Source organism: Ambystoma mexicanum, chromosome 1q (genome assembly GCF_040938575.1).
Source record: "Ambystoma mexicanum isolate Mex_15411 chromosome 1q, UKY_AmexF1_1, whole genome shotgun sequence".
Taxonomy (NCBI): Eukaryota; Metazoa; Chordata; class Amphibia; order Caudata; family Ambystomatidae; genus Ambystoma; species Ambystoma mexicanum.
This window is the reverse complement of record NC_090922.1, coordinates 1,399,125,845-1,399,270,023: the sequence shown is the minus strand read 5'-3', so window position 1 is coordinate 1,399,270,023 and position 144,179 is coordinate 1,399,125,845. Positions and strand designations below refer to the sequence as shown.

At 44.4% G+C, this 144,179-nt stretch overlaps 1 long non-coding RNA gene across 1 annotated transcript; it reads left to right on the top strand.

Annotated features, from left to right (window-relative positions):
- Window positions 1-80,500: 80,500 nt before the first annotated feature.
- Window positions 80,501-131,774, top strand: LOC138548255 (uncharacterized). The gene is made up of 2 exons (XR_011292070.1): window positions 80,501-81,443; window positions 131,031-131,774. It is a non-coding gene; the product is annotated as an uncharacterized lncRNA (long non-coding RNA).
- Window positions 131,775-144,179: the final 12,405 nt, after the last annotated feature.

Here is a 144,179-nt window from a genome sequence, read left to right as displayed (position 1 = left end):
ATCAACACACACACCATTCGTGGACCAATCACGGACCACGGTGGTCCCAGGCATTCACACCACCCTAGACTCTCTGGCACCCAGGATGTGTATTGGGACCAGACATCCCAGCCCACACCCTGGAGGCACACAAAAGACATGTAGAAGCCTGCGAAAGCATCCGTGTTTCGCGGGAAAGTACATGCCCAAATAAGGAAGGCCCCGGGTCGCTCGACCTGGGGAAGGTGAAGGGAGCAAGACGGTCAGTGGACAGGACAAAGGAGCCTCGTGGTCTGGCCATTTTGGAAGCCAGGCCACCATTTTGGGTTCAGCGCGAAAAATGCGCTCAGAACGCCAAAAGGAGCTCAAAATACACAAAACGATCGCTGCCACCATTCCAGTCCCTGAATGACTTGCACCGATCAAATACAATCCTAAACGAGTATCTAGGGCCTGTAGAAGGCTAGAGACCCAAGAGAGCTGTAACTTAGCTTACAGTGCCCTCTTGTGTCATGTTGCACTAAAGCCGCAACATGATAAAAGAAACTACGGGAAACAGCGTTCCCCGGTACTGACTGTCTTAAGGGCATGTCAGTTTCCCCATAAGAAAAGGAGCGAAAGCCCAGAGGAGTGCGGCAGAAGGCTGCACTTCTCTGGCAAAGTCAAGAACAAGGTGAAAAACAACAGCAAAAAGTTTAGGGGTTGCCACATGGAAGGAAAATTACCTACAATTACGAAATCTTTCCTAACACTCGCCCCTCCCAGACTATGGACAGGGGGAACTAATCCACCCCTGGATGAGTCTCTTGTTCAGGTCGGTTAAACATTCTGGACAACCCATCAGCATTGCTATGTTGGACACCTGGCCTATGATCAATAGTGAAGTCGAAGCCTTGTAGATTATGGACCACCTAAGCAACTTTGGATTCTCCCCCTTCATGTTCATTAGCCACTTTAACAGTTTATGGTCAGTTTGCACAGTGAAGTGGGTCCCATAGAGGTAGGGCCTCAGCTTCCTTAGGGCCCACACAACAGAGAAACATTCTTTCTCTACCGTGGACCATCTGAGCTCTCTGTCCTTAAGCTGGCGACTAATAAAACCGATAGGGTGTTCCTTACCCTTCTCATCTACTTGTGATAGTACAGCTCCTATCCCAGTGTCAGAGGCGTCCGTCTGCACGATAAAAGGTCTTTGATAATCAGGGGCCCTGAGGACAGGGGCCTGGCACAAGGAGTCTTTTAAGCCATTGAAGGCCTTCTCACACTCGTCGGTCCAAGTTACCTTCTTGGGTTTCTTCGGAGTTGTGAGGGCAGTCAGAGGGGCAGCTATGGTGCCATAGTCTGCCACAAAATTGCGGTAATACCCCGTGAGTCCTAAGAAGGCTCTCACTTGGGTTTGCGTAGTGGGGGTAGGCCAGTCTTGTACTGCTTGTACTTTACTGGGTAGAGGCTGTATCCTCCCTCCACCTACTTCATGTCCAAGGTAAACCACTGAGCCTTGTCCAATCTGGCATTTACTAGCCTTTATGGTCAAGTGTGCTTTCTGAAGAGCCTGGAGCACAATCCCGAGGTGTTTCACATGGTCTTCCCAGGTGGCACTGAAAACTGCTATATCGTCCAGATATGCAAGACAGAATTCGTCCAACCCATTCAACACATGATTCACAAGCCTCTGGAAAGTGGCAGGTGCATTCTTCAACCCGAACGGCATTACCCGGAATTGGTAAAGGCCGTCTGGAGTAGAAAATGCTGTCTTCTCCTTGGCATGCTCTGCTAAAGCTATTTGCCAATAGCCAGCAGTGAGGTCAAACGTGCTGAGGTACTTGGAGGCACCCAAAGTATCCACCAGCTCATCTGTTCGAGGCAAGGGGTGTGCGTCTGTCTTGGTGACAGCATTCAGAGCCCTGTAATCCACACAGAACCTCAATTCAGAAGTGCCTGCCTTTGGAACCAAAACCACAGGGCTGGACCAAGGACTACTAGAGGGTTCAATCACCCCAAGGTCTAACATTTTGTTGACCTCGGTCTTAATATAAGACCGTACTTTGTCTGACATCCTGTATCCCCTACTTTTGGTAGGTACACTGTCTCCTGTGTCAATGTTATGTTTGCACCAAGGTTTCAAACCAGGCGACTGTGAAAACAGGGGGGAAAACAAGCCTAAGCAAACTTTTCACCTCAGCCTGCTGATCAGAAGTCAGGTGAGGGGCCACTCGGACACCCTCAAAGGAGCTATCTGAAGGACCGCTTTGGAACATGTCGGGGAGAGGTTCCGACTCCTCTTCCTCAACATCTGAAGCCAGTAGCAGTGCTGCGATTTCGACTCTTGGGACGAAAGCCTTCAGCCTATTCACGTGAAACACTTTTGGAGCCTGTCCAGGCCTTCCAAGGTCCACTAAATAGTTAACCTCACCCAGGGGCTCCACCACTGTGTAAGGGCCTGACCATTTGTCCTGTAAAGCTCGAGGCCTTATGGGATTCATGATCAGGACTTGCTGACCAGGTGTAAAGTTGATGAGGGAAGCTTTCTGGTCGTACCAATGTTTCACCAGCGCTTGTCCTGCCTTCAATTTATCACTAGCCAAGCCCATCAGAAGTACCATCCGTTTTCTGAGCCCTAGCACATAATCAACTACGTTGGTAGTAACAGGGGGAGTGGGCATCTCCCATCCCTCTTTGACGATGGCTAAGGGTCCCCGTACGGGATGACCGAACAGAAGTTCGAAGGGGCTGAAGCCAACACCCTCCTGTGGTACCTCTCGGTAGGCAAACAGTAAGCATGGTAAAAGAAGATCCTATTTTCTTCTCTGAGGCTCCTCCAGAGCCCCAATCATGCTCTTTAACGTTCTGTTGAAACGTTCCACCAGACCATTGGTCTGGGGGTGGTATGCAGAAGAGAACTTGTAGGTGACCCCACATTCTTTCCACATAGCCTGCATATACTTCGACATAAAGTTGCTGCCACGATCTGACACAACTTCTTTAGGGAAGCCAACCCTAGTAAATATGCCGAGTAAAGCTTTTGCAACTGACTTGGCAGTTACAGTTTTCAATGGGATGGCCTCAGGATACCTGGTTGCATGGTCGACCAGCACCAGGATAAACCTATTGCCTGAGGATGTTTGCGGGTCAAGGGGACCAACGATGTCGATCCCTACCCTTTCAAATGGTACCCCCACAACTGGGAGCGGTACCAACGGAGCTTGGATTGTCGCGCCAACCTTACCAGACAACTGGCAGGAGGTACAACTCCTGCAGTGACTTTCTACTTGCACCCCCATCTTGGGCCAGTAGAAGTGCATGGATAACCTTTGCTTGGTCATCTTCATACCAAGGTGACCAGCAAGGGGAACTTCATGCGCCAACTGCAGGAGGAAGGGCCTAACAGCAAGGGGAACCACCAACCTCCTATGGTCTCCTTCTGTAGACTCTGTGGGCTCGCTATACAGGAGTCCACCTTCCCAATAAATCCTATGCGTCCCAGGAGGTTCACCCTCAAGCTGGGAGCAGGCCTGTCTCCTTAGGCCTTCCAGAGATGGGCACTCACGTTGGCCTTTACTGAATTCGTCCCTATCAGGACCTCCTTCAACTAACAAGTCTTTTAGTTCAGGATGATTGTTGGGGTCGAATACTTCAGGCATCGCCACCTCCTCGTCAGGCCCGGGCGATTGACCAACTTCCTCCACCGCAGTGGTAGGCGAGCTCGGGGGAATATTCTCTTTCCCTCGTCGTGACTTGTTGACTCCTTTCGCCTTGGGTTTCCCCTTCGGCTGGGGCAGCGTATTGGGCTTGGCCAATGCTGCCTGTGCTTGAGACCGTGTGTAGGGTCTTTCGTCAGTGTCTCCTACGAGCCCTAAAGCTCTGAGATCATTACCTAACAAGACCTTTCCCGGGACGTTTCTCTGAATGCTCACTGGAATCCTGACTGCTGTACCATTTAAAGTAAGATTTACAGGTATTACGGGAAACATACGGAGGGGGCCATCAGCCAACTTAGTGGGCATCAGAGTAGCTCTGGCAACTTCCTCTGAGTCTACCAAGGTAGAATCCACTACAGTGCGACTGCACCCACTATCCCTAACGCTGGAGTATCCACTCCATTGATCAGCACCCTGTCTTTAAAGTAGTGCTTGGTATTATCCGGAATCCTAGCATAAGCCTCTGCGACTTTAGGCTCCCAGGAACCCAGGGACACTAAAACTACCTCAGCCTCTATCCCGCTGGGAAATGAGTCTGAGGAGAAGGATGCTCCTGTAATCTCTTCTTCCTCGTAGGAGGAGAAGGCCAGATTAGTGGAGTGGGCCCCCAAAGGTCTAACCTTACACCGGGGATCCCCCTTCATGTGGTCAGTTGCTCCACAAGCAAAACAAGATCCATTGGGTCTGTTTACATAGGGAGGCTTATTGTAACCAGAGTTTTGTTTCGGAGGCGGACCTCCACTACCCTGTGAGTTCTCTTGTGTCTTACCCTTATTTTTCTTTTTGTGGCCCTTATGGGAAGAAGATTTAGCAGATTCTCCACCCTCCATATCTTTGGACTTTTTCCCTTCCTCCTGCTTACCAGGATGAGTTTTGTCCTTATGGGACACTCGATGTGACACCCATAAGTCTGCTGCAATGGCCAGCTTCTTAGGATCTATCTCCTTCGAATCGGCCAAATGCTGCTTAAGCTCCGGGGAAGAAGAAGCAAAAATGTGTTCCAGCATGACAAGATTTATCATGCCTTCGAAGGTAGAAACCTTATAACCTTCGACCCAGCCAGTTAAGTTTTTCAAGGATTCAGTGACATAAGATACCCAAGTACCACCTTCCTTTTTCTTATACTCTCTGAAACGTTTCAAATATTGGGCCGGAGTCTTCCCAAACTTTAAAATGAGAGTTTGCTTTAACATTGCGAAATCAGCTCGCTCAGCCTTCGACATTTCCATAATGGCACTACAGCCAGAATGGGGCAGTCTGCTGAGTAACCAGGCAATCTTATCAGCATTGTCAACTTGTTGAACTTCGCATGCATACTCAAACGCATTCAGCCAGTCCATAATGTCATTCCTTTCTTCATACACACTGAGCAGATCTTTCGGAAACCGTGGATGAGAGGAGGCCCCAGACCCATGTCCAGGACCCTTGGACCCATTTGCAAACTGAAGCTTGGCCAGTTCCAACTGGTGATCCCTGTCTTTTTGTTTTTCTGCCTGTTCGATTTTTAGTTTGTCTATGCTGAATTCAAGCTCCTGCTGCCTAAACCGCAGCTCTTGCTTCTTGAATTCAAGCATAGCCTCCCCATCAGCACTGGCAGAGGAAACATTAGACATCACATCCTCCCTGTCCTCGTGGTCGCGATGGATCAGTGCGGCGGCAGAACCGTCGGTTCTACCAGTGAGAGCAGCCCCACCACCTTCCGCACTGTCCTCAGAAGTTATAGCGTCAAGCTGCGCTTCTTGCCACGCCACGATTCTTTGTATCATTTCCAATTTCGTGCCTTGAGAGGAAACACCTCTCTCCGCACACATCTTCTTCAATGTTTCTGATTTGGAAGCATTTAAAGTTAACAAGGTATTTGTTTCCATACTGTTAGATAGGACTATGGCCTTTTTAAAGTTATACTACAACAATTCACTACGTGTCCTGGTTGGAATAACCTGAAATGCCTTAGTTCGTGCGCAACACTGGATACCTTCAGTCGTATCCCACCGCTGTACACCAATTTGTTAAGACGGATTTCTGAACTCTGTCCTGGTGGCGCAGAAGTTCAGAAGGCCAACCTAATTACTTGGAACAGGGTAACCTCTGGACGAGCCAGACCAATCAAGGTAGCGATCGCGGCGGTCAAGACTAGGTCTCAAGAGGGGTGAGGGTGACTGAAAGCCCGCAATGAGCACACAAAGCAAGAGCGCTTACAAACTACTCCAAACAGTTGTTATATCAAAAATATATACACATTTATTTTAAGGCCTTTAAAACAATGACCGTAGCGAGAAAATCACAGTATCACAATATTAAGCCAACACATACCATACCAATACAATATATATACAAATACGACAGTCGCAAGCGTTATATGCACGAAATGTGTAGTCCACCTGAAAGGGAAAGAAAACAGGCAGTGCGATAATGCTTTAGACTCAGTTCGCCTTCAGAGGCACCTAACTAGATGGAAGTCCGAGCCCTGCGAAGAGTGGAGCCTTGTGCTCAAAGTACCTGCACACGCTGGTGCCAACGGGCAAAAGGAGAAGCTCTTCGGAGGAAGTCAGGCAGTTCGGGTTAGTGCACAACAGAAGAAGAACAGGTTCCGCGACTCAAGCGCAGCCTCCACAGTGAGCAGAAGCAGAGTGCGAGTACGGACAAAAGGGTGCTGTTTTTACACAGCGGGGAAAAGCAATGGGCTACTGCAGGAGGGCGACCAGATCCTAGCTATACTACTCACCGGTCCCCGATGCAAGCAGACCCAGGCTTCTCCACGTTAGTTTCAGCAGCTGGCAGGTTCAGAAGAGCCGGGAATGCCTCGTCGTCGTGTAGAGACAAAAGACGTCCCAAACGAAGAAACCTGCACAGTTTTGTCACCACAGCAGGGCAACGGAGCGGCCGTGTGTATCTGAGCCAAATGTACACTACTCACTTCAGACTTGGGAACGCCAAGTGTACGAAGCGTGTGAGAGTGACAAGGACTCGAGATACTACACAACCTGGCGGCGGTTACAGAGCAGGACTCCCGTGTAAGCTGGTCAGTCAACTGGATGGCCCAGAGACGCTTCCGAAGGCTTACTGGCAGGAGATGATGAAGTCGCCGAGAATAGCTGTTCCTGCTATTCCAAAGGTCGAAGCACCAGTACAGGCCTTCTGGTTTGATCAAAGGAGGAAAGGGTTTCACAGGACGACAGCAGTGCAAAGGAGGAGTCCTTCAGCGGGTCACCAGCGATTCCTCGGTCCAGCCTCTTGGTTGCAGGATACTTGGCTCCTGTATTCCTTCGTTCGTGAGAACTCAGGAGATCGACATGGTAGTGGTGTTTCCAGCCCCCTCTTATCCACGGTTCCCTTCGCGCCAAAACAGAGGGGAGCCAATGGGAGATCCGCTCATCAACACACACACCATTCGTGGACCAATCACGGACCACGGTGGTCACAGGCATTCACACCACCCTAGACTCTCTGGCACCCAGGATGTGTATTGGGACCAGACATCCCAGCCCACACCCTGGAGGCACACAAAAGACATGTAGAAGCCCGCGAAAGCATCCGTGTTTCGCGGGAAAGTACATGCCCAAATAAGGAAGGCCCCGGGTCGCTCGACCTGGGGAAGGTGAAGGGAGCAAGACGGTCAGTGGACAGGACAAAGGAGCCTCGTGGTTTGGCCATTTTGGAAGCCAGGCCACCATTTTGGGTTCAGCGCGAAAAATGCGCTCAGAACGCCAAAAGGAGCTCAAAATACACAAAACGATCGCTGCCACCATTCCAGTCCCTGAATGACTTGCACCGATCAAATACAATCCTAAACGAGTATCTAGGGCCTGTAGAAGGCTAGAGACCCAAGAGAGCTGTAACTTAGCTTACAGTGCCCTCTTGTGTCATGTTGCACTAAAGCCGCAACATGATAAAAGAAACTACAGGAAACAGCGTTCCCCGGTACTGACTGTCTTAAGGGCATGTCAGTTTCCCCATAAGAAAAGGAGCGAAAGCCCAGAGGAGTGCGGCAGAAGGCTGCACTTCTCTGGCAAAGTCAAGAACAAGGTGAAAAACAACAGCAAAAAGTTTAGGGGTTGCCACATGGAAGGAAAATTACCTACAATTACGAAATCTTTCCTAACAGTTAGTAAGAACATAATGAATTTTCAGAATTTTCCAGTGACAAATTGCAGTGAGACAGTTTGTAATCCATTCAGTGATTATTGGGTTGAAGGAGGGAAATTAGAAACATTTTTGAGTATTATCATCAAAAAGTCAAATTATGAGATACGTCCTTTTAGCGCAGAATTATGAAGGGTGAAGAGCAGAGTAATGGTGGGATCAGAGGTTTGCTAGATCAAAGACATTTTATCGGATTGACCTTCCACGTAGGAGGTGATCTAGACAAGAGCAGAAAACCTAGGTCATGCATGAGAGTAGTCTCTGTTGAGTGTTTACTAGGAATCCAGACTGAAGTGAATTTCCAAGGGTATTATGCTCAAGGTATTAGAAGAGGATAGAGTAGCCACAGAATTTTTGTAGGATTGGACTAGGTTAGGTGTCCATAATTGGCACCTGCATCATAGGTCACGACACATGTATGTATTGAGGGCCTGAATTTCAGAGGTGATCCTTGGCTGAGTATGGGAACGGGAAGGTGTGAATTGTCAAAGGGAGTCATACGTGCATAGTGAAAGTCAGGTAAAGCACGATCAATGGAAGAGGTATGAATAGGGTAAAGAGGCAGGAGAGAAGTCCTCACAGTTGGTGGTCCCACAATATGCCTAAGTAGCACTATCAAATGCCAATGTACTATGTGCAAATGGCAAAAATATCTGTGTTATGTCATGAGCTTTTAACATGTGCAGAAATTACTTTTTCCAGCAGTGAGAATTGTGTTGCTGCCACTTTAACACACTCGTTATCAAGCCTGCAAAGGCGAGGAGTCTGGCAGTGAGTCCAATCACTCTAAAAAGGGCTGAAAGACAGTTTCTCGTATTTTCAAGCAGTGAGAATTTTGTTGCTGCCACTATAACAACTTCTTATCAAACATGCACAGGGACAGAGCGGTGGCGCGGAGTCCAGCAGTGAGTCCAGTCGCTCTGACAAGGGCTGAGAGCAGAACGCTCCTCGTATTTTCCAGCAGTGAGAATCTTGTTGCTGCCACTTTAACAAACTCCTCATCAAGCCTGCACAGGCGCAGAGTGCCAGCGCACAGTCTGGCAGTGAGTCCAGCCGCTCTCCAGTCGGACGACAGGGAAGTCGGAGGGCCTCCTCTGGACAAGACCTGTGCCGTGCGCCAACTACTCGGCTGGTAAAGCATTGTTGGATTATCGATAGCTGAGAAGGGGCATGAACTACATAGGAATCGTAGGGGAACAAGAAGTCTAGGGGCCTCATTACGACCCTGGCGGAAAGGGGTTTGCGGCAGCGTTAGCTGCGCCAACCCCTTTCCGCCAATTACAAGTTCCCTTTCCGCCATGGCGGTTTTTACACCTGCTTTTAGTGGGTGTAAAAAACCATGGCGGTAAGGGAACTTGGTGTTAATTACGCCACCGTAATTTACGGTGGCGTAATTAACGCCTTCCCCACTCCCATTATGCCCTATGGGGCAAAAATGGGAATGGGGAAGGGTAAATGGGGATTGGGGATTTACCGCCCCGCCAAGGTCGGAATGGGGCGGTAAATCCCCTTACCGCCATGGCGTTAACGTAGTTAGCGCCATGGCGGTAAAGTCACGGCCCTGGCGGTAACTTACCGCCAGGGTCGTAATGAGGCCCTAGGAATGCAAAGCGTGCCAACAAAAGTGCAACCAAAAGCACAGAGAAACAAGTGTCAAGCACAATAAGCTTGAGGAGTGCCTGCTTGCTGTTTGTGGGGCGAGACGAGCAGAACGCAACCAAGCTAACCCGATGGATCATGGGTAAGTCCCTGTCTTCATCCCTTCCCTCCTGCCCTCTTTGCTAGCCCAGACCCCTTAGCTATAGTCTCCCCTCTCTTTTCTCCCTCATACTATGCTCAACCCACAACATTACCAACTCCTCAATACCGGGTATCAGCTGCACTGCCTTCCCTCCTCCCCATTGATATACTCAATAGATCGACTGTGACAAATCAGAAAGGCAGCATTCGAAATCAATGAGCCTAATGAAGCAGGCAGTCGAGCAGGGGACCAAATCGTCAAGATGACACTCAAACCAACTGGAAGACACACTTTGGAGAGAGGAAGAGAAATGCGAGGGGTTTTGAAAAGCCCACGAGCAGGACATGAAATAAAATAAACAAGACCAGAAAAATAATAAAAGTGAATGGTGAAAACCTATAGAATGAAACAGGAGGAGAGGACTCATGTTAAGCGCTGAACCATAACAACCCACTTCTTGGAGTTCAGACTGAGCCTTGTAGGGGTCCTACAGCCCAAATAGCCCAACAAGTCCAGTTCAAGCAGTGCAACCAACTAAACTTTGATAGAGCTGCGGGTAATAAAAACAAAAACCAAGCATCACTAACAACAACAACACAGCCGCCATCTACCTCTCCGCTATCAACATATTGCAGACGGATTGAAGTGGGTTCCTTCTCTGAGCGAAATAACAAAGAAGCAAATCGAAACCCAAAGCCTAGCCTGCTTCTTAGCTGGTTTATGGCGACACTATGAAACCCTCGGAGAGACAACCGGCAACAGAGAAAAGGAGGTGCAAGGGTTTCCTCCACCCCCGGAAGCCAATGACAGCAGTTCAAAAAATATACATAACAGAGACTGTACCCCCGCAGCAGAGCTCACAGAGCTCACAGATCATGAGATCTTGGAAGGATCATAGGACATAGAGGCATCTGATTAACTTGGACTATCTATATTCAGGCACCACTCACCAAATGGTACTCCCAATGGCCGCTAACCGATGCAAAAAAGAACAAGAACAACTTTGGTGAATTTACCTGTACCAGCAACTACTAACACTAGGGAGACACCAGAAATTGCATTAAAAGAAAAAAAGTCAATTACGAAAGAAAAAAGGCGAGTACCTGATGAACACGCAGAAGAAAGGCTCTTCCCAACAAGCAGAAATAAAACAGTGACAACGCTACAATGGGAGGTTGAAAGACTTAGAACAATGATCATTCAGGGTCCTTCCAACATAGCAACCCCTACATTAATAAAAGAAACGTAACAAAAACCTGGAACCCGCAGAAAGAGACTGAGAAACCTCGAACAAGTCTTCAAACTATAAGCGGACATGCAAAACAGAACAAGCAAAAAAAGGGAAACCATGAGACAAAGGAAAAGAATGGCTGAAATCCAATAAGTCAATTGGTAGTAGTGACTATCACAATGGTGCCATTCACAAAACTATATGAGTCCTTAAATGACACCCTGAAAGACCAAACAATGCTCCATTCAAATATTATTTTAATTGATGGATACATCATGGCTAGGCCCCTTCGAGAAGAGAGAAGTATTCCCTCTGATGGACACAATGGGGAGGACAATAAGAAACATAGCAACGGACAAGGAAATGATAGAAACCCTCAGGACCTCACAACCTGGTTAGATGACGCAGAGCAGAAGGAGACTTTAGCGATAAGCTCGGTGGGTCACCAAGAAAATTCAGACGTGATGATATTAGAACTAGCAACCCAGTTAGAGGAAACTAATCAGGAGGGATCCTGTGTGAATAGAAGTGTCCCCCCTACCTAGTGTGTTATCACACAAGAAAACAACAAAGTCAGCAAGGGAGTGAGGCAAAAACCTATCCCTTATTTGGGGGAAAACTAAAGAAATAAATAACACTGATGGCCGCACAGAAGCAATGGAAGGAAAAAACAGTAAGTAAATCAAACACCTCAAAGAGTTTTGTAAGGAACCTGACCCTTATAATATTATAGGAAAAACAAAGAGAAACCGCAAGCAAAAGAAAAAAATGGAAAAGACACCCTACCATCTGAGACTACCCCAACCGTGCCTAGTAAAAACTCAGACTTTATCGTTGAGGATTTAGAAGGAGGGAATTCCTTATCAAATCTGTCAACATATACATTCCAAGAGGAGGAGACTACACAAGAGGAAGACTTAGTAAACCCCTCAGAGGTATGACAACTATCAGTATCAGATCCCATACAGTAAGCAATCAACAAACAGGAGTCCCCCAAAGCATTTTTGACATTGACAGAAAAAGTTTAGCTGGCAATCTGAAAAGCTAAAAGAATGGAAAAAGACAGAGGGGCACTTGCAACAGAGACAGGGGAAAGGAACTCTGTAGAACAATTGACTTTAGTGTCTAGAGTAGTGCAGGACACAGAGTGCCACAGGCAAAAGGAGAAACAACTGTTAAGAGAAGAAATGACACACAGATCAGCTAAAAAATGGAAGTAGTTGAGATCAAGTTTGAGGAAAGTTCAAGAGATCGGCTTGTTGTCTCATTTGGGAAAACTAAAACTAGAAAGACAGATTGCCCACAACTACCTCAATACATGAGAGATTAGAACCATTGCCTCAGACTAGAAAGACTACTGGACAGAACAGAAGATTGTATACTGAATAGGCATAATGCCCTATCATTATTCCAATGTGTACCATTCCTATGGCAAATTGACACTGAAGACATCACAATAATAGAATTTGTCGGAGAAGAAAGAACAGACTTGATATACATATATCTAAGGTCAATCATAGTAAAACAACATATACTTGACTCAGCCACATGCCTACAAGTCCTGGGATTTTAATTTAACATCTCTCCATACCCCACCGATAGAGATCCCTCTGGCAAAGATTTAATGAGGGAAAAGAAGTGCAGTGTGCCTGGTCAAGGACTTGGAGCAACCAGTGGGGCCCCGTACTTGGATAAATACATGGAACGAAGAAAATAGTAACAACGATGAACCAAGAGACAGCTAGTGGAACAGCGCCAGGAGACAGATAGCTGACACGTGCCCAATAAATTTGACCCTTACAATAAGCAACAAAAAGGGTGAACTGCAAGGAAGAAGGAAGATTGAACTGGAAAAAAAACAGCCATCGGGATGGATGCAGGAAGATTTGTGGGCACGGCTACCGGTGGCCCTGATGGGGGTTAATGAAAACTAGCTCATCAATGAAACAATGGGAAATGACATACTCACCTTGGCCTCCTGGAACACAAGAGGTTTCTCCCATTTATTTTGAAAGGAAGAGATAGAGTGAAGTGACTTTGACTTCCTCTGTTTCCAGGTGATTTCGCTGTCCATGAAACCAGTGATGGATGGCTTTACTGCATACCTGAATCCGCAATAAAAACTATTATGGCACATCACAGTATGGAACTATTGACTCTTATCAAGAGTGGTGGTACGTACAAAGTCATTGAAGCAAAAAATGTTGGTCCAAGTATTCAGCAAATAACGCTGTCAAGTAAGTTCCAACAGGTGGCCACAAAAAAAGAGATCTGTAGACATCTGACTATAATAAACCTGTTTTGGAACACAGCGATTCCATGTCATGATCTCTGCTTCCAAAAGGTCAGGGTTTTCCCAACTCCCTTGGAAGCAGATCCATAACCCAGGTTCCGAGTGCCAACCAGTCCCAATTGGGACCTTTTGGACCCAGTCCTGGCGCCAGTGGCACCAGGCTCATAAATATGCCCAGTCCCAGCGCTGGAAGCGCCGGGCTCATAATGCTTGGGTGGACTTACCTGCAGCAGACCATGCTGCTTACTTGCCTGCCAGTTGAGCCTCTGATCCTCTTCTGTTTGGAACTACTTTTCCTGTTGGGTGGGGCAGGAGCCGCTCCCTAGGATCAGAACACTGGAACTCTTCTGGAAAGCAGGAACTCTTTTCTTACCTAGGCGTGGCTGTGGAAGGAGATACCTAAGCACTACAGGAGGCTATTTAAACCACACCCGATGGATGAATCTTGCTTTGCGTTATTCTGCATCCTCTGCAGCAGAACGCTCATCGTGTCTTCTGCATCTGATCCTGGGCCTAAGGAAAAAGGCTTACCATCCTGAATCCAGTCTTCAGCAACACCTATAAAGACAAGAAAGAACAGGTTAGCATTACGGTCTTCAGTGACAGCGCTTCACTTACCTGGTCCATCGGCTGTCACCAACGCCTCGCGCTGCTTTCCGGCATCTGAAAGACAAAGGCTTACCTACTCTTCGTGCGCTCCGGAGGTCTTCGCACTGCATTCCGGCATCTGAAAGACAAAAGCTTACCAACTCTTCGCACGCTCCGGAGGCCTTCGGCGCTGCATCCCGCATCTGAAAGACAAAACAAGGTGCGTTTAAAGACATTGGGGAACTTTAATACTCACGTGCTATTACTCCTTTCCACATCTAACCCAGTGGGTATTCCGGCACCCTGCAGCCGCTCCGAACTTGTACCTGCAAAATAAAAAGACAGTTAGAGCGCATCGTGAAGCAGGCAACAAGCGCTTACTTACGTGCTTCCAGGCGCTTCTATTCATCACACGAGCTCCATCTTCAACTCACTTCAGCCCGTCATCCGCCATCGCCGGAACCCTGCAAAATAAGAGACATCATTACTAAAGACTTTTAAAGACATTAGAATTACTCGAAACTTACCGTTCGTGCAGTAAACGACGGACAGCAGTCCTCTGAAGTCAAGAGGCCTGCCCCCCTTATCCAGTGAAGAAACTGGTTACAGCACCCTGCCCCGAGGCAGATGGAGAGCACGGCGTTCACTTACCTAAGGTGAGAGCGTTAACCTTTGGGGTTCTACAGGAGAAGAGAAAGGGAAGAAGAGAGAGACATTCAATAACCAAGTTCATTAATCCCATATTTTCTATCTGCAGACATCTTACCCTTCGAGTCAGACATACAGTGCACAGAGGTCCAGCCCAAAGAGCCAGCCGTGTGTTACACATCACCTTTGAAGATACGGTATACGCCCAGTCAAGACCGGCGCCTCTACGGGAATCAGGTGAGCGTTATATTCCAACAACAAACCAAATGATAGAACAGATGGCAGAATTAATCGATGAAGCTTATAGGTGGGACGATTCATCAATAATTGTGTGTGGAAACCTCAATTTATCCTGTAAATACACAAAGGAAATAAATAAGAGAGGAAACCAAAGGAGCCACAGCACAGAACAGAGGGACCTTTTGTGGATGTAACTTATGGAAAGCAGGGACCTTCACATTATGAACAGCCAATTTGAAAAAAAGATAAAAAGTGCAAACTGAAATGGAAGAGAGGGGAACAGACATTAGTGATTGATTACATAATCACTACAAGAGACCTGACTAAGTTCATAGGTTCCCTACAAATTATAACGACAGCAGCGAGTGATCATAACCTTCTCAAGTTGAGTTGTAAGGACAAATTGAGAAGTTCTATACACTCCCTTAATTATGTCACAGAATCAGCAAAAAAACAACGGATGTCGCTCTTGAAAATGAGAAAAAGTGATTTTTTTAAAAGCGTCAAACACCCGACTTAGTTCAAGATAGAGGGTACTAAACAGATCTTTGACTATTCATCAATTCTAAATGTGTTTAGGAGTAAGAAAAAATCAAAAATACTAGCGCTATCTTGCACCATCATGCTTTCGACCCACAGATAAAAGAAAATAGTGAGTACTTTGAGCGGCCATCAGATGCCTGAAATTATCAATCAAGGACAAAGAGGTGAGAGGTCTAATGCACACCTACAAAAACTGGCTAAAATGGCACATGTGCTCTATGGCACACAAATATGCAGAAAGCATGATGATATCAATATCTAAAAGAAGTGTAGCAGATACGTGTGGCCTCATGAAAGGTGCGATGCAACAACAAAGGGAACGACAAATAAATGTGGTATCCGGGGCAGAATGGAAAACCCATATTAAGAATGTATGCGCGGCCCCGGACGGAAAGAACTGTAACGTATTTAAGAATCACTAGCCCTGCATTCTGCCAAATGATAAAAAAGACTTAACTTAGCTGATGAAAAGCACCAATGCCTCATGAGCGCCGGGGCCGGATGGTGTCTGGAAAATGAATTTTAAAAAAAAACCCTGACCAATGGCCACCGTGTTGAGTATGATACTTGAAAATGTAAGGATTAGCAAGAGTATCCCGGGATCATGGAAAACTGTCAATGTGATACCAGTATATAAGAGTGACGGTAGGGAGATTGAAACACTTATCGCCCTATCGTCCTCTTAGATGTCATGGGTAAAACCTATTCCAAACTCCTACGGAGGAGGTTGAACAACTGGGTGCAAGAAGAGGGCCAACAGTATATCTTTCAAACTGTTTCGTAAAAGGACTGGGGACAACGCTATCAATTTTTGTATTATCACTGCTGAAAGAAAAAGTTCAATCAATGAACTGTAGAATATATAACGAACTGTACAATTTATATGGCTTTTGTAGATTTGGAAAAAGCTTTTGACAGTATAAACAGACAAATATTGTGGCATAAGCTAAGACTATGGCAATGTATAGAAGACCTTGTTGAACAGCTGATTGTGTTGCACATAAATACAACTCTAAGAGTGCACCTGGACACTGGAGGATGGCTATCAGACTAAATCCCAACTTGACGGGGTGTCAAACAGGGATGCCTCTTGGCCCCAGCCCTCTTCAATGTATATCTCTCAGATGTGGGCACCTCTATGGAATAAACCAGGTGCTTCTCTCCCAAAATAGGATGTTAAAAGGTGAACTGCCGCCAATACGCAGACGATCTGGTGATCTTAGTTAGTTCATTGGACTTCAAAGGCAGCTAAAAACATTTTCAGAATAGGCTTGTGAAAATTATCTGCAAATCAACATAGAGAAAACGAGGGAAAACTTTAAATGGTTTGTGGATGATATTCTGATAGAAAGTGTCGGAAGTTTCAAATATCTTCGGATGAAGATCTCTAAGAGCACCTTATAAACCCACCATTACCTGGGGCTAAGAGCTAAAGTGAAAATAGCAAGACAAGCTCTTATCATAAAAAGGAAATGTTGTCGCTACTCAATTCTCCCACCATTAGACTTCTATGGAGACTTCTATGGAACTAAAGTGGTGGGAATGCTAACATACGGTGCAGACACTCTCCTGGACTTCACTGAGAAAAACTGGGCAATCTTAAAGGGATTGTTTTGGAAGACAGTACTAAGCCTCTGAAGATCGGTTCCAATAAAAGTTCAGAGGAAAGAACTGGGCCTCGTATCTATGAAGGCAAGAACTGGGTGGAAATCACTGGCCTTTTTTCACAAACGTCTAAAAAATAAACTGGGACCCTGCTGGGTTTGCTGGGAAATGAGATAGAGAGAGGATTGAGTGTGTTGGTGAAGGGCTGGAATAACACCTGCAGACACCTACTGGACGAACTGAACATTTCAACGGGGGAACTCTGGTTAAATCCTGACAAGGCAAAACGGAAACTGCAACAAAAACATTGAACCATGACATGTGATGAGGCAGCCAAGAATAACATGTTTAAGCATTTAGCGCATGAAATGAACGCTTTGGGAACTCTACTATCTTACCTGAGGAAATGCCCGGACCCAGGATATACGGTTCAGTTTATGAGAATTAGATTGAACCTGTTAAAAATGAAGGAGATAATTTTGGTAAAAACTAAGTGCCCCGAAAGGAATGTGGTATGCGTGTTTTGTAAGAAAACCTGCAACACATATTTACTACCTGTCGAGCATGAACAGTGACAAGTTAGTGATTTTTCAGCAAATTCATATGCAAGACCCAATCTCTGTCAGCAGAAGAATGGGGGACTATTTTGCTTAGAGGAGAAAAGACTTCTCTGATGATGACATGATTACATTTTTAAAATTGATATTTGGGAACCCGCCGCCAAAATAACCAATGGGTTAAAAGAAAGGGTAGGGATTTCAATTAACTTCACAAATTCTTTGTAAATAAAATACTAAACGTTTGAATAAACTAAAAGGCAAAAATACATGTACTTTTATCTACATCACACCTTTTACTTGCCTTCCTGTGTGCTGCAGGATCCTAGCTGGCTCCTCTGTAACATACCATCACCTTTGTATCCACCTCATGCCTACGCTTTAAGACATAACAGAATGCAGAGCCAAATGTAGCGATGTAGATAAAAGTACATTTCTACAGGAAGAAGGAGGAGCAAAGGAAAGTGTTGAGAAGCGTATGGAACTTGAGGAGATCCGGCTCAAGTCTGACAGGGGTAGGGAGGCCATTTCAGAGGGAGGCTCCTGCCGAAGAGAGAGATCTACCATCCACCCTCTGCTTGGAGATGTGCCTGACCTACAAAGCGTAAGAGCTAGAGGAATGAAGAACTCTAGTAGGGAGGTATTTAGAGAGATAAAGTTTTATGTAGCACAGTCCCTGGCCCCAGGAAGCCTTGTGGATGATGCAGAGGGTCCTTGCAGCCACTGGGACACAGTGGAGAGGTTTAAGGGCTAGAGAGAGGCGGTCCCTGGGCTTGAGGCCATGGATAACCCTTTCAGTCCTATTCTGGATAAGTTGAAGAGGGCGGAGGGAGGAAAGAGGCAGATTGAGGAAGAGTCTGTTGCAGTAGTGCAGCCTGGAGAGAACCAGAGCTCTAGAGACAATGGGGGTCATTACAACCATGCTGGTCCGGTAACAACGGTGCTGGTAAGCCTACCAGCATCGTTGTTACCGGACCAGCATAGTACGACTCTGCGAGCGGGTGGCGGACGGAACGGCACCCACCAGCAGAGTTTCATGGAAGCACCATTATTAACGGTGCCAGTGCTTCCGTGCTCCCCATTTCCAATGAGTCCTATGGGAATGAAATGGGAATGGAGAGTTACATTTACCAGCGCCTGACTTTCAGTAACACCAGGGTTGTGATCCCCCAGTGTTTCAGACAATGGAAGTCCAGCGGCAGCCTGCTGGTTTTACTGCACGGCTACCGCCAGACTTGTAATGAGGCCCATTGAGTTTCTGGGGGAAGGTGAGGAAAAGGGTAATGCCTCTGAGGAGGTTACGGTGAAAGTAGGGCTTCTTGGAAAAGGTCAGCGATATGGGGAGAGAAGGAGAGGGAGGAGTCGAGGATGACCCCTAGGTTTTTTGCCTCACAAGAGGGTGAGGGGAGGGGACCCAAGGAGGTCAGCCAGAGAGTAGGGGGGAAGGAAGGGCAGGAGTTCCAATGAGACAGATCTTGGTCTTACTGGTGTTAAGACAGAGATCGCAGTGAGACAATCGGATATGAGAGAGGAAGGAAAGGAAACAGATGAGGGAAGCTTAAAGGAGAGTTGAGTATCATCCGCATAACACTGCAAGTGAGAAGAGAAGGTGGAGATCAAGTGGGTAAGAGGGGCAAGGCAAATGTTAAAAGCCACAGCGAGAAAATAGAGCACTAAGAGCCGCTGCAAGCAGAAATTGAGGTAGAGAAGAGAAAAGGGTCTATTTGAACCTAGGAAGGCTGATTCGATAGGAAAGAGGTCAGTGCCCATTCGGTGATGTCCAGAGTATCACGTAGTCAATTCAAGAGGGTGGCATGATTGACAATGTCGAAGGCAGAGGACAGTCAAGGAGGATGAGAACAGAGGGAGTGTTGGAGACAAGGCTTGAGAGAAAGTCTTCACGGGTGTTCAGCAGTTCTATTTCCATGCCTCTGGCTCCTGTGAAGCCCGACTGGTGGTCGTGGAGAAAGCCAACAGATTCAATGTGATGGATTAGTTGGGACATGACCAACTTCTCCAAGAGTTTGCCTAAGAATGGGGTAGTGGAAATAGGGCAGTAGTTAGCAGGGCAGAAAGGGTCAGCAGACAGCTTTTTTAGAAGGGGGTGCACAAAGGAATGCTTGATATGTAATTGAAATGAGCCAGTGGAAAACAAGTTATTGCAGCTCCCAGCCCGAGAAAGGGAAAGGGAAGCAACATTGTTCTTGATAGTTCTAGAGGAGGAGGGATGCACCTATTTGGAAGAGCCTTTCATAGAGCAAACAGTTTTGGTGACCTCTTCAGGCGCTTTGATGAGAAGGAGGAGAGTAGGAGGGGTGAAGAGAGAGGGGCCAAGGGAGGATTAAGTGCAGGAAGGGGAGGGAGAGGAATAGAGGAGAGTGAGGGAAGGATGTCCTGAGTTTTGGTTGTGAAGTGGGAGGCCAAAGCCATGCAGAGGGCCTGGGAATGAAGAGAAGTAGAGACAGCAGTAGGATTGGCAAGTTCTTTGTGGATTATGAAAAGTTCAGCCCGGTTGTTGGTGGCCCCTGATATGCCTGCTTGAATATGGGCCTGCTTCTTGGACTGAATGTACAGTCTGTAATGCCTTTGGAGCAGGCGACAGGCCAGTTTGTCAGAGGATGTGCGAGAGGCCAACCATTTCCGTTACGCTACTCTGCACTTGCTTTTCAGCAAAGCTGGGTTAGAATTATACCAACTGTTACATTTGTAGGCAGGCGAATACTCACGGCAGGGTCAAGCATAGTATTGGAGATGGAGAGGTGAAGGTTAGCAATGACTGAGTCAGAGTGAGAGTCAATAGCATGGGTGGAGGGGGGAATAAAAGAGGTGGCAAAGGCCGCAATTGACACTCTCTTCATCCGTCAGATGACAGAGAAGGAGACTGGCAGTGCAGGCAGAGGCTTAGCCGGGGAGCACAGAAGGTCCAGATGAGAGGAGAGGAGAGGAGAGAATTATGAGACCAAGAGAGAGGTGTACTGAGAGGGTTAGAGAGAAAGAGGTCAACTGAGATGAGGACATCCAGAGTTGGCCAGGCTGAGTCAGATTAGAGAGTAGGATGGTGAGGGAGAAGGATTCACAGAGGTTTGTGAAAGGATAAGGCTGCATCAGGAGAATAATGATGAATATTGAAGTCTCAGAGGAGGGGAAGCTTATAGGTAGAAGTCAGGAGAGAATAGGTGCGGTTGGTCCATTCTGATCGGAAGAGGGACACCAGCCCAGGGGTCCTGTGAATCGTAGCGAGAGTGATCGACAGGGTAGGGGAGATGCAAAGCTTGCAGACAAGGCATTCAAAGGTGGAGTAGGATTGAATGGGAATGATAATCCAACTCTCAAGTCACGCAGACAACCAATCACATAGCCCCAAATGACCCATGCAAACTCTGAGATAGAAGCACATCCTAAATCACACACCCATCACCAACTGTTCCACAACACACCCTTCTCCACACGGCACAGCGCAACCACAGATCTTTTGGATTCTCGCATTAACTTGTCGGAGCTCTGTTGTCACAGTGAAAACAGTTTTCTTTCTTGGTAGATTCAGCCTGCAGCTGAGGGGTGGGGACATGTCTCTGAAGAGGTATAATATTAAGCAATTTACACACCTTCCATCAGAGCAGCCAAGAACATTAAATCACCAGCTCCTGCTGGGAAATACAAAGCATAATTTGCAATCGGTAATGCTGTTTCTTTCTCTACAAAAGCAAACGTAAACGATGGGAAAATGTTTCAGGCTAAGACACATTTCATTTTTTGTTTTCTTTTCCAAGAAAACAGACATGCTTTTATATGGCACATTTGGTAAACATTTCTTCAAGCTCTTTATAACGTTTACACAAACATATTTCATTTAAACATTGTCATAAACAAGAGAGGAAATTACAAATGAAACACAAAGTGCTTGGCACTCTGATCAAAAGGCTTTTTTCTTGCCTCACTGATTCAGAAACTTCCCATATCAGCCATTGGGGAGTGAAATCCTGCCTTGAGAAAAGCAAACATGTGTCTAAATTGCCTTTTGATCCTTGTGTTGCTATGGCACTGTCCTTGTGAGCTACATTTGGATATTTATTTGGTCACCAGACAGCACCATTTCATCTAAACATGTTGCATCTGTTACGGCCCGAAAACATCACTGATACTTGTCTGAAATAGCTGTGCAGAATGTTGTCTATTGTCTCACCACCAGGTGTCTCCTTTTTCTTTAATACATGTTGATGCACCTGCACATGCATGATGCATGAGTTGTCCAAAATGCACTTGCGGGCATTGTTATACGCACAAACGCATTGTACCTTGTGTTACAGACAGAACATTGGAAGCCATGGGTAAGTGCCCTTGACTGAGAGGTGAACACTCCTAGGAGTTGTGGGGTGTATCCCCTGCACCATTGTTCGCCTATCACTAATTGTCTTTTGCCTGTAATGAAGTATAATAGTTATTTAGGAGATGATTGGCTAACACAAAAAGAATACCCCTTATAGGATGCAGTCACAAATGAAACATTTATGAATTGCACAATAGAAATGTGGCTTTGGGATATAAATTAAGCTTTCTTTTGCATGGAATACTGTTTTCTATTGACACTAAATGCTGTAAGACATACGTCACATCAGGTGTCTGTAATCTGGCTGACTCCTAACTTTTAGATTTGCACTGTACCTAGTTCAATCCCTCTGAAATTAACAATGCCTGTAACGGGGGGAGGGGGGGCTTACTGTCAACTCACACACTGTAAATTCTCCCGATCTCAAAATGGTGCCTGCTCGGCAACCATGGTTGAAGTTTGGTCCTGCCCTAGATGATCATTATTCCTTTTGTTCAATGTGTTGCTATTTCTATGCCCATTATCACTACACATGTAATTCTTTGCATATGCAGCATGTTGTTTTGACTATTTCCTGTATAGTAAACCCACCAATCCCTTGATTATATTTCTAACGCAGCACACAGGGCTGTTAGATCCTCTACACTACCAATGCTGTGGTTATCGACCCCTTACAAGTAAATGTTAGCTTAAGTACAGAAGGATACATCACTATGCACTAGTATCCATTAACAGTAACTCCACCAACCTCTTCATTTGGTCTGTGATGATTGATGTGTGGCAAAGGGGCAGTGTAGCAGTATCTAGACACACTGCTGCCCAGGGCCACTGAAGGCTTACGCAATGCGCTTTAACCCAACACTTACTTTTGGATAAGCTATCAGTCTGCCCCACAATGTGATGGCTGCATTTACATTTCAAGTGGGGGCATATCACTAAGCAAGCCCTTTAGGCTTTTTACATGATTAACTCTATTTTGGTAAAGATGTAGGATGTTATTGTGCACAAATCAGCCAATGAGTGCCAGCAATTGTACACGATTATTTAATTCCACATGTTGATAAAAATACATACTTACCTTGATGCTATAGCTTTGATATCTACGAAACTGTTGCACTAACAAATGTAGTGTCAGCAATACTGCACTTTATAAACTGAATATTAAGCTGTATTATATTCAAGAACATAATTTAATCATTTGAATTAATCAACCTATTTTAAACAGATCTAAAGGGTATATGTAGAAAAATTCATTCAAATGTAAATCAGGTGCATCCCATATTTGGAAATAAACACATTTCCTTGTCAAAATTGTCGTATACAGATTTCACAAATAAAGAACAGGGTGATGATCAATTCAAATGTGTTAGATCACTACATACATATATCATCAATTACATCAATTTCAGGAATGATTCATCAGATAGAACACATTATTTAATTTATCTGTGTTAGATGTCTTGTATCGGGTATGATACATACGCTTTTCAGGTTTACAAACTCTTCTTCAGGAGTTGGGGAATCTAACTTCCTCACATAATCTAATAAAGTGCATTCAACACCTGCAATTAGTCAATAATATGTCATATATCTAGTAGAGGCATTACAGAATTAAGTCATTAATATTCATACTTACCTCCACCTTTGGAGACCGATCTTCAACATGTAGACCTCTCAAAAATACTACCAGGACCAATTAGATAATACTTTGCATAGTAGTGTTGTCCTAAATAACAGAGTTAAAAATGTCTAATTAAAGTTTCCAAAACCAAACTATGCCCACCAAATTAAAAAGAAAACTTCATGTTAATCCTCTTACCAAAGATCTAACCATCGGTGTGCAAGTATCTTGTCTATGGACAGATAAATCATCTCCTTACGTAGTTATTTAAAAAATAAAAACACAAAACATGCATTCACACAAACTACTCGAAACAAGCAACATGGCATTTAAGGTTTTATACTCGTGGCAACCAAAAAGCTTAAACTCTTACGACACTACCACATTTATAACTATCACCTACCTATAACTTTTACTGTGCAAATGCACTGCTTGTCTGTAAAACACATCTCGAGGTGTAATGTTTCCGTTCAAACTGTGGCAAAACCTGTGTTGCCCATATATGACCCTAAACTATTTCCCACAATTCCATGCACTAACATCTAGACTACCTCCTACCATTCAACAATCAGGGCTCTGGACAGACGCCAACTTGGAAGTACTCAATGTGTTTGATTGAAGAATATGTATATCTAATAACACAACCTTTTTCAAAGGAATGAAAAAAAATAGAAACAATATTTAAAAATTGAGTGCAATATAACCAGCAAAGTTTGGAAAAATAAATCCAAATGATTCAACTAATTAAGACAGGACATATAACACTCAACATCAGCATTACAATAAAACATCTTGCAAGAACAAGTACATACAATATTATCATAGTAATGATTTACCAAAAAAAACAACCTAAGTCCCATTTGATATGCAGCACCTTAGGAGTTAAAGCTGAGAGTTTTTTTTAATCCAATACATCAATCATTGAGCTAACAACTGTGTGAGATTGCCACCTCGTTTTGGAATTTTAACAATCTCTAAAATAAGAAATTGCATTTCAGAGGTTTTAGTAGCCTGGACCGGCAGAGGGGTGGGGCAGTCATTGCATCAATCATACTGTGCTTAAGATAACCCGTGATGTTTATTTTTGTTTTAGTGTTTTCCTTTTTGTTATTTTCAAATGTCTCTTTGCTGCTTCTTGCATTCCTTTGTTTTATATTGGGAAGGAGAAGGCTTAAGAGCAGTGTACGGACTAAACAAAGCAGCCCGCGGAGGACTGTTGCCATAGCAACAGATTGATGTTCAATGAAGGCTTTGCATAATTGCAGCAACTTGGCAGGTGATCACATTGCTTCTCCCATGTGATGCCTACCTGTATAAGATATATTCTTTTATATATTTTGTTTTATTTTGAAGACTGGAAATGTAGGACACATTACACTCAACAGTATGTTTGAATTGTAGGTCATTTTATAATGACATTACTTGTAAAATAAAAAAAGGTAAAGCACGGTGTACATATTTGAAACTAACTCACTCAGCTGCCCCCTTTTATCAAAGTGGACTGTAAGATTTTCTCGGAAACCAATTCTCTCTTTAGGACGAATGTTCATGCAGTTATAAGTCCAAGCACAATGTGTGCCCTCTGACATTTCGGGGATGGCACAGAGTGTTAGTCAGCAGATGGTGCAACCTGTTGGGTATGACTTACACCTTGTTCATGGCAGTGCCATTTTTGTGAGAGCAGGACACCGTTCAGAGTGGACAGGTGCAGTTAGTTTGCCTATGGGTATATCAGTGATGGGGAAAATTAAATGTGTGTCAGCTGGCTTGGCGAGACTCAGGACATTGTATAGCGGGAGAGGGTACATACCTAGTGGCCAGTATTTCAAATGTATAGCCTCATAAATAGACTTTCTTTTTAACAATTGATGAATCTTACAATCCCAAGGGGGCCCAGTCAGCTTCACAAAGTCAGGCCACATGTACAATCACATGGTTTAAAAGCATCCTTAGACACTGCAGAGATGTCAAGAGGCACATTCTGTTCTCTGTCCAAAGCCACGCACTCAAATAAAGGATGCACTATTCACCTAAACCTTGCAGTCCAATTATGGTCTTTGGGAACAGAAGATATTCACTACCTTACTGATGCACTTTGGCGTGACATGCCTTTTAGCGATACGCTTCCGTGGGCCAGATTACAGAGACTTTGCACGGTTCAAGTACAAATTTGCACTGAATTAGCTCTAGAGCAATGATTGGGCATAGTGCAAAATAGGGGGAAATAGTGGGATAGAAAGTTCTCCAAACCCATAATCAGAGGGATTTGGACAGTTATTATCCGCAAATGAAGGGTAACTTGGAGGAAAAAAATGGACCACGCCGAACGTGCCCAACTTGCTGCACTATTTGATACATTCTAGTAAACCGACTGTGTCATTGACGGAAGGCACTCAGATCACTCCTTCTGGATCTTCACCGTCTCATTCCTTGAATCAGTCTGTACCTGCTACTAGTTCCTATTATCGGCAATCTCTAGGCCTAGCGCATGATGGCATCCTAAAGGAGCTGGCCCTTAAAGATAGCATTTGAGCCATCTGAATGTATTCCATCAGCTCTGTTGTCTTAAGTCCTGGACCTATTGTTGAAGGGCGCATCTCATGCACCTCTGGTGGGAATGATTGGAAATGAGGTGGTGCAACCCAATCTTAAAAAGGGAAACTCCTGAAAGTGGTTTTACAGGAAGAATTGAAAATCATCACAACGTTTTTAACTAGCTTTAAATAAGCAGTTTTTAATTCTATAGTGATCATGGACGACATTGTGATAGACATTTAAATAGAGATAGCATAATTGACGTCACCCCCTCCATCATTAACGGGTAGTTCTAAGTCATGCTACTGGTATAAGCAGTCAATTTACCTTGCGGATGAAGTCGTCTTCAAGCCCTTTGCAACCACTACCTATGAAACCTGATTTGGCTGTGGCTGCGGGCAGGGGGCGGAAACCTGTAAAAGGTACGGTGCTTGTCCATCATAGTAGTCCGGCCAATGTCAGCATGCCATTCCTCCCTATACTGCATCCTACGGGCATTGGGACATATGTCTCTTCATCGTACAACATTTTGGGTTCACCTCCTTCAGCTCTACCTTTGACAGGGAAGATTATTATTGGTGCCAGACCCCTTCCTGCAGACCAATATAAAATAAATAAACTCTCACATTGGCTTACTGCCAATTTAAAGGTCTCTCATATTAATCCACAGGATAATAAAACGATTGAGAGAGTGGACTGGGTAGGTGTTTTCCCTTCAGAAATATAGTGGATCATTGTATTGCAATGACTTTTTCCAATCTGAAAACTCTAACATATGTACTGGTATCTTATTTGGGGTGTAGGTCTTGTAACATTTCAGATGTGTTTCTCTGTCTTACTTTTATTGTTCCACTTTCACAGGGGAAGCTCCCAACAATGATGGATCTACACGCTATGAGCCTACTCTGAGCTTTCCTGATTCTATTTTGATCGAACACTCTGCTAAGCATAATACTGTACAATCAGTGCAGTGACTCCTGAGACTGAACTAAGTACCTCAAAATCAGAGAAGATGGCAGTACAACCTGGTTGTAATATTGATTCTAACAGATCCAAATTTCTGAGCTCTTTAGAAGAGGTGTACTGACTACCTCAGCCCTCGCATAATATCATCTCAGTTTAGTTTATCTAGCAGTAGCATTGTTAGCTGTGTTTGCTTGCCACCAGACTGCCGTCCAATAATTTCTTATTTGGACATACCACTTCGGAGCCCACTCTTCCTCCTTCACTATTACTACTTACCTGGAATTTAGCTGGTAGGGCAAATATATGGAAAGGTCAGTGTACACTGACTTTTTATCAGTTTATGATGTTATTTTTCTTCAGGAAACTGGGTCAATTGATAAGATTACTGTTGATGGATTCGGGTGTTATCAAATTCCAGCTTCAAAGAAAGCCTGGGTTATGCATTTTGGTGAGTTGGCTATACTGACTTATACCCACTAAAAATGTACAGAAGACATATGCAAATCAATGCCAAACATTACCAAGCACTCGGCATCCATACCCTGAATGCAGGTCCGATTTGAGTGATTAATATGTATCACTCCCCTAATTCTAATCACACATCTTCTAGTCTTTCTCTTTTTAAAATATTTATGGATGATATTTTCAACAAAATCAAAATCCCATGGACTGGATAATTCCTGGGAGGGGACGTCAACCCGAAAATTGGCAATAACCCTCCACTAGATTTATGTAATCCTCATGAGAACACATATTTTTGTATTCTAGAACCTAATATGAGTGACCCATGCTCGTGCTCTAATGGTCTACTTTTTAATTAATGTCTGTGCAAATCGGGTTCCAGGACCATTAATGGCAGATCCAGTACACATAGTCTGGGGAAGCTTACTTATAAAAGTGCTTGTGGGGCCTCTACAATAAACCACCTATGTATTCCGGGTTGAAAATTGCCTTTATTAAAGACATTTCATGTAGTTGGAAATTGTATTAGTGATCACTGTCCCAAAGCCCTTAAAATGAAGTGGCAGGGGCATTTCAGATAATTTATTGGCTTGCTCCATATCTCAATTGTGGTGCTTCGATTCAGACTCAAAATACTGAAATGGGAAAGGTCTGATGATACCTCCAGGACAAGACACATCATCCAACCCAATCTTATCTATCTTAATCTCATCCTTATCTCACTCCTTAACCCAGAGAGGATTGTCTCCTCTTATGCTCATCTGATTTGGGGGATGTCATGAGCTTGTTTTCAGAAGGTTAAGCTCTGTTCACCAACACAACAAAGAGTTGGTATAACACAGATTGTAAACTAGCTAAAAGCAAACTACTGTACATTTAAAAGAAATATCGCTAACAAGACAAATTGGATTTTTGCAGCCCAGGATACTGACAAATCAGTTCTTTCTATACGCAAAATGGAATTCAACACTCTTGCTTGGTAAGATCTCATTGAGGACTCAATAAAATTGTGGGTTATTGTAAATCAAGGTAAAAGGTATCCACGGGGCTTAATGGGCACTAAAATTATTACTGAGGATCAGTTGGGGGTTACTCATTTCTCCTCTCCATACGAGGGCTATAGGAGTGGTGTTAGACAGTTGTCAGTTTCATCTGTCTACCTTAATTCTAGACCAAATTTTTACCTTAGGTTCTAATGACATAGACGATTTCACATAGCAAGAGGTGTTATCAGCGATCCACAAACAATCCTTGGACGATGTCCGGACCACAATGGTTTCTTGAATGACCGTTTTAAAGGAGTGAAAGATATTTGGGCACCTGTTCTTACTATCTGTTTCAACGTATATGCATTTAAATTTAGTTTTCCATCTACTTGGAAACAAGCCATTATTTTCTCAATATTTAATAATGGTCTAAGAGACCACCCAGCCAGTTAGAGACCTCCTTGATGTCCAATTTAAGATCTTTAGGCACATCGTCTTGGCTAAACATGAACAATTGGCTCTGGATCAAAATGTTCTTAGCGACATTCATCTCGGGTTTTGTAAAGGCCTAGAGCGCCAAGAGCAAGTTACATCCTATACCATATTGTGGCCCATTCTCATGATCTAAATTAGGACCCTATTTACCTTGCATTTATGGATTTCAACACTGCATTTGATAAGGTCAATCATAGTTACTGATCCAAGAGATACTGATCCAAGTGCTGGCTGAGCTTTATGTAGAAAACAGTGTGTGTGTGTGAAAACTGGAGATAATGGAAAGTGTACACCATTTTTCCCAGTGGGCTTTGAGATCTGTAAGGGTTGCATTCTTTGCTCCTCTTTTGTTCTCTTTGTATATCAGCAGCTTTCATGATGTCATATTTAGTGTAGGTACTGAAGCGCCAAAAATCGGCAATTTATTTTGTCCACCTCTAATATCTGCTAACAATACTGTTCTCAGGGCCTGTACTACTCATGGCCTGCAACTTCTGATAATGTGGTACACTCTGTTTATTAATTAATTCATTAGATCTCCAGTTAAACTGCTAATAATTCTGCCATTATGGTTTGTCAAAAAGGATAAACAGGGTTTAAAATGGCCAAATATTTCACCAATGATAAAATTCAGTGGGTGAATGTTAGGCAAGAATTGATGTAGTAACCCTGTGGGAGACTATACAACACTCGTCCTCTTGGTATTAGGTAAGCCACCCTATGGTATAGGTCTGTACTACACAACTTGTTAGGGTGACTGAGCAGCCAGGCCTATCTCAAAATGGGTACATGTCAGCTGTAGAGCTGTAGCAATGACATTCGCCAATAAATGTAACCAAGTAACACTTACACTCAAGGATTTAGTTATAAATTTGTATTTATTTGTGTAACAGCAATTTTTAAATACGCATTCCTTCAAAAGGGCAATATATGCAACAATCAAGTACAAGTTACTTTTCCAGAATCAACACAAAGCTAGTAGATACATGTTAGAGAGTATTGACTCTCCCTCCTACGTCCAACTGATCTTTATTGAAATTGTGAGCCCCCACGAGTACACTTTAAGGTGCCATGAAATGGACTCAGATCAAGTCTGGGACTCTTTAAGAACTAGGTTTTGTCGTTGAAAACAATTTCTCCTGATGAATGTTCGTGACTTGCGTTTATGAACAAAAACATGTCGAGACATCCCTCTGGAGTAAAAACAGAGTTGTGAAATAATGGCATAATAATCAAAATGGATTTTGATACATGAATAAGTGTTTTGAAGTGTATTAAGTTTGTTTCATTTCCTGTAATTGTCCTAGCTAGCATTTGTCTGCCTACTACGTATTCCTATGTTTCTTTTGTTAAGTATTGTGATTTGTGTGGACCGGTGAATTTAATCATGTTTTAACCTACTACCTGATTATTATTAAAATGTGCTTAATAATTTTTTATATCTGCGTTAGGTCCCATTCTTAGGTCTGATTTAGGGTGACCAGTACCTGTTTTCTTAGTTATGTCTCCTATTTATATACTGTAACTGATCCACCCAGATCTAGACGGAACAGACTCTGCCAACTGGTTGTTGGACAATCGTCTACCGGGTTTCCTCCTAAATACTATGGGTCAATAACGGTACCGCAAATTGCGGTACCGTTATTGACCCCGGTATCCCTTTGCGGGTCCCATCCTTAATGCCTGCTAAAACCAGGCGGTAAGGAAGGACCCACAAAGGGACCTCGGAATAGGGTGCAAAGGGATTACCGGCACTGGTGTCATTACCGGTGCCCGGTATCATTTTGCGCCCACCTTGTAATGAGGGCCAATGTGTTGGCAATTGCCAACAAAAGTCTTAGATCTTGAAATGTGTTTCTCTGTAGGTTTTTTGTATGGGTAACAGAGGAATGTGAACTGGTAAAGCCCTCCAACCACAGTCACTATGCTCATCTCTCTTGTGAAGCACACGCTTATGTATCATGGTCAAATCTGACTAAGGAAAGATTTTTAATCACAAGGGCAAGAATCAAGAAACTGCCTTGAAGGGCAGCGAGTGCTCTCTGGACTAATTCGGATGGTCCGACTAACTGCGATTTATGTGGGGTGGAGGGCTGCTGTGGAAAATGGACTGCACGTTCTCTTATTCTGTCTGGCTTTTTCCATAGTTAGATGTAGAACCTGGATTCCTATGTGGAATGATCCGTTATTGGTAATTGTGGCAGTGCCTTACTCCATCTTTTAAGAGCTGACACCCCACGTGGCGTCATTCCCAGGACAGGCCCTATTCATGGGGAAGAGAGTCCTCTGGTGAGCTGATTCATGAATAGAGTGGCCTCGTTGTTTTGGCAAAACATATTCAACCCTGTGTCTATGTACTCATTACTGACTGGTGTATTGACATGTATGAGATTGTATGTACTAGCAACTGGACTATTTGGCAGTGTCTTTACGATGCATTGCGGGTGGTTGATTAAATGTTGAACGTATACATGTTGTTTTTTATACTGCTTTTATTTAACATATATTTTGTTGAAATACAGTTTATCATCAACAAAAAGATCACCTGGGGATTATGGATCTGATTGTATATTACAAAGATTGTTAGCACTAGAGAGAATTGATTAATGGCAACAGAATCAATATTAGTGAATCGATGTGATGTTAATAAGACCGTGAAATTGAACATTTCTGTTTATGTCCATAGTATGTTCTGTGATAGTGTAAAATGCGACACCCAAATAATATGCTATCTTTAGTGCAGGCAGATCCCATTTCGAATAAGTATTAGTTAATGTCTTCATGTTACAGGACATTATTCATCTTGATGTCACTTCTTGTTGGGCGGATAGCTCAGGGGCAGCACGCTCTACTTGGAAGCAAGACGACACTGAATCGATCCCGGGTCTGCGCTTAGAAACTTCTGGGTATTAAGCGCGTTATAAATATCCAATGACAATTTACGATAAATTACAATTACAACACTGCTTTCAACACTGCTCTTGAAAAAGGCAAATCCTACTGTGTGAACCACACAGGAATTGATGAAAATAAAACTGCGATTCAAGTCTGAAGCAGGATTCACTGGTTGTGTTGAACAGGCAACAAAGGAATGAGGGACAGACGTGTATCTTCCTCTTGGTTCTGGGGAGTGAGGAATTTGAACTTGAAATACGAGTTCGATTTCCTCTGCTACAGGGATCTTGTCTGAAGGAGCCAGATGGCGCTATAGCAGTGCAGCAGCCTCAGAGGAGGACTCATTTTGCTGCGGCTGGTTTGGCCGCGTTGGAGTAAAGCGGATGGGTGGAATTGTAGCACATTGGGCACCGTCAAGTCCCATGTTGGGTGATGCACCTGCTGCCATGTGGCAGTCATATCCTCAGTACGCAGGACTGATTACATAGCTGAAGAGAAGCTGCAGACAGCATTTGTTGTGCTGTTTCTTGTCATTTGCAGGCTGCATGAGTTCAAATATTAATTTTGGTTAAAAAAAAATCTTTGTTCATGATCAATGTATTTGAAAACCATTGCAGCTTGGGATTCACTACCTACTTTGGCTGCTTAGCAACTCCCTATAAACATGATTTGTTATTGACCCTCTAAGACTATATAGACACTATAAACCCTTCAATCAGTCGCTTCAGTGAATCGCAAGATCATAAAGTTTTTATTTCTTCGCCGCTCCAGCTTAGATGTGGACATTAGAGGACACATTTTGTCCACACATAAAATATATTCTACAGACTTCCTAGCAGTGGCACAATCAGTCCTTCTTTTATTTCGACCTTCTGGATTGCTTTGAATTCTTCTTTTGCCCTAGATGCCTGGGTTCTTTCAGTATTCAATTTTGCATGTTGCTCAGTTCATTGTTTAGCCCTGGTCACCTATTTCTCTGGGATGTTGCTGAGCCTGGCTTCCAAAAGACAAATCCTGATTGATCTGCATTTCCTGACAAACCTTTCCCTTTGTCCTTCTCAGCTGATCAACATCTTCCTTTAGCACATGGCTTCATATTGGAACTGTATGATCCAGTTGTTCCTTTCCACAGTTCTTTTTTCTCCCATTCCCCTTAACTCTAGTTTCTGCTATGATCCCCTTGATATCTTCACATGTACACACCGGCCCTAGAGGGTTGGGCCATTTGAAATTGACATCTTGATTTTTTCCTATTATTAGAGTGGGTCAGGAAGTGATACACTGCATTGAGGGTGAACATTGCCCACACTATTCGTATTAGGTTTAATAGATTGTGCACAGATGATGAAGGAATAAAATACACACATACAAAAAAAAGAAAAAGAATCATAGCTTTCAGGCACTCTGCTATACCCCAACAGGGCAATGGCACATTTGCATATTTTGCTGTGGCTGAAATTTGGTGAACTACTGTGTAATTTGGCCTTCCTAATTTGTGTAATGATACACACTTCAGTTTGCTCTTTCCTACCTATAGAGCATTCTTACAATCAGGGTTGTGCCTGACCCTTACATGACAACAGCCGGTAGACCCAATTGCTTGAATAATCCCATCAATGTGTTGATAATACTTCCTCTGCCCCCCCCCCCCTTCCCAGTCAATTCCTGAAAATTACCCATTTTTACTAATTAACCATGTTTGTCACTTTGTATACATACGGGCTACAGAAGTCACAGTTGTGCAGGGAAAATCGGGCATTAGTGGGTTGGATCTGTGTTGGCCTACATTTCATACATAATCCATTTACAGCACAAATATTTCGAATTACAAGCAGTCACGGTATAGGGCTAGGAGAGGTTCAGTAGAAAGGGATTCTGCAGGCAGATCTGCATTAAAGACAGCAGGTTGCACTGCAATATCAAATCCTCCGAGGAATGCTGCCGGCTGGTTCAGTGAGCCTCGCTGCATTAAATCATGTATAACACCTTGGCAGAGACATTTTAGCGGTGAGTGTGGACGTTATGTCTTTCAAGGTCAGTGCATTTAGGTGGCTGGCAGTGGTGTGTGTGCAGGGGGATTTATGTTTAAATATACTGATCGACCTGAAATGGGCTCTGTTTCACACAAGGTAGGAATAAGGACATGTAAACACTTCTATCTCTGCATGCCTATTTCCAGAGAATAATGGGCAGGTGCAGAGTTCTCAAATTGTTCCAAGTCAGATCGATTGGCTCACTGTGTCCTGATTTTTGTGTTGCATTCTGAGAAATACAATTCTTTTTTTTATAATTGCAAGAGAAAATCCCTCATTACACGTTAGGCGGTAAGGGTTTACCGGTACCGGTAAGGGCACCGGTCACGGTAAACCCTTACGCCTTACTACGAGTTCCCTTTGCGTGACCCGACCTTAACGGCTGGTTTTACCAGCCGTTAAAGTAGGGTGCCGCAAAGGGACCTTGGTGCTAATTACGGTACTGCAATTTGCGGTACCGTAATTATCTCCTTCCCCATTCCCATTATGCCCTATGGGGGCAAAAATGGGAATGGGGAAGTGCCTTGGTGAATGGGGAATTACCGCCCCCGCTCACCTAGGAGTAGGGCGGTAATTCCGCCATCCACCAAGGCGGACACGGCAAAATACCGGCGGCAACCATGGCTCTAATAGCGCCATGGTTACCGCCTAACGTGTAATGAAGCCCATTGACACCTAATGTGTGCAACATTTAGAGCTCTGCACATTTATTTTCATGTGATGGCTTTAGAAATCAAATGAGGCTACCATTTTGGAACACCGCCGGCAGCATTCCAGACATACCACTTGTAGTACTTTTTTAATGCCTATTTTCCCCCTCATATTGAGTGTGGAAATTGCCCCTGGTTAATAGTTGTATGTACCAGTACATCACCTTTTTATAATGATGAAAACGATCATTATTTACCCAAACACTTGAAAGATAATGACAGGGTGAGAATGATAGATGCCCACAACTGCCACCTTTCCGATGTCCCCATGACAACATGTGTTTACTGTATTGCAATAAAGCATGTGCGCTACCCTTCTGTATAGCAAAGAAATATTGAAACAAATTCTCAGGACATTTTGCAATGCTGACATATGTTGTGGGTTAAGCTTACAGTTGGAATGTTATATATTGTGGTGAACTATCATGAGTGTTTTACAGTGGGAATGTTGCCATATGTGGTGAGCTCAATAGCATATGTGTGCTACATTGGCAATGTTGGCATATATTTTGGGGATAGGCAACAGGAACATGTTGTAACTTGGTCCTGTGTACAGTTGTAGAGCTGGGGCCTATTGGACAAATGCTTGTGTTATCCTAGTGAACTGAGTGTGACATATATGGCTGTTTTTGAGGATGTGCCACCTGGCAAGGGTGTAGAAACCCTGGCATTTTTCATTTGTATTGATTAATACAATTATTCGGGTACCTCCACCTGCGAAAGGGAAATCTGCTGATCAGAAAGTGTGGTCTGCCAAAAAGACGCTTGTTAAACTCCATGCCAAAAGTATACTGTACTCATCTACCCTTCTGCATCAGTATCCTGATCCACAGTTCCTGCTATTCAGTGGCACAGAGCAGGTTCGGAGGACAGGTTGCCTTTCTGACTGCTGTTGTGACAGCCAAATTACTGTAGTGCAGAGGCTGCATTTAACATCTAAACCACTTTTCCAAAACAACATTATTATTATGGACTACCTTCCTGCTGGCAGTTTAATGTTTATACATAATCCATACTTGGGTTGTGCGTCTGGTTGCTGGCAATACCCATAGTTATTAAAGCCACATCTGAGCTGTATCATACATTTGTCAACACTGTGAGCCATAGACAGGCTGCATGTATTGACTAGACTGCTTCTACCAGAAGAAAATATCCACTTAGAATTGCCTCTTTTTGATCCTTTGTGATGTCTAGTAACACTGCTCTCCAGCAGGACAGCCCTCAGCTGTCCTGAACAACTGGATACAAATGACTTACCCTAAACAAAAGGGACTAGCTTCACATGAGGATGTTGCATATGAAAGGACCTTTGATGCTATCGGTCTTAGAAGGGAGCAGGATAAATGTAGCCAGAGAGAGCTCATCAAAGTTAGGGAATGATTCCACTACCTTGCTTTTCTCTGTGCCTCTCCTCCTTTCCTGTTTCTCACACTTACTTTAGCACAACACACTTTGGGATGATACAACTAGTCAAAGTCCACTTGTCACACAGACAGGGATTGGACCTCTTAAAGCAGGCTTACTTTCCTCCAAACCCATATTTCCTTTTGTCCATAAAAGAGGGGATATCCCACCTACTCTTTGATTTACTTTTGGATCATTCAAGACTTAAATAGTTTGCTTGGACCACATGTGGGATAAATGATCTTCCCAAACATCAGCCATTAAGGTAAGGAAGATGTGCTCCAGGGCAGAGGCAATCCCTGCATTCTACCCACTTCCAGAAAATATTGGGGTGACTTTCTAAGGACCAAGGCTTACCGCTTGAAAACCGTCACTAGACTGGGAGAGCAGGACCTAAAATGAATCCCCTTGTCCTAGAGCCTCCTGTAGTGAGTCTCACACCATCATGAGTGCAAGAACATCAAGGATTCATGCTTTCATTGTATTGAACTGATCAAACCGCATTTGCAACTTATTCAATACTTTTGTACCAGAAGCATCTGTCACTTCTGCTTTCCACACTCATTCAAACTCTGAACCGCTGCACCTTTGCTCTGGATCATGCCATATAGAACATGTCACTTTTTTTGGCTCTAGCAACCAGTGCAAAACTGCAGGGAACATCAAACCACGGCTGCTTGAATATTGCATCAGACTATTAGGGCCACAGCTTCAAACTGCCAGACATGCACTTGAATCTCTGGAGCATCATGTTACATGTTGACCTGGTCTAGTGGTTACCAGCATCTCAAACCAAACAACCAACCTTCAAATCGATCTTGGTGAGCCATCCAAACTGCTTGATCACCTTCGAACTGCACCAAGCACCTGCTTCGGACTGACTGAATGCCAGCTCGCTGCCTAGACGCATATGACTCGCTGCACCCGTACCTGGTTCAACCCGCTGTTGCAGCACCTCAGAGTCTGATTTAACAACGTTGAACCACCTAAACATTCCATCTTTTGAATCCCTAGAGACTGGCTAAGTCCTTGTTCCACCTTCTTGCACCAGTAACTTATCTTTTTGAACTCCTGCTTGCATTTCATGCAAGTTTGTTTATCCCTTCTAGGTGTCCAGAGTGCTTGCATCATTACATTTTGCATGTTCTGTCTTTGTTTACAGGGGTGGGTTTTTATAATGTTTTTGATAGTTATGTGTACGGTTTATTTGTGTAATTAAAGTGTATATTTTTGTAGAACCTTCATTGGGCATTCTTTTATTTTATAACTGTTGCTCAGTTGTTATTTGGATTGCTACTTGTTCACATTGACACCCCATCTGAGAGTATAGCCTTCTCTAAAACCATGTTACTTCAAATACAATGCTGGCATATGTGGTGGCTTGACGTCATTCCCATCACCTCTACCTTACAGACCCTTATCTCCACCCCAGTGGGAGTGTGCTAGAACCTCTCCCCCTCTATGGGTATTGGTAGGAATAGAGGTAGAAAAGACCAAATACCTGTCACTATGAATCAAAAGAGGGCGTGGGCAATAAACTCCTGAAGCGGGATACCCACTCTCACCCCTCCACATAGGACTGATGTTCTAATGAAACTGCGCATAACACACTCTATATGCAAACTGATATACATGAATATAGAGCTATCATTCTCTTTGCGTCTATGTCTGCTCAAGATACGTCAACCATTTAAAAAACATAATAGCTCCTGTAAAACAATTTTATGCTCATCAATTCTCACTAAACGGCCTCATGATATAAATTACCTTCTTACTACCTCTCCTCTTCCTAATGTGACATTAAAACCTAGTAAAACAGACTCTTATACACATTACAATCCTTTGATAGTAGAAAAAGAGAGCTGAAGGCTGGATGTCTGATGCCTTGAGAATAGGGGTAGGCCTATTGTCTGCACAATCTAGAAAAATCCCCAAAATATCCCAAAATATCAAATGCAGATGAAAAAACACCGATTGAAACATGATGGTCTCTTATCAAAAAGCATCAAAAAGATAAAAATGTCTTAAAAGGTTTACAGGCCGATTCATGAATTAATGTGCGCCGAAAAAATGGCGCACGCGTGCAAAAACGTGCGATTCGCAGTGAAATAGCGAAAATCGCAGTGCAAGTGCGATTATCGCACAGAAAACATCGCACATCAATTCATGGAAGTCCGTGCACGCGCAAAATGTGGGAAGTGCGCTGAAAAAGTGCGCGGCGCACGCTGGCGCACGCTGGCGCACAGGTCATCGAACGCCGTGCGATGAGGCCACAGCGAATTCGCACATAGCGCGGCGCACATAACAAAAGTAGGCGTAACACGGGGCGTCACACGCAGAATGGGGAACAACTCGTGAAAATGTGGGTGTCACGGGGGAAGTACAGGAGGCAAGTGCGCAGAACGCCCACACGCTCGCCTGCAACACGTATTCATGGAATCGAATAGGGAAAAACAGCACACGGCCAAAGACGCGCACAGGCACATACATGTCCGCCACACGAAAGCAGGCGGTAGCGTCCCTGCGCAGGAAAAAAATGTGCGCCAGAGAAGTATCACATGCGATTGGCCTGGGCGCGTATATTTCAGGGGTGCGCGAGAAGTTTCACTCGCGATTGGCCTGGGCGCGTGTATTCCAGGGGTGCGCGAGAAGTTACACACGCGATTGGCCTGGGCGCGTGTATTCCAGGGGTGCGCAAGAAGTTTCACACGCGATTGGCCTGGGCGCGTGTATTCCAGGGGTGCGCGAGAAGTTTCACACGCGATTGGCCTGGGCGCGTGTATTTCAGGGGCTCGCGGGTGTTTACACACGCGATCGTGCCTGGGGGACTGTGTGCGTGTATCTCAGAGGTGCGCGAGAAGTTCCACACGCGATTGGCCTGTGTACGCGATTCCATTGGACCAAAGGCCCTGACAGCGCAGGCGCGTCTGTGACGTGACACGCGCGGGCCTGTCCCTGTACCCGGGGGAATGTAACAAGACCACAAACTGCACGTCCGAGTGTCAGCCCGCGTAATTGGAGGATGGTGCCTCAGTGCGTATACGCGGAAGTGACGTTGGACGTGTGGTGCGGTTTAAAAGGTGCGTGTAGTACGTCATTTCCTTGTACGTGCTTACCGTGGAGAGCGAGTGGGTGAAATCTGTACTTCTTGTCGGTTCACACGCGATTTACTTCACAGCGTTTCTAGTTCGTACTCCCTGTTACCTCTGTCAGTATTTTTCTGATTTTCTCTTCGACCTGTTTCCTCAAACAGCGTTGACTTCTCCTTTTGTCGTGTCTCCTCAGACAGTGTACAATTCTTCTTTTGTCGGGGGTGTTGCCAACGCGCACACGCGCGTATTTTTCACGCTCTTTTCCCAGGCAGACAGTGAGTCGCGCACGTATTTACCAACTGTGCTAGCCCCGTGTGTAGCGTACCCCTTCAGAGGTCATTGTAGGCTGCGTGTGACACGCATACGTTCATTTTTGTGTTTCTGGGTGCCACAGCATAGTGCAGGTTCCTTTTCCCACGCACGTGGTCTACGAGGGGTCGCGTGCACGTCATTTTCTGTTTTAGGGGTGCCTGTGCGTTGTGTGACCCGTCATCTTTCCCCAGGGGTTCCATACTGCCTTGCTAGAGCACTTGGGTACGAATTCCATCTAGTACCCTACCCCTTTGACCCCCAATTGTCCAGGACAATTGTCCACTGCAACTCCCATACGCACAACTCCATTAGTGCCATGGCTGGGAGGCGAGCAAGTGGTAAGGGTGGCAAAGGTGGCCGAGCCTCAAGAGGTGGGCGTGGTGGGCGCGGTAGGGGACGTGGCCAGGATTTGCAGACTCCCCCTAGCCCCCCACGTGTGGAGGACCAGTCAGGGACACACATCCCCCCCCATGGTTGAGGGAAACATGGCTGACACCATCCCTGCTCAGCCCTTGTTGGACCGGCCCGTTGTGGCACCTGACCTAGCACAGGGTGACTCCAAGGCTGACTTCCAGGTCGCCAAGTCTAGGCCACGGGTGGCGGCGCAAGCCAGTGTCACCAGGCCACGTGGTACAGGGGCAGCCATGTCATCTGCTGCCCCGAGTAGGCGGGGTGGGGAGGCTGCAGGGTCAGCTGCAGCTCCGTCCACCCCAGCTCTCACTCCCCCAGCAAGGACAGTGTTGGTCCCGGTATATCAGACTGAGATTCCCCCTGCCATCATCACACTGCAGCTAATGCCTGCAGAAAGTCATGTGGTTAGTGTGCCATCGCACACTACTACTACACAGTCCACCGGTGCTCCTGCCTCTAGTGTCCAGAGCGGCGTAGGGCACTCCGGATCCCCACCACCCACAAAAAGAAAGAGGAAGAGTGCTCGTCCAGTACAGGCTGATGACCCCCGACACGGTTACACGGTCCGGCACGCCAAGGAAGCCTAGCTTCAATGATGCCGAACTGGATGCACTTGTGCAGTATGTGTCTGAACATGACGCCGAAATGTTGGTCACTTCAGGGTGTAGGATTATACCTTCTCGACGTCAGGCACACTGGCAGTCCATCGCGGACAGCATAAGTGCCCTTGGGTTTATGAGGCGCACAGCTGTTGAGTGCTACAAGCGCTGGAACGACCTTAAGCGTAGGGCTAAGAAAAAGCTGGCCTCAAGTCATGCCGCAACTCTGGTGACTGGAGGTGGGTCTCCACAAAAGGACATAGAACTCACTCTACATGAGCATGTTGCTGGGACCTACGTCACAGAGGAGCAGATCCAAGGTGTGGGAGAACTGCCAGATTACGAGGCATTGTCCGGTGAGTGCACATGCATGTGTGTGTGATCCATGTGTATGTTGTTTGTGGGAGGGGTTCTGGTTGAGTGCCAGGTCAGGGTGTGTGTGCCTGAGTGTTTTGGCCCACCCATGTGCTTCATCCAATGCATTCGGCGCCCCGGGATTTGGGTATTACAGTATCCCTTTTGGCCACAGTAGGCGTTTTGCACTACATCGCGCCAGTTGCCCTTGAAGTGGCATCTTGCTACCACATTGTTCCGTATTTAGCTGTGTTCATTCAGGCTGATTGTAGGAATTCACCTGGTTCTACTGCGCATCACTCTGCCCTATTGTCACATATATGACATGCCTATGGTACATGCCATCTGTGTGATGGCATGTGTCATGTATGTGTATTGGACATGCCACTCACAGGCCAATGTGTGATGGCACTGCTAGCCAGCATGCAGCTGATGTGTTGCTCTCCCATCTTGGTGTCATCAGTGTCTGACATTTTCCTCCCCTTCCAACTCATGGACAGTGCATGCATGGGAGGGTTATAGTCATGTGGGACATGTGTAAATCAAGTACTGGTACTGTAGCTTGTCTGGCCTAATAGCGTGCCATGGTGCTAATGCCTGTTTCCATTTTTTGTCTTTATTGTTTTTGATGAGGATGATGCACCTAATGCTGTTGAGGGAGAGGAGATGGTGCAGGCCCAGGAGGGATCTGAAGCACGACATGGGGGAGAACCCTCTCTTGCTGCAGGCCATACTGTCCAGGGGTGTCCCTGGCTGCACCTCCCAAGAACTTTTTTTAGGTGTTGATTCGGATGAGGCCTATGTGGATTCGCAGGTATGTGTTAATGGAAGGGATACTGTTCTGTCCGACCCACCTGCACCAGGGGTAGAGCCCACTATGCGGATGTCAGTGTTGGTAAGTGCGCCTGTGGTGGTTACGGATGCAGGGCCACACTCCGCAACTTCTGATCCTGTTCCTGGGTCAGCAGTTCAGAGGGAAAATGCAGTCCTGCAGCCTCAGGCAGTGCCGACACAGCAAGGCGCAGTTCGCCTTGCCCCAGGCAGGTGTGGTGCCCGCCAACGCGGTGGCCGTCCGCCACCAGGAAATACCGCATGGGAGCAATCCATTTACGGTATGGCCAACCAACAGGCAGCATCATCAGAAATGATTGCTCAAGCCATGGAGAGGGTGGCCACTTCCATTGTCCCCCCAGAAAGGCAGATGGAGCTACTACAGCAGGCAACAGACTCCATTTGCCAATCAGTCAGGGAGGACATGTTGGCGTCCAACAGGGACAGACAGGCGGCCCTGTACAATCTGAGGGAATCAATTTCTATAGATGTCCAGGGACAGAGGGAAGCCCTGAGGGGAGAGGTCCGGCACCTCAGGCAGACTCTTGTGGACCTTGAGGCTTCCACTGTCACCAGGACGGAACAGCTGCTGGAGCGCGTAACCCGTACGCTCTCAGCGGAGATGCAGGCAACTCGGGCGGAGGTCCGGGCAACAAGTCGGGTGTTGCATGGGGATCTCCGCACCATATCCCTCCAGAACAAGGCCTTCCAGACCCGCATGCTTGCTGCCATGGAGGACCAAACTAGGGCATTGCGTGGGCTGCCTCCCATAGCACCACCACTTCCTGTGGCAGCAGCAGCAGAGGTTGAGGAGAGCGAATCCAGCAGTGAATCTCCCACTATTTAGTAGCCGTGCAGGCCATGAGCCCATGGAGGTGTTTTTTTTTTCGCAACATTCACGCAGGTGGCTGTTGGTGGGCACCCTGTCCTTGGACCTCCTGGGTGGCCTCCCCCACCCCCCTGGCCACACATGGCCATTTTTGATTTTTGATTTTTGATTTTTTGTTGCAGTGTGTTGCCTTGTGTGGCTCCCATGGTCATCCACTGTATTCCGGCTGGGCACATGCAGGCTTGTCCTGAGTTTTGGTTAGATGCTTGGGTTCGTGAGACACACACCCCTCCTGCTTCCCGTTTCCATGGGCTTGCAAAGGGTGTGCCCGAGTGACAGTGAATTACACAGTGACGTTGGACTCCCATGAGCTGTGTGGGCAGTCTGTAGTCAATACTGTGTATACATTCCTAGTGCATATTGTTGTTGTATTGTGCACTGCATGGTGTACTGATGTGTGCTTGTGCATCCATGTCTCCCTCCTAATTTGCAGGTTCATTCCTCATTTCTTCACAAGGCCGTCCACTTTGGAGATGGAGCTCATGTTGTGAGCAGTGGACTTCCAGATGTGCGTGGCAACAACACTGTACAGTTGGAGGTGGTGGATGTGCTGGCATTCTCATGTTGTAAGACTACTTATCCTTTGCCTTAGTACTGTCATGTTTATGCTATGTCGATTGTATTGTGGTAAGTATTTGGTCATGTGTGTTGTTGTTTCTACATTTATGTGGGCATATTGTGTGTGGCCAGTTTCCATTAGGGACACTGTACTTTGTGACACGTGTCATGTTTGGGGGATGACTTTGTTTGCTCTCACATGGCATGTCATGCCATGGTGTGTTGGGTAGCGGTGCTGGGGAGGGGTTGGGTGACATGGCACTGTTGTCATGTTGTGTCTTGCAAGGTGGTAATGATTTTAGCAGCATAGAAGTGTGTCTTTTGAACACAGCATTAGTGGTGTTTGTGTAGGTAGGGAAGCACACAATGGAACACTTCCAGATGTACAATCTCAGGCTGGTATGGTTGTGACAGTTGACTGTCCATTGACACATCATAATTGTCAGTTACAATCATCATTGATTGTCAGCTGGTATGTGCCAGGGCTGTGTGCACTCCACAGGGGTGTGATTTTATGTGAAGTAATTAGCCACGAGCTGCGTACGGGCTGCCTCACCCCGTGCCCTTTCCCCTCCCATGCGCAGTGGGCATGCATGTGGTTGGGGATGTGGTGGCACCACCATGTCCACGGCCAGGCCCCGGCGTGTTGCAACGTTGTGCAGGACACATGCTGCCACTATGATCCTGCACACTACTGGGGGAGCGTATAACAGCTGCCCGCCAGAACGGTCAAGGGAGCGGAAGAGTGACTTGAGCACTCCAAATGTGCGCTCCACGATGCCCCGGGTTGCAATGTGGGCTGTGTTGTATCTTACCTGGGGTGGCGTGGTGGGGTTCCGAATTGGCGTCATCATGTGGGTGCTGAGAGGGTAGGCACTGTCCCCTGGGGAGGTGGTGATGGGTATCATCAGTGTGGTTGTGACATTACTCAGTATCTGACATGCATGCATGCGCAGTGGCATTTATACTCACCGAGCAGCCATGTATCGCCATGCCGCCCAGCTTCTATGTCCCGGTTTAGGGTAGACATTCTGTAGATGAAACTGTCGTGGGTGGAGCCTGGATAGTTGGCGTATACTGAGGTGATGATTCCCTTGGCATCACATACTACCTGGGCGTTGATGGAATGCCAGTGCTTGCGGTTTCTATAGATGTGCTCAGTTGCCCTGGGGGGACGTAGAGCCACATGGGTGCAATCAATGGCACCTAGCACTTTGGGGAATTGTGCCACCCTGTACAAGTCCTGGGCAACAGCCTGCCTTTCTGCAGGTGTTCTGGGCAGGTATATGTGCCTGCGGACTGATGGGCGTGCAGTGATGATGGCCAAGACCTGGTGTAGGCAGCGTGACTGCATGGCCTGTGACACCACCCCCACTATGGCACTTGTCCACTGAAATGATCCAGTGGCCAGGAAGTGCAGTACATTGAGGACCTTCTCCAGGGGGCTGAGTGCTTGGGAGCACAGGGTGGTTGATGTGAGGTCATCCTCCCACTCACTGACCAGGTCGAGTATTATGTGAGGTGGAAACCTGTACCTCCCATACACATGGTCATCAGGCATCCCAAAAAGGTTGGTTCTGGGTGTAAAAATTCTGGCCCGGACTATCCTCCTCCTCCTCCTGCGGTATCCCACGGCCACTGCTGCTAGGACGGTATGTTCATCCTGGCGTCTGAGCTTGTTTGTTGTTTGTGTGCACTTTTTTGCTGTGCGTACGTGTTTCCGGATTGGCCACGTTTCCATGAATACGTGTTGTAGGCGAGCGTGTAAGACTTCCCGCGCAGCCCTGGAATACCCGCACCCAGCCCAATCGCGTGTGGAACTTCTCACGCGCCCCTGAAATACACGTACCCCGCTCCCCCAGACCCGATTGCGTGTAAAACCACCCGCGAGCCCCTGAAATACACGTACCCCGCTCCCCCAGGCCCGATCGCGTGTGGAACTTCTCGCGCACCTCTGAACTACACGTGCCCAGGCCAATCGCGTGTGGAACTTCTCGCGCACCCCTGAAATACACGCACACGCTCCCCCAGGCCCGATCGCGTGTGGAACTTCTCGAGCACCCCTGAAATACACGTACCCCGCTCCCCCAAGCCCGATCGCGTGTAAAACCACCCGCAAGCCCCTGAAATACACGTACCCCGCTCCCCCAGGCCCGATCGCGTGTGGAACTTCTCGCGCACCTCTGAAATACACACACACGCTCCCCCTGGCCCGATCGTGTGTGGAACTTCTCGCACACCTCTGGACTACACGCACCCAGGCCAATCGCGTGTGGAACTTCTCACGCACCTCTGGAATACATGCACCCAGGCCAATCGCGTGTGGAACTTCTCGCGCACCCCTGAAATACACGCACACGCTCCCCCAGGCCCGATCGCGTGTGGAACTTCTCGCGCACCCCTGAAATACACGTACCCCGCTCCCCCAGGCCCGACCGCGTGTAAAACCACCCACGATCCCCTGAAATACACGTACCCCACTCCCCCAGGCCCGATCGCGTGTGGAACTTCTCGCGCACCTCTGAAATACACGCACACGCTCCCCCAGGCCCGATCGCGTGTGGAACTTCTCACGCACCTCTGGACTACACGCACCCAGGCCAATCGCGTGTGGAACTTCTCGGGCACCTCTGGAATACACACGCCCAGGCCAATCGCGTGTGGAACTTCTCGCGCACCCCTGAAATATACGCACACGCTCCCCCAGGCCCGATCGCGCGTGGAACTTCTCGCGCTCGTCTGAAATACACGCGCCCAGGCCAATCGCGTGTAATACTTCTCGCGCACCCCTTAAATACACGCAGACGCTCCCCCAGGCCAGATCGCGTGTGAAACTTATCGCGCACGTGTGTTCCTGACACCCGTAATACGCGTTCCCCGCTTTGCGTTTGCTGTTTGCCAGTCCGGTAAACTGGTGCAGGGTTGGTGCAGCCTTTTGCGATGGTTTTGCGATCTTGATGGCTTTTCCTTGCGTGAGGGTGTTTTTGGGGGCGTAACTGGCGCTGCTGCAGGGTCGCTGCGCCACTCTGCGCCACGTCTGCTTTTGGAGGTGAGAATCCATGAATACGCTGTGCGCGGAAATTGATTTTATCGCACGCGGCTGGCGCAGACATGCGCACGGGCACGCTGTGCGCCAACCGCGTGCGACACTTTTTAGAGGAATTACATGAATCGGCCTGCAAGTGTCAATTGGAATTCACCATTATGCAAACATACACCAAATCTGAATAAAATATTTCAATGGGAAGCAAGCTGATTACGATAGGTAGGATTACTCCTCTGTGCAGCTCAATCAAAAATAGTAGTACACAAGGGTCTCTAGGTGCGACAAGACAAGGGAGGGAAGACAGAGGGCGGACATAACAAATGATCTTACTAGGTCATGTGTCATTCAGATCGCACAACTGAGAGAACGAGAATTGAAAGGGGAAAGTGAGGGGGGAGTGCAAGAGAGAGGAAAACAGAGCAGCGATGCTCTGAGTAAGTGAAACCAGAACTGCGCAGCTCTGGGAAGTGCAAGGAGAACAAAAGTCTGTGGCATTACATTTACTTTTATTATCAACACGGTAAAATGCCACAGGTAGGGATCAAACAAGACTTCTTGCTCTGTGAATCTATATTTCTATATACAAAAAGACAGTCTCAAGTTTTATTTGGTGTCATTTTGGGTTCTTCCCATAAACATGAAAATTCATTATCACAACATTTTATTAAACATTAGCCATCAAGTTCATAAAATAATCATAAAAATGATCATCATACATAAAACACATACATCATATTAAAAACCACACAAATAGAATCTCCATACGTGAGTACTTTGTCCTAAATTTCACAGGATCTCAAATATGTGCAACAAATCACACTCGGATTCCTATGCCTTACTGATTTCAGCCTATCTAATATTGCTATGTTTCAAAACACCCGACTTGTACAAGTTTCTGTCCTTAATATACAACCATGTAGGACTTTCTTCAGGGGAATGTGTCTTGTGTTGTTATTAAAAATCTTCTTTAAGGTGAAGGGAGAACCCTGTAAATCAAGGGACAGACACCCTATTAGTAATTTAGTTATCAAGTATGACTCTCAAAATACATCTCAAACCCCCTGATCCCCAAGACAGGGTGCTACGGTATGTTATTCATTACATACCTCTCTTTTCCTAGTAGCTTTAGGACCTTTTCTGGCTCCTAGTGCAGATCCCCAATTTCTTACGGGAATTCTTGCAAGTCCTCTTCAACTCTCTAAATTAATGCACAAATGTGACATATTAATGCTTTAAGCCTGCCATAACCTCACATAGACGACTCTAAAACATACTGAGAACAGGCTTACCAGTATGTGAGCCTTCTAATCACTCTATTTTTTCACAGTTCTTTTGAACAAAAACCTCAGTTGCGGATGAAACACCCTGTAAGACAGAGTGAGTTTACTCTGTTAGATAAATCTGTTCCTATCCGACATCAGTATGTAAAAATTCAATATTTCCAAACAATGAAAAAATACCCACTCACTTGAGGGTCTATATGTTGTTGATTATAGCTTCCTCCCTTATGTAGAAGCCCAAAGCAAGTTCGTCCTCACTGCTATAGTTGGTCCCCAAATCTGTGGAAATATAAATGCCCATACATTCCATGAGACACCACTTCACAATTGGGTATCCCAAGCGGCCTTCAAACTAATCCCTGAGTTCCACTTACTTTCAATATATGAGTTAGGTCTAGATTTCCCTCACCGAGCCTGCATCCTCGCCTGGATAGTTCAGGACAAACAAACGTCTTACAATCGCAGGTACGTTGATCAAGCACGTAACGCGGTGATGTCACCAAATCACGTGAAAACGTGCGTGGTGACATTACCGCGCCATGCGGGCGTGCGTCAGCTCCGGATCCATCCGTCGACTGAGCAACCTGGGACTTGTAGTAGTCCCATAACGTCCAAGCTCCTATTGCTTTGTTTTACTATTTACCGGGCTAATATGTGTTCGCCCGGTGTCATAGAGAGCGCTCTCAAGAGCATCCCCCAGTTCAAAATGTTTACCTAGTAGTTGCCACCCTGGATTTTAAAACGAACATCTCTCTAGTTGCGAGACAGTGTGTATCTCTCTATTCCGAAACACTAGGTGTGTAGAGCAATAGGCATTATTATACTGTTGCCCCACTAAGTCCCATTTGGATATCAAGACATGTGTGGAATATCAGTACCGAATCTTCCCCATCTGACATTTGCCCATATACCCTAATGTATAATAACAGTGCTGCGTTGCAGTAATTCATAAGGCAAAATAGCATTAACTTATGCAGGGCATTGTCCCATACGTCACAAAGCCATGCAATTACTCCAATGTGCATCTGTTTCCTAACATTTCAAATTTTTGAGTCATAGATAGAGTGGACCCTTACATTAGCTCTTAGGTCCATGATTGTCCATAAGTAGGACTCGTTCTGCTTCAGTATGGCAGAAATGCCCATATTGTATCACACAATATCCAAATCGCATACCTCTGAATGGTAGTTACATGAGCTAACCCTCTTATTTCAAAATACCTTAATCTGGTGGAAGAGTAATGGATGTCATCATTTAGGCATTATGCCATTCCACTCCTTCATTGAGACCACTAATGTGACTTTTAGACATAAAAATCAGTTTTTGTTCAAGGTGCAGTAATTTCCTGTTGATCACAATTTGCGATGTGCCTTTAACTTGTTTCAAAATACACCACTCAAACTTGTTACATGTGTGTTTCATTTCCATGAAATGTTTGACCATAGGAGCTTGTTCAACTTCATTTCTAATGCAGCTTCTATGTTCAACCTAGTTCTACATTTCCTGTTCGTTTTTCCAATGTACATGCGTTCACACGGGCATTTAATCAAATAAACAACATTACTTGTGTTGCAATTTGTATGTTCATTGATTTTCCACTTTTTCTCCAGGCCCAAATCTACAGTCAAAGTTTTTTTAGTTTGGGCACACATTGTGCAAGTACTACAGGGATAATGGCCCATCACAGGGGAAGAACCCCAAAGGGTAGTTTGTATGGAGGGCTTCTTTTTAACACTCACATCATTCCTCATCACCAAATTACGAACAGTAGTACTTTTCTTAAAAGCTGCAATTGGTTTACCCACTTCCTTGGTCATGATCTTATTCCAGTTTCTCATAATAATGCCCTTGATCTTATATGACAAATTACTGAACGTATTGACAAATACTAAAGGGGTGTCTTTGGTGTTTTTTGTTGTATTTGTTGATCGAGAAGAGATTCCCGGTTATTGTTAAAAGCTCTTTTTGCAGCTTTTTTCACCAAGGGGGTGGGATACCCTCGATTGACCAATTTCGTAATTAAGTTATTGGCTCCATTCTCATAAGATTCGTTGGTGCTGCTATTCTTTTTCAGGCGTAAGAATTGCCCAAAGGGAAGATTATTCTTTACATGCTGTGTGTGATGACTCCTAAAATGCATCAAGGCATTTTTGTCAGTAGTTTTTGTGTATGGTTTCACTAAAAGTACCCCATTCAGATGGTAGACACAGATATCTAAATAATTAACTTCCTGATTACTGACATTGCTGGTAAATTTTAAGTATCTGTTTTGTAGGTTTAACCACTGGAGGAAATTGCTTACTTCTTCATTGCTCCCCTTCCAAATGACAAAAACGTCATCTATATACCGCAACCAGCATACGATATTACTCTGGAATGGGTTGTGATCATTATAGACTATGGTTTCTTCATATAAATTGGCCACATTGGGCGCCATGGCTGAACCCATTGCTGTCCCTTCGACTTGTTTATAAAACTGCCTGATGAATTGAAAAGAGTTTTTTGTGAGGGCCATCTCCGTACACCACTTAATAAAAGAGTTAGATACTGGGTATTCATCTTCTCTTTTCAACAGTGTTTCCTCCACTACCTCTAGTGTAGCCTGTTGTGGTATATTAGTGTAAAGTGCCTGAATATCTAGACACAACAGTAAATTAATTTCCGGGTCAAAAAAGTTACCCTCTATTCTGTTGATTGCATCTGTGGTATCCTTAACGTAACTTCTCATAGTTGGTATGAAAGGTCTTAAATAGAAGTCCACAAATTTGGATAGAGGCTCTAGGAGGGAGTTCACTTCTGAAACAATAGGTCTGCCCGGTGGGTTCTCTAGACTCTTATGAATTTTAGGGAGGGTATAAAAGATGGGAACCTACCCATTTTCTCTAATCAGATAATCACCTTCTTGTTGACTGATCATATGTTCTTCCACCGCCTTGTGCACCTTACTCCGAATGATATTAAGAAGGTCCCTGCTGGGATCTCTATCTATTTTCAAATAATGATTCTCATCAGATAGTAACCTTTCACATTCCTCAATATATTTGTTCCTATTCATTATTACGATAGCACCCCCTTTGTCAGCCTGGCGGATAATGATCTTCTCATTGGTTCCTAAATTTTTTTAACATTTTATGCTCAGGAGCACTCAAATTGGAATGGTGTGGGATTCCTCTGGTCTCTAAATTGTTAATCTCCTCCAACACCTTCCTTTCAAAAACTCTGGATTCTGCAGAGTAGGTACTAACAGGGGCACAAAGAGTCGATGGATTCCTCAATCCACTGTAATTATCCCCTCTGTCAAATGCCTTGTCAAGAAAAAAACTCCTTGAGATGTACTTTCCGCATAAACTGATTGAATTCAATCCTGAATTCAAATGGATTATGGAATTTCGTAAGGAATAATTCAACCCCTTGTTAGGTACCTCCTCTTCTTTCTCTGTAATCTGTATACTAGATAGATTCACTACCAGCCCCTGTAGCTGCGTGTTTGCATCCGTTCTGGTTCCCACTGTCTCTGGTCTCCTCCTCTTCCTAAAAAAGCTGATTGTCTTTGATTGCCACCTCCCTGACCATTATTTCTAGAGCCTCTTCCTCTAAAAGGGCGGCCTCCTCCCCTAGTTACTGCCTCTAAGTGCATGGTAGGCCTGAAGGCAGTGCAAAAGTGACTGATCAAGAAAGAGCCTGGTACCAAATGAGACTCTGAGGGTAGCCAAGCAACCAGTCGGAACAGCAGACAGTTAGGTCAGGTAGGTCAGCAGGGGAGGGAGAGAAAGAAAGCTTACGAGAAGAGGAACATTTTGAGCTACTTCCAGACCTTCAGGTTGTCCAGCTCAAGTTGGATAGGGGCAGGGAGGCCATTCCAGGTGGAGGTATTTTGGAAGGGAGCGTTGAATGTAGTGCAGGCCCCAGCCCCAGAAAGCCTTGTGGAAAATGCAAAGGGTCTTGAACTTGATCCTTGCAGCCACCGGGAGACAGTGGAGAGATGTCTGGGCAGGAGGGATATGGTCCCTGTGCTTGAGGCCAAGGGTAAGTTCCGCAGTCCTGTTCTGGATAAGTTGCAGAGGGTGGAGAGTAGAGAAAGGCAGTTTGAAAAAGAGGCTGTTGCAGTAGTCCAGCATAGAGAGATCCAGGACTCTGGAGACAGTGAGCTTCTGGGGGAAAGTGAGAAAGGGAAGAGTCCCTTTGAGGAGATTCAGCTGGTAGTGGAACTTCTTGGTGAAGTCTGAGATGTGAGGAGAGAAAGAGAGAGTGGAGTCAAAGATAACACCAAGGTTTTTTGCCTCCCAGAAAGGTGAAGGAAGAGGGCCCAAGGTGGACAACCAGAGTGAGAGAAGGAAAGCGGGGACAGGGGTCCCAATGAGAAGGATCTCCTTCTTACTGCCATTAAGGCAGAAATAGTTTGAGGCACACCAATCCTGAATCGTGGATAGACAGTCAGGAATGAGCAAGAGAGGAGAGGAGTCTGAGGGGAGCTTGAAGGAAAGCTGAGTGTTATCCACACAACACTGCAAGTTAGAGGAGAAGGTAGAGAGATCAGTTGGGCCAAAGGGGCCGAGTAGAGGTTTAAAAACCATGGTTAGAGGATAGAGACACAGGTAGAACGAGAGGTAGAAGAGAGAAAGTGACCAAGATGGACCTGGGAGGGGTGGTCCAAGAGGAAGGAGGTCAGCCACACCAGGGCCTGATCTGTGATGCCCAGGTTCTCACTGAGTCCATTGATCAGGATGGCGTGATTGACCGTGTCGAAAGAAGAGGAAAGATCAAGGAGGATGAGGACAGAAAGAATGCTGAAATCAAGGTTAGAGAGAAGATCTTCATGGGTGTTCAAGAGAGCAGTGTCTGTGCATCTGGCAGCTTTGAAGCCAGACCGATGGTCATGGAGACAACCAACAGATTCAGTGTGGAGAGTAAGCTCGGAGATGGCCAGATTTCCAAGAGTTTGCCCAGGAAAGGGGAGACAGAGATTGGGCGATAGTTTGCCAGGCAGGTAGGATCGGCAGACAATGTTTAGAGGAGGGGCAGAGTGTTTAAGGGCAGAAGTGACATTTCCAGTGGTGAAAGAATGATTACAGAAATCAGCCAAAGCTGGAGCGAGGATGTCAATATGGTCCTTAATGGTTCTGGAGGAGCATGGGAGCCCCTGTTTGGACGACACTTTCATAGATTGGACTAGTCTAGAAACCTTGTCAGGTGTTGTCAGAGAGAAAGAGGAAAAATGAGGAGGAGAGAGAGCGATGGCCAAAGAGGTTCTGAGAGAGGAAGAGGGAGAGGAAGAGGAGATTGAGGACATGATGTCCTGAGTTTTAGCAGAGAAGTTAGAAGCCAGAGATGTACAAAGGGCCTGGGAGGTAACAGGAGAGGTCGAGGCTGCAACAGGATTGGCCAGTTCCTTACAGATTTTAAAGAGTTTGGCCATGTTGTTAGAGGCTGCTGAGACGCGGGCTTGAATGTGTGCTCTCTTCTTGGACAGGATAGAGAGTCTGTATTGCCTTTTGAGCAGGCGGCAGGCCAGTTTGTCAGAAGATGCGCCCAAAGCCTTACACATGCTCTCAGACACCCTGCACTTGCGTTTCAGGATGGCGAGGTCAGAATCATACCAAGAGTTGCACTTGGAGGTATGCTTCAGCTGGATTCTCATGACAGGGGCAAGGATTTCCAGGGTGTTGGAAATAGAATGATGCAGCTTAGAAAGGGCTGTGTCAGGGTGTGAGTCGGCTGCAGGAGTAGGAGGATAAGAGAAAGTGGAGGCAAAGGATTTCACTGGCTGGGAAGGTAGGTGGCAGTGTTGAGGGGGAGGTCTTTGCCTGAGGGATAGAGAGTTTCAGATGAGAAGAGAGTCATTCCAAGAGAGAGGAGTGGTGCCAGGTCTGGCAGAGTGTTTGAGGCCAGAGGGTAGATTGGAAAGAGAGATAGTGTTGTAGAGGTTACAGAAAGGCCCAGAGTAGGGATTAGAAGCATCCAGGAGAATGTTGAGATCTCTGAGAGGAGAAGTAGAAGCAAGGAGAGAAGAGAAGAGGTTGGCCAATTCAGAGAGGAAGAGGGCGACCTGTCGAGGTGGTCTGTAAATGGTGATCTCAGGGCAGGAGAGATCGAGAGCCTACAGACCAGGAATTCAAATGATGAGGAGGCCTTCATAGAGATGACAGAGGCTGGGAACCACTCTGGAAAGATCAGGGCTACTCCACTCCAGGACGGTTGGTTCTGTAGCCCACAGGGAGTAGAGTGTCAAACCTTGTGACACAACCTGCCAAAACCACATCTCAGTGAGGGCAAGGACATTTAGGTTGAGTTCTTCGAGGAGGTGACAGATGTCAGGTTAGTGTTTGACAACAGAACTAGAGTTGAGGGTAGCGATGTGGAGCAGGTTGCACATTTGAAAGACTTCCATGGAGGGGTACAGGCTTGAGGTACACCCTGCTGACGTGGTAGATGGGGCCTGAGGGTGCCAGGGAGGTGGAGGAAGGAGTAGCAGGACAAGGGATGAAGTTGATAAAACACAGGAAACGCCTATCAAAAGGAGGAGATTGGGCTGAGGGCCAAGAACCAAGACGGTGCCGTTCAGATAGACATTAATGATGGTCTTAGAGGAGTGGAAGGGGGCCAAGAGGTCTACCAACCTACTGTCACTGTTAAAGGGAGAGGAGGAGAAAGGAGAGAGAACAGAGACCATATGAAACGTCCATAGATATGGATAGGGGATGACAACAAGGGTGTCAGTGAGAGTATGTCTGTAGGAAGCACTGGTGTAGGTATCAGTGATAGGGAGCCCTGGGTTGGAGACCAGGATGTCCCTCTTGAAGTTCTCCCTTCCAGACTTAGGAGAAGGATAGGTTAAGAGATAGAGTAGGAGTTAGAGAAGATGGGAGAGACAGAGAGCACTATAGGGGGTGCAAAGGAGGTAGATAGTGAAGAAGGGGGTGAGAGTGTCATGAATCCTACCCCCGGACATGCGGACCAAGCCCATCAGCCCAGGGAGCAGGCATCCAGATATTTATTAAAACCCCAGCACCCCCAGCTAGGGGCTGTCTGGGTTCAGTCCTGGCGCCTTAGGCGCCAGGCTCATAATAGAAATTAGTCCTGGCGCCATAGGCGCCAGGCTCATAGACATTACTTACCTCATGCAGACCATGCTGCAACTGAATCCAAGCCAACGTGAGGCTTGGATGGGACTATTTTGTTACAGGGACTATTTTTTACTCGGGTGTGGTTCTGGGGAACTTCTTACCTGGAACTACTTTGGAGCCTTTTTAAACCACACCCGATCAGCAACACACGCTTCACGTTATTCTGCATCCAGCAGCGTAACGCTCACCGTGCCTGCAGTCAGCATCCAGTCTTCAGCCACGCCCATCTCGAATCCAGAGCTCCTAGCAAAAGAGGAAAGAAGAAGGAAAGGTTAGAAAACCAACATTATTTCAATACTTACCTGATTCCGGATCCATCACGTCTTCGAACTTGAAAAGGACATTATTTCTGCACGTGTCGCATCGCCAGCTGCAGCGCCGCGCCATACTCACCAGTCCTCACAGCTTTTTTCGATTCGGCACTGCCTCCATCATTTTCTTCGCCGAACTCCAGCACCTGGGGGAAAACAAAAGAAACAACAAGGTGAGCCAAGAGAGCTGACAAATGCAATCTCTTACCACCATAGGCTTACCTGATTTACCACCGGAGGCATTACCCTTTAATACACCTCATCTTCATTTGCCGCACCTATAAAGGGAGAAAACAACAAGTTAAACTCATGCAACTTTTACCGGACAGTGTTGGGTAATACAGACTCTTACCTGAACGCCATCAGCTGCCTCCAGCCAATATTCTTTTGAACCAGTTGCAATTCAAAAAAGGAATGGAATAAGAGTGATCATCGGACATATTGAACTCTTTGAACTTTATAAACCCCGGAGTCAATATTCCTCCGGAACTCCTACAGCACCTTCAAACCAGTGAAGTAACTGGTATCTACGCGCCCCTGCATTCCATGCAGGATGGAGAGCTCCTCATTTAAAAACATAAGGTGAGGTTACTAAAGGGGATATCAGAGGTGACAAGAGGGGAGATCGAGAACAGTGGGAGGGGGCCATCACTAAAATCCAGGGGTGGCTAAATCCCTTTCTCCACTTGAGGGAGAATACTTCTACGGATCAAGCAGACGAGATTAGGCGGGCCAGTCCAAACAGTCATCTCGGCACTACGCATCGCATTGGTGGAGACCGCAGCTGTCCGGGTTCGATCGACGCCCCTGTGGGAACCAGGTGAGCGTAACAGAGAGAAGAGAGACACACAACCCTGTGGCACACAACTCAGAATGCCCCGGAGGGAAAGACGGAGGGGGGATGGGGTTACAACAAAGGAAGACACAGGAGGGGACACGTATATCACAACAATCAACAGAGTGCCTTTCCGGGGGGGGGGGAGTATCTAGGTGGAACATAGAGAGAATGAGCAACAATGCCACAATTACCGAAATATGAAAAACACCCAGATTTGACTTTCCCAGAAGGCAGAAAAAAAGGCATGTTTTTCAGCACAGCACAATGTGACACACCCAGATTCTACTTTCCTGGAAGGTGGAAAAGGATAGGTTTTTGAGCACAATACAACAACACACCCAGATTCGACTTTCCTAAAAGGGGGAAAAAGGCTACTTTTTTGGAGCACAGTACAATATAACACACCCAGGTTCAACTCACCTAATCAGTCGCAGCAGGTCGACGGCTGCAGGCTATGTGCTACTGTGAAACTAGAAAAATAATGGTGCACTGTGTTACTGAGGTTCATTTGAGAAAATACAGCAAAATTGCTATGCTATGGAACAAACTGGAACAAACAAACATGGAAAGAACCACAAAAAGAAACACAAAGAAACACAGTCATCAGCTCAATTCAAAACATAAAACACTTTATTCCTGCCTTGCATTGCATGAAACTAATCACAGCAAATTACTACATAAGCGAGCAAAGCAACACTTCTCTAAGCATAAGTGAAACTGCCTCAGCCCCTCCAGATTCTCCTAGCAATGCTCTCAGATCAGCTGAGCCTAACCTACTGCTCTCCCTAGCATCAGCAAATAGCAAATCATAGCATTTCCCTTTCCCCACACAGCCTGATCTCTGTGCTCCTAATGAGGCAGCTCTCTCCCCACACACATCAGACTCTACTCCCCTCTAATCTGATGAATGGTGATCTCCTTCTACCACCTGCTGCTGTCAGCCTGCAAGACTCAGAGGGCCTGAGACCCCTGCCTTGGATGGTTGATTAAAGGTTCCACCAACCAATGGGAGTGCAGTGGGAGGGCCAACAAACAAGGAAGCAACCGGGACAAAGGGAGGGGGTCAGCAGGCACACAAGTGCACAACTTACTGTGCCACGGAGCACCTGTCCTCACCCGAGCATTGGAGAAGTTGGCATTGCCTGATGATGGTGGAGATGGCCCGTGGTGACAAATGGAGAAAACACATGTTGGTGCATGATTACCTGTTGTCTGAGCAGGCTTTGGGCCCTGGGTCCTCCTGGTCCAAACAGGTGTTGCCCTTTCTTCGTCTGTCCTTCGGTTCGGATGCCAGGGCGAGAGACACCCTTTATCTAAGAGTTAAGAGCAGAAAGGAAGAGGCAGGGCTAAGAAGGTGGGTGGTGCTTGGGTCAGGTGACCTAGATCCACTTGCACCTGCTCACCAACTGCAAAAGAAAAGAGGCTGAAGGGCTGCTTAGAAAGTGAAAAAGAGTGGCAAGCCAGGAAGGCACCAACAGTTTAATGTGATTGACAGGTTGGTAGTGCTTAGCCCAGGTTATGGAATTCCCTCCCTAATGACATTAGAACTGAGCCATCATTCTACTCATTCAAGAACAAAACCAAATTATGGCTCTTCGCACAAAACTGATATACTCGCTGTACCACTTCTGACATGGCCTTGCGGTCCCGAGCTTTGAGCACAGGACCATACTGCCTCGCTTGTCCTATTGTATATATTGTCTGTACCTAACTTATGCTGCCACACTGCTGGCTGGTTCATACCATTTGTAAATGTAACATGGTAAGTCCAGTAGCTCTGAGCACTAGACCTGTACCCCTTTCCTGTTTTATTGTACGTATCGCCCTGTTCTTCATAGACACTACCTTACTGCTATCTGGCTTGTACCAATATGTGTCTGTAAATTGGTTGAGCCTTGCTCCTCTCCTTACTATATGTACTGTAACTGTGTTCTACAAGATTATGTGCCCAGTTGCCCTTGGGCCCGGCTGCGCTTTATAAATAAATAAAATACAAATATAAATACAGGTGACCTAGGTCCACTTGCTGATGCTCACCAACTACAAAGGAAAAGTGGCTGGAGGGCTGCTTAAGTAGGGAAAAAGAGCAGCAGAGCAGGAAGGCACCAACAGTTTAAAGTGATTGAAAGGTGGTGGGGCTTAGGCCAGGTGACCTAGATCCACTTACACAGTAGATGGAAAATTCTGTTCATACATGTTGATATTTGCTCATCGCATGCACACATTTCAATGCATTTTATTATTTACATGCTATCGTGCATAATGGCTACACAGCTTGAGAAAATGCTCAATCTCCTGCATGGCTAAAATACACATCAACACCCCCTCACCATGAGTAATAGAGCCGTGGGTGAGGTCTATGAATCATAGAAATAAGGGTGAAGAGACAAAAGAACAAATGATTCTATGTTTGACCAGTCGCTGATGAGGTACTCTCAGGATCTACACAGGGACCTAGAAAAGTGCAAGTCTATTCGCTGTCATAGACACTGCCAAACCAAAGAAGAATATAAAAACATAAAATGTTCACAGATATGGGTAAATCTTCATTGCACTAATTGTTCCAAACAGTTCTCATTTGTCAATCAGGTTAGAGCTCTGGTGCGTAGAACACATGTTCTGTTATCCATCAGGACAAAATAACAAGATGATCAGAATCAGGATGAATACAGCTGCCAGGATATAGACAATTGGATAAATCCCTGTGCCTATTTTCAGAATGAAGTCCAAAATGCTTGTCACTGGATTGAAAGAAAAGACTGAATGCATCAGCCAGTCCATAATGGATCCCAGAATGGAGCTCCTATTTTATGGAGAGGAGTTTTCCAGTAGGGATTGAACTCCTTTTCGGACAGTCAGGTGCTTTTTTTAGCAGGGCTTTGGCCAAGTGCATTAATCTGTTTGATGTTTCTGCAAAGGTTTCTGTGGTGCTGGTTATGGTAATCTTCATGCTAAGGAGGTATACATGCTTAAATGATAACTGCAGGAACTGAAGAGGCTACAGCTTCACTTACAGCCAATTTAATAGCACACGTTCAGTCTGTCTGCACTGATGGATGAAGGATGATGTTACAACATTTGACCACCTCTCAGACAGTGATCAGTCGGGCAACTCCCACAGAACCATTACATCATGAAGAGTTGAACTGCACTATTTAGGATCCATTAGGTAGTAGCAGAGCTTTGCTTCTGAAAGTTTCCATTGGGATAGCACTCAATGTACACACTGTGGAGTTTGATTTCTGCTCACATGAACAGCCCTTTGAGATGTCCTGGTGTCTGACATGAAGTGTTACCACACAGTCCTTCAGGGAATACTGACGTACAGTGGAGTCCTCATGCATCATACAAGCATGGGTATAGTGTAACTTATAGATGGTTTTTACTCATTGATCCTTCATTTGATGCATGGTACCCCAGGACGACAATTCTTTACACATTAGAGGTGGTCTTGTTGGAAAAGGAATGTTCAGGATTCCATGAATTGTCCATGACATAAGGTATTCTTCCCACACTGATAATCCATAGAAAGAATTTTTTAAGACACTCAGCGGAGTACAGGTGGACTCTGAAATGGCTTGTCGCTGAGCCAGTGGGATGAGTTCCTTTCCATCAGTTGTACTGGCCATGTTATGGTAGTCCAATCTGGAACTCCTGTAGACATTGTTTCTGGGAAGTTATTGATCTTTGGAAGGTTCACAACAGCTTGTTTTTCATCTTGTAGGGTTTCTAATTCCTCATTGATGATATGCACCACATCTCGCTATTTGTAGATTCTTGCTACAATGGACACAAGTTATCATCGGCGGTATGAAAGCTGTTCTCTATTGAATATTCTGTCAGTTATAGGACTTCCAATGCTGCTTCCTTATAGGACTAGGAAGATTTTGCACTTTTTGTTTCTCTTTTGGTCCTAACCTTTCATAGATTACCTATCCGTTCCAGGATTGCTGACCAATTACCTGACTTTCCTCATGTGTCTAACTCACTAAATACCTCATTTAAAGGTGCTTGCTTCATCATTAATTGCATTCTTTGCCTATGGAAATAGCATAGGATTGTGAAGTGTTTTTTTGGAACCCTAGCTGCATAAAGACCTACCTCTGTAACACTTGTTGATAAGCAGATTCCACTTCACTGGAACGCCGGAGGCATTTGTATTATGTTCAAATTTGGTAACCCTGCATTGGGTAGCCAATCTGGATAAAAGGGTAAATAGTATAAACTGCTGGTGACGTGAAAATTAGTGTAATTTAGTAAGTACATCAAGTGTGGATATTCGGTTCATAGTGACTGTTTCGACAAAGTTTCGACTGGTGAAAGTTATGACACAAAAGTATCGAAAAAAAAAAGTTTCAAATGTTTTTTTTTATGGGGGCTCCTTCCAAACCCCTGTTTTTTTAACACCTATTTAACTATACCAAATTAAAATAAACATTTTACTATTTAAAAAATAAAATTTGAAACTTTTGTTTTCGGCACTTTTGTGTCGAAACTTTTACCTGTCGAAACTATTTTTCCGAAACTTTGACTGGACACCGGATAGTCACATGCGAAATCTGGAATGTCAGTTCCATGTACTTGCCAAGACCCCCACGCCCCCATTACAGGTTAAGAGGGACTGATTCTTGCCATTGTGGCACATAATGTTTTCTCATATACCACTGAGTGTGTGCACCACATAAACTGACCATTCTCTGGAGGTGAGGGGAATATTATATGTATACGTTAGAATCGAGTTTGTTAAGTATGCTGTTACATCGGTCTTTATTTCCCTTTGCCTTTTATTCTGTGGCTATCTCATTTCATCCTTATTCTTTATTAAGTTGTCATTTGTCTCTTCCTAATGTGATGTGATGCGGTTTGTAATCTGAATTTTTATGAAGAAATGTGTTTTGAAAGGTTAATCTAATTTAACCAACCAAAATAAAATTAAATTGAAAAAAAGTATATGTATAGGGCTTTAAACTCTGGTGGTGAGTTTAGAAATGAAGCAGCCAGTGTTGCCAAACTGGCCTTTGCTTGCAAAAAAGAAATGTGTCAAAATACTTCTCAAAAAATAAATGATCTGACATGTCATCTAAATTCTGCATCTATCATTGATAGTGTATCTGTCTGGAGTTGCATATTAGGCCCACTTTAGGTTTTATACTGGCCTGTCCAGAACTGACCTTGTTCAAGTGGGAATATGCACATTTTTGGGTTGAGACCCCACTCACACCAGCAGTCTTCACCTCCATCTTGTGTAGTGTATGTGCTAAGGCTACAGTTGACATGTTCCACTATCTGCTGGTTATTGGGATCTTGATTGGATTTTAAAAGTGTCCTGTGGTCAAGAGGACAACAAAGTGAGAAGGCTTATCCACAGCAAAGTGTAGAGCAATATTATTGTTCCAATACAAGTTCTTAGAGCGCTTTGGATGGTCAAAAGCCTTTAGCATGGACCTTGCCCGTGGCTTTATTTCTGGGCCTGTTTCTAGCTCATCTGTTCCAGAGAAAATGAAAATATTCTCATAGGTTAAGGCCGTTCCTTGATTAATTGTTAACGTGTTGTGTTCAGTTTCCTCATTTACTCTTGCCTACTTGTCAGGTTGTTCAATATAGAGAGTCTCCTCCCTCTGGAACAAGGGAGTAACCATCAGGAGCTGGCTTAAAGTGCTCTAATGACACTTGGTGTATACCTGTTTAAGAAGGTAGAACTGGCAGGATGGCTGTTCTTGAACAAATGAGTTCCAGATTTTCTCCAACACATAGTCCCTGGACTTCAAGGTGCAGTGTGACTTATCTTTATCTTACTGCTGTGGTAAGACTTCTTCACCATGGATGGAGTCCCTCAGGAGATTTGCTAGTAGCAGCTGTTCTGGCCTGGTTAGATAACTACAAGGATTGTATAAATAAGGCATGTATATGGAAGTGCCAAGCAGCAACTCATTAGGTGTTCTACCCTCACATTGAGAAAGGTGAGATAAGTTGTTTATGCTAGCCTGCACTAACCATACACAATGTATCCAATTACCTCCAGAAGATAAGATGCATTTAATCATGGTTTGACTTATTATCCCATTGGCTCTCTCAACCACCCCATTTGACTGTGGCCACAATGGGTTAGAGAAATGCAGAGTACAACCACAGCTTGATAGAGCCTCTCTTAAGGCTTAGCCAGAAAAAAATAGCCTGTTGTCACCTTGGAGTAATTTCGGTGCTGACATAGCTACTAAGGACAGCAATCCCTTTATGACCTCTTTATAATCAGCTCTCATCAGGAGAGTTAGCCTGGTAATTCGGGTGTACGAGTCCACCACTACTTATAAGTATTTGTGAGGGTGTCAGTGGACCTATGTGATCCATATACATGCATTCAAATGACACTGTCGTCCTTATGAGTTTGCTCTCTTGTAGATTATGACAATTGTCCACAGTTGTTTACAAACGTATGGACAATCTTTTGATGTACTGCTGTACTTCTTTACTAACTCCTGGCCACCAATATCTCTGTCGCAAGATCTGTGTAGTAGCTGACTCCCCAAAGTGGGTTGTGGATACACTTGCATGTGCAGCACAGATTAGTTCCAATCTATCCTGCTAATTTGGTAACACCCTGTCAACATTGCTGTGTTCTCTTTTACAGAGTAGTGGGGATCCCTTGTGTGTTAAGGCAATTTGCATCCAAGTAGTACGCAGGTGCTTCAGTGCCTTGCCTCCCTCCACCCCGGGAAAGGCCATCTAAGCTGAAAGTCCCTAAACTTTCAATGGGATGTTCTAAAATGTTGTCTACAACCACCCCTACCAGGAAAATCAAGTGTCTACTCCCCTGCATCCAAACATGCTTTTATAGCCTCATCAGTGTATATAGAAGAGCGTGTCAACACTGCCACCACCATTTTTATGGTCCGCTGTTGTGATGAATTGCCCTCTTACAACAGTGTGAAAGCCCTGGTTTTTTTCTTCTTTTTATTAAGTAATAATGATGCAGGTAATTCTATCTCTGAAAGGCAAATCTACTTACTGGAGTCCCCTGTTACAAGTTCCATGCCAAATCAATCATAGTGTTTATTTGTGCAGTGCTGCATCAGTATCCTGATTTGCATCACCTGCTCTACCAGTGGCACAGAGCAAGTTCAGAGGTCGCAGGCATCCTCTTGACAAATAAAGTGAAATCCAAGTCTCTGCAGCGCAGGGGCTGCATTTAAAATATATACCCCTGTTCCAAAAACTCTATATTTATGGGTCTACTTGCAAGGGGCAGAATATTCTTTAAACATAAGCCATACCTGTGTTTAGGCTATGGTGGATGATATTATCATAATTATTAGACCAACATCCAAGTTGATTTTGGGCATGCGTCAGCTCTGTGAACCCAGTCCAGCTGTGGAAAGATAGGGTCTCATTACGAGTATGGCGGTGTGGGAAAAATTTGCGATAAGGGAATTACCACTACTTTGCCCGCTCCGCCATACTACGAGTTTGGCCCTGGAGTGGGAGATTTACCTTAAGAATCATGATGGAGGTAAATCCTACCACTTTCCACCAAAAATCAGCAAAATCGGTGAAAGTACCACAGCAGTAATTTCAATGGCAGTAATTCCGTGAAAAATGGCCTATAAAGTGCAATGGATTCTCAAAAAATGGGGATTAACTCCGCCACTGCCACTTGTAATCTAGCAGTAACTCCGACCGACCAAGTGTCGGTAACAGTAATTCAATTTGGCAGAATTCCGGTGGATTTACCGCTGGAATACCGTCCAACTCGTAATGTACTCCATATGTGTATTCCTCCCAGACAAGCCAATACCCGGGGACCATTGGGAGTAATCTGGTGCTGGAACAGGACCTGCCTGTCTGCCAGCCACAGTGATACCCAGGACCTCACCATGTTGGAGGACCCCTGCAGTTGTGTGCCAGCCTCTCCCATGTTTGCAGCCCGAGACCAAAGACTTGCTTTGTCCCTGAGTCAATGGAGTGGAACTCAACGCAGCATAAGAAGTGACAAATGCTTGAGCAAGACCACCTCTCTGCCAGCCACAGCGGTATCAATGCACAGTGTAGGAGGAGCATGAAGTTGTGTACAACCTCCCCCATGTTTGGGAGAACGAGAAAAACACTCATCTTGTCCCTGAGCCCCTGGATTGGGACTCACAGCACCTGGAGAAGCAAGACAGCTGAGATCCTTATTGAACAGCTTGGAGCATGATTCAAGAACTGTGCAGCACATATGAACCAGCACAAACCTCTGTTGCTGCCTTTTGCTCTCTCATGACCTTCGTGCAGTCCAAATAATTCTGGTTCAACACTGCCAAACTACCAAAAACTGTTTTAAAAAAAAGGTACTATTGACTGCTAACTATCCCCTTGGTCCATTGTTGGGCCCTAGAGACTGGCTAGGTTGCTTTGAACCCTTTTTTCTCACAAGTACATATCCTCTTCCTGGAATATTGCCGCTTTTGCTTACCTTTCACTCCTGATTCCTTACCCATAGTTCTACTATATTTGCCTTTTCTGTTGTTTTTCATTAAGGGTGGGTTTGTAAAGTATTTTTCCAGTTAGTTGTTAAGGTACATGGTGTGTTTAATTAAAGTGTGTATATTTGAATAGAGCCGCTACTGAACCACATTTGCATTCCTCCTACGAGTATAGCTTCCCTCGGCCCATGTTACCCAAAAGGCGAAGAAAGCATATCTCTTGACTGTGCCTGTTTTACCTTTATGATGGTGTTGGCTCTTGATTTGTAGAGGTGTGTGGGCGGAGCGGGCGTTTTAGCCTTTACTAATATTGTGGATTACGTGGCAAGAGAACCAATTTCATTGGGGCCCAGGGTTTGGGCAAATCCCAGTGCTTCCCTGTCCCAGGATATTATAAGAAACACCTCCAAGCTCAATGGATTGAATCAAATCAATTGGCACCATTATATAAAACAAGCAATTGGGAACTTACATTTGGAGGGATACTTTGATATGTCAAGCTTATTGACTAGGGCAAGGAGCAGTGAAATGGAAAAGAGAGGGACAGCCTGGATCTATGGCAAAAGATACATTTTAGAGATGGCAAAACCTTCAAACAGACTTTTTATGTTTTTTATCACCAAATTAAATAAAGGACTACCTGTATTGGTCCCATAAGAAATTACAAAGAAGGCACATCACTAGGGTTTGTTTTAATTGTATACCAGTGGGTTAACTAAAAGCAACAATAACAGGATTGAATATTCATGTTGTTTGCCCTGTCTGTGGTGCAGGTTTGGAGGAATTGGCAAACGTCCTATTTTTCTGCCCCAAATACGTCAAGCTAAGAAGGTGGTTCTGGTCCATGTTTTTAAAGGGAAACATGTTACTCAGCATGGTCCTGTGCTCCTCTTCCTGTTGAAAGCAGAAGTCCCTCTGACAGCTTGGCCACTGTTGATCTTGGTGAGTAGGGCCTTGAAAATGCACCAGACGTTTATACAGGATAAAGAGGCCTTTTTATTAACAACTAAAAGACACCTGCCCTCTAAGTAGGTGGGCAGAATGTGTTTTTATGTTATTGTTCAACCAGAAAGGGGTGGCGAATGTTTAATGTAAGGTTTTTATATGGTTGTGTTTCATACCAGTGTTTTGTACTTTTAGGAATTTTGGTATCCAGATAAGGATTTATCACTAAGAAAATGGGTAAAGCTGATTCTAATACTCACTGCAGTGCTCTGATAGTAGGGAGAATAGAACTGAATCCTGAATGTCTGGTGCTTGCAGACTGGAGTAAGGGTTTTCGTCTGAATAATGCAGAAAAATACAGCAATTATCCAAACATATCAAATCCAGTTTAAAAGATGTTTTGTCAATTGGAATTGACCTTGCTGCAAACATAATGCACACACTCCCCTCTGTAGTTCAATCAAAAATAGTAGGTGTCTCAAATAGCAAAAAGAAAAGCACTCTCAGTCTCTGGAGGGCAAAACACAATTGCCCTTGCTCAAAAATCCAGGCAGAAAAGATGAGTGATCGACATCCTCTCTTTATAGGCCATATTGAGAAGAGAGTATTTCCAGATTGCTGCTGGTCCACCAGGTTGGCTCTGCAGCCAGACAGCATTCCTCCAGGATTAATTAGCAGCACTGCCTCCTCCCAACCTGGAAAATGGCCTTTCTATAGCTTTTGCACAGTTGTTTAACAAAAGCATGAAGCTTTTTATTTTTATCTATAATATTTGTTTTCTACAGAAGCCTGAAACTTTTTCTTTTTATCCTGAACTGTTTTTTCTACATTGGCTTGAGGCTTTTCTTTATCTACAAGCTCATCAGTCAACAATCTCCCTCACATCCGACCTAGCACAAATGCCTTGTAGCCCATTGTAGTCTTTTTGGGATTTAGGTATTGTTTATTAGAACATTGGGTACTGTTTACCTTAATAGAAAGAACTATTGGGACACTTTGCAGACCATTCGATTGCAGCACAGAAGCTATGTTAGCGCTAGTGTACCTGGGTGTTCCAAAACAACTAATTAGACAGGCTCCAAGCTCAGAATTGCACAGTAGATGGTAAAGTTTTTTCATATGTGTTGATATGGGCTCACCGTATGAATACAGTTCAACGCATTTTGCTACTTATATGCTATTGTGCATTAAGTGTGCATGGCTTGAGATAATGCTCAATCTCTTGCATGGCTAAGATATACATCAGGCTGATTAGGTGGTTTAGCCACCACTCACCCTTATACTCCTGCACATCACAAGTAATTTTGTCACATGTGTCTTTCAAACTGATCCCAAGCAACAGATATTTTATCATGCTCCCCACCATCAATCACTAACATTTGCCCTCAATCCTGTGTTGGATTAACTTATCATTCTATATCACACCTATTCTGACTGTAAAGGCTACTAAGGACAGATGATTCTCATTGTTGCCTGTGGCTCCTAGATATATCCCAAATTCTAAGACACATTTTAATAACAAAAGGTGAAACTCCTGTTGCTCCATAAGGGATTCTACCACCCTATCCAATAGGGATGTTGTTCTTATCTGTCCTTAAGAAGACAGACGGCTGCAATATTTGTATGGAATTCACAGCCTCAATGCTGTCATTGTAGAAGACCTCTACCCTCTGAAAATGAATGCTAGATGTCGCAATGTTCACCAAGTTCTAGTTGTGAGTGACTGTTTGCTCCAGATGAAGAAATTGGGTGAATGGAAGGCTGCACTGCACATTTCTTTTGGTCACAGTGAGTACAAACTCATGCATTTTGGACTCTTCAATGCATCAGTCACTTTTCAGAGGTTTATTAATTCTGTATATTTTGAGATACTGAGCTAATATGTATTGCTAAATCCAGGCAACATCTTGGTTATTCAGAAACACCTTTTTTTCTAAGACCAGCAGATGATGGGTGGCCTCTAGATAATGGAAACAATCCTTTGGTGGCGAAACCAGAGAAATATGATGACGAGGCCATAGAATATCTAGGTTTACACTGGGCCTAGCTTTTTGGCCATGTGAACATTTATAGGAAATTCATCAGTCACTATTTTGAATTGTTCTCTCAAATCGTTGTCTGCTCAAAAGGAAAAGGAATGCAACCCTTTGATGGTATGACACCACACAAAAGGCCTTTGTGAAATTATGAAAGTCCTTTGTTACTGCCCCTGTGCTAAGTAATCCAATCCGTCTTCACAATCACAGTCAAAACCAATGACAAAACCAACATTTCAGATCCAGTTATGGGACTGTTCTTATTCAGTATATGAGATTGTTGAAGTATTGTATTACTATGGGGTGAATCAGGCTTGCCCCATTGATTTTAAAATATACTGCAAGTCCATAGCACTTCAATGATGTCACATATAATTATAACACCTCAATATTTCAGCCCTTGCCCATGTCCATGGTCAACTGTAGGCATTTTGGCTTCACAGATGAAATCATGGAATTACCATTTGAAAAAGTAAGTGACTTTTGCCCCTGCCCTATTTCCCAAAAAGGTGTCAGCCATCAACAAGTTCATTACTTCCCACCGTCATTTTGGGAACAGTATTCAGTATTTCATATACTTCAGCCAATCACCAAATCAACAGCTCATTTGCACAGGGTTCAGAACACAGTAGCCAATCTTCAGCCAAACATTCGAGGTTGGAGCACAAATACCTTGGGATTACATCTTTGCATTGGTGTCCGATAGTCATTCACGCATATTCTTAGATTAAGTGCCATGGGGTTTGTGGTATTTATAATGTTATGGATGAGTCACAAATCCCTGAGACTCATTTGTAAAGGTATACACACACCTCAAACCCATCAGCACTTACTCACAGAATATGCCAACACTGCCCAAGTAGACAACTCTGATGTCAAGACATATTCCCACTGATTAACCTCAGATTCAGGTAGACCAAAAGAGGTGGGAGATGTTTGCCTTTCAAAAAGGCAGTTTTTACCAGCTCAGCTGAGTAGTGAATACAAGCATCTGAATTCCAGGAAATATAGTTCAGCTACTGATTATTCTGCCTCTAGAACACCAAGATTCGTTTTTGCAAATAGGTGCAAAAAGTAGCACTGGAGGGGAAGATCGATCTTTCAGCTCCTGGGAATGTTCACTTCCCAGGTGAGTTTTCTCACCCTCTGGTCCACCAGCACTCTGGCTCTGAGGTATGCCCTTGTGAATGCCAGCTAACTTTTTACAATGCAATACACACTCAAATTTTGAAAAGAGAATGCATGTACCAACATAAGGAGATCTAGTCAATTAAATAGTGTCACTTATGGTGAATTGATAGACCGTTTTTTTAAATGAATGCCCTGGACAAATCTTGGGGAGATTTCACAGCCAAAATAGTTGCACTCTGCATTGATGGAATGACAATTGTAACTAAAAAATAGAGCCCAAATTAAGCAATGGAGTTGACAGATTATGGCATTGTATATGGCTACCTCTCCTAATATTATTAGCAGGTTTGAGTCCAGCTTGGATATTGAAATAAAGACGTGGTGTGAGAATAAGGTTGGGCAAATTGTGGATACAATTTCCCTAATTCATCAACATCGACTGTGTAGCAACATTTTTCATTTGGGTTGGTTTCCTACCAAAATGTCCCTTTCTTCCCCAAATGTTTTTTTCTTAAATCTCAGGCAAAAAATAAAAAACTTTTTTGAAGGACAACTACATTTTATAGAGAAATGGAAATGTTCATAAAAGAGGACATTTTGGGCAAAAAAATCACAATTTCATGTAAAAATCGAAAATTTGCCAAATTGGGAAATAATTGATATTGATAATTTGGGAAATAATCTGCTCTTCAGGCAAAGGAGAATTGGTAAAGAATGTTACCAGTTTTGTTTCACCAGCAGGCATTGCATGCACCTCAGCCTCATTCTTTGAAAGCGACCACATAACAGTATAATGGGGTTGTAAATGTAAACCCACATTTATGCCCGTTTTGTGTGTATGAATGAGCATGGTGTCATTTTATCGGGCATGTTGTGTTCCCTTGCACTACAATATGTTTTCCTGTCAATTGGTTTTGCGCTCTTTTCGCCAGGCGTAGGTTCTTGCTTGAAATGTATGGTATGATCCACCAGCAGGGGGAGCGGGCCGAGACTTGAGGAGATTCCACCTCAGCGGCAGCAGAAGCTCCCCTGCTGGTGAACTGTAGTGTTAGGTCCCTGTGGAGCTTAAGAGCCCTGAGGGAAGTGTGGGCAACGGAAGGACCGGGAGAACTCTAGAGGAAGAGACAAAGGAATTGGGAAGGCAGCATCGCTTTCCCCGAAGAAGCCAGAGCAGGGATGTCCTATACGGCAGTTCTTTCTCCGGGCCGGCTGCTCGCTCTCCCCTCAACCGGGTCAAGGGCGTGAGCTGTGCTGGTGCTGGAGACCGTAGAAAGTTCCCCTGGTATTTTGGTCCAACGAAGCCGGCGCGGCTCTGAGGGACTGGTTCAGGGCTCATTTTCCCCCTCGTCGGGGTTGCCACCAAGGTAGGAGTGGGAAAGTAAGCCCAAAACTGGGGAAGAAACCTGCAAGGCAGCACAAGCTGTTTATCTAGCACACATGTGTTTTTGGGTGTCTCTCTTGGCCTCATTTCAGTCATGACATAGGTGGGGCCTTAGAGACCCGCTGAGGCCTTGGTACAAAGCATTGAGCTGGGGAAATGTTGCTGAGGTGATTACCACACAGTTTGGTTGATGGGGGCCCCTACCACAACTCCCCTGTTTGGTTTTCTTTTGCTACCTGAGTATTCTTGTGGTTTCCTTCATAGCACAAGACAGAGGGTTACGCAGTCGGCTCTGTGGGATGTGTTCCCATACCTGCAGGAGGAACAGTGCACCTTAGAGAAGAGAAAAAATAAGCAAGTGGCAGAGGAAGAGGGCCAGGGCGATTCAAGAGGGTTGTCCGGTGGCAGCGTAATTTTAAACCAGGTGGGTCTGTTTGTATACGGACAGGCCTGATGCCCATTTGATCCGCCCACCTTTCTGCATCTAATATTGGGCAGTGTTCATAGAATAATGTTCTGATTCCCTAGTTCAGTGTGAAGAGATGTGTAGTGCATGAGGTGTCTCCTGGTTTGCGACAAAGGAGTTGGCATGGTCTGTGACCGAATCTGAGGTGTATTGTGTGGTAATCTGCAGCTACCAAAATGCTGGGAGACTGGCATGGTTAAGATTTAGGTATTTATCTAACAAATGTGATTCAACTTGTGCCCAGGTGACCCACCGAAGGTTATTTATGTATTTATCTATCATACATGATTCAACTTGTGCCCAGGTGACCCACCGAAGGTTATTTATGTATTTATCTATCATACATGATTCAACTTGTGCCCAGGTGACCCACCGAAGGTTATTTATGTATTTATCTATCAAATGTGATTCAACTTGTGCCGGGTGACCCACTGAAGGTTATGTATGCATTAAGATATCAAACGCGATTTAACTTGCGCCCAGGTGACCCATGGAAGGTTATTTAGGTATTTATCTATCAAATGTGATCCAACTTGGGCCCAGGTGACACACTGAAGGTTTTTTTAGGTATTTAACTATCAAACATGATTCAACTTGTGCCCAGGAGACCCACTTAAGTTATTTGATGTTTCAGAACCAGAGGAAAATGAAGACAGACACTTATGTACCCAGTTAGCAATAACTAAACTATAGTATTGCACATAGGGTTCCCTTTTATGTTCAATAGCTTGGGCATTCCGAGGGCCTAGTTTTTATACAGTTTGTTTGCATAAAGAAGGCTATGCCTTGTGCCAAAATGAAATAAGGCTCTGGCTGGTTATTTCCACCAGGGCCCATTCACCTCACACGACCACCAGCGCCTTCAGAGGCATGACATAGGCCTGCACGGGAGGGTCAATCATTACGTCCCCTGGGGTTTGCCTATGCGCAGGTGTTAGAATCTCCTACTTAGGACTCCTACAGGTTGCTGCTTTCTCATAGTAATTCACATATAGGGAGAAACACCTTACAAATTTTGGAGACACTGCTGAGATCCCAGGGGGCCATATATCAAGAGAGAGAGAGATAACTCTCCTGACAGGAGAGTTCACTAATGATAATATCACTATTGTATTAACCAGCTTCTCCTGTCTGGTGGACAGGAGATAGGGTCTCCTGTCCACCAGACAGGAGAAGCTGGTTAATACATTAGTGATATTCCACATATAGAAAATAGAGTGGCAGAGGAAGAACTGGAAACTGGCCATTTGACCCGGAATACCTCCACGCCCTGAAGATGATACCCCCACCAACGATGCCAGAGCCATTGCTGTGGCAGTGGCTGAAGAGGTTAGAGTAACGATGGAAAGACACACTTGATAAGTGAACATAGAGCATACACCTGCTTACACCCTTTTTCAGATGAGAAACCTGTGCCCAAAGGAGAAGAGGGATATGAGTTATGGGCTGACCTCACACAGCTGATGCTACAAGACTGGAAAGTGACAGACCAAGAGAAGAGAAGAAGAGTGATAGAGGCATTGCGAAGACCTGCACTACACACGGTACAGTCCCTTTGCACCCTAAATCCTGATCCAACATCCTCGCAAGTGATGGGCACCATGGAAGGAGCCTTTGGCACCACCGAACCGGGGGAAGACTTAATGATAAGATTCCATGCCACCTTCCTGAAGCTGGGAGAGAAACTATCAGATTTCCTAGTGAGAATTGAGCAAATTCTTCACCCGGCTCACCATAGAGGTGGTGTAGAGACTTCCCAACTGAACCAGTGTCGTTTGAAGCAGCTACTTAGAGGGGCCAAGGAAGCTGCCATCCTCTTTTTGTAACTGAGACTGCGCGAGAAATTGGACACACCTCCGACCTATGAAGATCTACTAAGGTCAATAATAATAATAATAATAATCATAAGAGCCCTGGAGGAACAAACAGGTGAGGTTAATGTTCAGAGCAACCCTGTCCAAGGCAAGATCCCAGCACCCAGCAATGCCATTTCACAGCAGAAGCAGATTGAGGAGGTACAACAACTGGTAAGGAAGCTACAGACTCAGCCTCTAACCAGAGAGAGTCCTGATGCAAATCATCAGCTTGGCAGAGATGTGTTTCCCCCATCACGTGAAAGAGAACACCAGGTATTTTGACGAGCTCAAGCGCCTTGAGGCTATTTGACCCAATCATCTGCACCCTTACCACCCTGGAGATTTTGCCATTGATGTGGGGATGACAGCCACTTCACTCGTCTATGTGACCAAGACCAAGACTATCCCCGAGTAGAGGCTCGATTTAATGCACTGAAACCAACTCCAGCCCGATCACTGTCGGGAAACGCACAGGAGGTTGTAGCGGAGGAGCAGCTAGAACCTCGACCCCAGGAGTAAGCTCCACGGCCATCAACTCCCATGTCTCTACAAGGACACCAAATGCAAATTTACAAACTACCAAGCATCGCATTAAGGCTCAGGAGGGTCCCACAGCTGACCATATCTGCCTAGTCCACAAGCTCTGTAACTCCAAGAAAGGGGCACCTGTGACAATACATGTCCCACCTGCCCTCAGAACCACTGGAGGGGTTAAACCTGATGGAAGTCGGAGTTGCGGCCTGCCGCTACCTGGGGTACATCTGTGTGAATATGCACTTAGCCCAAGAGGTGGCAGGAGTAAAAACAACTTTGACCGCGCTTGCATTAGTATGCCCCACCAAGAATGAGAACCTGGAGGTGCCCCTGGTCATGGGCACCAACTCCGCCCTATTTGGCACTCTAGCCAGGGTGTGCATGGAGATGGCATGCCCTCAGTTTGCCCAATCTTTGATGATGCATCCCTCTTCCCAACAAGCCTACCTCATGAAAAACCGAGAGCTGGTGGAACAACCTGTTGGAACTGTGGGAGATTTGACCACCACCAATCACAGTCAACTAGACATACTGCCTGGTCGACAATAATGGTGCCTGGCAATGTACAAATCCAAGGACCAAACTGATAGAGGAGGTTAGTGATGGAGGCGCCGGAAGGTGACGAACTGCCTGGAGGTTTGATGGTCCAATGCACATTGGTCGGTGCCACTGGCCAAGGAATAACACACATTAGAGTCACGATCACTAATATTACAGACAAAACTATGCATCTGCCAGGGGGGCGGACAATCACAGAGCTTCACATTGCTGCCTCAGTGGCACAGGCAGCCATTACCAGAGGCGTGAATCCTCCTTTGGATGTGGGAAAGATAAACTTTGGAGACTCACCATTGTCAGAACATGAGAAAGATCATCCATGAGACCAACTGTCCCTGAGGCCCGATATGTTTTCAACCAGTGATTGGGACTTGGAAGAGGCCAAGAGAGTGAAGCATCACATCCGGCTGAACAATGTAACCCCCTTTCGAGAGAGATCGAGACGGCTAGTGCCAGCTGATGTGGAGGCTGAGCAGCATCATCTGGAAGAACTACTGCAGGCCGGTATCATCTAAGAGTTGAGGAGACCTTATGCGTCAACTGTTGTGGTGGCACAAAAGAAGAACCGTGATGTACGCCTGTGCATTTACGACAGGAGATTAAACAGCAGAATGGTGCCAGACCAATACACTACCCCCAGAGTGGATGAGGCTCTTGACTGTCTGGTTGGGAGCAAGTGGTTCTCTGTTTTAGACCTCTGAAGTGGATATTCTCAAATTCCCATGTTACCAGAAGATAGGGAGAAGACTGCATTCATCTGCCCCTTGGGGTTTTACCAGTTCACTAGAATGCCCCAGGGAATATCGGGAACTCCCACCACGTTTGAGTGCCTGATGGAGAGAATAGTTGGTAATATGAACTTACTGGAGGTACTGTTCTACCTTGATGACCTGATTGTGTTTGAGAGATCCCTGGAAGAACATCACCAAAGGATGCTGAAGGTTTTGGATCATCTACAGCAGCAAGGACTGAAAGTATCTCTAGAAAAATTCCAGTTTTGACGCACTAGTGAAAATTACATTGGTCATATGGTGTCAGCTGTAGATCCCGTCAAGATGGAAGTCCTCGAGACTTGGACCCGTCCGTGGAATCTGCAAGAGATGAGGAGTTTCCTGTTGTTTTGCAATTATTACCGGAGGTTTGTGCCAGGATTTGCCAACAAAGCCTGACCCCTCACTGAATTGACAAAGGCTTATCCAGCCCCGCAAAAGACTGCTGGTAACCGGGGGGGGCTGAGTCCAAAACCCAATACCATCCCAAGGAGAACTTTGGCCTGCAATGGAGTGAACAGTGTGAGTGTGCCTTTGCACAACACAAAAAAAACTTTTACTGAATAGCGTATACTGATCCCCACCTGCCCTATATCTTACAGGTAGATGCCAGCTGTGATGGGCTCGGTGCAGTACTCTACCAAGAACAGCCGGGAACCGTCCGACCTGTGGCTTACGCCAGCTGGTGACTGAGACCCTCCAAATTGAACTACTGTACCCACAAGCTGGAGTTTTTGGCCCTAAAGTGGGCAGTGTCCGAAAAACTGCATGACTATTTGTACGTAGCTACGTTAACAGTGAGGATGGACAACAATCCACTGACATACATCCTTAAGATCACCAAATTGGATGCTACTGTTCATCGACGGTTGGCAGCGTTGTCCATATACAACTTCCAGTTGGAATATCGCCCTGGAGTTAATAACATAGATGCAGATGCACTGTCCCAAAAACCCCACATGGACGAAAGCTCCAAGTCCCACCCTATCGAGATGGCCTCTGCAGCCGCGATGAAATTCCTTTTCAGGAAAGGAACTGACCCATCCGCTGAACCAGCACGTTTTATCGATTGCCTAGGGGGGACCGAGAAGGGGGTCCCTGTGAGCTATTGCAATACCACCAGTCTAATGGTTCTGGAACTGCCGCACCTGAACCAGACGGACCTGAGACAAAAACAATTGCAAGATTGCAAGACTGGGAAATAAGCAAAGTGTTGCAAGGAAAGGAGAATGGCGCAACAGGACCTCCAGACCGCCTGAATCTACCCAATCACTATATCTATTGTAAATAGTGGAAATTGCTAGTAATAAAGGGAGGAGTGCTGTACAAAGAGAGTCAAATCCAAGGGCGTTGTATATACTGCCTTATGCTGCCAGGCTCATTACGGCCACTGGCCCTGCCCGCCCTCCATGGCCAAAATGGACATCTGGGAAGTGAACGGGCAATAGAGTTAGCACAAAGCCGCTTTACCTGGCCACGCCTAGGCCCAGAAGTAGAAGAGTATTACCACACCTGCCCGATGCATTGTGCGGAAAACCCTCAGTCGGCCAGCTGCAGCACTTAAACATCTATAGAGCTCTGGACCCATGGACTTATTTTGTGTGTACATCCTGAGCCTTGAACTTGACAACAGTGGGATTCAGAACATCTTGGTAGTGACCGACCATTTTACCCGATATGCTTAAGCATACCCCACCAGAGATCAGAAAGCAACTACCATAGCGAAAAGTACTCTGGGACAAATTTTTCATACAGTATGGCTGGCCCACTCGCCTACATTCCGATCAAGGGTGAGATTTTGCATCCAAGCTCATCAATGAACTCATGCAGCTGATTTGGGTAAAGAAAACCAGGACATCCCCCTACCACCCGCAAGGGGATGCACAAGCAGCATGCTTCAACCGCACATTGTTGGGTACGCTGAGTGCCAAAGAGAAACTGAGGTGGAGTCAAAATGTGTCCACCCTAGTGCATGCCTACAACACTGCACAAAAATGACAACACTGGGTTTACCCCGTATCAGTTGATGTTCGGAGGGTAGCCAGGCTACCCATAGACTTGAGTTTTGGGGTCTCCTCTGATGGCACAGGTGTAGAAAATTATTGCACTTATGTGAAGGAACTTCACAACCAATTGTCAAGATTTCCAACTAGCGCAAGCCTCTGCCGAACTGAATGCACAACAAAACAAGAAAAGATATGATGATAAGGTCTGGTTCTACAACCTAGAACCCTTTGATCGGGTGCTCATCCTGAGTTTAGGGAAGAGAGGCAGAAACAAGCTGGGGAACGGCTGGGAATCACAGCCATACCTGATTGAGCGACAGTTGACTGGTTAGCCTGTGTTCAGAATGAGACGGAAAGACACCCCGAGGGATGTGAAGACCCTCCACCGGAACCACCTCCTACTCATAGGGGAATAGGGGATGGTGTATAGATGGACCTGACTATTGCCGAAGTTCCTCTTTTCCCTAGAGAGAGGAGCACCAGGACTCATGCACAGAAGTCGATGCACAGGGAATGCCTACCTTCTGCAGGCCCAAGGACTGTGTCGTCTGTAGCCTCTAACTCGTAAGAGAAGGAAAGTGCCAGAGGCAGAAATCCCTCCACCACTGACATAGAACAAAACCCTTCAGACATTCAGTCTAGTCAGGAAGAGGAAGGGGATGAAGGGTGAGAAGGCGCAGTCATAGCTAGTGGCATGAACGTGAAGATACGCTTTCTCGTTCCTCAGGACAAGGTGAGAACAGAGAAAGGTTATCACGTTTTAGGGACACCGACATCGGCTTACCAACCCAGGAGGAATGCATATTTATTCGCCAGATTCTGTGACTATGGACAGGCCAACTGACTCAGGCGGCTCTCAAGAAACTGTTTCTGATGATCCCTTGGAGGAATATGAGGATCTCCGCCGATCTCGCTGAGAGGTCAGGCCAGTTGGAATGTTGAGCTATGACGCCCCTGGGGCCCAAACTGAAATTATCAGAAGGGGATTTCCTGTTCACGGTACTACATGTGCAAAGGCACATGCAAAGGACGCAATCTGGTATACAAAAAAATGGTGGGATGTGCCATTGCTATGAAATGTAAAATTGTCAAATTATATTGTATGCACCTCTGTAGCTGATAAACCCTTAGGGACAAGGGTTTTCAAAGGAAAAGAGGGTGAGTGTAAACTCACATTTATTTTGGGTTTGTGTGTATGAATGAGCATGGTGTCATTTTGTCGGGTATGTTGTGTTCCGTTGCACTATAATATGCCTTTGTGCATTTGGTTTCGCACTCTTTGAGCCCAGCGTAGGTTCTTGGCTGATATGGTATGATCCACCAGCAGGGGGAGCTGGCCAAGCCATGAGGAGATTCCACCTCAGCAGCAGCGGGAGCTCCCCTGCTGGTGAACTGTAGTGGAAGGTCCCCACGGAGCTTAAGAGCCCTGAGGGAAGCGCGGGCAAACAAAGGACCGGGAGAACTCGAGAGGGAGAGCCAAGGGAATTGGGAAGGCAACGTTGCTTTCCCTGAAGAAGCCAGAGCAGAGATGTCCTATTCGGCAGTCCTGTCTCCGGGCTGGCCGCTCGCTCTCCCCTCAACCGGGTCGAGGGCGTGAGTTGCAGGTGCTGCAGACCGTAGAAAGTTCAGCTGGTATTTTGGTCCAACAAAGCCGGCGCAGCTGTAAGGGACCAGTTCAGGCCTCTTTTTCCCCCTCGTCGGCCGACGAGCTAGGAGTGGGAAAGTACACCTAAAACTGGGGAAGGAATCCGCAAGGCAGCAAAAGTTGTTTATCTAGCACATGTGTGATTTTGGTTGTCTCTCTTGGCCTCATTTTAGCTGTGACAGAGGTGGGGTCTTATGGTGGCCTTAGAGACCCGCTGAGGCTTGGATTCACAGGGTCACACTGGGGAAGTATTTCTGAGGTGATTACCACCCAGTTCAGTCGTTGATGGCCCCTACCGTGACTCCCCTTCGTTTTTCTAATGCTACGTGAGTATTCTTGTGGTTTCCTTCATAGTCGGCTCTGAGGGATGTGTTCTCATCCCTGCAGGAGGAATAGTGCACCTTAGAGAAGAGAAAAGAAAACAAGTGGCAGAGGAGGAGGGTCAGGGCGATTCGAAAGGGTTGTCCGGTGGCAGTGTAATTTGACACCAGGTGTGTCTGTTTATGTAGGGACAGGCCTGGTGCCCATTTGATCCGCCTGCCTTTCCGCATCTAATATTGCGGGGTGTTCTTAAACTAAGGAGTGCGCAGTTGTGTTCAGATTCTCTAGTTCAGTGTGAAGAGAGGGGGTAATGGTTGAGGTATCTCCTCATTTGCGACAAAGGATTTGCCGTGGTCTGTGACCGAATCTGAGGGGAATTGTGTGGTAATCTGCAGCTACCGAAATGGCAGGAGACTGGCATGGTTAAGATTTAGGTATTTAGCTATGAAATGTTACTGTTTCTTTACATAATTAATGCTATGCCTTGTGCCAAAAAGAAATACGACTCTGACTGGTTATTACCACCGGGGCACACGAGTAAAGGGCGGTCACCAGAGCTGACCGTCCAGTAAGAGAGGGCCCATTCACCTCACACGGCCACCAGCGTCTTCAGAGGCATGACCTAGGCCTGCACGGAAGGGTCAATCATTACGTCCCCTGGGGTTTGCAAACGTGCATGTGCCGGTAAGGGGTTAGAATCTCCTACTCAGTCCTCCTACAGGATGCTGCTCACTCATAGTAATTCACATATAGGGAGAAACATCTTACATAAAGAAAGGCTAAGCTCTCCGGGATGAGATCAAACTAGCATATCCTCTCAAAATTACCAACGTCTGGGCTGAGGCTACTGAAATGTGAATTGTTACAGCTGCATGTTTATTAGATCAAATAGCTTAAATTGGAGTCATTAATGTGTATTTTATCTGATTTCACAAAGTTAGCAACCCCATAACTAGACATCACCGCAGCAAGTCCCTGCATATGGGGCATTTCTTTCCCTCTTGCTTACACGTTATAATAGTCCTTTTCACAAAGCGTTTTTCAATGGGATTGCACCATTTTAAAACAAGTTTGTGCTTCAGACCCACTCTCTTTAAGTCTTTCAGCATCAGGTTTTTGCGTTTTCCACTATGGAAAATGCCTGGGTTTGTTCCACTTTGATTATCACTTAACAGGTATGGTTAAGGGTAAGCAGACCCCTATAACTATGTATAATATTCTTGATATGCAAATGACTATGTTGCACAGAGGCACACAATTGCTCATTATTCCACCACACCCAGGACTTTAAAGAGTAAGGGCATTTATAGCAAGCTAGCGCATTGACAATGGAGAGTACTCATACAGGACACTTTGTTTGAGAAATGCGTTCGGGTCTAGAAAGCTGGTTACAAATGCACAACTTATAAATAAGTGTGACTTAATAAGATTTAGTTGAAGGTTCATTTTTTTTATGAACTGCTTACAAAAAGTACAATGTAAAAGGCAAGCTCCAGTTTCTCTATTTCAAAATACAAATTCCATTTAAGGGTCAACTATCCTCAGTGTTTGTCCAGAATGAGATTAGAGATATCGCAAAAAAGGTTAGTGCCAGGTATGGAATCTGAGGGTTGTCAGAGGTTGCAGCCTCTGACAACCCTACCTACTGCCCTGGGACCCCTGTACGGAGCTAGCGTTTTACATTTTTTTTTGTAGTTTACAACAGGGGACAGACCCATGTTGAAAACAGCAAACTATAAAAGTGCAAGCTGGGCAGCGGGTGCCGCTGTGTCTGAACCTGCATACCTCGAGCTCATGGTTGCTAGGCAACCATGAGCTCTTCCGAAGTCCCTGGTTTAGTGCGGTGCCTCCGCGCCTGCACCAGGTCAGATGATGAACACCAGAATGATGGCCAGGGCTGAGGTCAGCAGAGTGGTGCATAGGAAATAAAGCCAGACCAGACGGTACATGACATGGGGCAGTACCACCCGCAGCAGCATGCGGATTAGTAGCTCCCTGGCAAAGAGAAGAGCACCATCTGCGCCTGGGACATTTGCATGCCATGCACCACCATGCCTGTGCCCGCCATCACCCCAGACACCATCAGGATTATTATGGTGTTCCTCCTGAGGAAGTGGTGGCAGCCCTGCCCATGCTGCTAGCCGCCCCTGGAGCCTTCCCATCTCATCCTATCCTGTACCACACTGTAGGAGCCTCCAGCATTTTGCACGTGGCCTTGGCACACAATGCGGAGTTTGTATTGCATGTGGAGACCTAGAAAAGTCTCCACTTGCTGCAGCAAATGGACAGTGAAGTTATTCAGTACTTTACGTGGAGAAGAAAAAATCACTTTACTTTTCCATATTGACTTTGAGATTTTTGCTGTTTGGGGGAAATCAATTCTTGGCCAGAAGGCACTTGATGTCTGCGCTTTGTGGTTTAGGCCTCTTCGAGATACTCTGTCTGTTTACAGTTCATTAATGTAGTAATATGGGCCTATGCACACTGATAATAATGCTACATATGTTGGTCCATTCTTGTATGAAATGTATATCATATTACAAAGATATCGTAACCATATTTTTCTTAGTGCACTGAGGAACAGTGCTATGTGATGTCACTTCCTGTTTTGTCAACGGGTGAAAGGTCATGTACCATCCATTCCCATGATGTCATTTGGGGAAGGGTCAAATGACATCACTTCCTGTGATGTAATCAGAGGTCAAAGGTCACGTGATGTCAATTCCGCTACCCCTGCCATTTTGGCGAAATGACATACCTGATTAATGCATATTTTAATTGCTTATATGACAGCATGTGGTTCTCTGATTAGGACTGCCCAAATACGAAATTAGAAACTGAAAATATTTAGTGCAGTGAAATTATTTCATGCATGCGGTTATTTGTGCCCAGTACTGGAAAAACCACCTGCACTTTTATAACTAGGAAATTGAATTCATACTGAGTCTGACAGCACCAGCTGGTGGAAGGCTGTGTCAGATAACGTTTCAGAGAACTCCTTGTTCTATTTTAAGAGGATTCCGAGGAGACCCCATAACCATGTGAAACCCAAAGCATTGGTCTGCCTTTTAGACTAACATTCGTGACAGGGTCATCATCATTTCCAACCGACCCAGAGTGAAAGAACTATTAAGAAAGAGGTTAAATGTCCAAATGAAGAGACTGGCCACCAGGGGGTGCACAGATGAAGTCATACACCGTGTGAGCTCTACCCCCAAAGGTCACTGAAGAGGCTTGAGCCCCTCCTTCTTGGACTCCCACACAGACTGAAACTGATACCAAACTGCATGAACGTGCCCTCCACCAGCAGCAGAAAACCTGATGATAAATGGCGAAGAATTCATCGAGAAATGAGTGAATAGAACGGTCGGCCACACTACGACGACCAGAAAGTGAAATGAAACTTCCCGCACGCCACTCCATGGGAGTTTCTCGCTGGCACTGCATTGGAATCGGAGACGCCTCTTAATGTAAAAAGGTGCCCTGGCCTTGCACCCGTTCCTCGCCACCCCTGCGTGCATCTTAGTGAGACGCTCTGGAGCAGTGAAGGAAAACCCCCACGACACCAGTGGACAGACCTCCCACGACTGCTCTGGGGCGGGAGTTAGCAGACCCTGGAGCGCTCCCGGACCAGAGAGTAAAAAGTAAGCAGGATCTTACTTCTTCGCGTAACACCGCTGTGCGAGACTGGAAGAAGTCCCAGACAACCGGCGTACCCTCGACTCCCTGAACTGCTCCAAAGATCAGGCCAGTGCACCTTTCGGGGATCCCGGATGTGGAGATCGGAGTGCCCACTGATCTGGCGCCACCGTTGCCCTCAAGGAAGAATCGACTTGAACAAGTGAACAGCGCAAACAGTGATTAAATGCTGTAAGCCCCGCCGAAGGAAATAGGAGTGGGTTGGCGGGGTCCCTTGACCGGACCCATAGAGTGCATTCATGGGACTACCACAACTCGCAAATAACAGCCATAAACCCTAACATACGTGAGGTAAGTGTTCCAACAGTACCCGCAGGGAGCTCTGGTGTTAAGACTGCCTGGGGTTAGTGTCGGAGGTGAGAGGGGCTTGTGGTTGGTGTCATGGCTGCCTGGCCGTAGTGTGGGAGGTGAAGGGGGCTGTTGGGTGGTGTCGGGACTTAAGGTGGCTGCGTGGGGTAGTCAGAGGTGTAGTGTCTGGTGTTGGGACTTGTGGGGGATGCCTGCTGGTAGTGTCAGAGGCGAGGGGGGCGGTGGGTGGTGTTGGGAACTGATGGGGTTGCATGTGGGGTAGTGTTGGAGGTGAGGGGGCCTGGTGGGTGGTGTCAGGGCTGTCTGGGGTAGTGTCAAAGCGAGGGGGACTGGTGGGTAGTGTCAGAAATTGAGGGGGATGCCTGGGGGTAGCGTCGGAGGTGATGGGAGTTTGTGGGTGGTGTCGGGACCTGAGGGGGCTGCCTGGGGGTAGTTCTGGAGGTGAAGGGGGCTGGTGGTTGGTGTCAGAGCTGCCTGGGGTTGTGTCAGAGGTAAAGAGGGCTGGGGGCTGGTGTCAGGACTGTCTGGGGGTGGTGGGTGGAGGTGAGGGGGGCTGGTGGGTGTTGTCATGGCTTCATGGGGGTAGTTTTGGAGATGAGATGGGCTGGTGTCAGGACTTGAGGGGGCTGCCTGGGGGTATTGTTGGAGATGAGGGGGCATGGCGGGTGGTGTCAGGACTTGAGGGGGCTCCTGAGGGTAGTGTTGGAGGTGACGGGACCTGGTCGCTGGTGTCAGGGCTGCCTGGGGTAGTTGAGGGGGGCTGGTGGTTGGTGTTGAGGCTAGAGGGGGCTGCTATGACTAAGGGGGATATGGCAGCAGTTAGGATGCCTCAGGAGTAGGAGGGACGCTCCACAGTTTTGCTAGGGTGCAGCTGTTAATTACGGGGGACATCATGCCATTTTGCTGGGGTTCATCTGTTACTTACAGGGGACCTCACACAATTGTGATGGGGTGCAGCTGTTACTTACGGGGTATGTTGCAGAGTTTCACAGGGGTGCAGCCTTGACTTGCAGGGGGCCTTGAGCAGTTTTGCTAGGGTGCAGACATTACCTACGGCGGACCTCACGCAGTTTCGGTGGAGTGCAGCCCTTACTTAAGGGGGACCACATGTAGTTTTGCTGGGGTGCACATGCTGGGGATCGTGCACAGTTTCACAGGGGTGCACTTGCTGGGGACTGCACACAGTTTCACAGTGGTGCTGGATGGTGTATCAGAGGTGGATGCGAAGGTTTGCACCAAGGTTTGTCTTTGGCAATGGTTTTGGTTTGCTTGGGGGCGTGTTGTGGGCGTTCTTTGCACAGCTCGGTTTTCTTTGTGGGTAGGATTCCTTTCCGCTTTGCATTCCATGAATACGTAGAGCGCCCATAGGAAACTTTGTGCGTGGGGACGCGTGAAGTTGTTTTTGGTGCAGTGACTTTGCCAGATCAATGCATACTTTTCCATGAATTGTACCCTAAGTCTTTGACCATTTGGGGAGTTAAAAGTTTGATGAGAGCATTTGCACTCTGGATGGGTGCTAATTCAATAAGAGAGGTAGGGGAGGAGCAGTCGAGCATAGAAGAGGTGGGGGAGGCAGTGGAGAGCATGAGGGTTGGAGAGGAAGTGCTGTGAAAGTGTCACAAATGTTAAGGATTTTAGAGGAAAACTAGTGAGCAAAGCAATTAGCAGAAAGGAAGGCACAATAGTTATTGGCTTGGGATGTGTGGGCAGAGATTGAAAGGTAGATGAAGTTTTACAGGGATTGATTGTGAAGGGAGGTTATTAGGTTTGTGAAGCAGGAGGATTTGGCAGAGTCCAGTGCAGAGGTTAGGGCAGCAAAGGAATCTATTCAGGCTAGGAGACGGATAGTTGTCCGTAATTTGCACCAGTATTGTATGTCACAGCACATGCTTGTTTTGAGGGACTGAATTCAAGAGGTGATCCAAGGCTGAGGAAGGGGAAGGGAAGATATGAAAGTGCAAGCAGGATAGTGTTGGTCAAATGGCGGCATAAGTGCATAGTGACAGTCAGAGAGAGGCATGAAATGGGGAAAGAGACAGGAGAGAAGTATTTACATCATCAAGATAATGAGCAATAGAGTCCTTCCTAAATTTCCTCTTAGTCATTGAAGGTGGGGAATGAGAAGTAGAAGGCGGAGGGACCAAGATGTTTAAGTGAACAATGGAGTGACCAGAGGGAGAGGGGTTAATTAAGAGGCCTGAGCAAGAGAGTGAATTAGAGAGAAAGACAGGATCGAGAGAGTTCCTACAACAGTGAGTATTTCAAAAAAGGTAGCAGGCGCTCCTCGCAACAACAACCCCATACACGTGTTTCATAGACATGTTTCAGCCTTGTTGGGCCTCATCAGTGAGGTGAAGCTGTGCCTCTCTGAGCGCAGTGAGCAAGGAGTCCACGTCTGGTTGCCCCCAGGCAACTCAGGGTGACCAACCCCAAGTTCCTTGCAAATATTTTCAAAAAAGGTAGCAGGTGCTCCTCTCCAGAAAGAACATGGCATGATAACCTGTTCTGCGATGAGAGTTTGCAGCACACGCTTTTTGCTCACTGTACCTTTCACAGTGAGTAGGCTGGTCATGAAAGGAGTAGAATGAGTTTGTTTGTTCGTTTTATTATTTATAATGCGCGATCATACCCTTAGGTAAAAGTGCGCAGCAGTTACATGTATATATGAAACTTAGTTACAACAACGAGTTTATATACATACATACAATTATAGCAGGATTATATACAAAACATACCAATATGGGTACAATATATGTGAAAAGAGGGAATACTGGAACGAGCAGACCACTTACTGGTCTTGGAAGTGTAAACAAGTCAAAGTAAAATAGAGTGTGTACAGCTAGACAGTAGGGTTGAGGGGCTATGCTCCTCGCGGTAAGACCTGACAGCATGTTACATTTAAGGTCCTACGTTTTCAGCCATAGGACAAGCTTAGACTGGAAGTTATGGTAGGGCAAGTCCGTTCTGAGAGTGGGAGGTAGGGAATTCCACAGTTTAGCTTCTTTCAACGGGAAGCTGTTGCCCCCTATATGGAGCGATTGAAGGTAGGGATGGACAGACAATCTTTGTAAGCTGTTCTTGTGGGTCTCAGGGAGGTCTGTCTGTGGAATCTGTTGACCAAGTAGGTAGGAGCAGCGTTGTTGAGAGATTTGTGAGTAAGTGACAGGGTTTTTAGGAGAATTTTGTCTTTGATAGGGAGCACATTATTCTGTTGGCTATATGTAGAAATGTGGTCTCTTCTGGAGATGCCTAATGTCTGAGGGCGTTATTTTGTAAGGTTTTTATTTTACTAGTGGTCGCTTTGGTAGACCCAAGATAAAGAGCATCACAATAGTCCAAGCGGGACAAGATAAGGGCTCTGGCAAGGGTCATGCAACTGGTATCGGAAAGAAAAGGCTTAGCTGCACGGATCAGTTTGCACGTGTAGGCCGTGGAGGATGCTAAGGAGTTCACCTGTTTGTTAAATGAGAGGTTTGAGTCCAGGTAAAAACCCAATGTTTTGACCTCTTGTCCTACTTTGATACTGTTGCCATCGATTATAAATGAGGAATAGACAGGGCCTAGATTATTTAGGCTAGATGTGGTTCCCAGCATGATGAGTTCAGTTTTAGCATCATTCAGGCATAGTCCATGTGTGGCCATCCATGCCTGGATGATGATTTACACTCTATTCACCAAGACCAAATCCTTTCCATAATCCCCAGAAAGCAGGAGGAGGATCTGGGTATCATCTGCATAGTTAGTGTGGGTGATACCGAGATGATCCAGATCATCGAAAAGGGGCTTGGTGAATTTATAGTACAGTGTGGGCGAGACACAGGAGCCCTGTGGCACGCCACAGGTGATAGGTATAGGGTCTGCCACTGCTGTGGGTGAGAAGACCCTCATGGTTCTGCTGTTTAGGAATGATCTAATCCAGGTGATAGCATCATCGGAGAAGTGAGCAGATGTGTTAAGGTGGGTACATAGGATGGAGTGGTCGACCAGGTCGAATACCGCCGAGAGGTCTAGGAGGAGGAGTAGGGCAGCTTTACCATTGTCTCTAAGCTCATCAACTTGGGTCTTAAGGTCAATGAGGGCCGTCTCGGTCCCATGTTGGGGACGGAAGCCTGATTGTCTAGCTCCTAATAGGTGGTGTGCTTCCAGGTGCTTCTGTATTTGTATGTAGGCGACCTTGTCCAAGATTTGTAGGTGAAAGGGTACTGTCGTAATAGGTCTGTAATTTGTTGGCGTAGATGGGTCAAGGGTGTTTTTGTTTAGTAGTGGAAGTACCCAGGATTGTTTTAGATTGGTGAGAATAGTGCCAGACGAGAAGGAAGCATTGATTAACTTCGTGATGAAAGGGGAGAGGTCTCGGGCAGCATCCTTGATGAGCTGTGCAGGGCACAGATCACCCTGACAGTTGGAAGGTTTCATTGACAAAATGATTCTTTCTACTTCAAGTATGGAGACTTTAGAGAAGTTGAAACGGGTAGATTCAGTATCTGTGGGATACTCAGTAGGTATGGATGGGTCAGGGGGGTCATTTAAGGAAGCTCTTTTGCAGGAAAGTTTATTTTGTACGGTGGACATTTTGCTGGCTTAAGCATTTTGGATCTCTGAACACCAATTTTTATCTTTGGTACACGTATCAGGTGGTGCTAAAGGAGTCTCTATTTCTTTGAGGATGGAAAATAATTTCTTTATATTTGATTTAGCTTGGGATATGTGAGAGTCGAAAGAGATTCGTTTTGCTAGGCAAATTTCTTTTTTGTAGAGGTCTGAGAGTTTAGTGAATTTAAGTATATTGGCTACTGATGGGAGTTTTTACCAGGTGTTCTCACAGTTTCTTTTTTGCTGCCTTAGGTTTTTGCGGAATGGTGTAAACCATTTCTTCAGATGCGTTTTGGGCTTACTTGATCTGAGTTTGAGGGTGGTAATTAGGTCCGACGAGGAGGAAATGTTTTTATTGTATTCTTCAACCAAGGTCTCGGGATCCGAGTTGTCAAGGAGTGTGTTGAGTGTGGGGAGTAAGGTCTGGATAAGTCTCTCCACAGTGATACTCTTTTTATTTCTAGTAAGCATGGGAGGAGCCCTGATAACTAGTGGGGGTGGAGGTCTGATGGTGGAGAGCATGAATGACACAAGGTAATGATCAGTCCAAGCTAGAGGTGAGATAGCGATGATGTTAGCTTGACAATTGTAGTCGGCCACCCAATCGAGTTTTCTACCTTTGGCAAACCTGAGAGCTGATTTGAGTGGTCAGATAGGTGGAATTCAAGCCCAAGTCAGTGGGATATAGGGCGCCTGGGAAGATTAAAGTCTCCAGCATGACAATGCGGATGTTGGTTGGAAGTGACTCAAGGGAAAATGTCAGCTCATGGAAGAAGGAGTTCAGAGAACCAGGGGTCGATAGAGAGCGAGAACAATGACGGGTGTAGGTGGGAGCAGTTCAATAGTGGCATATTCAAAAGAAGAAGAGTTGATGTCAGAGGAGGGGAGAGGGGCAGTGTTGAGGGCCTTATTGATAAGGAACCCCAAATAACCGCCCTTCCAAACAGGTCTGGGGGAATGTGAGCAGGTAGCAAAGTCACTGTGGGGAGCTGCTATTGTAACAGAGTCATCTTTGGAGAGCCAGGTTTCTGTGGTAGCAAGAAGTGGAAGTTGAGGGTAATAAGAGTCAACGTTGTTAGTGATGTAGGAAGACTTATAGGGGGATTGTGCATTCCATATGATAGGTGAAGGGGGAGAAGAGCATGTGTTGTGCTGTAGGTAAACCTGAGAGCTCATTTGAGTAGTTTGAGTGTAGGGGGAAAAGGAACATGAGGAGTCCACAGACTAATGCAGAAGTTACACCAAGTTGAGGCTAAACGCTATGAGAGAAGTGAAGGAGAAGAGTGAGTAGAAGGATGAATGGAGCAAAATTAAGTTGCTTCATGGAGTGTAAAAGAAATAGCAAGTGAAGATAATGAAGAAAGGGTGCAGCCCAAGGGAGACGAAGGGTAGGTGTGTAAGCAGAAAATGAAGGGTGGATTGCTGGCTGAGAATAAATAGATGTAAATATGATTTTGCGCTAGCTAGAATTAGGCTATAGGTAACCAAATGACAGTCAACAAACCCAAAACAGCAACATAATTTGGTTATGTGATGTAACAGAATCTCTGCGATGAATGGATAGTCAATCGGTAGATCTGTATGTGTGGCAACTGATGTAAAATATATGGTGAGTTTGGTGGATTCCTGATGTGATCAGGGGTTCTGGCCCTAGATCCTTTCCAGCTCCAACAGGCCCTAAAAGGGCCTTTGCTGCATTTGGGCCTTGGCTGCAGAGGCTTGTGTTGCACCCCCAGCAGCAACTGATAATTCTGATTAAAAAAAAACACGGACAAAGAAGTCAAACAAGGTTGTCCCGTCACCACCGTTCTTTAAATTATTTCTGGCAGACTTGCCGCTTCATCTCGAACAAGTTCACTGTTTTCCGCCTAATATCAACAAAGTCCGTATTAGGTGTATAACCTACGCCGATGATTTAGTCTTGATGGACTGTTCTCAGATTGGTCTGCAGCGTTTGCTTACTAAATTGTATGAATAGCTTTCTGCCAATGATCTCGAAACCAATACAACAAAAACAACACTCTTGAATATTGGAGGCCCATGGTCGATTGCTAGCCAATCTCTTAGTGTTGTTACATCGATACGGTATTTGGGTATCCAATTTACCAACCCGATTTGTGAAAAAACGTAGATTTTCGACCTCCAGCAACGGATGACGCAGTTTGCTTTACAAGGGGCTAAGATTCCTAAAGATCATGGAACATTTACCATTGCTTTTGACATTTTACTTGCAAAAGGTTATTCATTCCATCATTTTTGGTGCCGAAGCAGGCTGGAACATCGAAGCTTGTATTTGGCAACAACTTTGGCGCAAGTACTAAATCTGCCATGCTCTAATTTAATGCGATAAGGCATGAATTAGCATTTAATTCCCTGTTCTCTGAGTTCTTGTGAAAATCGTTTGCAGCCTTGCGCAAAATGCAATGGTGTCCTCCAAACCGAGCCTATAAGTTCTTTAGGGCCAGAGGTGACCGGCTGCAGCTTGGTCTTCTACAAGAATGCAACAGCCGGCTATTTAACATTTTGTCCGCTGCAGACATTAAGTTATCAGACTTGTTGTAGCGCCCACAAATTGCTAAGAAAAAACTGGAACTAGGTCCTGGATAGTCAATCTAGAACAACGTAACAACCTTCAGTCTGCACTTTATTTAGGTGTTGTCAGCAACAAACTGAATAGTCCATCAAAATATCTTTTACACTGCCCGTCATACCATCATCGTAATCAATTTCTAAGATTGAAACTATACGCCCTGAAAACAAAAGAAACTAAATGGCGATGACAAGACAAAGCCGTGGTGGATAATCTTTGTTGATTTTGCACACAAGAAATTGAATCTTCTGAACATCTACTAATTCGCTGTATAGGCACTTGCGACCAACGAACCAAACATCTTGGGAACTTTGTACCTCTAAATGATGACCTCGATGCCTGGTGGTCGCGCGTAGTTTCAGGAAGCAACATAAAACTCACCTGTGCAATGGTCAATTATATGGATTCTATTTTAGCGATCGATTAATTAATTCAAAGTCTCATATTTTGTGCTGATCATTATTGACTTGATGGTGAAGCAGAACTTTCATTGTCTCTACTTATCTACTGGGTGACGGCTTTCATATTAAAGTGATGAAATATGTGAGAAAGTAGAGAATTGAATGTATGGAACAAATGTTTAATTCTTATGTCCTAAACTGAAGTCTTTTTTTTAATAAAAAAATATTTTAAAAAATAATGGAAGCAGTGAGTCACCTGTTCCTCTGGGAGCCAGTCACAGTGCTCCAGGTGGCTTCCACACTTGCAGGCAGAGCTTACATATGCACACTCACTTACAATAGTTTCCTGAATATTGAAGGAAATGGTCAGAAAGCTGGAAAGAACATATGGGACCATTGAGGGATTCTTCTATAGGGGTAAAACCATGGCATATCATAATCTGGACTAATCCCAAGCAAAATAATGAATTAATGAGTGACTTAATGTGTCTCAGTATTATATGAAAGAGCTTTTAATATTTTTCCAGAGCTTGAATCCATTGAAAATCCAGGACCTTCACTCTGTGACCATACCCTAATGTTAAATCGCCTTGTGAAATACACTTCCAGTGCATGCAGGCCACCTATGATAGCCTCTCACAATCATGGGTGTTCTGCAACTTTTCAACAGACTGTTATTCACTCATCCTTCTCCTTACTGTTGGCAGGTACTGGGCTACCTCGTCACTCCCCCTCCACACTCCTTTGCTACACACAGCCTAACTGCTGTAATGGCCCACTCTTTTACTTTGATAGGGTCAATCCCCTTGCATTGGCTTTTCCATCCTCAAAGTCACCTACCCTCTTCCTTGGTCTTTCACCACAAATGGCAGAGGGTGCAGGGTTTGCACTTGCTCCTGCAGAGGCTACATGAGCCTCTCCTGGCCTCATGAGATCACACCATGACCCAGTCCCAGTCCCCGGGGACTCGCCTACCTGAAGATTCTTCACTGACCCACTTTAAATACTGATGTATTCCTTCTCTTCGGAAACCAATTCTGAAACGTCCTATGTCTGCTAACTTGTTCCCCTATGCCAATGGAAGGTTGCTCTTCCTCTTCAAATCATTCACACTCCATTCTGGAGAATCCTCAACCCTGCTGGTGACCCATGTGCACTCCATCTTCGTACAACTTGGATGACACATCGTCCTGAGTTGGCTACTCTAAATGACACAGTTGTGTCCGATTTTGCAATTTGTTTTTATGGGATTCCTTGAAGAAAAGTGAAATTGGTCATTTTGTAAAGTTTTTTTTGCTCATTGTTCTTAACGAATGAGTTTCACTGCCATACCCATCTTCCCCGACCTCTCTCCTCACCTTCCCTGTTTTTTTCTCAACTTTACTCACCTTATGAATGATCATCAGAATTGGGGCAAAGAAAATAGGTTCCTGTTTTGTTTTCTGACTGCAGGACCATTCCGCTCTGTAATCCTAGCCATTTGTCCAACAATGCTCATCTTTTCGCTCAGAACTGTGTGGGCAGTGCCTGGCCACACCCTTTCTTCAATTACTCCTGGGGTGGAATCCACAACCCCAACCATGATCACATCATTTCACCATTAATTTTGAGCTGCAATTGAATCTGCTCTCCCCTTTACATCACCTAAACCTATTCCGGTAGGACCGTTCAAGTCCACTTGCTTTGGGAACAGGACGATTCTATGCATCATGAGTTAAATCCACTTGTCAAGTTGACTCACCCCTTCATAGATTGAGCACTATTAGTGGTAATATTAATGGTAATAGTAATGACACTGAATATTACAAAAGGAGGAATCAAACTTGAAGGACTATATACATCATAAAATAATATAATAAAAAATAATAATAATAATAATAATACTAATAATAACAATAACAATTACTAGTATTATTATTATCATTTAAATATATTAAGTATATTGTTAAACCATTTACCCAAATCATCCATATAAAATACATTTAAAAAATCATTGAATTAGGATAAAAATAATACCATTAACCACAATATTACACTAAAAGGACTTAGTTCAATTACATATATTACAATATATAAAGTATATTCGATTGTTAATATCCTAAATATTCTAATGACCATTTCACATTTAAGATAATAAAACTTCTAATATTGTCTTTCCATTAATTATCTAATATTACAGGATATAACTCTGCAATCATTTGCCATAAATAAATGTTTTGTAGTTCAATTTCAAATTGTCTTTTGAGAATATTTGCGACCAACATTGATCATTATATATATTCATAATAATGGTAACCTTTAAAATATATCCTGTTTAATCTAGTGCAAGAGATACTCAGGTGTTTGGTGGTCTCAATATTCATATGACAAACGTGGCATAATCTGTCATCATAAAATACATTAGTCCATGCACCCCTTCATTCATGAATTGGAAGTTGGTCCAAATGCAATCTCATCAGAAATTGTCTCAATTTCGTATTAGGCAAAAATATGTAAACGGTACTCTAATAGTAAAACCTTGTTTATATCATTATTAAAATAAACCTTGCCGTTTAGATGTTCAATATACTTAAAGCAATCCTATATTTCAGATTTCTTTTTGAACTCCTTAGCTTCCATTCCTATATTTAGCAGAACCTATTTGACAATTTGTGGCAAATAACGTAAAGTTGACTTCTGTGGGCTTCCTGAACGTCCTAGTTTGCAATTTACTTTTATCCACAAATATTCTAAGATCAAGGAAATAAATAGACTTTGGAATCAATAACTCATGTGAATTCTTACCAGAGGTATACTTATTCAAGTAACTCATAAATCTTCAAACCTATCCTTAGTTCCATGCAATATTACGAGCACATCATCTATATATCTCTTCCAAAGCTTAATCTCACCAATGTATTTGTTGACATTGTAGATGTAAGTGTGTTAAAATGCCCCATTATCAAATTGGTTAGCCATGGTGTGTAGTTTGCCCCCATTGCCATAACTTTACTATATGCATAATAGCACTCATTGAATAAAAAGTAATTATGTTCCAACGTAAATTACATAAAAGACTTAATCATGTCCACATGTTCCCTATTGAATGCTGGGTAGTCTTGGTAAACAAAGTGTAGGGTTTACATTGCTAATTTGTGCTCAATTGAAGTGTATACAGCCTTCACATCCGAGGTTGCCAATAAAAACTGTGGTTCTAATGCCAGATCCTTTAAAAATCATAGAGTCTGTGTAGAATTCCTCAGATAGAATATCAGGGAAGGGACCAGTCCCTTGATAGTTGTATCTATGTATTCTGCCTCAATTCCCCACCCTATGCCACTCATAATTGAGTGCACTTCTGGCAGTTTGTCCAACTTCTTATGTACTTTATGGAGAAAATGCATAGTAGGCATAACAGGATGGATCCTCACAAAAAAAGACCTCTCGTCATCAGTTAAGACATCCCTCCTACGCCATTCAAGAACTACCAGAGGCAATTCTTTGACTGTCTGCTCTGTAGGATTACCCAATAACTGGGTGTAATACCCCGGTGTCAATAAGTGTAGAACTTTCATTTTGATATGATCTCCTCTGTTCAGAATGACTATATTGCCACCCTTATCTGCTTCTTTAATGAAAATAGTATTGCCGTTGGCTCACATTTTTAGAAGGTTGTCTTTCTGCTCAGTTTAAATTCTGATTATTACTCTCATATCCACTCTTGACTTTGTCCATATAATTAAGAATGTCCAATGTCACAACTTTGTAAAAGGTTTTGATGATGCTTTTTGATGGTGATTCTGGAATAAATTTAGATCTGCTCTTAAGTTCTTGTAATTCTATAGTTGTATGGTGTATTCCCAATTCTTCACACATTTCTTTCTTAGTTTTAGAGGTATCAGTAGTGAGTGATAACAATAAATGGGACCTCTCGATGTGTACTATTGTTATGGTACTCTCAGGCTGGCGTGTTTCCTTTGTTTCAAACACCTGTACTTTCTGGTGAAACATTTTTTGAGTTTAAGTTTCCTCACAAACGTATAGAGTTCTATTTGAAATTCAATCATGTCTGTCCCTAAAGTAGATGCAAATGACAATCCTCTATTCAATACTGACCTTTCATTGTCAGTGAGAGCCCTATCAGACAGATCAATGACTAAATCCAGTGTTAGTTCTTTACTTGATGAGTCCTTGTACTCGATCTGGTGAGTCCTTTGACAGGAGTGTGTCCTCTGCCTGCCCCTAAGTCTGCCTTCTCTTCTTCCTCTGGAAAAGTTCTCTGTATTGGCATATTTTCCCCTAAAGGGTCTTGAAATCTTACATGCTTGACCACTGTCTGCTGATTCTGTTGATTAGCCCCTCTAAGAACCCTCACCTGACACTGTTTGCTCCTTGAGGAACAGTTGAAAAACCAGATCCTGTCGACATAACCCCTTCTCCTTCCGATTCCACAACTGAGCTGCCTGGTGTAGTCTGTGGTTTATTGTTTGCTGCAAGTGATTTCCGATTGTCATTGTATCTGGCTTGAAATCTATATACTCAATCATTTTCATAGTTCCTATCATCCCTAAATTCCTTGGCACTATGTAGGCTGCTCACATCAGTGATTTCTTATTTTACTTGATGGTAGGGAGGATTATCCAGAATGGCTAATTTCCCTTACCTACTGAGTCCCTCAGCAGCTTTGCTGGATTTCTAGGATTTCTTTTTTTCACCTGGTAAGAGTGTTAGCCTTTTTTCCCACTCTACCATGTGTTTTGCTGTGTGTGTTTAACATGGTTGTGTTCATAGACTGTGGAGCCTCACCTGCTCCATAGACATCATCTTTTTACTGTGTGTCACACAGCACTTTTAGTGCAGTGACACAGGGTTGTCTTTTTCAGACTTCCCACTTTAAACTCCATTTTCTGGGACTGACTACTGTCTCCCAGAACATGTAAAGTTGCCATTGACTTTATTAGTCTTTTTAAATTCACAGCCCCAGTACAAACTATCTTATAAAGAGTACTGCAAAGGGTTTATAGTTATCCCTTTTTGTCTGTCTCTCATGGAACATTATTTTGTTCTCCTTTCTTTAAGATTTAGCTGGTAGCAGTGGTATCTACCACATTTTTCGCGGTCTATGAAAATAGCCTTGGTACTGTTTTAGACTAAATTAGCAGCCTCAAACTTTAATCCACTGGACCCCATTTACTTTTATTTGGTTCCGGCTGGGTTTATTCGGCATTTCTTTTTGTAAAGGTGTTTCCCGTGTTTTACTCTGCGCGCCAAACCAGGTTTGGTTCCTTTGTTCGCCGTCCTTTGGCGGGCTTCTGCACAGTAGCCCTACTTAGGCGCCTGAGAGTGTGAGGGAGGGGTTTTAGAACCCCTGCTCAGGGTCTCCTTGGAGACCCAAGTTGCACTTTTGTTTGATTGGCTAGGTGACTGTCCTGCCAGGACAGTTTTGAACTCTTGGAAAAGATTTAACCGCGAACTACTCTGAACTGTGCGACCCTCTGCAAAGACTCTGAACCATTAACATTGGCCCAGGTCTATTGATTTGAATCCTCATTGTAGCAAGCCTTTTCTAGATTGCCCGGCCTACTTACTTGTTGGTGCTGCTTAATTTTGTATAACCTTGTCTTTCCCTCCCTTTTTAAATTGCTGGAGCCATTTTGCGCATACTTCATTTTGAGCTTAACATGTCCAGAATTGATTGGGTGTTGTGTAGTATATTAAGATTGTGATTCTTCTGCTGTTTTACTTAGTGAACTGTTTTACAAATGAAGGTGTAAATAAATGTATATTCTTTTACTCAGAAACCTTGAGTCAGTGTTTGTTTGAACCATAGTACTTACTCTCCTTTGTGTAACTTCTGATACTGCTCACTTTACTGTTGAGATAAGTCTGGCCGCTCAGCCATCGCTAGCACTTTACTGTGTAGTACAGGCTTGTACCAAGGGTGAATTTGTACTTGCACTTGTAGTCTTAATTGTCTTAATTGTGTGTGTTGTTTCCAAATGGTATTGCATATGATTCTGCCTAACACTTGATTGATATGAATTTGCACTCTGGCATGTTCCCTCTCTGCATGTTCAACTAAGAGATGCATCATTATCTGTGAACTTTGTGTTAGATACTCCGCTTATTTTTGTGCCAGACCCTGGTCTTCATTATTGCTGAAGTCTGGGAATATAAGAATTCTTAAGCCTCGAGGTATTTCATTGTTTTCAAAATAGTTGGTCAAAGATGCCTTCACCCAAATGTATCTCTTTCCTTGATAACCTCTCCAGTTTCAAGATTTATTTTAGATGCATTCTCTATTTGATTATTCCGGCTCCTAAATGGATTTCCTGTACTCCCTCTGAGTGCAAAGAGTGCCACTTTATCTTCTTCTTCATTCAAAAGATAGTCAGCCATATCTGTATTTAGTTCAAAACCTTGCTGCACCTATCCTGGATATCAGAGTTTAACAAAAGTGCAAGGGTTATAAACCAGGTAGTTGTAGGCGCTTAGGTTTATTGATAAGTACTTCTCATCTATGAGGTGAGAGAAACAGCTGCAGATTTTGGCACCAGTAGGCTAACCCCTGCCTAGAAAATTCAAAGAAATAAGCAATGTGTGCTATCATGTATGCACATGTTCCAAAGTAATACTGTTACAGTGTATATTTATTGTGTCTACTTTGATTAAAAGATACTGGAATATCACAATTGACGGTTGCTATACTTTGCCAATTTGCCAACACGTGTTTCGACCAACATATTATTTTCATGGCAGAAATTCTAAATTCGCAACCTTAGTCTCGATATAAATCAAATCCTATTTTACTGATGCAATTCTCATTTAGAAAAGAATAATACATTAGCAGGCTATATCTCTGTCCGTCGACTCCTTGTCCCTGCGCTTAGTTCTGCTCTCTCAGTATTGTTCCCAAAATGTATTCACACTATACAGTATTGTCCCCACAGTCCTGTAGGGTTTCTTCTGTTGAAGGAACATGCCTCCGTCTGGTGTCCGTGCGCTTTCGCTCCTGCACGAATTTCACAAAATGAAATTGGAAAAACCCCAGCAATATGATCTGATTAAAGTAAAATCAGCAGCTAAGAATTACAACAAAAAAAAACAAATACGAAATAAAAAAATACCACTCTGAAAGGTTCTTTGGTGCATACAGTATCCCTCAAGAACTTATTGAGCAGCACATTAGCTGCTTGTTTCCATTCAGAGGGCTTTGGGTTCTCTCTTACTTCCTCTGTCCTCTGGTTCTGTCTTACTTTCGAGGCAAATGCCACCAATTTGACCTTAAATGAGTTCAAATATTGACTTTATGCGGATCTCTTCAGTCGACGCTGAGAATTTCATTTTCAAATCCAAACGTTCAAGATCCTCTGCCATCTGATGCCTGATGAAGACTGCAATACTACTGTTTAGTCTGAATATTCCCCTGCTTTATCAATATATCAAATGTTCATTTCTTAATAGTCAATCTCTGATTAGAGACTGGACCTTTTCCAGGCCAGATTCTAATCGAGAGTTGGTGCAAAGACAGTAATTACTAAAATGATGGATGAAATAGAGAGATTGGTAGATGGAGGTAAGTCATGTGCCCAGATCTTGCTAGATCTCTCAGCACTATGTCACACCATTGTCCAAGTCATTCTGTTTGGTCGGCTGGCAGTTTTGGGGATGTGAAAGTTCATCCTGAAATGGACCTGCTCCCATTTCGGTGGTTAGTCTCAGTTAGTGTAAATGGAGGGCTGTGAATCTCAATATCAAATACAATTACTGGGTTGTCCTTAAAGTTTCTGTGCTATCAATGTTTGCCTTCAGCGTTTGGCCAGATGATTGCATTCTCACATAAACTATGCAGTGGAAGAGAGAGTCAGGCTGATATGTATGATATTGTTTTAAAATTAGATGAACCTGAATTGGTTATAATTCAATGAATCTGTAGAGAGGGCAAGATTCCTGATATATGTCCTGAAGACTTGTGATGTCCCTGACCCCCAAAAAGTCAGTCAGGCATGTTGCTATTCTTGTAGCTAGACAATTAGCCTTTGTCCCTCAAAGCTCTATAACCTAAAATTACTGAGGTGACTTTTCTGCTTTTTTGCTTTTCCCCATCAAGTGATTCTATACATTGATCTATATAGGTATTTCTTCACAGCCCAAGGATGTTTCTTTAGTGGCCATGCAATGAGCTTTTGACTCCAGCTTATTCCTAGCCACTGACTGTGTCTTCTGAGCCCAGCCTACTCTGTAGCAGCAACTACAGTGGGACCTCTGGCAGTTGCTCTTTAAAAATATACCCCACAGATATCCTGAGTGTAGATAGCAGCTCACTCTCTGCCTCTCCTCCCCCTACCTTGATACTGGATGGATAATCTTCACATCCACCCCATTTCTTCCACAGTCTGCTGACACTTTGGCCTGGGGAGGTAAGAACGCAATCATTGTGATAGCCACTCCCTGTAAAAAAAGTGTTTATAACATTTGGAACAATGAGTGGGAACGCAAGAAATAATGGGTACATCACACGGAATAATACACACCCGGTGGATTAAAGTGGCTATTGGATTTGGCCACAAGGTAGAGGTGCAGGTTTCGGTTTCAGTGGAAGAGGAGGTGGATTTCAGAACGCCCATGGTGGATTTCAAAATGCTCAGAATGGAGGTCAGAATAATCAAGGAGGGTTTGCCAGATGGCCACCCCATTATGTTGGAATTGTGGGATGACAGGCCATATTGTGTGCGGATGTAGGAGATCATCCACCATCAAGATCATCCACCACCATACCGCACACAACCAAGATCACACATCCTATCAGGCATAGGCACCACAAGTACAGCAGGCACAACAACAGGGGGCGGTACAAATGCACCTACCGCAAGGGCAGTAACAAGAAGCACCGATGTCAACATAATTGAATGCGAGCACAGCACAGATTCTGATAGGGGATGTCATTGTGGTATGAGGAAACCCTTTTACGGGGACAGGGATGAATTTGTACCCTCAATAGGACAGCGCACAGTGTGACATGATGTGTACAGTGCTATCTGTGACACCATAGCCTCAAGAAGAACCACTGGTCAATGTGACGATAGGAGACAAACCCTTTTCTTTTCTTGCAGACATTGGGGCGTACTCGATCTAGTATAAGAGAGGGAAAATGTCCAATGTCAGGTATTCCCATAAATGCTCAAGTGGTCTCTGGAGCTATGAAGAGGTTAAAATATAACTTAAGCCAGGAGCAATTTTACCATGAGCAAAACAGTACTCTATGTCCCGAGAAGCTGATGAAGGCATATTCAAGACTGTTTCAGCACTGATGAATCAGGGAATCCTAGTGCCATTGGAATCCCTAGTCATTACTTTGGTGTATCTGATGAAAAAATCTAAAGGGGGATTTATCTAGGACATGTACCCTCTTAATCAGATTTCAGAAGCTGAGTTTCCATTAGTTACTAATCCTGCAACAATATTGTGTAGTATCCCAGTCGAAGCTAATTATTTTATGGTGATCGATTTGAAACAGGACTCACAAGACCTTACTTCCTTTATGTTCAGACAAAAGAGACTAAAACATACTAATTTACCCCAAGGGTATTGTGAATCCCCTCCTGGTCTTTATCAGGGTCTTAAAGATTGATTTAGACAATATTGAACTCAAGAGTGTGGTGATTCTGTACGTAGATGACATATTGATTTGAAATAAAACAGAAGATGAATGCAGACAAGACTCTGTTCAGTTAATAACTATATTGGCAAACAAGGTATACAAGGTAGAAAAGGAGAAATCACAGTTTAGTCAGGTAGAAATGTCGTACATAGGTCAATAATTTCACATGAAGGAAAGAAAGTGAAACCTGAGAGAGCGGAGGCTATTATGAAAACACCAAAGCCAAACACAGTGAGGCAAATGCAACCATTTCTGGGATTATGCAATTGTTGCAGGGCATATACCAAGCCTCTTTGGCAAGCACCAAAGAAAGGACAACTTGGTAAGGAAAAGACAGAATGGACTGAAGAAATGGAGGAGGGATTTGAGAAATTAAAAAGAGCAATCCGTACAGCCCCAACTATAGTGAGGAATTGGACTTGTTTTCACATACAAATGGGTCAGTAAGACAGCGGCACTCACACAGAAAACAACAGTAGGATACACGCCTTTGGCATATTAGAGTGGGATTTCAAATCCAGTTATGGGGGGACATTTCCCAAGGCTAACAATGTTTGGCTGTTGCAACATTTGCAATTGAGCAGTCCACAAATATTACCATCGGCTGTTCCATGACTCTCTATGTGGAGCACACCTTATTTGGCATTTTAGAGAAACCCAAGGGTACATTGACGTCATAAAGAGCTTGAGCTTATGAGGTAATGATTTAAAACCCAGCCAACAAGGTAGTGAGATAAAAATAGTGAACCCAGCCACTTTGTGGCTGAATCTGTAGAAGAAGATGATGTGCATGACTGTTCAAACTATGTTGAATTCTATGATGGCAAACCCGATGTGAAAATAAATGCTCTAGTGGGGTGGGGGGGATTCTTTTTATTGATGGTTCCTCGAAATAACTGACCACACTAGTAGGGCCGAGGCATTCAGGCTCTGCCGTTGTAAGACACAGAATAAATGGTGAATATGAGGCAGTAGCGAGTGCAAGACTACTGTCTAATTGTTCAGCACAAGCAGAAGAATTGGTAGCACTTATGTTGCGCTCTAGAAACAAGAAGTGCATGAAGTGTCACTGTACAGTGGCTCTGCCTACGTGACATCAACCACACATGCAGGCCTGTCATGCTGGAAAAGGAGGGGTTATCTTTGCGCAGACGCCACTCCAGTGCAACATGCGTCTTTATTGGACAGGCTTATTAAGGCACTACAACTCCCAGTAAACCTAGCGGTCGTAAAATGCACAGTGCACACAAAACGAACAGACTTAGGGCCGCATTACACGGTAGGCGGTAACCATGGCGCTAATACATTTTGAGTTTTGATACTGAAAATACTAAAGAAATATTGAATAGCAGCATGCTAGTAAAAGAAAGGTTTAATATGCTGTCAATTACGCAACTAATGGATAATTCAGGGTAGAGCCACACAAGAAGAGCAAGACTGTGAAAACACACTGGCAAGCCAGTGATGCCAATGGCATTGTTGTAAATTGCACTTGAGCAGCTGCTTTACTCCGCGCACATAACCAGAGAAAGTCTTGCTGCCACAATTGCAGAAGGCTGGTTTATTCCCTATTTATTAGAGCCTGTTTCACAGTTCTTGGTGAATTGCATTGTGTGTCAAAAGGTTACTGCTGGGCATACACTGACACCAGTAATACCTTGACCGAAAGGTCCATGTCAACATTTACATAACGATTATGTCCATATGCTGCAGACATGAAATGGATACAGGTATCTCTATTGGTGGTGGCGTGTCCCTTCTCTAGATGGGTTAAAGCCAGTCTGTGTACACACCCTGATGCCACTTGTGCAGCAAAGTTTGTAGTGCGCAAAGTATTTGCAAGATGGGGCATGTGCGAGTACTAAGATCTGATAATGAACTACATTTTGTTAATGAGCTATTTGAACAAATATGACTTCTATTAAGCATAAAGCATATGTTTTCTTCTGATTATCATCCACAAGCAAAAAGGATATGTGAGATACTCAACAGTATCTTCAAGGAGAGAATAGCCAAAATCAAATTAACTCTGAAGAATGGATGGCTATATTTCCTACCCCTAGCCATAAATGGCATTCTAAATCAGCCAGGTTATGACTATCATTTTACTCCCCATGAATTAGTGACAGGGTGTTGCATGAGAACGCCTCTTATGCCTCCATGTAGAGTCGGGAGTGATTCCCAGAGTGTAGCGAAGGTTCTAGTTGATGAAATGCACGATTATTTGACATGTATGACTACCAGTGTTTCTTTCATTGCAGATCAAGTCAAGCATCGGAGGGAGGGCTCAAAGAACACGGAAGAGGACAGTCCAGTAACCAACTCAAGTGAACTATTGCCACTGGCAACGTTATATGTTGGCGATTTAATCCTTATCAAGAATTTTACCTGCAAGTGCAAGAAGTCTAGGTCTAATGGTCCCTTTAGTGTTGAGGAAGTCTCCCCTTCTGTAGTTAATGTATCAGGAAGACGAGCTTGGCTGCATTTAGGAGATGTAAAGATCTACACAGGCGAGACCCTCCCTCCAGCTGTTGCTGACCTAGAAGCAAGACAAGACAAAGAATTTCCGTGTGTGCAGACTCGATCGATGACCAAGAAACAGGAGGACAAAACAGCAGGTGATTATCACATATTTCTTTTGGACTGGAATTCATTGGACACTCCTTAAATCTAGAGCAGGAAGTGAACAGACTTGCAGAGAATTCAAGAGGGTGAAAATGTACTTTTTACAAATTCCTTGAAGAAGTAAAAATTGCATTACTATTATGCCAAAACGTCAGTTCCTGATTAGAAATTAGAAGAGAGATCAATACACAGATTCATTTTTAGGAGAATATCTGTTCCAATGATAAATATATGATACCCGTCGACAGTGACACACATCGGCTTGTAGTTGCTATTATTGTGTTCATACTCCAGTTCTACCCTGCCCTTGTTAGGAGAGATGTTCATATTCATACCTTTCTACATGACCCCAAATATGATCCCGTGATAAGGAGGCTCTTAATAGCAACTACAAATGCTAAATGATTTGTGAAGAGGATAATGAGATTATCAAGAGAGCACAAGTTCAACAAGTATGTGGATGGCACAACAAAATTTTCTCCAGACTTCTATGCATAACATACATACGCATGTGTATTCTTTTTATCTTTCTGTATCTTACATTTAGAAGTTTCTACTACTCTAATGGCCCTGTTGATAAAATAACTCCTATGATTTGTCCAAGTATGAGTACAAATGATGACAATTTCTTTAACCACAATGGGCATGTCAGGAGACACAAGGGGGATACAGAAGAAGATAACCAGGGGATAAATACCTATCTTGATAATGCAGCCCACCTTGGGAATAATATGTGGTGCCAACACAAGAAAAAGGTGGGGGAGAGAGCATCTGCTGAGAATTGCTTTGTCTGTTTTCTCATCCCCTATGCCATGGATACAGTAAAAACCTTACTTTCAAAAGAGATGCCAGCACAAGATGCAAAGTGCCTCAGTCATCTAGCAGCATGCACTAATAGAGGACAGTTTCAAGGGATCTGGGCAACCTTGCAATGGAGATCAAGACAGTCAATTCCATACCAGGAAGATTACATCAAGACAACACAGATAGAGAAAGGGCCTGGATTGACAGAAAGAATGCATCTGTATTATGCTTCAGGACAAGACGAGGTGATCGTTGAAGAAATGAAACGAATTAACTGTTCTGACATGACAGAAAAGACAGGAATGCCTGTATGCTGGGAACATTCACAACTTCTGATCTATGGATGAGTGTGTAGAGGAGCAACTGCATGTCTCTACAGGAAATCCCACTCCCCCCTACATCCTATATGTCAGACGTCCGAGATCATGCCATGTTTGACACCAGCAGTTGTGCCAATACTGCGCTGTATATTCGAAAGAAGGTACCCATTGAGACAACCCTATCGAATGTATTCCAGAAGAGGCGAAAATCTGAGGGAGAACCTGCCAGAAGGAATTTGAGAAAAGAGCAAATAAGGAAGTCTGACATCACAAGAGAGTATGAACAACGTCTCAGAATATTGGCTAAAGCGGATGTATGGATCTTACAGAAACTACTGACAAAGTAAATAATCAAGAGAACCTTTAAATATGAAAAAGAAGATTACACATGCAAAAAGAGCTGCAGAGATTCAACCATTCAACCATACAATAATTGTAAAGATGCTGAAATGTATAAAGTCTAAGTTGTGAAAAGTCATTGAGGGAAATCGAGCTTACTTCCATTGATGTTCACTGTAACTTCCTGTTTTAGATAATTGTTAATAAAAAAGTACTTTGCCATCTTCCTGAGTTGGTTAGGTTATTTGGACTCAGGGTTATTCTGTGAACCCATCCATTGTATGCATGTTCCTAAAAGGCCCTCAGCTCAAGTTCAAACAAGCACAGGAAGGGAAGATGGAATGATGTCCTGTGAAGCTCATCTTCTGAGGAAGGAAGCAGTGCAAGGAGTACAGAAGGTAAATGAGGAGTATTTGAAATATTGGGCTAAGTACTCCAAACTGGTGACATGGGTGGAACTTGATGCAGGCCTGGTGTCTGTAGTCCCACTGATGAATGTGACAATGCGCTTTCGAAGCAAAGGGAAAAATTATGTTTGACACAACAAGGGGTGCAAAAACAGCATTGACGTTCCAGGAATGAGGAGAGCACGGCTGTACTAATGGATCGATATCAGGCCTGCGGATCTAGAGCATATATGAAACTGCCCAGAAATTGGGGTGGAGTGTGCTCTTTGGTATACACCCATGTTCCATCATTGATGATTACACAAAGTGGCCTGAACATTAAAGAATTTCCAAAGGTAGATAATCACAGGAGAAGAAGAAAATCAATAGTACTCCGGCAGATGAAGAGATCAAATTATTTCTCTGAAAAATCCAAAGCAATTAAGACGACATTCCTGATGAGCACAAATTGTTCACCAAAACTGCAGTGTAGTTCACATCTATTTCCATGCCTGGAATCCAAACAGCAGTGAATGTCAGATGGCTACGGATCACCAGATGGGAGATGCTACAAGCAATCAATGCCACTATAAAATGATTTAACACCATAAAAGAAGAGCTATAAGACTGATCCAGAATAGATATGTCCTCAACATGACTACCGCAATGAAAGGAGATGTTTGCGCCAGGATTGGGTCATCATGTCGCACATTCATAATATCTCATGATGGCGAGAACGGGACCTTGACAGAGGCCATATCGATGTTAACAGATTTGAATATAAAAATGGTGGATGGGACAAAGGCCATTGGAGATGACAGTTGGTTTGTATTCCTGTTCTTGTGTATCCCTTATTAGATGGCAAACTTATTCAAGTTAATTGGAGCAATATTGGTGATAATAATATTTTAATTCTGTGTGATAAGGTTAATAAGAACAATGTAAGGACAATGTAAGAAAATTGACAAGAAAGCAGTAGGAATAAAGATTATGCAGGACACAAAGGATGAACCAGAAGACAAGGTTGCTGACTGATGATGCCATCAGAGAATACATAAAAGCAAGTATTGTGGCACCTGAAGGAACAAAATCTGGTATCTGAAAGATCATATGAGATGCGTGGGACGATAGGCCTACTGTACCCCAAATTGACAATGCAGCTACATGACCTGGAATGTGGATGAACATGTTAAAACAAGGGGCACCATGAGTGGGGGGCAAGATATGGATGCCCAAGAAGCACGTTTTCAAGAGAAGATACAAAGGAGCAGAAAAACATGAGATGGGGGAATGTAGAAGAGCAGCTGTGTACATCTGCAGGAGACCCCACCTCCATCTCCCCCCCACACCTTCCCTGTATTGGAGACATGAGATAATGCCTTGCCTAACACCAGCTATTGCACCAATAGTGCAGCAAGTATTTGAAAGGAGGTACCCATTGAGACAACCCAATCGAATGTACCCCCAAAGTGACGATATACTGCGGGAGGAGCTTCCTGAAGGAATGTGAGAAAGAGCTAAGCAAATGACTGATGATGTCATGAGAAAATGTGCACAATGTTACAGCAACCAGTATTACATCAACATATTTGCCATTTCATGACTCCTTTCTTACAGCAGGTCTCCATGAGTGTGAAATGGCAAATATGTTGATGTGATATGGCTCTGGTACAAGATATATCATCAAGTTTTATGAATATTGAACCACCCCAAGATATTTATGAAACTTGAGAAGCAAAATTAGAAGATGGCCTTGACAATCTCCCTCTTAAAACAAGTGAAGGAAATTGGAGAAACACCAGCCATAAAAACGAAGCTGGGATAGGCATTGAACAAACTTCCACATCAGATGACATGATCTGATTAAAGCAAAATCAGCAGCTAAGAATTACAAAAAATAAATAAATAAGAAATAGAAAAATACCACTCTGAAAGGTTTTTTTGTATACCCAATATCCCTCACGAACTTATTAAAGATAAGCGCCCAAGGCACTCTGTCAGGAGGTGGCCTAGTATCTTGCAGTGAGCAACCAAATTAGCTGCTTATTTGCCTTCAGAGGTCATCTGGTTCTGCCTTACTCCTGATGCCAATGCTGCTAATTTGAGTTGCGATGAGTTCAAATATCCAATTGAGCTTGACAGCTTTATGCTGATCTCTTCAGTTGACGCTTCGAATTTCATTTTCAAATCCAAACGTTCAAGATCCTCTGTAGTCCGATGCCTGATGAAGACTACAATCCTACTGTTTAATCTGAATATTCCCAAGCTTTATCAAAACAACATTTTTTTATTTCTTAACAGGTGACCTCTAAAAAGTATTTAAGCACACTTTGGACCTTCACCTTTCAAAGGTTTCTTTGCTCCTCAGATCTAGTAAATATCCAGCAGACCCCTTGATTGCCTAATAATGTTGCATTTATGGTTGTGTCCCCATTATAGGTGTTTCTCCCTTCATACAGGTATCCCAAATGTAGGTGTTTCTGAATTCACTGTTCTGCCCCCATCATAGCCGTTTCTCTCTCTATCTGGGTATCCCATATGTAGATGTTTCTGCATTTACTGTTGTGTCTCCATTTTAGGTTGTTCTCCCTCTATCCAGATATCCCAAATATAGGTGTTTCTGCATTTACCATTTTGTCCCCATTTTAGGCATTTCTCCCTCTATTCCGGTATCCCATATCTGGGTGTTTCTGCGTGTACTCTTTTGTCCACATTTTAAGTGCTTCTCGCTCTATCCGAGTATCCCAAGTCTAGATGCTCCAATTCTAGGGGGTTCCCACCATCGCTGTGTTCCCAACAATGGGTGTTCCCATCACTCCTTTGTCCCACCCCTCGGCATAGACCTACTACTGCTATTTCTGCTATGCACCATATATGGGTGTTTCTACCTCTTGCCAGGTATATCAAATCTAGGTGTTTCTATTTGCAGCTGTGTCCTTAGTTTAGATGTTTCTCCCACTTGAGGGGTATCTGAAGTCTGGCTGTTTCTACTTGCTGCTGTGTTCCTCATTTTGGCGTTCACCCACTTACCAGGTATATCCAATCTAGGTGTTTCCAACTGCTGCTGTGCCTCAACCTGCAGACATATATCCAACCAGACGGGTGTCTAAAATCTAGATACTTATACTGGCTGCTGTGTCCCTGGTTTGGACATGGGTATATGATTATGTTACGTGGGGACTCTGAAACCCAAATTATTCCCTGCTGCCATAATGCTAGAATTATGTTATATATTCCCTCACCTGCCTGCCATGACAGAGTACTGTCTTACTCGGGGTAACATTGGCCCTTGCTTGAATTTGATGTGAACAGCACCTACACCTGTCAGCAAGCTGGCATTGTGGGGACGCCAGTCCATAGTTCTGTAGGCACCCTATTTAAATCCTCTTGTAAGTATGTGAGACTGTCCTTGTAACCAACATTTTCTGGGGAACCTCTCTGTGTTGTACAACTACCTAACATGGTATGCATTTCTGAAACACTGCCTCCCCTACGTCACTAAAATCTGCAAAGAGCTGTTCATCTGTCATATCTGTCAATTGTTGTGTGGGCTCAATGCATGCCACAGTGCTGCATTCATTACCATCATCATCTGTGCCATGCCAAAGGACCATGCCCTTTGTTGTAATTGCTGCTTCTAAGTGTATTATGATTGTGGCGTCTGGCAGTATCTCCTTGTTCACTGCCAGTCTGAATAAAACAGATTAATAGAGACACTTCCCCTTCCCACAGCACTGACTGTCATGAAATGTGAAGCCCATACCAAAGGTACATATTTAATTTCCCATGATAATGATAAGGCAGACTCAGCGGGCAAAGAAGCATCATATTTTTCCACCTGATACAATAGAATACGGGCCACACAATGCAGAAAAAGTTCCCAGGCACATGACCGTGTAACGACTGCCAGCACCACTCACTGGGCACAACAAATGCTAAACCCATGACTTAGATAATAGAGCTATAAGGATGCATGCAACAAGAAGAGCATAAACTAAGGACAAAGAAGCAATGCTTGTTATCTGATTTAGAGACAAAGCAGCACCGCTCAAGCAAGCAATACCGCAAGGGCTGCATACAATTGTCCTGGATCAGTTAGATTATCCAGCATACACATCCAAAGAGTACATTGTAGCCGACATCCAAGAATGGTGGTTTGTACCAAATTTGCAGGGATATCTGGCAGAATTCCTTAATAATTGCGTGACCTGTCAGCGTGGGACAAACACTCAAAATGATTAAGGTGACATTTCAAAGCACTTGCAGGGCCTTTTCAACATCTGAATATCGACTTTATCGATATGAACCTCAGATGAACTACCTATCGCTACGTAATTATTGTGGTCTGTCCATTCTCCTGTTGACCAGAGGCAGGTCTGTGTGCCCATATTGATGACAAAATGGCAAGATAACTTGTGCATGAGGTATTACCACGGTCGGGTGTGTGTGAGGAGTTGAGATCTGACAATGGATCACGCTTCTTTAATGACCTCTTCAAAGAGATAACATGCTTAGTGGGCATCAAACAAGAAGCTATGTTCCTCATACCATCGTCAAGCCAACAGTATTGTAGAATGCCCAAACTGCATGTTCAAGGTGTACTTTGCGAAGATGTGCAAGACTCTTCACAAGAGCATGTCCACTGCTTGCCGCTAGCTTTGTTTTCACTGAGGAACACGCTCGACTCTGAACAACACCTAACACTGCAAAAGATCATTACAGTTAGGAGAATGCATCTGCAACTAACTCCTACATGTACAATCTCAGATGCTCACAGCAAAGCACATGTTCTGGGGGAGGAATTCCAGGGATTCCTTAAACAGCTACCAACTTCCTAAACAGATGTTACCTCCCCAAAGTTGGACTGCCACCTCCTCCATAGAGACTCCAATACTGCAAGAGGAAGCATCCTTACTGGACTACATGTATGATTCTGATGGAGCTTTAATGTCCTTGGGGCCAGTGTGAAGGGTTTTAGCCCCACTGCTGCCAGGGGGCTGTTTTACCTCAGGTGGTCAGGGGCATGGATCGTGACACTTATTGCTGCAGTCTCTACTGTCCCTGGGCGAGAAGATAGACATCAGGAAATTCATTTGGAGATGGAATCAGCCCCACTTCATGAGACCTTACACAGTGACATAAGCCACGCTGACCACAGTAAAGGTGAATGGGTGATGTATCTGGATCCACGTATTGAATTTTCATCGGGACAAAGGGAACAACCACTACCCAGAAGATGAAACCGGGATGAACTAAGGGGAGTGTTACTGAACTGACTGTTTTAACATCACATGTTTTTTCAGGAGGCCAGATTATTTCCTTTTGGTTATGCCGCACAGACAACCAACAGGAGAGTAGAACAATGCAAAGTTATTATATGTGTTAGGATTTGTTGGTGTTTCAGTTTTTTGCTCTTTCTTTCCTTTTGTTCGAAGGAAAAAAGGGCTATTTTACCCCCTATGTAATGTAAATATGGCATGGACTAACAACCTGTATGTGTTTAGGAGTAAGAGGGAGATATTCAACCCAGATTTATTTGTGGACAGCATTAAGGGCAGGCATCACAGCAACTCTGACAACATATGGTAAAAACATATGAAAGCAGTGGGCTGGGAGAGCGCAAATTACACGTTAGGTGTGCTCTCTCATCCCACATGATGCAGGCACACTCAAACTGTTCAATCCCCAGGAGGTACCAACACAGACAGCAAACTGCTGGATGCATCTGTTGTTTCCGCATATATATGGGTAGGTAAAGGGCAGGTATGTGTGGTTTGTTGTAGTATATAAATTGAGCCACATTATACATGCAGCAAAGCAGTTCCTTTGTACCTTCTGATATAGAGCACTTTTACATTATATGTGTAATAAAGCTTTTATTTCTAGGTCCTGTGAGGTTTAGCACTCTCTTTCATCACACTTATATTATTGTATAGAGGTAAGTTGGTAGGATTATGGTTAGGGTTATTATGTAGATATAGCTGTATTAAGTAAATGTAGCAGTCAGCAAGTCATCTGCCATGTTTTAACTGGCCCATGTTACAAGCAGCAGAGCTGCCATCTTTAGCTAAATGCCACATTTCGCATTTAATTGAATTTTAGGTCTGCTGATTGACCGAGAAACACTGAGCACTCAAAGTTAGCATACAAGGAAGATGCCAGGTAGTGCCCAATTAATTGTTGCAAGGGAACATTTTATCATGGGACCAAAACGAACCACAAGATATCAGGTGCAGTCCCACGACATATGGGGCAATGCACAATTGGTGCGAAGGACACAATACTGGGCGGGAGGAGGCTCAGGCCACAGGCTGTCACAAGATGTAACCAGGATGCGAGCAACAGTTTCTCCAATTATCACAGGCCATTTCACAGGAGATAAAAGTGCTATGGTAGAACAAATAAATAGGAAAAATTGATTTCCAGCAGCAAGCCCTCGTAAGTTATTTCAAGTTAAGTTGGCAGCATGTTGTGAGAAGAAAGTTGGCTAGGCACCAGGCTGAGCAGGTGCAGAGGGGTGAGAGGCAGAGTCAGCCAATCAAGAGTATGGGATCAGGTGTTCCAGGAGATGTACTAATGACCTTGCCAATGTTTCCTCCTCATAATATCATTGGTCGGTCTCTTTGGGATCCTCTTGCATGTGCTGTCTCCAACAAAAGGGTCCAATTAGGATTTAGCAGTTTATCAATGTGTACAATAAAGGATGCCAAATAATTAAAAGGTTACATTTTGTGCTTGTCAGCATAACGTGATGTCGTTGAAGGGTGGGATGTTCAGTGTCCTGATGTCATGATGTTGCAGTGTATTCAGTGTTCCAAGAAATTAGGTCCCCAATTAGAGTGTTTAATGTAAATGGTTCTTTAGGGGCTTGCTGGTGAACAGCAAATAAACATGTTAGAATTACCCTAAAACCTTTGCAATTATGTTAATGTGTTGAATGCCTTAAATACTGTAGCCTGGATGTGGCAGATTGAGTTGACTTGTCTTTCTCCTGGCCATTTGGATTAATAAAGCTGTGTTCTGTCTTGCACTGTGTGCACTCCATTTATATTTTGGATTTCTTCTTTGGACCAAGTGAGGGAGAGCCCCTTTACAGGCCAAAGACCTGTGGTGTTCCACATTGCCTCAACGCTCCTAGGAAACTAATTTCCATCACCTAGTGCAACACCCAGCAGTGGCAAATTCCTGACCAAGCAAACACCCTATCCAATTGAAAAACAATTGAATTAATTGCATAACCCGAGAGCCTGCGGGGAACACACTTCTCTGCTAACAAAATAGTTGCTGTCCACTAGAAATCTCCAGATTTAAATCCATTAAGCATGCCCCCCCACTAGTCAATATAGGATGTCATATGGCCTGGCCTGCACCATTCTCCAACATCTCCACTGTGGCATTGAAATGCCTCAGACCCTAAGTGCCCCTTCTGATTAATTTGAAAGGGTAACTGCAATGTGGTAGCATTCCCAGGGGTGTATCGGAATTTAAAGACATGCTGTCTGTGTGCAGGACAATATCATGCAGCAGTCTCTCTAATGTGGGACTGTTGTTGCTAGCGGGAGTCAGTCAGAATCTTGATTTCCAAGGATAAACCATCTTTATAAAAGAAAACTCAGCAACAGCCTGTACAAAGCTTAAGAACATCGGAATCTTAACACGTCACACCATATAAAACAGTTTAGCATTCTTTCGCTTATATATAAAGTCTGTTCAACAAAACAGTAACAGTCTAATGCAGAATATCTATTGGGTAGTGATATCTAAAGAAATGCCTTCCTCGTCTGTCTAATTGCAGTCGATCTCAACAAGCAAACAAGAGACTTCCTTCTAGGTGAGGCATAAAAGAGGCAAAAACAGTGGTAGACTGAACAACAGGGAATTCAGGGGAGTTTCTAGTGGGCCTCAACAACTCATTTTTTTTGTGTGGGTAGCCTGATGTTCTGCTCATCTAACTCGTTATCTCAGTCCCCCATGTCTCCTCAGCCCCCGCATCACTTTGAAGCAAAGAATGTGTTCCAAATGTTCATGTATGATATCCCCGCTCTTAACACATGTTTTATGTGAGATCTGTTTTTGGTTATGTTTAAATACTTTTGAATCCCTACATCTTCTCCACATTGGCTACCAACCTTTGGCATTATGTACCCCAACATCTTTGCATTGAAGTGAACCAACTAAGAGTCACACAACAACTCAAGCCAGAGCTCTTAGGCTAGATACACTGGATATACAAGCACAAAGCCAGATTAACCCATTACGAACCATCAGCTTCATTTCACCCCAAGTCATAGGCCCCCATCATGAGGTTGCCGGTAGGCCACCGGAAGTACCGGCAGTCTACCGGCAACCTGCACTTACTGTTTCCTCCTGGTATACCGGTAATACTGGGATATTATAGGTGGCGGCGGAACAGTAAGTTGGGAAAACTGAGGACTGGTACCGTTAATAATTTAGCCGGTGCTTCAGTAAATTATCTGTCAGTAGGGGCCTGAACTACCAGCGGGTAATTGCTGCCAGTAGTTCACAGCCACTACCGGCAGTCTCGGGGTGACCCGGTCCGGAAAAGGTTCTGGTAACCATTTTTACCAGCACTTTTTTCCAGACTAGGTCACTCGTAATAAGGGCCATAGAGTTTATAGGCGCTCAATTGGCCAATTTCAACAGAACACTTCAACAAAACGGTCTAGTCTCACAAAACCAAAACAAAGGTGCCACAAACACACCTGAGCAAGTCACTTAAAACAGCCACCAATCCTCTAACCCTCCTACTCCATCTTTACTGTTAAATCTTCTAAAATGTTTACACCACATCCACCCCCATCAGATGACCTACAAGGCCTATCACACGATACGCAACTTTCTACCATTTGCCTATTAACACCTCACTCCACTCTACTTCAATGCATCCACTATTATCCTCTTAACCCTTGGAATGCCCTCTTTGGCTATCACTCCTGAACGCAAATACCCAGCCGTAAAACAGTAGAAGCCTTATTCAACATGCAGGTACCCGATGTATCTATACCCTTCACCAAAGCGAAACTGCAAGATGCCAAACTATACATATACTAAGATTGCATATGCTCGACTGCCACTAACATGGAAAAGCCATAAGGACAAAAATGGAAGTTATAGGCCCAGTTAAGTGAATGAGGACGTGCACACAGGCTTCGAGTACATGGAAGGGCAGGCTTGATTGCTGCAGCCAGAGGCAAGCAAAATGATACACCCAGCCAACTGAGTGGAGACGGGAAAGTTCCTGGTTACCGAGATAATAAGCCACCTACAAGAAATTCAGGCTAGAATCCTTATAATTACAGGCAAAAGAGCTCCATTACGTAGTCTCAACACATGTGACCCAGCAGAGCAAGACAATGTCCATTCAATCAAGGTAGACGGATAGAAGCTGTTCCCACCGAATCAGAGGTTGAAAGATACAAGTGTTGCTCATGAACTGCCAACTGAATGCACCATCCCAGGCTCTCAAAGATGGCAACATTTGAGAACACACAGCACCTCCATGTTCATTCTCATTTCCTTGAAAAGGTACACTCAGCTTTCGGGGTCTCAGCCTTCGGGGTCCCAGGGCTGTGAGGACACATTCTGCCAAATACAGAGTCACCTTTCACATGAAGATTTAAATGTTGCTGGAGCTCCCTTTGGCACAGCAACATTGTAGAATGATTAATGTAGAGGTGATCCTAGAAGGAACCACCAGATATGGCTACCCAATAGTAATAATAACCCCTATAGGATATATATATGGTTTGCCTAAACTGATCTATGTGAACGCCTGATGGTTTTGGGTAGGGTACTTGGTTTTGTGACATCACACCTGGATAAAACCGGGTGACACACCTCAGAAGACGAGACCCCTGGAGAATTCATCTTTTTCTAGTGTGATCCCTGTCATTTTGTTTGACCAATGGCTTAGTCTTCCATTCTTGCAGTGTAGAGTGTTTGATGCTGATAATTGGGTTCACTGCTACAGGGCCCCTGCCACTCCTTGACACCACTTTACCTTATAAATGTGTTTAAATATTTGCAATGTTTCTATATTTTCTTCAGTGGGGAAACCACACCCTCTGCCCTACCTACCTATAGGGGTTGAGCTTGCTCGCGCCGTTTGCTAACACAGTTTAATTTGGGGCCACATCAAAAACCATTTCCATGGCCACTTTTGTTTCCCAGTCCACACCTGGGTATAAAACAAGTCAATGCCTCAGATCTTGAGCTCATTTCAAGATTAGGAAAGCCATTGAGGTCTGTATGATTGCTTGATGAAAAGATATGTCATTGTTGCCGTTTTGATTAACAGCCGTAGGTATCATTAAATTACCCTCCTTTCTAAATATGTTTTGTGTTTGTGTTTAATTAATGTGTTGTTAATTGAAAACAAATGCTTCTTGTTGTAGGGCCAGTGTCAGAAAATAAACCCTTCCCCATAACAAATTCTCCCTCAGGAGGCATTATTCTAAATTACTACCCGGGCCTGTACCTATAGGCCCCGGGGGCATTACCTGACCCGGTAATGGCCCGCTGGGAGCATTCAGTATGAAATTGAATCTTCCTGTGATAAGTTTTTCTCCACATCACAAGAACTGCATTTCCTCCCATTTTAACTCCTCTATTGTCTGGCATTTGTTCAAATGTCTGTTTGGCGGCGACTATGTTTCGTGATCCCTGCGATGTGTTCTTTGCATAATTCACATTTGCTTCTCGATTTATTGGCGCAATAACTGTAGGCACTGGCTGGATTTGTGAATTGCATTACTTCCCTACACTGCCTATATTAGTGGACATGTTTGTAGAAATAAACTGGGACTGAGCAGGTCCCAGAACCTATCTTGTTTCCAATTAATCTATAATTCCACCTACTCTGCTTGATTGATGTGATGCTCACAATATTTAGGTGGCAACACGATATCATTAGTCCAAACTTTCTGTTTCTATTTTGGAATCCTCCTTTTTTCATTGTTGCCTTTGTGGTATTGGTCTCTTACTTGTTTTACTATCGTTGTTTTTCCTATTGAATTCCTGCACAAATAATGACGTAACACAATCAACGTACAAGAACTTGACAGAGATTCAACTTCGGAGGAGGTGATTTGCTTGAAAGAAGCAGATCCAACTGCATTGTGTGAGAAAGTTTTTGGTAACATTGCAGACAGTTTGACAAACATATTTGTTTGAGCATGAGACAGGAGGCAATGATTTCAGAATTATTTTTTTAAACCAAAAGAAGATTTTAAAAATCTTTGCACAATAATACGATTAAAAGAACCACTACACAAACTGAAAAAAATAAAACAAATAACTGAAAGAAAAGTTTGCAATATTTAGGAGGGAAAGGAGATTCAACAGCGTTGTGGTGGTTGGGAGAAGTCGGACGGAAGGAAAGAAGTCGGAAGGAAGGAAGTTAGGCTATTTAGGTTTGTGTGTTTGTGTGTGTATTTATTTATTTGTAATGCGCAAAATCTGCGGGCATCAGGGTCCAACATATACAAAAGACAACAGAGAGAAGAGAGGAGACAAAGGAGCGTCAGGCAGTCAAAGGGCTCCAAAGTTTACTCGAATACGTATGTTTTCAATCATCTCTTAAAAGTGGAGAGATGTATTGTCTGTCTCGTCAAAGCGGATTGACGGAATGATTTTTAATTTGATTTTCAAGCAGTTCCTCTTTTTAATTTTCATTTAAAGCAAAACGATGTAGGAGAACATTATTAAAATTGTGTTTTTTAACAAGAAATATTGTAGAACAGTTCACCTCGAGGTGCTTCACTCACAGCACTCACGTTTTGTGGCACTGAATAGCGTTCTCCTTTAACAGTTGGCCCACGTTTTCTGCAGGCATGTCAGCAGCTCAGATGCTTAGTAAACCACTCCACACCTCCTAATCCGAAAACTAAAACCCAGCTCATTCCCGAAAATCTATTTCAAATAGTGTTCTGTATTATTTTAAGCATCTCTTTCTAGTTCATGGCTACAGCCTAAACTATTCAAACTATTGCATTCATTCATAAGTTGCACATGGTAATCAATATAGACACATCTAAAGTCATAGTGAAAAGAAATGCTTAGAGACTCTAAATATGATTACTTATTTTACTGAATGTCATTCTTGAGTGACACATATCCAAAGCCCGCAAGCAAGAATTAATCAATCTACGGGTGTCATTTTGGGACATCCCAAAAGGATGAGCACACCACCATCATGTTAGCTGCCCTAATTTTTTATATAGCTAAAATGTTAGTGCAACTCTTGCAGAGTGCTGGGATCTTTTTTTTTTTCCCCCGATGAGGTTGCCAGACAAGTCCGATCTATGAAAGCCTCATCAAAACAGGTTCATCCCTGTTCGTCCAAAACCATTAAGGACCACATTGACACCCTTGCACCTGCCCTTGCAGACTTCTGTAACATCTCCTTTGCCTCTGGTTCTTTCCCCTCCCCCCGAAACACTCTATTGTACATCCTCTACTCAAGAAACCCTCAGCTGATCCCTCCGGTCCAGCTAACTATCGCCCCATTTCCATGACCCTCTTTCTGGGTAAGCTCCTGGAAAAGCTTGCAATCTCTCATCTCAACCTTCATTCTGACTCTATCAGCTCACTCCATGACCACCAATCTGGCTTCAGAACTTCCAGAAGTATGGAAACTGCTCTCCTGAACATCCGTGAAGATTTGCTCTCCAACCTTGACTCTAACATCCCCTCTGTCCTTATCCTACTTGATCTCTCCTCCGCCTTCGATACGGTTAACCACAGCATCCTGCTCAATCGTCTCTGTGACAACCTTGGCATCACTGATCAGGCTCTGGCTTGGCTTACCTCCGTTCTCTCTGATCGACCCTCCCAGGTACACCTTGGTTCTTTCCTGTCCTCTATCTCCCTCTCTACTCGTGGTCTTCCTCAGATGTCTAATCTCTTGCCCTGGCTTTTCAATCAATACTTGGCAACCCTTGCCTACTGCATTTCTATCTTCTGCTCCAAATGCTATGCTGATGACACACAACTCATTTTCAGGCTTCCCTCCGCCACCTCCTCTCCCTCCCTCATCTCTGACTGTCTAATCGCCATTCAAAATTGGTGTACCGCCAACGATATCTGTCTAAATGCAAATAAAACTGAGATCCTCCTCATCGGCACACCCTCTCCTTCCTTCCCCCTTACTCTCTGGCCTGTCGCTCTCGGCCCTCCTCCTGCACCTACCAGCGAAGCAAAGAACCTCAGGGTCATTTTTGATTCCACACTGTCCTTCTCCTCACACATTTCTGAAGTCTCAAAAAAATCTAACTTCTTATTACACCTGCTCAGAGGTACCTTTCCCTTCCTCTCCTTCCCACAGAAGCTCACTGTCTCCCAAGCTCTGATTCTCTCTAAGCTGGACTACTGTAACAGCCTCTTTCTGAAGCTACCTGCCTCCACCCTCCGGCCTCTACAGCTAATCCACAACAGAACTGCGAGACTTGTCCTTGGCCTCAAGGGATCATATCTCTCCAGCACTGAAATCCCTCCATTGGCTCCCAGTGGATGCAAGGATTAAATTGTCCACAAGGCTTTCTGGGGCATGGGTCCAAAATTCCTTCAACTATCCCCACGTAAATACCTCCCTTCTCGAGCTCTTCGCTCCTCTACCTCAAACTCCCTCAGGGTCAGCCGCTTTTCTAAGAAACGTGCAGGGGGCAGATCTCTGTCCTCGGCCGGATCCTCCCTTTGGAACGTCCTCCCTGCCACCCTGAAACTGGAGGAAAACCATCTACAATTCCGGAAGCTTAAGACCTTCTTCTTCGCATCTGCCTTTGACACTCTCATCCCCTGCTGATCTGCCTTCTCCTCTCAGCACTGCCTCACCTGCCAACGGGGCCCCCTTGGCCCAGTCACCTATCCTCCGGCACTGCCTCCCGGCCACCCCTGCACTGGGGCCTGTTATCTGTACCCTCACAGTTCCCCCCCACTCCTTTCCTGCACTTATCAGATGCTACCGAATCTGACTTGACCTGCACTGTACCCTTCACTGGCTGCCCTTAACACTGCTCTTATCACCTTATTTATTCATTTATATCCACTAACTTATTATTATCCTATGCCTTGCACTTTGCCCCCCCTCCCTCTTTCTGTTGCACTTTCCCCCTTTTCCCTTTCCCATGCACATGCACGTTCTCAATGTCTCTGGGCCTAGTAAGGTCGTTTGTTTTTGTTTTTCTCCCCTGCTCCCCCTCCCTTTGCCTGGTTGCACTCTGAAACACCTGTGTATGGGCGCGATATAAATAAAATATCATATCATATCTGAGCATTACATGAATCAGATATCTTTAATTTCTCAGAGAGTACTTTTTAAAACAGCTAAGGAGGCAGAGGGTGCAATACAGTCTCTAACTTGAGGGTTAATAGCAAGATCACTATGGATTGGGGCGGTGATAGGCTGTTTTAGTAATGGGTAATGTGCTGTGTAAGAATATGGCAGGGAGAGGGCCACTCTGAAGGTCAGGATCTAATTGGTGCTTTGCTCCCACCTTACCTTTCTAGTAGAATCAGGTTGCTAAATAGAGTTGTCGTGTGTATTTCAAGATGGAACATATACATGCAATATTAGGAGATGCAAAACCTGCCAACACATCTACAATAAAGCTTCCATAAGTACAACTGCAAATTGTCTAGAGTTGTATACTTCATCATGGAACACATGTAGGTGAGACTTGGCAGGGCTTGAATCAAAGAATGAACCTACATTGACACACCATTTCAAACCACAACACAAAAACACCAGTCGATCAACACTTCATAAAGGGTGGGCATATGCCACTGGACCTGTCCATGATAGTATTGAACGGTAGCCTCTCAAATACCAAACTCAGAAGAACATGAGAACTCAAGTATTTAAAGATGCTTAACTTTAAAAACACAGGTCTGAAAGAAATATCTGAACATAAATATAGGATGTATGACAAACAATGGACAGCTTTGAACCTGGTGTATCAAGGCAACAACATGAACACCAAATGAAAAATCTGCCAAGACCAATAACAGTTCAGAACCTTTATTGGACTCTGTGAGAATACAAGAAATCAACAATTGCAACCCTGGGTGTTTAAGCAAAATGATTGACAGCCCGATTTAAGCATACTGAGAAATATTCCCATGTGGTCAGAGGATGGCATCCGCAACCCGATACGACCCTGGGGGTCATTGTATGAGGGAGGCTCACATGAGGGAAGAGGGTTGTGGTATCATTGGGTGAGACATGTTGTCCCCCTTTTCTTTCTGAAGATACATCTCTGACTCCCCATGCCTTAATAGCCCATTATAATACTTCCCCTCTTCCAACCATGGAGAATAGTAAGAATCTGTTGTTACATTCTGAAGGTCAACTCTCAGAAGCTAAACAGCCTTGAACAACTGTGAAAGACACTTTTCCCAATCCCACATACTCGTCTTCCAAAGCTAGTATGCCTTTACACCCCATCGTAAACATTGATACACTGTTTTCATGAAAGAACTACTATTCCCACAATCCCCACAACACTGGGAAGAAGAAGAGGAGTGGAGTAATGCAGAGCATGGGCATACACAAGCAAAGGCAGTGCTCTAGTGACAGTGAGAGTACACCTGTGCTGGGGACCTTTCAATCACCAAAATAAGAAACACAGAGAGTCTGCTGGCCGGAGCGGGTTACTCCTCTCAATGTGAAGTCTGTGGATCCAACTGGCTCAGGACCCTGAAGAGAGAAGGCTGCTGAAAGCAGGTGACATGTGGTGAAGATGCCAGAAGCCAGCGGAAGACCTCCTGGGCATTCACCAGCGTCGGACAACAGCTCACCGGAATCTTATGCAGAGCAGACGCGCACCGCAGAAGCCTCAGGAAGCAGAAAAGCAGTGGAGAAAAGGTTGCAAAGCAGAAAGCAGTAGGAGAACGGCGCCGGCAGACCCCGGAAACAACAAATGCCACCAAGAAATGGTGAGTCCACAAAGGGACAGAAGGAACACCAGGGTATATCGGTGGCTAAGCCTTTCAAGTTTGTCAATGTATGTTACAAGTGTTTGAGAGAGACACTAAAAAGCCCACATAAGAAATCAAGTATTTTAGTCAAGAAGGCTAAAACACAGACCCATCAAAGTGGGAATGTGAGCAGGAGCTCACACATGAAAAGCCCTGGCAAGAGAGTATGCTATACCTTTGAGAGAAGCCCTAGCAGGAGAGGATACCAGGCAGTTTCAAGTACAAGATTACAGAAAACCCTGGCAGGAAAGTACATCAGACAATTATAAGTGTGTGTTTTTGAGAAGCCCGGGTAGGAGAGTATAACCGGCAATTGTAAATAAGGTTTGTAAAAAAAAAATTGAATCCAGAAAGCCTGAAAGGAGAGTATACCAGGCTGTTGCAAATGTGTAAAGGTGATCCTGGTAGAGAAATTTACCAGACAAGGTCAGGAGGCTGTGCTGATTTAAAAGACTGAGAAGCCCAAACCCTGACAGGAGAACACATTAGATATATTAACTGCATAATAGCTAAAAGGCCAAACAGTTCCGTAAATCATCTGTGGGAGTAGGTGAAGAACAGCAAAGGGAAGTGGTGAGAAGGTGACATCAGGACTTTTCAGAAGCCAAATTATACAAGAGAAGAAGTAAGAAAGTCTGGGAAGGGGTGGATCCAACTACCCACTCGGATTAAACCCTATAAAGATCTTCTATTTATTAAAAATAGAATATCCTTTAGAATATAGTCATGTTGTTGTCCCCCAAGGGTGGGGGAACACCAAGGGGAATAAAACCAAATAAAACCATTCGTTAAAACCAAGACATTTGATGTATTGCACACAGAAAACATTTTTTGTCGATGCAAGGGAATGTCAAGAATTATTATTTGGTACCCAAAAAAGAAATGGTGAATCCAGGGGAAGGGAAGAACCCCTGGAACAAGGATATCTATTTTTGAGAGACTTCTTTTTGTGGAAGTAATATACATTTCCTTTCTTCTGAACATTTGCAAAACACTCAAGGCCAAAGACATTATCCTTTTCACTTAGTGTTAATTTGTTTAGAATGTGAGGGTCAAAATAGTACTTTGGACACAGGACGGTTCTGTTTTGGAGATTCTGACACCAATGGTTCCTTCTTTTTGAGCTTTAGGTAGGGAAACTACGCTACGTGCAAGGACAGCGAGGCAATTCCCCAACCCCTTTTATGTCCTATTAAAAAGTATGTAGCCAAAACCGTGTCTAGCATGTGTCTGAGTTTCATTCCGGACTCCTCACAGTAAGCATAAGAAGCTTTACACTACATACTGCACTGACTGACAAACATGGGCACTTGCCTCGTACTTGATGTTTTAGTGTACAGAGTGGTACAAAGTAAAGTCTCATTTCTAATTACCATTTCAATCATGGCTGGCAACTACAAGTGTGTTGCTGCCAGAGAGATGCAGACACACATTACATTTGTGAAACCCGTAAATCTGTTTGCAGGAATGGAGCTTTAAGCATACCTATAACTATTAGCAGGATTATAAGTCTTGCATTTCATGTTAGCCCTGCACACCCATTGATTTTCAAACTTACTGGGACTTACTTTAAGATTGTTAATTTCTCAAAGACATTACATGCAACTGTGTCATATGAGAAAATGGTGCCTGTTTAAAATGTAATTTCCAAGCACTGCTAGAAGTTCAATTTATTTTTCAATGTGCACACTTATATGTCTGTCCTGATCCTTACTGTATTACTCTGTAAGGTGGGTGTCATTACATTCAAACTCTTCCAGCAGCTGTGGAGATTAAAGGGAACGTTTTCTCCTGAGTTTTTTGTGTGAAAGGAATGTCCAGCACTGTGCTCCTTTGCTGTGTATTTTATTTTGCTAACATCACCTGATAAATTGATCTTTGAGACTTTGGAAATTAATGCAAAATATTGGAAATCTCATACTATTTTCAGTTAGTCTAATAAAAGGTATTACAATTTGGATTTTGTGTGATTAAAAAATGGTGTGTAGCATCAAAGGATTTCTGTTTATTTGGACTGTATCTACCAGGAGCTGAATAAAGGCTCAATGACTCACTGTATCATGTTTTAAGTTCCATGATCTTCACAGATGACTCAGGTGGCCATGAATAAGGTGGGTGTTGTAATGTAGCCGGGTGGACTGACTTCGTGTGCGCACTTTGGGGTTACTACCCATGGCACGTGAGCATCATTTCAAATTAATGCACTAGGTAATGGCGTCTGAAGTCAACCTCGGAGTGGTGGCCGTACGCTGTGAGACGAGCCTAACTAAAGATACATTGCAAGGTGTCACTTCACAGAGTTTCTTTTTTTTGAGTTCACAACATGTGTTGTGAGGAGACAGCACCCCGGCCAAGGAGAAGGACCTACTCCAAGTGTTAACATAAACACTAACGGGGACTACATCTTGCATGATGTGAGCAGTGTGTGGTGGTGACGAGTACCCATTTAAAAAAGCAGCAAGAGAAACCAGAGTTACACCACAGAGGATTTAATTTTGAAGAAGAGACGAGCGTCAGAGAAGAAAACAACAGCACAACGTCAAAGACCGGCAATTTGACAGTGGCACCTGCTGGGATAGTGAGATTGTACAGTACACAATCCTTATTTATTTATGTTTCAAAAATTCTTTTTTCACACAAAAATGTATATCGTTTTCTGTCTTCCCTCTGTTCCCCCTCCCTTTCATCGTGGCGCCTTGAAATGCTTGTGTATAGGCACGTTATAATTGCCATATCATATCATATCATACCTTCAGTCCACAACAAAGCGCAAACTTGAATCCCGACTCCCCTCAACATCCCAGCACTGCGCCTCCCAAGACGCACCCACACTACATGCTCCCAATGGTCCAGCAGGCGCAGGACCCTCACTGCACACCCTGCAAAGCACCACAGCCCAGTGCCGGCATCGCCCCCCACATGCTGACCACCGCCACACTTAAACCAGGCTCACCTCATTCACAAACTTCCCCAAATTCCCAAAAATCCGACAGCCCTCAGCAGAACTCCCAAAAATCAATCCAAACATCGCAACAGCCCACACAGGAGGCATTGAACAAACCACGTTGGACAAATATCCTCCACTTCGCCTCGTACAAAATCCCCCACTCCAAAATCAAGAACTGTCACCACTCAACTACCAGTCCAAATAAGGAATGAAAGTCTTGGCACAAGAACCACCAGAGATATCCGATACCAGTTCCCAGTGCCCACGGTAAGGAGAAATGATAATCTAAATGTAAAATCTAGACCCAGCCACAAAATTGCAATATACCGAGGAATGCAAGAAACCTGACAGCCATATCCCCAGGCGCCCTTTTCCTCAGACCATCTCTCCTCCAAACACAAACAATAAAGAGACCGCCAGCACCAACATCACTGGCATACACCAAAGGTTAAACACCAAAGCACCTAACCCTAAGGGACCACCCCAGAACCTCAACAGTGCTCCACTCTAAACAGAGCCCTCATCAGTGCCAGGTCCCTGTCTGCACATGCATTGGACATTAATGACCTAATCACAACCTTGAAGCTAGACCTATTGGCTATCACCGAAACCTGGCTCCACCAAGCTTCTGGGCCTGCGTAGTTCTTAACACTTCCAGAGGGTTTCACTATCCTCAGATGTGTTAGAACAGACTCTCGAGGGGGGGAGGAGTAGCACTCATCCACAGGGACTCCCCACAGATATGACTTTCTAACTCCTCAGCAGAAGGCCACTGTCACCGCACCCACTGACTACATTACCATTCACATCCTATACCGCCAGCCTCTTCTTCCGCATTCAAAGAAAACCTCACCCACACCATTGGGAAAAACTGACAACAAGAGTGCTGATAGTAGAAGACCTCAACCTAGACCTCCATGACCCATCAGACCACACAGTGACAAGTGTTGCTAACACCCTCTCAGACCTATGCTTCATACACTGTGTCACATCTCCCACACACATCAAAGGTAGAACCCTGGACTGGATAGCAGACATGAACAGCCAGATCACCATCACCTCCAACAATCCCTGCCCGTGGTCAGACCATCACATCCTTGCATTCTCCTTCTTCGAAGCTCCACCCACCCCACCAACACTACCACCCACATGGTCCTGAAGCTCAAAATAAATTCCAAATAATTGAACTCCCCCCTCCTCGAGCCCCTGACTCTGGAAAACCCAGCCTCAAACAACACTCACAACCTAGCCGAGATCTACACAAGCACCTTAACCAAAGTCATAGGGCCTCATTACACGGTAGGCGGTGAACCATGGTTGCCGCCGGTACCATACCGGTACCACCATGGAGGAAAGGGGAATTACCACCCCATTACAAGGTTGGCGGGGCGGTAATTCCCCCTTTCTCCATGGCCCTTCCCCATTCCCATTTTTGCCCCATAGAGCATAATGGGAATTTGGAAGGAGCTAATTACGGTACCGCAAATTGTGGTACCATAATTAGCACCAAGGTCCCTTTGCGGGTCCCAACTTTAACGGCTGGTCTACACCAAAGGGACCTCGTAGTAGGGTGGTAACGGTTTACCGTTACCGGTGCCCTTAGCGGTACCAGTAAACCCTTACCACCTACCGTGTAATGAGGCCCATAGAATCAGTAGCCCCACTTCTTTCCAGAAAAACAAAACCCACAGACCTCCGCAACCCTTGGTTCACCTCTGATCCCCAAGAACATTGTTTCCAAAAAAGACAAGCCAAAGCTATCTGGAGAAAAAACCCACAGAACACTGCAAATTGGCCTTAAGAAGGACTGCAAAAGCATATAAGCAAGCCATCACAGCAGCTAAAACATCAATCTAAAATACGAGAATAGCCAAAGTAAACCCATACTCTCAAGAACTATTTAGAATACTTAGAGAACTTGAGAACCCAGCATCACAACCCTCACTGATCAATAAAGACGAAATATGGTGCACCACATACAGAATTCTATCCGCTCTAAAATCTGCCTATTTCAGAAAAATGTCAAAGACAAACGAATCAAGACCAACCCCATCAATGCCCTTACCACAACTACGTCACACACTGCACACACTGCACCACCTTACTCTTTAGAGAAGTCATTGACCAGGTGTTAGGTATTAGTGCATTGCAATGGGTGAGGACTACACAAGACTTATCTGCTTGGTATTAGGTTACCCACCTTTTAATATAGGCCTGCACTACACAAATTGGTAGTGTGACTGAGTAGTCAGACTTATCTGAACAAGGGTAATGTGAGCTGTAGAGCCAAAGACAGTGGACAAAGTCAACAGTTCTGATGCACTTCTTCTTCAATAAAGTCTTGACAAAGTTAGTAATTTCAGAAGAAATCACAGTAACTCAAGTTAGCTACTTTGCAGCAGCCAGTGCAGGTGAGTTTAGATCAACTCCAAAAAGTACTTCCCAAGATAGGAAGCACAACCTATGGCTAAAAGGTGAACACCGCAAGCCCCACAGTACCTGTGATTCAAAGAAACATTTTCCAGCTGGATTCCTCCATGCTACAGCTTGACAGACCCTTGTTCCTGGACCTTGGTCGTGGTGATTAAAATGAGGATGTCTGGTGGGCTCCTGTGGCAGTATTCAGGAGAGGGACTACTCAGCAATGGATGTCCTTTGTTTCAGCTGCCCCTCAGTGTTTTGCCGCATTTTCCGTGGTGGCTAATGAAGAATGAAAACTCTTGTTGGAAGAAGCTTGACTCTGGTGAGGGGAATCTGGATCAAGATTTCCTGCTTCTGTTGGGTCTTCTGGGTGCCCAAAAAGACATGGATGGATTCAGACTTCACAAGATGATGCACTTGTCAATGGTCACAGGACACCTGGCATAGGGCTTGTGAAGCTTTGGTGAGGTACAGCAAGTCGAGGGATGCACCAAATGGAAGCTTGTCTTGAGCCTAGTTGGTTCCACCAGCCCAAGTTAGGATGTCATCCTATATGGGCCTTCCCAGTTGATGTGAAAACGGGGTCAGCACAGCTGCAGGGCTTCAACTGGCACTTTGCGGTACAGGAGGGTGCTGCTGGCATCGCGTCATGTCTTCTTCTTTGGATGTTCCTCTCCATTGGTCGACACTGCCTCTATTCCCAAAAACCTTTCTTTTTATGTGATTTCCCATTCAGTTATGCCTATGCTGTCAATCACAGCAGGGTGGTTGCCCTCTCAGGACAGCCAGCCAGCCGTTCAGGACTGGTTTAACTCAGGCATACTTAGAGGCAAAGAACAGGGAAGGTTTGGGACCCTCCCTCACTTCCAGCCTTTCCAGACACGCTGGAGCCTGGGTGGGCTTCAGGGCTGAAGCCTGCCAAAGGCAAAACACACAAAGGACTCAAACCTCCTTCAACTAACAGAGTAAAAGCCCAAAGAAACTAACAAACAGAAAATGGCAAAAAAAAAGACTGGGGCAATTTTGTGAAAATGGACACTTATGGGTGCTATATTGCAGCTGAGGGGTCAGCCTGTGGTAAAAATGCAAATCGGTAGTAAAATTAAACCACAGCCTCCAGCCATTGAAAGTATGTTAATGCCATCACCTCAGATCCGCAGCCAATTTCTCTAAAGAAGCCTTGCTATGGATTGCCTCCTGCCTGGAAGGCAGATCCATGAGAGTCTTCACAGACACTGACAGCGCCTCACCCATACTCATCCTTATGGTGTCCCCCAAGGCTCCTGTGTATCCTCATCATACAACATTTTCACCATACCCTTATTTGATCTCTTGGATGGACTTGACACATCCTACACAAACTAAGCCGACGACACCCAAATACTGCATCCCCTGACAGGCTCTTATGACACAGAATCACTTATGCTCAACAGAGTTTACTCTCCAATACAGTTGTGGATGTCAACTACTACTAACTCAGCCCGCAATTCACATCATTCCTGTTAGACGGAATACAGATCCCTGTCTCAGGCACAGTAAAAACCTTAGGTGTATATCTGGATGCCTCCCTACCCCTCAACAAACAAGTCAGTTCAACTTACACAGCCAAACTAATCAATGCAGCAAGACACTTCCTTGCCAAAGAAAGCTGCATGTCCATTGCCAGAGCAATTATTGGGGTGAGACTGGATTACTGCAATGTCCACTTTGCAGGTACTTCCGAAAGGAACCCAAACAATCTACAAATAATACAGAATAATGCCCTCAGAGCAGCACTAAATATCCCTAAAAAGGACCACATCACAGCCGCCAGAAAAAAAGCCCATTGGCTCCCGATCAGGGAAAGGATGACCTTCAAGGCTCTCTCGATCACCCACAAATGCCTGAGTAAGATGTCCCCACAATACCTGTCCTAGAAAATCAAAAGAGCTAAATCCAACAGGCAAGCAAGATCCATACATGCCCACAAACTAGCCATTCCAAGAATAAAAAGAGCCCAAGGTTATGGGAATTAGCTTTCAAACAGGAGCAGCAAACCACTGGAACTCCATTCCAGCAGATCTAAGAGCGGAAAACTCTTACTGAGTCTTCTGAAAAGCACTGAAAACTTGGCTCTTTGCCTAATCTATCAAGCCACTTCTTTTCCCCTTGATTTTGGATTTGTTTACTGTCATGACTCAAGCCTGTGTATGAATGTAACTGGTCTGCAACAGCACCCTGGTGCCTCAGGATTTAGGAACTATACAAATTAAATAAATAAATAGGACATGAGTATTGCTTTTTCAAATAAAGTGTCTGAGAGGTTCCAAAAAGTATTTTCTTCTCATATATGGAAGTTTAGAGGATTGTGTCATTAAAATAAATTAGCAGTGGGTTCAAAACCATGTGTACACAAAATAAGACCTAAACGATTAGGAATCAGGGGAAACATAAGAACAAAGTTGAAATCTGTTACAGCCTGGGCAAATAAAGAAAACCTCGTTGATCTGAGATAGACAGGTTTCACCAAAGGGGTTGGCAATGAACTTAATCTTTTCTTGTTGAATGTCCTAAAACTCAGAGCCATCCAAACCAAATCCAATTTATGTTTGGCATTCGTTGATCTACAACAGGCATTTGACAGTGTAAACAGAACGAAATTGTGGGATAAACTTTGATCCTTGAATTGCCCAACAGACCTGCTTCGGGCCATTCGAGCTTTTCACAACAACACTTCAATACGCATTAGACTACACAATCAAGGCACTCTCCCAAGAGCTATTAAGACCGACAGAGAAGTAAAGCAGGTGTGACCTCTAGCATCTGTATTATTTAATATGAATCTGTCGGACTTGCATGTGACTCTAAATCAGGCCAAAGCTTTTCCCCCAAAGATCAATGGATGCTCCATCTCTTGGCTAATTTACACAGACAATCTGGTCCATGCCGACCAAACCCAAATTCCGCTGCAGCAAAAATGTAATAAATTGCAAACGTATATGTCCGCCAATGATCTAACAATACACATTAAAATAATCTAAAATCTTATGTCGACGCTGTAACAGTTGGAAAAGTAAAATTCCCTTTTGATGAAAAGTGGGACGAGAACACCTTGAACAAGTAAATTCTATCTTCTACCTGAAAATTCGATACAACAAGAGCATTAGTGAACTACCTCGGGTGCTAGAACTGAAATCTAAATTCTAAATGCTAGCTGTACAGGGCGTGATTCTACACAACAGATATGGCAAATTCACAAGTGTGCCCTTGATCACATTTTACAACCAGAAAGTAGTCCACACTCTAACAAATGGAGGCAAGGCTGGGTTGAATCTATCGCGGAAACTCTGGAGTTCTCTAGAGGGGCAATTTTGGAAGAAGATCCTACACCTACCAAGAAGTATCCCAGAAGTGGCTATTAGATACAAGTTAGGACTACAGTCATTACACTCAGATCTTCTTTGGAAAGCGTTGTCACTATTAAGGAAAATCTACATGGCAGACATGGCCCGCCCATATAAAATATTAACTCCACCGCTGCAAGAGAAACAATCATGGGCCCTGACTAAGTGTCATGAATGACACATGCACGGCTCATCTGCAGGCCCTGTACATGTCTTTAGAGACCCTGATAAAAAACCAATGTGCTATTAAATGGAAACTGAGGACATAATACTGGATAGAAACTCAGCATCTAAGAACACAATATAAACTGATTCTGGATCTCTCATATGAATCTTGAGACTTGAAAACAACTCTTAAATATTTGATGTTTCCCAGTGTGTATCATTGTAACCAGTTCCTGCGCTTAAGACTAAATATGTATCCTACGAAAGAACTGCAGTTTTCTCAGAAACAAGGGGGTGGGAAGATAACGAATGCCGCTTTTGCAACCCTAACTCACAGAGTCACGATAACATCTTACCCTCCTCTACTTTGGAGAGAATACTATATCTGTGCAGGCATACATTTTCTGGACAAATTGTTAAACCTAAACCAAGAATCTGAATGTGACATAGTTATCAAATCTTGACAATTATATTGTTCTTATACTCACACGAAATGTCTTTAGATGTGGCAAGGTAAGCCAATGAGGGAGATCAGCGATTCGATGTTTTAAAAAAAAGAAAACACCCTGTGCAAATCAGGGATACTTGAACCCATAGAGAGCAGTGACTGGCTGTCTCCCATCATAGGGATTCAATGGCAACAGCCATTAGGAATCAGACAGAAATTAAGAATAGAGTGCAAACATTTTTTTAAAACTCTGTGCAAAGCATTGAAACTTGCACTAATGTAGAGCATTCACTGGCTATCTCCTATCATAGTGACTCAACTGCCAGATGGTCGGATATGGTTGTGTGTGGATCTACGGGGTCTTAATAGAAATATATTGGTGGATAGATACCCTTACCAAAAGTTAACAAGTTGCTAATGACTATGGGAGAGGTGGGATGATTCACTACACTAGATTTGTCCTCTTCATACCATCAGGGTGAACTGCACCTGGAGTCACTGCCATTGGCATCACACCGCTAGAGGCCTTCCAAATCGCTGCATGCCATTCAGATTTGCATGGGCATCTGCTATGGTCCAGCTGGTGACGGAGAATCTGGGTGTGAAATGCTTCCAAGATAACATTTTGATTGGTGCTGATAATGAGAAAGAATGTGATGGTCAAGTTAACCAAGAACTCAAAATTCTGAAAGGCATAGGGCTGAAACTGAAGAAAGATAAGTGCCTGATAAAAGTATGACAGGTGTCATATATGAGCCCTTTATTAAATGGCAAAGGCATTCTGACAAGAATCAGTGGAATCAGTTATCATGTCCGAGGCACCTAAGTGAACGGATCAACTGAGGTAATTCCTTGGGTTAATAGGGTGTTACACTAAGTTTATCAGTGAATTTACAGCCAAGATGTCTAAGCAACACGATTTACTAAGACAAGGAGTACAGTTCAACTGTGATGAGGAGTCGGACAGTATATTTTTTGCTCTCAAGGATGATATAGCGAAGGCACTCACTCTAAACAGATCTGACTCCAAAGCCAAGACTATTTTAATGGTAGTCATTTGTGCACAAGAGGAAGGTGCTGTGATTAGTCAAGTACTGTGCAGCGAGAAAGTCCTGATTGGGTTTGCATCCCGGGCTAAGTAGCAGACTGAAGCAAACTATTCCACAATAGAAAGAGAGGCATTGGGATGCAACTCAGCATCAACATACTTTAGAACGTGTATTCGGGGCATTCGATACCTCATTAAGAGTGACTGCAAACCTTTGCAGCACCTGTTTACTACAAGACGGAATGGTCTAACAACTCCTCATATTGCCAGGTGGCTAGTGGCCATTGAAGAATACATTTTAATGTTTGAATATGTTCCTGGAAGACTAAATTGTGCTGCTGATTGAATATTAATTTCAACAAACAAGGATGCTAAAATTAGATTGGAGGCCAGGGAACCATGCATAGCCAAAGTAAGCCAGACTGTGTCCAATATAGAACATACATGGAAGTGGGTAAAAGTGGCAAGGTACAACAAGGAACTGCCAAAAGTGATGAAATGCATTAGTGAAAGGTTGCCAGGAGAGATAGTGAGAATCTCTCCATTTTATAAAGTCATAGATGAATTGTGTAGAAATGAGTTTGGATCATCACATGGGGATTATCACATGAGGGGCAGCTGGTACACCCCAAAGTTTAAGGATCAGAATTGTATGATAAGGACATTTGAGAAGGAGTCTGGCATTAACAAGGTTAAGAGCTACTTTCTTGTTGCCAGGAATGGACAGGGTGGTGGAAGAGAGTATAAGGGAATGTGTGACATGCAATATGAGTGATAAGGTTCTCAATACATGTGTCCAAGACACATAACTTGTGGAGGTACCCGATATAGGAATGGGAAAATATTGCCATTGATTGTATGGGGCTGATAGAGACCCATGAGAGATTATGCATGTTTGCCATCGTGATGTTGGATTATGCTTCTATATTATTTAAATAGGCTTGTCAGTGATATTACAATGCAGAGCATGATTTGCTTCATGGAATAAGTATTCTCCAGCGAAGGGTATTCATGAACAATAATATCAGGCAATGGCATGAAACTAGTGTTGAGGCAAGTGCAGTCACATTTTAAAGAGTGGGTCATAATAAATTCTAGAACAGACTTGTACAACCATCAGGCAAATTGACTGATGGAATGAGTAAACAGTGTATTAAAAAAAGAGTATACTATGCAAGTGGGTTGGACTGAAAGAAAGTGTTGAGAGAAAAGATGATTACATACAGACACACAACAAGAGCGGTGTCACCGTTTGTCAGAATGGGAGTAAGAGTGCCTCCATCTGATTTGTACCTTCATTGGATTCACAGAGAGTTAAAGGATGAATTGAATCTAAAGGTGGTGAGAGAAAATGAGGGAAGGGATAAAGTGTGTCTATGAACTGATTGTGAAATAACTGTGGGGTACGTTGTGTTTGTGTAGAAAACATGCAAGCTACTGAAGGTGTGTTCTGTGTTTTTCAGATTGATCGCTGCTTTTAAAGTTGGACAAAAACATGTTGTGACGGAGGTTGAAAGAAGATGGAGTAAAGACAGAGCTTCAATAATGAAGGTGGCAAGAAGATGTGGTGGTTTCTGTAAAAGTTGGGGGGTGCCTAGAAATGATGGTGGGGTACATACCGAAACAGAAAGATGGTGATGTGCACAATAGGGAGAGAGCACAGGCCGATACATGCATTCTGGATGAAGGATGACAGAGGAAAATGAGTCTGTTCATTCTAGAGCGGGAGGAGCTAGATTGCTAAGGTATCAAATGCAAGAGATGATGCATATCCAGGTTAACATCTCGCAGAAAACCTGTCATGACAATGATAGAGAGGAAGCGGAAGCAGGGGAACGTGGGGGCGAGGAAGAAGGGAACATGGGATGCATCTGTTGTAAACCTTCACATTTGAGGGAATATGTTATTCATTAAGCCTTATCTTAAATTACTGGACTATTATGCTCATATTAGGACTGTCAGTTATATAAGTTGAACTATTTTACTCTATTCATTAATGTTTATGGTTTTATTTTCTATAATTTCATATAATGTAATTTAATGTAACGCATCAAGTGGATACTTTGTGCAGGGCACAAGTGATGGCGTTCTGTGTGGCGCATCATTTCAAATTAATACGCTCGGTCAGGGCGTCTGGAGTGGACTTGGGTGCATTCAGGGCAAACGTTGTGAGCCGAGTCTGAATAAAGATACATTGCAAGGTTTAATGCAATAGGTTATATCATTTTTTTAAGTAATTCATTTCGGCGACATCACACCATAAAAGATCACATAAAACAAGCACAAAAGTAACTATTTTAAGAAAAATACAAAATATCATACGTTGTTTAAAAACTTTAGGGCAAACAAAACCGTTTCCTAAAACAATAAATAAAAAAATAAAAACTATGATAGCTTTAATCTCTACTAATCTCTACTAATAAAGTACCGCATTTCAATGATTTAAGCACAACAGAAGAAGATTTTACATCTAGGCGCAACCAGATTGGTATCAGCAAATGAGTTCTTTCCCTTGCATAGGCAGGACAAAAACAGAAGAAATGCAAACGGCAAAATGCTGTGTCTATATTTCGAAAAAGTGTTCTTCTCTTTCGCATTCAAATGGAAGTCCAAATGCTGCTCAAAGCCCCAGATCTTTTTAATCGTCAGATATTTAGCCGTCCGGTTACTCATGAGGCAAAAGTCAGTCATCCTACCCCATACCCAAGGGTTAAAGGAAGACTTGACACAGCTTTTATAAGCAAAGCCCAGTTTTGTGGGATTTGACCCTAGGCCAGCAATTCCAACATTATTAAGCATAGTTTGCACATGGATGAAACATGGCAACGATCCACCTCCAGTCGAGGAAAGCAACTCTTCCAGTCCTTCCCTATGCGGTGCAAGAGGCTCTGAGTTCCACATTCTCAGCCAGTACAGCACGGATGCAAGCTTCATGACCTTCCTTTTCTCTTCCCCTTTCACCCTCCCCCTCTTCTGCTAATTTCCCATTCTGCCTCTTGCTCACTGCATGGTTCCTCAGATTCTTACAGGGCGCCAGACACCTCTCATCCAGTATTCCCCTACACTTGTTCTCCCCTCATCCCCTCATCCCTCACTCAACCTGCACTCGCCCTTCCACCACTCCTCTGCCGCACTAACCTGGCCGGGCCTGCACCCTTGAGCCCTTCCAGCCCCTTACCTCTCACTTAGCTTGTGGACCTTCCTTCCCCTGCACTCTCTGCTTTCCCCTGGCTCTGTCCACCTAGCCTCCCTGAATGTCGCAAGGTATTGTAGGATCACCTTTGTTTTGGTCCTCCCTGTCCTCCCTCTCTTGTCCTGTTGCATCTCGAAACACAGTGGGCCTCATTACGACCCTGGCGGAGTGGGTTTACGCCAGCGTTATTCGCGTTATTCGCGGCGGACCCGTCCGCCCTACTACGAGTTTCCGTAGCGCCATGGAGCGTTTTCCGCCTGGTTTTTCCGGGCGGAGAAATCCATGGCGCTACGGGACCTTGTCGTTAATTACGCCACCGTATTTTGAGGTGGCGTAATTAACGCCTTCCCCACTCCCATTATACCCTATGGGGCAAAAATGGGAATGGGGAAGGGTAAAATGGGGAATGGGGATTTACCGCCCCGCCAAGGTCGGAATGGGGCGGAAAATCCGCCAACCCCCATGGCGCTATCGGCAGCTTTCCGCCGTGCTCCATGGTGCATTTTGCACCGCGATTTCCGCCAGGGTCGTAATGAGGGCCAGTGTCTATAGGCGCATTATAAATAACCTATAAATAAATAAATACGCATCAGAATCGTGGCAGGGCAGCGAGCACATGTACAAGGCACTTGTCTGACTGCTGAACTGTCGGCGATCATTAGCTATCAAGATCTCTGTTCATCCCCTAGCCTTGCGGTGAGAGGTGACGTCACCCTGCGTCCAGAGGGACATGGCGATCTCTGGATCTTCTTCAGAAGCTCGGATTTGACAAAGTGATCACTTTGCCGACCAGAATATGGAAGAAGAGAACCCTCAAGAAGCTTTATACGTGAGAGTGTCACAGGTCATTCAGTGCGCGTACAGCGTGGAGTGCCGTCATTCCCTGCATGGAACCGGTACCAGGGAGAAAGGGACATTTCTGTGAAACATGGGTCAGTCAGGTGCTGTGTAACCATTAGGGAATGGGTCTGCAATGTTTTTCTATTTCTTGCACATGTTTTCTTCTGACAAGTGGACATCTCCAGTATTCACAGTGTTATTGTTGCTGCGCTGCTGTTTACATGTGAAAAGGTGTTGCAGCGCTACCAAAGGTTAGTTCTTATTTTTGGCTATGAGGTGGCGCTGCAAGTGCTTCCTATAAAGCCAAATCTATTGTCATTAAAATAAGAGCTTTAACATGAGAGGTTGAAACATGGGGCTTTGGATGCAGGTTTGTTGTAATGTTTTTCAATGCAGGTTGATATGAGGATGGATGCATGGTAGTTTGACTAAGTGTCCGACCCATCAAACGCCCATTGCTAATTGAAATGGATGTGGTTTGCCGCCCTTCCCACCTGTCTCCACCAACGACATGCCTCGTTTTGCACTCCTTAGCTGAATTTCTACTGTGTGGTAGATTTGTCAGCTATTTTTACTTCCAAAATGGTTGCCGCCATGTTTGAATGTTATTAAAAAGTTGTTTCAGTTGATTGACAGGACACTGGGCAAATTTAAAGCAGAAAATAAACAACAGCACAAACTTTTAACACTGCATTTCCCTTTACTTTCTTGGCGGTGACGAACGCTGAGGGACAGAAATAGTTGGAACAGCCCTTGACATTCTTCCTGGGCTCTGAGGGTGCTTGTTCATACAGGCAGATGGAGACTGATAGACACGTATCTTCACCAGCCCTAAGCTACACTTATTTTCTCTCCTGCTGCTATTGGCTACTTGAGTCCCCTCTCGCAGCGTGTCGCTGTTGCAGGAAAATTAGGTTTTCAGAGGCTGGCCTCGGCTTTATCAGACAGAAGTAGCAGCACGCCGAGTGCAACTCCATAGTAATGATTTATGAAAGTATCTTTAGATCGCAGAGCCAGATTCCTATTCCAATAAAAGTCTCAAATACTCGGCAGTGCAAGCATACTCCTATAGCAATGAAATCATCTAACTATATGGCAGTAGTGGCCTCTCTAGAAATCAATATTGGTGGGGTGGCCGGGAGGGGATGGACCAGGGAACACAAATAAAACAGGGGGTGGCGGGGAAGGTGTGGCGCATCAAATAAGGGTCAACAGGCCAAAATAGTTAAAGTAAACATATATATTAACTAAATATATACGTTAGCAAGCTGGTTAAACTAGCTTTGGCAATGCCAACAGTTTGGGCTTTTGTGTAGGCATGGGAAATACATTTGCCAGGCTATCGTACTGGTTTGTAATAAGGTATAATATAAAAAAATGCTTAAAAGCCTGGTGTAAGTAAGGCGTTTATGCATTTAATTTACATCACACCTCATTTTCAAGTATGTGCATGGCGGAGAGGAGGTGCGGGTCACAATTGGGCACGTGCAGCAACACCTTGTCCTTCCCTTGACACACGTAGTTTATTAAAACTGCCCCACCCTAGGTGCTCATTACCATCGCAGTGACTACCATATTGTAATTCAGGTGTGTATTTTGGTGCATCGGTTGAACAGGAGTTTTGCTTAAGAGGGAAAAGCATCAGCAACCATTTTTTGGCGAGTTCACAGACAGTTTTGAAAAAAATTTGCTAAAACACTGCTGGTAAACTACACAGCGGTATAAAGTTGAACGATGCAAACAGCCAATCTATATACAACTTAAACAAGTACTTTGTCTTCTTCCATAGGCTCACAGTCTATCAGCAGAGAAGGCCCAACCATTATTTGGCATGGCGCCTTAAAGGTTCACATGTCTAAGTCCTCAGAAATAGCCAACAGCTTGTGCCCTAACAGACTAAAACTAATTTCGGCATGCTGCACTGTATTTGGGACATGCCCGGTCTAGGCAAGAACGGTGTGCCTTTCACATTAATTAAAACCTTAGTAATCTTAGCCATGAAATAGTGGAAAAGCCAATAGTTTTGAATTTTGCAGTTGTTCATGGCATTTTATTTTTATAGATGTGAATTTGTGAAGGGCCCATAAAGATTGGGTTCATCTCAAAAACTTGCAAAGTGAGCGGCCCACCATCACATTTTTTTTTTATGAGCTCTAAGCCTACTAACATTTGAAAATGGAAGGTGAGTTATGAGGCCCTCAGTTTACACATCCAGCTACAAAGGATCATACACAGCTTTCAATCTCTGTACCATCCGTCATGGCCTCATCAATACTGTTATACCACTCCTTCAAGTTCCAATCACCCAGGGACGTAAAACAATGTCCAGGAGAATGGTATAACCCCAGATAATCCATTTACTCCATCACAAAGAAATAGGACTGTATCACTCCAAAACACAATACATGCCTGCATGATACATGAGAGCAACATGTACTGTTTGATAATTATTGTTTGGAGCAAGATGAACATATCAACGCTGTACCAAGATCCTGCACTAGTTTAGCAGCCATCCCCATGCAAAAAGGGCATCCACAACCATTTCAAACAAGCACTGGAAATGCCTGGGCATCTATTATCAGTGTATGTTAAAGGCCTAATACTTATACACAAGCCCAAACTGTTGGCTTTGCCAATTCTTGTTTTTAGACATGGTTGCGTACTAGGATCTGAACAGGAGCACCTGGAATTGTTGAAATGGGCTGCAAAGCCTATGACGTCCTCAAAGTCTTTTATTTTTGCAGTTTAGGGTAAATTTGTGGGTACTGCATGATTCCATGTACTCTGCTTTATTTGACTTCATGGATCGGCAGCAGCAAGTAGCACCAGAGTCCTTCAAGGTTCCATTTCATTTTGTCTTTCAAATCTCTGCTGGGTGGCAGGCTGGTCTGGGGCAAGGGATTTAAGAGCCTTGTCAAACGATGGTTGTTGAATCTTTTAAACTGATGTGAATTATCTTTAAATATGTCTGCATGATATTTAGTAACTTGACTATTTTCAGGCTTGTAGCTGTGACACAACCTGCCCATTTAGTGCAATATAGAACATCCTAAAGTTGTATGTTGTGGAGATTGAGTGTGATTGGCCAGTGTGGTGATTTACACGTTAGTAATAACCAGTTGAGGATTTCCAGGTTAAGCTGCTCGTAAGCAACATGGACTGATAGTGCATTATTATTGCTATGTTGGTTTAACGTGAGAAGTGATTTTTTTTTTGGAAGGGGAGAAGTGTATGTGCACGTTTGTCATGTGCATGTCGTATGGCTGACATTTGTGTGTTTTTTTTTCAGGCAGAGGATAGTTTGAATTTTAAAGCAGATGACACCCAAGGTCTGTCTGTCATTGGGGTTTGCAACATACAGCCCATTCTGGGTGCACGTTGTCATGTTGATTTGTTTTGGGGATGGATGGTGTGGGTAGGACGCCTCCAACATGTCAGTCTTGTGAAACTTCTACTGTTGTGGTTTGGGGCGCCTGCTGCACGCCAGTGTTTGCGATAGGAATAGAGAGGTGTCAACTGATATGTGGAGTTATTTTGGAGTTGTGGTTCGCACTTGTGGAATTGTAGAGTGTCAAACTCATTGTTGGAATTTAGAAGGTTTTGTGCATGTTTCACTGATTCTGGGTTTCTGTTTAGTAATACGGTTACGAGTACACCTCAGCTCATGTTGTTTGTGTAGAGTTAATGGTTGAGTTGTCTTGGTGCAGACCAAGGGCTCAATTGGTTATCTTGTGGATGTTATCACTTGATAAATGCCTGATGTGAATGTTGGCTTGTGCCCAGTCTAAAAGTAGAAAAGTGTTTTTGTTTTTGACCAACCTTCTCAGCATCATTAGTGATGTATAATACAAGTCTGTTTGCTGAGACCCCATCTAGTGTTTGGTTAACGTGGAAATGTTATTTTCAAGTGATTCATTGATTCTAGAAGTGGCAATGTTATCACTGTAGAGCCCATTGGTGGTCTTTGATTTGCCTGGCCAGCACAATAGGAACTGGTGGTAGAGAGGTTTTATTAAAGTTGGGAATCAGTTGTTTGCATGGTTGCCACCTGCTGTGTGTGTGTATGTGTGTATGTGTGTTGAAGCGTGGGTGATGGTATGATGTGTCATTGTGTGTAGCCAGGGCATGCCCGTCTGTTCTGATTCCTGTGTGTGATGACATTTTGCTTGAGATGGATGCTCTTGGTTGTTAGTTAGTGTTTGTTTTGTGCAGTAGGTTTAGCACCAGTCCAAGTAGGGGCATGCAGTGCTCAAGTGTGGCAGGCTTGAGATCCACTGGTGGCAGTGGTGGGTATAAGGTGATTTGTTCATTTTTTTTACGGTTGCGAGTGTAGTTCGGAGGCGCTTTCCCGCTGTTGATGGTTAGGTAAGCCTGGTTTGTGTCACCTCATCCCTTGGTTCTACAGGCGGATGTGTTTGTGTATGTGAATGCCCCTACAATGGGTGTGTGTGTGTCACCTCGTTCATGCGTCCATTCATAAAGGGAGCACTGAGAAACAAAAAGGCGGAAAAGGCACTACTGGGTTTAAGGCATTGGTTCTATGTTCAGGGGAATAAACTGGGTAAGATGCTAGTGGGAGCCCAGCGCGAACGGCAGGCCTCCCAAGTGATAAAAGAAGAGGAAAATGAAGCAGGGTTGAGAGTCACCCAAAAAGCAGATATCCAGAAAGCATTTGTCTCCTTCTAGACAACGTTGTATGCATCGGGATCCCATGCCCCCGATACACAATAGAAATACTCGGACTCTATCCATCTACAACAGCTCACACAGGTGGACAGACTGCAGCTGGAAGCCGGTATACATTGCAGGTACAAGAGCGAATTGCTCCATCTATGGAGGAAGCTAATGTTATACTAAGCTGTGCAAGCACCCCGCAAAGTGTGCGCCATATCGGTCTATTGTGCTAATAAACACAATAAAAATAATAATAATAAAAACAAAAGGTTCCAATTTTTTTATTATATATTTTTTTGCAGGTTTCCGTATAGGTAAAGAAAGTGCTTTTGTAAGTGATATTCAATCAACACTACAGCTAAGTCAATGCCTAGCCTGGGATGCTGAGGAAAACCCTTATTGGTGTATTTTTATGTCCAGTTCAGTATTCTGGATGACAACCCTTGTATAACACCCCCCTCTTAGAATCCCCCTGACCCCACTGAGCCAAGAAGTAGGTTTGTTTTGCAAATTAAAAGGTTTATTTGGACAATTCAACAATATATATCTATCACACTTTTATAATATATTAATATCTGATAGTACACTGAGACATATGATGTGGATCCACAATGGGTAATGTTACAGTGGTACACTTGATTACTTAGGAGTAGTATAGAGGATGAGGTAGCTGAAAATGCTTTATGGTTTCAAGGAAATGCAATGAGGAATAAAATGCAATACAGAAATACTTATCTTTTGCTAAAATATGATTTTAGCAAAAGATAAGATAATCACTTTTTCTCTGGCAATTCACCCCCCTCCCCTATGCAATGTAAGAAATGGAAGGAGATGGAAAGAGGAGTACACAGTTCTCAGGAATGCAATCAAATACAATACGAAATTCAGTTCCCCCCCAGCAAGCTTAGAGGAAACAGGTATGAGTTTGAAACACAGGCGAATTACTTTAATGTGGTTTGCAAGGAAGTGAAAAGGTGCTAAAATTGCTTTTAATTCCCTCTAGAGGTTCAGGGTCGGTGATGGCTACTTTATATTAGTTCAAGCTCACTTTAACAATACTCTATGAATGATTAGCAGATTGCAAACGAATTTTAGCAAAGAGAAGCAAAAAGCTGCTGATTTCTACAGATGAAGAAATAGGCTAAATCGCAAATCGCGGTAAATTTCACGAGTGCGTGTCTCGGGATTACGGAAAAAGTATAGGGAGTAGGAAGTCGGTTCTAGGTTCGTTGGAAAGCCTAGAATCACAGCTTTAAAATGAAAGTTAAATCCGTTCCTAGCCCAAACGGTTCCAGAGATACGGACGATTAAATAAAGGTAGTTTTTCGGATTTAAAGTACACTCAAAATGACAGGTGACAGCTTGCAGCTGCAGAATTGACAGGTGACAGTTGTGCAGCTTTAAAAATGACAGATGACACGATTTCTAGGAGGCTGTTCTACTTAGGTTAAAATAGTTTGGATTAGATTATTTTAACTAAGCGATTGGTTCTACACAGTTCTGCTAGGTACTCACAATATCAATTTGAAATAGGCCTCGTCACGGTCTGGTCAGGTTGGATGGGACTTCCGGCGGGTGGTTCTGAAGTCCCGGCTATCTGGGTCAGCTCTGCTCTCTGGGTCTGTCACGCACCGGATCTGCTCACAACGGTCTGGTTTGTGGTTCTCTCGGGTTCCGGATACAGCACTGCTTTCTGGATACTGCTACAGGTTCTTGCCAAAATTCTTAGCAAAATTCAAACAGCTCGCCCAGCTGTTGAATAGTTTGGTTGGTTTTGAGGCCCGCTGAAGAGGATTCAGCTGGTGGATTCAGGCCTCTCTGCTACAAATTCTGGAGTTAATTTCTGCTACAGGTTCTGGAGATTGATGGATTTGAAGTCTGGATCTCTGGATGTGAAGTCGTCGGTCAGCATGCTCCGCAGCAAATGGAATTGAATGTCTCTACCTGTCCCAGCAGTCTCTTTTTATGTGTTTTGAAAATGGGTGTGTGCCTGGGCCCAGCTAAGCCTGCCCCTCTCTACTTGTCATTGGCCTAATTCTCCCCTCTCCCATGATTGGGGGAAGGAAATGGATTGTCATCATGATGAGGTCTGTTTATGGGTCAGAGGATCCTCCCCTGGTCAATTTGCCCACAAATCTATATTTGATTCAAATACATCTTTACCAGATACACAATTTGTTGAAATTACATGTACACATTATATATTCCTTATGGTCCATGCTTGTCCGCCTCTGATCTTCCTGGGGGCTTGCATTCAAAAATGACAACATTTTGCGCTTTTTAACTGTTTTTGCAATATCGGACATTTACCCAAAATTACACACATGTGCGCAAGGAGTATGGACATTAATTGATGAAGTGTCAGATTTTTAACATGCAGACATTTGGAGTAAGACCCTATTTTCCGCTAGCAACCCCCCATAATACACCACAGGGTCCTAACACCTCTTAAAACGAGCACAGAAAAATCACAATAATAATGATATTACTTATATAATTCTGACAAGTCCGCACTATGAGTTATCTATCTTTTTAAAATTATGCTCTGGTCAAAAAGGGGTGTGGCTTCCCACATCACATGGTGGAATAACTGGTTTATCCACTTCCACCAAGCCAGCTTGTTCACAGAGGCACAGCTGCCCCCCAGTTTCTCCCAAGAGGAAGCTATTTTACGACACCCCCAATATATTGCCTGAGTCAAGGAAGTTGCATTGTTCTGTCCCTTCCAGTTCCCAGGTGCTCCACCCCTAATCTAATCAGAGAGGTGTCAACTCCTTTTGGCAAAGGGCAGCAGGATGCAGCTAGGCCTGGGAAGAGTGGCTGAGCAGGTTTCTCCTGTTGGGGGTAGTTGTCAGGCAGAATCCAGTTTCATTAAGCCAGGTGTCACTTTTTGTTCCCAGTTTTCTACATTCAAATAAAACTGACAATTTTTACCTATACATTAAATAATTACTTCCTTCAAGTCATTTCAGAATATAGTTTTACATTGTATCCACCTCTTAGCAAGTCTTTCCTTGGTCTGGTTTTGTTTCATTTGTTCAGTTTTACACAAAAGTCTGGTGGTTTTAAAACGCTGGCTTTCTGATAGTGGTGAGTACCGGTAATGCAACCATTTTTGGGATTAAGAAAATGAATTCCCCACAGTTCTGAGTTGCTTTTTGGCAATCAGTATTGCCATTCCCAATGGTTTCAGGCTACTGTGTGTGTAGCCCAATGGTGGTTTTAGGCAGTGCCCTCCTGTGCTCACAACATGGGCAAAAATGGGTGGCAGCCTATTCTTCGTGTTTTCCCTGTGCACTCTCTGGGGAGTTCTGGCCATCATGATGTTTTCCATGCCAGTACTGCACAGTTTTATGGTAGGGCTTAGATGCATGGGTAAAAACATCCCACAAGCCCCCCCTCTTGCGATGGCTATTCTGTCCTTTCACTGATGGAACTTGCAAGATCTGGGATGTTCGCCTCCTCTTTTTCCAATTCCATGGATGGCACAGTTCAGCACCTTTTCCTCCCTCTAGTCGATCAATCAGTTCTCGTTGCTGGTCCTGATGGGAGGATTGGGCGGAACCCGGGCCCCTCGGGTCTCTGCTCCAGGTCCCCGGATCGTCCTTCTTGGCCAGTCTCCAGGTTTTCTTTCTCCTAAGACGACAAAGGAAAGCGGCAATACCTATTCGTAGACCTTTCTCCATCACTATTAATGGTGTGGCGAACATATACATTTTATGAATCAGAAGATATGAACATATACATTTTCTTTTTTAAATTAGGAGACAAGAACATATATATATATATACAAGGATCACAGAATTTTATATGCTATATGTGGAATATTTTAGGGTTGGAACTGAATTACTCTGGAGCGGCCCCCTCTGGGATTCCAGTGGATTCCTCCAGTTGTTGCAGAGTGTGCCTGGGATGGCAACACTTTAGCTGATTTATATGTACCCACTTGTCTTCCCCTTCCGCCAGACTACCTTTGGGGATGCGGATCTTATACGCTACAGGGGGGATCTTGTCTATAATTTCAAACGGTCCCTTCCATGTAGGCAAACATTTTCGCTGTTTGGCCTGGTTCCTTTGGAAATTGTATAGATAGACCCGGTCCCCCACAGTATATTCCTTCCTGGTGGTCTTCAGGTCGTAGTGGGTTTTCATGCTATCAGCTGATCTTTCTAGATTCCGCTGAGCATAGGCAAAAGCATGCTGAAGGTGTTTCCTTAAATTCTCCACATACTCGTGAGTTGTGGAGGCATTTATCAGTGTCTGCTCTTGGGTCCTGTAGAGCAGATGCTGGGGAAGCACCATCTTGCGTCCGGTCATCAACTCAAATGGTGACATTTTAGTTGCAGATGAAGGGATAGATCTGATGGCCATTAGGACCAGAGGTAATCGGATATCCCAACTTGGCCCAGAATCTGCCACAAACTTTTTTTAATATGCTCGCAATGGTTCGGTTGTATCTCTCTACTGCTCCAGAAGAAGCTGGCCTTTAAGCAATATGTAGCTTCCTTTTGACCCCCCGTATCTCCCACATCTTTGTCATTACTTCACTGGTGAAGTGGCTACCCCTGTCTGACTCAATCCTTTGAGGTAGACCAAAATGGGAAAAGATGTGGTTAATCATCAGGGCAGCTGCTGTATCTGCCGCGCTGTTTGGGGCTGGGAGACATTCCACCCACTTGGTAAACAAGCATGTAACGGTCAACACGTACTTGTTTCCTCTAGACGAGCGAATTACAGGGCCTACAAAGTCGATTTGCAAATCTGACCATGGCAGTGTCATTCCCCTCTTTTGGAGAGGTGCCCGATGTGTGAGGGATGTTGGCTGAAATTGTGCACACACAAGACACCCCTTTAAGTATTGGTCGAGGTCCTGCCCCATGTGTGGCCAGTATGCAACCTCTCTTAAGATTTCCAGTTTTGTATGAAACCCCCTATGACCGGCGGTGGCTGCATCATGGGCGTGACTTAACATCAGGCTTCGGAATGAGGTAGGAACCACCCACTGATCGTGGCCAGCTTTGGATTTCCTTACCAGCAAACCGTCTTGGATTCGGAACATTTTTGGACATTTCATCAAAACTCTAAGGTCCTCCTTCCCAATGTAATCGGTATCCGTCAGGGGAAAGTTCTCAGGGTCCTCAATGTGTTGGTAAAACTTACCAATTATTGGATCCCCCTTCTGAGCTGTAATCAAATCAGCATCAGGGGTCTCCTTACTCCATTGTGCTGTTGAAAGATCACTGTGAGCATTGGTCTGGGACCTAGTGATAGCAGTGACCTGGATTTTCCCCAACAGGGACTCTATTTCTATTAGATCCCCTTGGATGGCCCCGGTTTTGGCCAGCTGATCAGCTAAGTCATTTCCAGTTTTGTCTGGTCCCTCTACTTTGGAATGACCCTTGATCTTTTTCAAGTAGATGGTCATCCCATTCAATGTGACCAGATCATCAAGATTTTGGATTAACATCCCATGTTTCAGGGGTTTGTTATTAGCACATAACATGCCTCTGGTTTTCCAGTTAACCAGGTGCTCCACGAACCCGTTCCGTACGTAATCCGAATCTGTGATTATGACCAGTTCGTGGAGTTGATGCTGGACAGCAGTGAGGATGGCCTGATGCACAGCCATCAATTCTGCCACCTGACTACTTCGGGGACCAATTTTGTATCCAGCGGAGGGTTCTGGAAACTCCTTCACCCATGCATTCCCTACGCCGGCCACCAGTTCTTTCTCCCCGTGGTTGTCAACATGGTAAGAGCATCCATCCACATAGACAGTGGGCATTCCCTCACACTTGTCCTCTTCAAAGACTTTGTGTGGGGAATTGAGGTATGCCTCCATGTTGTTCTTGATTTTTAGACTTTCGTCCTCGAGACAGTTTTCTCTGGCACAATCATACAAGTC